General features: G+C 39.5%; 4 protein-coding genes and 1 long non-coding RNA gene across 10 annotated transcripts; 3 read left to right on the forward strand and 2 right to left on the reverse strand.

Moving 5' to 3' along the window:
* The first annotated feature begins 17,344 nt into the window (after nucleotides 1–17,344).
* On the forward strand, nucleotides 17,345–38,219 carry TMC3 (transmembrane channel like 3). Its single transcript, XM_059857963.1, has 22 exons — nucleotides 17,345–17,493; nucleotides 18,800–18,943; nucleotides 20,204–20,279; nucleotides 22,820–22,901; nucleotides 23,297–23,403; nucleotides 24,762–24,860; nucleotides 24,957–25,099; nucleotides 26,557–26,704; nucleotides 27,951–27,994; nucleotides 28,133–28,280; nucleotides 29,034–29,143; nucleotides 29,295–29,373; nucleotides 29,908–30,135; nucleotides 31,666–31,794; nucleotides 32,465–32,532; nucleotides 32,790–32,918; nucleotides 33,746–33,856; nucleotides 34,248–34,373; nucleotides 35,110–35,188; nucleotides 35,386–35,428; nucleotides 36,031–36,328; nucleotides 37,058–38,219. The coding sequence occupies exons 1-22, from the start codon at nucleotides 17,384–17,386 to the stop codon at nucleotides 37,896–37,898; spliced, it is 3,342 nt and encodes a 1,113-aa protein (XP_059713946.1). The 5' UTR covers nucleotides 17,345–17,383; the 3' UTR covers nucleotides 37,899–38,219.
* Nucleotides 38,220–38,903: 684 nt separating this feature from the next.
* STARD5 (StAR related lipid transfer domain containing 5) lies at nucleotides 38,904–44,089 on the forward strand. Its single transcript, XM_059858499.1, has 6 exons — nucleotides 38,904–39,037; nucleotides 39,165–39,214; nucleotides 39,316–39,448; nucleotides 40,850–40,967; nucleotides 41,985–42,078; nucleotides 42,612–44,089. The coding sequence occupies exons 1-6, from the start codon at nucleotides 38,948–38,950 to the stop codon at nucleotides 42,757–42,759; spliced, it is 633 nt and encodes a 210-aa protein (XP_059714482.1). The 5' UTR covers nucleotides 38,904–38,947; the 3' UTR covers nucleotides 42,760–44,089.
* Nucleotides 44,090–45,932: 1,843 nt separating this feature from the next.
* On the reverse strand, nucleotides 45,933–76,081 carry IL16 (interleukin 16). Of its 5 annotated transcripts, none has more exons than XM_059858494.1 (21): nucleotides 76,005–76,081; nucleotides 71,512–71,917; nucleotides 63,797–63,933; nucleotides 63,007–63,136; nucleotides 61,449–61,503; nucleotides 60,850–60,992; nucleotides 58,951–59,061; nucleotides 58,463–58,577; nucleotides 58,185–58,258; nucleotides 57,878–58,091; nucleotides 56,727–56,844; nucleotides 55,433–55,565; nucleotides 54,618–54,705; nucleotides 53,432–53,907; nucleotides 51,919–52,060; nucleotides 49,586–50,681; nucleotides 48,900–49,083; nucleotides 48,606–48,707; nucleotides 47,642–47,894; nucleotides 46,649–46,774; nucleotides 45,933–46,400 (listed from the first exon to the last, which is right to left on the reverse strand). In XM_059858494.1, exons 1-21 carry the CDS (start codon nucleotides 76,052–76,054, stop codon nucleotides 46,207–46,209), a joined length of 4,347 nt encoding a protein of 1,448 aa, XP_059714477.1. In that variant the 5' UTR covers nucleotides 76,055–76,081; the 3' UTR covers nucleotides 45,933–46,206. The 5 variants fall into 5 exon arrangements, with proteins under 5 accessions (XP_059714477.1, XP_059714476.1, XP_059714475.1 ...); XM_059858493.1 differs by having other exon boundaries at nucleotides 51,919–52,057; nucleotides 53,444–53,907; nucleotides 61,410–61,503; XM_059858492.1 differs by having other exon boundaries at nucleotides 53,444–53,907; nucleotides 61,410–61,503.
* Nucleotides 53,881–109,383, forward strand: LOC132333421 (uncharacterized). Of its 2 annotated transcripts, XR_009488155.1 has the most exons (19): nucleotides 53,881–54,016; nucleotides 59,797–59,936; nucleotides 60,096–60,220; nucleotides 65,397–65,464; nucleotides 65,774–66,519; nucleotides 67,198–67,331; nucleotides 68,545–68,613; nucleotides 68,963–71,680; nucleotides 72,895–72,944; nucleotides 73,938–74,030; nucleotides 81,031–81,195; nucleotides 84,718–84,847; nucleotides 89,370–89,498; nucleotides 96,369–96,503; nucleotides 100,060–100,236; nucleotides 100,332–100,390; nucleotides 105,681–105,881; nucleotides 108,785–108,960; nucleotides 109,125–109,383. It is a non-coding gene; the product is annotated as an uncharacterized LOC132333421 (long non-coding RNA). The 2 variants fall into 2 exon arrangements; XR_009488156.1 differs by lacking the exons at nucleotides 105,681–105,881; nucleotides 108,785–108,960; nucleotides 109,125–109,383 and adding an exon at nucleotides 101,743–101,955.
* On the reverse strand, nucleotides 96,689–102,051 carry CFAP161 (cilia and flagella associated protein 161). The gene is made up of 7 exons (XM_059858496.1): nucleotides 101,891–102,051; nucleotides 101,659–101,748; nucleotides 101,256–101,491; nucleotides 100,573–100,657; nucleotides 99,552–99,710; nucleotides 98,821–98,894; nucleotides 96,689–97,902 (listed from the first exon to the last, which is right to left on the reverse strand). The coding sequence occupies exons 1-7, from the start codon at nucleotides 101,951–101,953 to the stop codon at nucleotides 97,725–97,727; spliced, it is 885 nt and encodes a 294-aa protein (XP_059714479.1). The 5' UTR covers nucleotides 101,954–102,051; the 3' UTR covers nucleotides 96,689–97,724.
* Nucleotides 109,384–121,896: the final 12,513 nt, after the last annotated feature.

The raw sequence follows: 121,896 nt of genomic DNA on the forward strand, positions 1-121,896 counted from the left end.
AAGCCAAGCCCTAGCAGTGAAATTTCAGAGATTTTTTTTTGGTTTTTAGGTATCTAAAATTTGATCATGCTGTTATTTGGACCTTCCATAAAAACAGTACCAAGAAGGTTCTAGTAAGTCTCAGGATATACTGATACATAAGAACTTCTCTCAAAAGTAATCTTTTTTTAATATATGATTAGTGATTCCTTAGAATCTTTATTTTATTTACTCTTTATTTCCCTACAAAATGCAGTGTTTGGACATGATATAATGTTCTGTTTCCTGAGCTCTCCGGAAATGGGCTGATTCCCAGAAAAAAAAACCCCAAAAATCTGACAAGAAGAGTTATTAATGGTCCCAAAAGCAAACTCCTACTCTGCAAGATAAATAGAAATAGTTCAGTCTTCTGCAATAGTGTCAGTAGAGTTAGATAAGATACACAAGAGTCAGATAAGATTTGAGGTCAAGAAGAAAAGATAAACAACTAAAAGTCACCCTATAGTCAATATAATATTTTGTTACAGCTACAATATTTAGCAAAGTCCATACAGACACAACAGTTTTGATGCATCTATGGGAGAAATGATACAATTTTAACAGAGCAAGTGAAATATCTGTTTTGATCCCCTCTTGGGGAAACACATTTTCATGTTCCAGGATGAAACACTTGTTGCTTTTAGCTTTTTATATTTCTAGTTCTGCAGTGAGAGTGGATTGACAAAGAGCAAATGCCAAATGCCTCCTCCTCACCCTGCAACCAGAAGGTTGGGGTTAAAAGTGAGAGGGGAAAATGGGAAAAGAATAAATGAGAGCACAAGACATTTGGCAGTATCAGAGATCTGTACATACAATTGCTGAATGACACATTGAGGCAAGTCAGCTTAATTATAAATTATATGTGGTAAATTTCAGGATAAAAGCATTTTAGAAACTAAATCCCATATCGGTGTGTTGCATTATCCTGAAGTGACCCTGGGCAGCCAAATGTTCTTGCAGTCTGTCCTTGGCTCCTTTTTGCATTATACAGGTTCCTAAGCCAAATTTGCAAAGTTAAACATCTGAGCTGTAAATAAAGATCCCTAAAGCCTACTGTGCTTTCCTTGTTCTAAGAGTCCCTTCACAGTATGGCCTCAATTCAGCTAAGTACTTAATATGTACTTAAATCCCACTTAAATCAATGGGATTTAAACATTTGCTTAAATGCTTTGCTAAATCATGGCCTATTAAACTGTCTGTGTTGGAGATCAAACTGTAATTTATATTGCTGTGATTTCTTCTCCTGGTGTTAAACATGAGACCCCAAACTACATTTCACTGCAGTCTTGCTTGACTGAAGCTGAACTCCTTGATGGGAATGTGTGCAAGACCTGTGTTCCTCATGTGCAAGAAACAGGTTTTATTTATCTTGGTCATCAGCTGTCAGCTTGTGTTCCTGATAAAGTGAAGTCAAATGAGCTCTGTTTAGAGGCTGAATGTTTCTCACACACCATCCCTTTGAAGATGAGTAGCACAGAATTTTTCTTTTTCAGTAATGAGTGCAACTGCTGGTTAAACCTGGGAACACACAGTTATTTGTACAGAATGTAGATACATGGAAATATTTGTCGAGGAAGGGGGAAGATTTTTATTCTTTTGCTGGGTTTTTTTTTTGGTTTTTGTTTTTTTTTTTTTTTTTTTGCAAATGCAGCTAGGGCTGACAAGAAAAACAGCCTTTTGTAGCTGAGGAGGCAGCAGGAAAAGGAGTTGCCAAAAGAGCCGTCAAGAGTCTCCAAGTAATTGGATGTGTGGAGAGAAAATATGTCAAAATTATTGCAACTGCATATAGGATGAGTTTTTTAGAAGGAAGTCAGCTGCTCCACTATGCCTGGGATGCCCACAGAGATTACTCGGGCTTTATCACTGTTTTTTTGGAAAAGAGTGGAGATGAATGGTGGGAAAGTGAGGACACTTCTTGACTTCTTCTCTTCTCTGCTTGTAGTGGAAATCAGCCAAAACTCCAGCTCATATGCCAAGAAAGCCCAAACGAAGAGATGAGTGGAAAATACCAGATGCTTAAATTTGTCTTGGGTTTTCTCAAAACTGCTAAGACTGGTTTTCTCCTTAATTAGCCAAATAAGGGATGGAGTGCATTTCTTTTTGATGTACAGATATTTCTTGGATCCTATGAGTTAACCATGTCCCTGTCAGAGGAGACAGGGGTGGCTTTCTTAGGCAACATGAAGAGGAGATGATGCAGAGGACATCCCATCCTCACCCACAGCACTGCTGCCCTGCCAGGATTCCCCCAAGACTGAGATTCCTGGGACTGCTGATGTCTGGAAGTCAGTTTACATTTTTGTCCTGAGAAGGAATTACTCTCAATATGAGATTTTTTCCAACTAGACAAGATTTATTTTCAGTCCAAGAGTTGTCTTTTGTTCAGTGCTTAGTTTGTTGTGTCACTTGTAATGACTACAGTAATATCTGGAAAAAGAGATAACTAGAAAAGCCTACAGCACTTGATTATTCTGCTCAGAATATCTGATACAACCCTTGCAGACAGCAGATGTAAGTGGTATTCATGCATACAATTTCATAGTAATCTTAATATTCCAGTTATTTCCATAATTTTATATGATATCCAGATATATTAATATTAATGTCACACTTAGAGAAATGAAATACATGCAGGATATTTTATTTTTATTTGTTTAAAACAAACGAATATAAAGGTAATGTTTATATTAATATATTTTAATAATCATTTACTACTAATATTTAAAATCCATGTGTCATCATTTGGAAAAGAAATCCTAATTGAGAATGTAGAATATTCCAAAGATTTTAGGGTTCATCACTGATTGAAAATGCTTGTTATGTATTATATATATACATATATATATGTATATATAATAAAAATATTTCTTAGTAGTTTTTTTTTTAACAGTCATCCACTACAGAACTGCAGTGAAAGGGAGAAAACGGTAATTTTTTGAGCAGGGGAAGTAAAACTTTTCTTATCCATCATGTACTGTTACAATATTTTTATATCTGTGTGCTTATTGATAAATCTTTCTTTTGCAGCTTCCTTTGTTCCCAAGCCTGGATCAAAAATTTTAACTGCTTTCAAAAATCTTAGAATGTTGCAGCACACTTTGTTTCACCTCAAAGGCTGATTTTTGAATTGCACATAAAAGTGTCCCATGTTTTCATGTTAGTTTTTTCAGATTTAAAGTTTCCACAAATATTTACAACTACCCACTCTTTTCTCACAGCTAAGAAGTATAGATATAAAAACCCACCCCCTCTGATTTTCACACTCTTTATCATATATTGAATTAAATTAGAAGGGAAAATGGAAAAGAGATTAAATTGCAATTATATTACTTTCTTCAAATGATCATAATTTGATTTAATTTCAAATAAAATATTAATGAAGTGCTAACTTTTCTTGGTGGGAAATGCCATTAATGGAACAGTTTCCCAGGGAAACAGAAGCAAAGTGATTAACTGTCCTTTCTGCTTCAGTAATGAGATCTTTCTAAAATAAACAGTTTTGCCTGGTTTAGCATTTGTCTCATATATTTATGCCCAGTTCTAGAACTTCAACCTATACATGGCATGTTCTGGACCTTGCTTGAGGGTCTCTTAAATCTCTGTCTCAATTGTCACACTTTTTGGAGGTTGTAAATAGCAAGCCACAAGAGAATCCTTTTTAGATTCTATAATTAGAAATAAGGAAAAAAATCATATACAGTCTAATTTCAATGACACAATGACTGAAAGTATTTTTAAACAATAAATGGGAAAAACGTCCATATGCAAGTTCTCATGAAAAAATTCAGAGGGTCAAAATTAGATCATTTTAATGTAGTCTTATGGTTGGTTTTCAGTTAGAAAATTGAACTCCATAAATGTCCCCCTGGCTAAATGAGGCTTTTGCAATGTTGAAATTAATCAATCAACTCTCCAGTAAGAGCCAAGCCTCAAATCCACAAGCATGAAACAACAGCTAGTAATGGCCACGTGAATTGATTTCAGAAGGTTAAATGTGCACATTCAGGGTTAGAACAAAGTCTTTGTGGCCTTATCCACAGGGGATATCTGTGTGACTCACACACTTTGCATACACTGTAATAATGAAAATTAAGGGACTGGGTTTAGATGAGGCCATGAAGGTTTATTCATGGTCGAAATTTAGACCAGAGCTTTTTTTTTTTCCTGATGAACAAGGTCTGTGGAAGTCTGGCACTGAATAATTTTGTTTCCTCTTGGGGCAGAAAAAAAAAGGATGTAAAAAACCCAAATGTACTAAATATATGTGTGATGGTAGATTTTTTTTTTTTAATTGGTTAATGGTTGGGCACATTTAAAGGATAAAATAGGTTGTTGGCTTCTATGCTGTGGTTGTGGCTGAGGCTGGCATCAATTGTTTGTTTAAACTTTAGAAGAATCAGTCTGAAAAATGGGTTCATGATAAAAATGGGGATGTAAATCTGTAAGTAATCATGCCTAAAGCTGGGCTGGGTAGAAATAGGCAGGGTTTGCTTTACTGTTTAGCCAAAGTTTGCTCCAATATTGGCATAATTAATGGATTTGTAACAATTCTGAACAGCAGAGAAACCTGACAATGAACCAGGATTCAACCAAGAGTGGGATAGAGCTGGATTTTGGAGAAATCATATGGAGGTTTTCTCTGTGGGACTTTCCAAACTAAGGGTGTTATTAGATATAGGCTAAAAAGGGATTCTGGGTTGTTTGACATTTAATACCCATTACAGAAGAGGTTTCCAGGCTAAAATCAGCACTGTGTCCTTCAGACCTCAGAAAATTACAATTATCATAAGGGCATGTGGCTGTCCCTGGACTAAAGTGTTTGTGTTACCCATGCTAAAGCTGATTCAGAGAGATGAGGCAGAACTTGGATTTATCTGCTCACACTCAGAGGGAGTGGGAGTCCTTGGCTGAGGCTGCTGTTTAGGTGCTGTTGATCTTCCTTGTCAGGGCAACGTTTCCAGGGCTGGGTGACCAGCCAAGCTTTTCCTGCTCAAGCTTGTGTTTAGAATTATGCATATGTTCCTTGGCTGAATTGGAGCTTAAGACCCACAGCTGGTGTGCAGCTAGGAAATGGCATGGCCAGTTACCAAAAAATCCAAAATGAAAAGGAATGGGTGGTGTGGTGAACAGGCACCGTGAGCAGGGAATGGCAGCCAAGCATGGGAGAGATGGAAGGTCTGGCAATCATTGTAATTAACACAAAAAGCTTAATTGCAGAAAACAGAGATGCAGAAGCTTCAAAAGAACTGCCCAAAAAAAAGATTGATTTCAAAAAGGCAGAAAGAAAAAATAATCTGATCCTGATTATTAGAATTGTGTGGAACATATAACCAAAAAATGAGCAGAACAAAATGCCAAACAGGAAGGGGGAAAAAAAAATCTAAAAAATAGGAGAATTATTAAATTCAGTTTTTTTAAAAAAATCATTTTTAACGATGTTTTGACAAATGTCTCAAGGATTTGCGTTTTTGAAAGAGGAACTTCTTGCAGTGGCCACGTGCATTTGAGGCACCCTGAGCCCTGCAGCTGCGGGCTCTGTGCGCTCGCTGCGATGCCACAGCCTCTGCAGCCATCTCGTGGGGACACTGTGCCTGCTCACCCAGCAGAGCCAGGCTGGCACACTGGGCTGGGCAGCAGCACAGCCTGCCTGGGACAGGCTCACCTCCAGGCTTTGCTTCCTGTCACAATGAATTTGTTCTGGGGCACGGTAGGCAGAGTCCTACAGCACATTCTGCTAGGTGATTTCTCACTTACATTCAAATCCTGGGCGTTTTCCCCCTCCCTCATCATCACAGTTACTACAGGAGTAAGCATGCAGAGCCTGGGGCACTGGCTGCAAAGCAGGAAAGGTCCCTTTGATGCTGGAGCTCCATCTCTTGTGTCCTGGCAGAGCAAGACACAACTTCCCAAAGGAGCCTTGGAAGGGCTGGCTGTGTCTGACAGCAGCACCAACAGGCTGCAAGGCTGAACAATCTATTTGTTTCCTCCTCCAGTCGACTCAGATGCATTCTGTTACTCTGTTCTCTCTGATTATACCCTTTCTGATCCCATCCTGCCAACTCAACCAGCCAAATTCAACTTGGGGACAGTATTTCCTTTTTCATAACTGCTTGACTGTCTTCCTCTCTCTATCTTCTTGGCAGTTTTTTCCTTGGCAAATCAGTGAAAGAAAGGCTGCTCATTTCACTGGAAATAGCAATTGTTTTCTTGAGGGTTTTGTTTATTCAGCTTACAGAAAGGCAGAGACCAAGCAAGCTGATTTGTCCTGACAGGATGAAGTGGTGGAGGTACAGACCACTCACTTAATGGATTCTTCTCCAAGGACTATTAATGCCTTTTGACTATGCTTATCCCACTGCCAGCAGCCAGCCTTTAGCCCCAGGAGGTGCTGTTAAATATTCCAGAAGAAGCTTCCCTTTCTGCTTCCAGTGATTCACCAGCAGCTTGGGACACAAAGGTGTCACAGGCTGTTCACCCAGCCAGGTAGAAATATGTTCACCACACTGAATACAATTTCTTTGAATCCTTAGGGGAAGTTCCTGCAGATCCCTAGCAGGCTGGCCCACCACCACCATTCCCAGGAGAGCTGACCATGTTTAACCATCCCCTTGAAAATGGGAGGATTCCAGTCCTCAGGTTTGGTTCTAAATGACCTTGTTTCCTTGGCCTGGTGGACAGACTGGAAATGATGTCTTGGTGACAAGTGGCTGTGTTCTAAATGTATGGGAGGTCATGGCAGAAGGCTTTGTGAAGAGCTGAGCAGCTGCAGAAGCTGTAGTCTTTGTCGCCTTCTAAATTCTCTGGCCTTGGCCCCCCACAGAAATTTTTCTCTCAGCTGTGCTTCAGTTGAAGCACAGAAAATTATTTAAAGGAAAAATACTTTTCTTGCAGTTTGATCAGGGAATTGCAGTTTATTGTAGCACTCATTTAAATGCCCAGAGACTTTCCCCCACAGATGCATGAAAAGGATTAAACAGCCAAACCACCTATGTTTGTGTAAAAATCACCAAAAATTGATTAAGCAGTTGTCTATGAGATCTGAGACATGGGATGAGATATGAGAGTGAAATAAAGTGTAATTCCTAGAGGTGTAGTAATTATTGCTGTGGCTACCTGGCTTCTCAAAAATGTTTGTTACTAAAAGAAAATCTTCAGACATCTCAATGTTTCCCCTGTAACTTCTGTTCCTAGGAGTTTCTCAAGAATTTTCCTAACCTGATAATTTCTCTTTGTGTGTCACTCATGTTACTTGCTGAATCACACATGGTCCATGAACAACCAGTGAAACTCATTGCTAAATGATCTTTCACACATTCTGAGATCTGGACATTTGGACAACATCTGTGTATCCCAGCAGTGTCTCAGAAGAATCTCTTTCAGACTGGTTTGGATATGGTGTGACTCAGAGCATCCTGGGTTCCAGCACTGGAAGACAGTTTCTGATGAAACCTGCTACCCTCAGTCCTTGCTGTTGCTGTCTGGTTGCTGCCCTGCTACATTTCCCACTTCTATCAAGTTGCATTTCACAGACACTTCCCCTAATCAGGGAACAAATGTTTGAGGCTTTTGCTTTTGTGCTTTGATTTTTCTTTCCACTATGGAATTTCTTGCAAGGTCCTGCACTGGCCACAGGGAGGATGTGATCTTCAGGTATGGGGGCTTGAGAATTTTCACCTTCTAAAATTGAGATTTATGATCCAGTGACTTGAACCTTTCCCTTTCAGGTATTCTTGGTTTCTAATTGATCTTCAGCAAATCACATTGAAGGTAAATGCTCCAGGAAATCAGTGTATGTCATCTCAAATGATAGAATCTTGTTTAGCTGCAGTCATCTCAGATTCCAGTTGCTTTGTTTCTGTGCATGTCTGTGGATTTATTCTGTTGGTTTTTTTCCCTCAAAGAAGTACAGGTTCCTAATCTCATTGATTTGGTTTCTTCATTTTAGGTTATGTTACAAATTTCAAATCAGGTTACAAGAAAATCAGATTAGTTCCTTGTGCTTAAACAGAACACTTAAATGTCTGGACTTGGTACTTAAAAACTTATGTTTTACAGAATTTGTCTGGTTTGGGTGTGCAGGAGGAGCAGAGCACTCAGTATTGAATGCACCACCCCTCAATTTTATTTCAAGGAGACTTTTCACAGTAAGTAAACAGTGGATTATACTAATAGTCTGAGAAAGTAATTTTCAGAAGTATGCTCTGGCAGTTGAAATGTCAGGGCTGTTTCAACTTTTTCATTTACCTTCTACAAAAAGGACCATGAATGTGACAAATGACACGTTCTGCACTCCAAGCTTGTTTTATGTTCTGACACTTCCAATATATTGATTTTATTATTCATCATCATTACGAGAAGAAGAGATTAGTTTTATGAAAATTAGACAATGGAGTCACATTTCTGGGAAACATTACTCACTAGAAACAGATGCCTCCCTTTAGTATCAAAAACATCTAATTACTTCTGAGAACTTCACCTTTCAGCAGAAGAAGTTATTTCTCTAAATGGGAGCCTAAATATCCCTCCTTTTGATTGTTTTGTTGCTAAATGTTAATAACAATAATATTTATTTTTCTACTCACCTCTGGATATTAAGCACTTAATGTGGCACTGGATATTTAGGCTATATGGAAGAAGTAGTGCTTAAAAAGTTCACTGGAGAATTAAGCAAAAAGGTTAAAGTAAAAAACATTCTATTCTTAATGCTTCTTATATTAAAAAGTAAAGAAAAAAAAAAACCCAACCCTAAGTGAAAGAGTTGTGCAGTTTATATATCTCAGAGAGAGAAGGATAATAAAAGCATTTTGCATAATATATAGGTGGATTTTTTCCCTAATTAGTTGCTCACAGCTTGTTAACAAATGGAAAGAATGGTCTATGATTTTTGAACTCTGATATGGACTTCGAGAGGAGATTTAACTCTTTCTAGCCTTTTACATCATTTTCCTGTGACTTTAGTGCTCTTGGGTTTATCTATGGCCATCCAGTGCTCTGCAATTAAACCAGATACATGTGACTGTATCTGGAGAATTTATTTGAAGGGTGTTTTTTAGCTAAAAACACCTTCTTTTCGATGTTTTGCTTCTTTCCCAAGAGTTAATCTAAATTTTCTTGGAGGTAAAGCACCTTTCCCAAAGGGATCAGTTAACTGAGAGCAGCCGTGGAGAGGGAGCAGCTTGGCCACACGGTGGAGCGTTGGGATCTCTGCAGGGAAAAAATCCAAACGCTGCCTGCCTGGATCCTCCAGCAGAGAGGGATGTTGCAAGTCCTCTAAATTCTCGTGGGAGCACCACTCTGATTTATGTTCATACGTGCAATAAGGGTGGGAATGGCTGCTGCCCCCGCCCAGGTCTGGAAGCAGCATCTAATGGTGAAATTAATTACCAGGGTGTTTCGTTCAGGCAGCAATTCCAGTTTGCCTTCAGCATCAGGACTGCACTCTTATCCTCCTGTCACATGCAGGTGAAGGGGTCTCATCCTACTGATCACCCCTGGCTGCATCAGATGCTTCACACAAACCCAGTTATGGTACAGACAGGGGCAGGGTGCTGTCCTCACCCCGTTCCCCCTGCAAAGCTCATGATGTGCTTTGCCTTCTCCTCCAGGCTCATCTTGGGCAGTGCTTCATTTGGACCACACAGAAGGGACAGGCTAAGGAGCAGCAGCAGATGCAGGAACTTTACTTAATAAATTGTTAAGACACCCTCATTAACATAGAAGCCCTCCCAGAGTGGCTATTAAGACAAAGAGCTTTTGGCATTTGTGCAGAGTTAAGGGAACATCTGTGTTTGTGATGGCAGAAGATCCATTGTGTGATAATAGAAACAGAGCCTCGAAGGAAAATCCTTTTATTCATAAAAAGTAAGAATTTTTATAAGAACTTTCACTCATGTTCTTTTTGTGGTTTTTTTTCCCAGATGTCACCACTTTCATAACCTTTTCTTTCCTATTGATGGAATGTTATCTATTCAAACCCAAGAACACATCCTGAAAGGACTAATTCAACCATAAACCAATATTTTCAGTAGTTCTGGTTTTTTGTTCACCTTTATGTGTTTTGAAACACAATACAAATCTAAAGGTCTGCACAGGCTGAATTAAATAGCTTCCTACCTTGGAGCTGGTTTAGTTTAGTCCTTTAAGCATTTAAACCAGTTACCCAATTAAACAAATCAGTATTAATTACAGCTAAGATGATTTACGAGTTGCAAAGAGATTGCACTCATTTAATTAAACTTAAACAAATTTATTCAGTTCTTTTGGTATGTTTTCTGCATTTCGGTGTCACCTTAGAAATATTTTTAAATAGTGAAAAACTGCACATCTTAAAACCTTGAGAAGAATTTATGGTGTTGTTTAGAGGTGTGAAAATTAAACACTCTAATGAGAATTTAATGATTATGAACAGGAAATACAAGAAAGGGGAGTGGAAAAAAAAAAGAAATCAGACTTAGTTTGTTATGTAATAATAAACAAAAGCTAAATATTAATGATAGGTTGTGAGTCATAATGTTCTTATTAAGATTTAAACTGTTTTGCTTGAGCTGAGCCTTAGAGGCTGCTCATATGCATCTTCCCAGCACATCTCAAATCTTAGAGGGGTTAATTTAGCAAAGCCCATGCTGGCTATTAAAGAGCTTTCTCAAAACATTCCACCTACAGAGGAAATAAAATGTACCATGAGACCAGTGAACACAATAGATGAACTTCCAAAACCAGCATGTGTTTAATGTGTGCTGGCAGGAAGGAGACCATTACCACAGTAACTAAGAGAGTCTCTTCACTGCTTTATGATTTGAGGCTTTTCTTGTAACTTTTGGCCTCAAACACTTGATGTCCATAAGTTCAGTGATAATTAATTCAGCAGCAGATGAAGGTATTTGCATGGTGAGAGCCTGGGAAGAAAGGACTGTTTGAAATATATGTATCAAGATTTTGTTAGTGTTTACCTAATGTTTGTAAACTGCATTTTCTGTTGTTTTTTTAATGCTTTTGCACTGAGGGTAGCACCTAGAAAAGCCCCCCAATAGCAAGCTACCAAAAAGTCCAAGATCCTCACTTTATAAAATGGGTTAAGAAGGGATCCTCCCCTGAAGGTGTGAGTGTTCCCTGTGGTCTCCTGGCACCTGGGCTGTGAGCAGGGAATGCAAAGGCTGTGGGGCTGACTTACCATCCACTGAAGGCAGGGGAAAAATGTGATTTTATTCATCACTGCAGCGTCCCCACTGTTCAGCTGAATCCATCAATTCAGAACACTCAGAAGTTCCATAGCTGTGTCTTTTCCTTTTGAGACTGAAAAGCCATTATGAGAAAACTTGTTATATTGAAAAACCAAGGGTGCTAATGGATTATTAAGTGCCTGGGTTAACCTTACTAGAGATGTTTTCATTGGGATAACTCAATTTAATATAGGATAATAGAATTTTCTAGTATATGTGAAAGTCCAAATGGTTTTGTGTAAAAGCAAAGATGAAAAGTGCCTTTGAGAAATCTGTTTGAAAGCTGATTATTTGAAATTGCTGTAGCCTTATAACTGCTTGTCCTAGTGATGAGATAATGATATAATTTAGAAGTGGGAGGCTTAGTGATATATGTTTCATTTAGATTCCTCCTAATAGGTGACATTTGTTGAAAGCTGACTCTTGAACTGTGCTGCATGCCTTTGCTATCTATCTGCCTTGGAGCTGTTGGAGAATGTAATTGCATTTTGCTTCATTTCCTGTATAATTTATGTGAAAATCCCTCAGTGGTAGGCAAGTACAAAGCCCAGATAATGAGTGGGTGACGATGTATGAGATTTAGGATGGTTGTTTAGGCTGCAGCTTGAACTGCCCATGACTCAGGCACTTTCAAGGTCATCTGATATTCAGTAAGCTCAGGCAGCACAGTGCTTCTGAGACTGGATAAAATTAATAACATTTTGCCTACTTTTAATAAACATCAGTCTGAACATCATTATTTTTAGCTTTAGAGGTGTGTCTTTGGGGTAGGGTAAGAAGAAATGACCAATTCTATTGCACTGAGTTATTGCAGTATTCATTGCACACTGGTTTTGTGTGAAGAATACTAAAAGTAATTTTCTGCAAGGGTGTAATATTTTGAGGTCTCCAAAGCTTTTCTTTTTTGTTCTGTTACACTTTCAGAGTTTTTCCTTCATAGTTTCTTGACCTATTTCTAGATCTGGTTTTTTAAACCAATCTGTTAGGTGCTGAATTCAGGTGATCATGTACCCCAGCCTGGTACCCCCAGCTTTCCCAAGGTCAGTGTTGATGCAATATCCTGGAGGGCAAGAGGAATGAGCTCATCTCTTTGCAGACAGTAATTTGAGGAGCTGCATTTGTGGTCTTTTCTGGGACAAATGATGATTACTGTTTGCTAATGAGTTGAGTATTGTGTACCTAAACAACCTCCTAGGTTTTAATAGAATTACTAACATTCCTTATGCAGTGAATTAAGCTCATCTGAATTTCCTTGCCCATTTTTTAAGAACATCTCCTTTGTGAAGATGTTAGCCAATAAATGCAGGTGAACTAATCTTACTATTCTAATGCCAAATCCTTTAAAATTAGGGTGGGATTTTAGCCTGGGAAATTGAATGGGTGTTACAAAACCCAAGGAAACCAGAAATAGATTCTGATGGATGTCTCTTCCAGGTACATCCCACCTCTTCCAGGCTTTTGACTAGCAAGGTTGTCCCAAATATCACCACTCTGGAAAGTCCTGGCTGTTGAGTTACTTTCTGCCATTGTCAGTTCCTGGAATTCTTCCTCTCTTCTTCTAAAATGAAAAATTTCTTATTTTCTTTTTTTTTTTTTAAATTGATTTATTAAATATTCTAAAATTATCTTCATTTTCACTGACTCCTAGGTCTGGCTTGTAACGACTCACGTAAGTCTGGAAAATAATTTGGTTACAGGGCTTTCAAAAAGGTCTCTGGTGAAATGCACACGTCTGTGGGATGCACATCAGACTGCTGGCAGAGAAAATACTGATTTCATCTTTAAGCAAAGAAAATGCTGATTTTCTCATAACAGAAGAAGCTGCAGCTTATGTATTATTCTAGAAAAATCAGTTTTCTGATGGTGTCTAATTACTTTATTGCCACCTGAAAGAAGCCACAATTCTCAGGGACAGTGAGCCAGACAGGGCTGCAGCCAGGGCATCAGCTGAACTGGCTGTAAAAGCTTTAATGCCTGTTCTGCCCCTCCATGGGTGTTTGGCTTGGCATGGGGCTGTTTCTGTTTGTCTTCAGCCTCTTTCCTTCCTTTGGTTTTCTTCCTTACCCTCGGCCTCTAAAACACTCCTGAAAATGTCCTGATTTCAATATATTTTCTTTTGAGATGTACTTTCTCAGAAATGTATATTTTAATAGTAATGAAACTCATCCAAGAATAAAAATATTCAGCTCATGATGCTGTAAGATCAGTTAACTGCACAGGAGGAGCTTTTTAAATGGAATTTTTTGTTATGTGGGATGTGAATTCACAAAGAAAATTGAACTACAGTGGGAGCATTCCCCTTGATCCAAGTGTGATAAATGTCAGCAAGAGTTATGAACATGCTGAAATTGAAGAGCAGAACCTACTGTATGAAATTAGACTGTCCAAACAATCCTAGGAGGAGAGAATGATTTACCAGAGCTCAGCAGATCAATTTTATTCTCAGTAAGTGAAAACAATGGCTTTGGCACTGTTGCCCTGGAAATCCCATAACTGCTCTAATGTCCAGCTGCACATCTCTGTAACCTCTGGGGACTAAACAGGTGAACTGAAATTGCAATTTGAGAATTAAATGCCTCTCTTTGAAGTCTAAGTGAAGTCTAACTTTTGATCTTAGTTCTTTCAGCTCTACAAGTCAAGGTCCTCTAGCCACAAGGAGCTCCAATGTTTTCACACAAACTTGGATGCTCTGCAGCATCATTACCTATCACTGGGGTCTCTGAATGTTTTCAGCACTACTGATAATTACTTCACTTAAAGATACACAAGCTATCTTGGTCAGTATTTCCAAATGCTTCCCCCCGCCACCACACCTTGTTTTGCGTACTTAAGGATGTGGAGGGATAATATTTTCTTTTTCTTACAAAGATGACTGGAAAATGTGTCCCTTTCTTAATTTTTTACCTTGAAATGGAGGTCAGCAATGTTCTGAATCTCCCAAGCAGGGAGATTTCGAAAAGGTCCTGAGTTGAACTGCAGTGCTGGGATGGTGGGTAAAATTTAAACTCTACCTCTATGGGAATAGAGCATATGGGAAGGAATAAAGCCTACTGTTTCCTTGCATTGTCAGTGAGCAGAGTTCACCAGAACAGCTCTTTCCTGGGTAAGTGTTTGAAAATGCAAAATGATCCTATGGTCAAATGTGAGTCTTCCTATTACACACAGAGAGCTGAAAGTTGTGCAGTAAAAGGCTAATGTCCTGTTTTACATCCTGTTAATAGCAATTGAAATCAAATCTATAACCCCTGCAGTATTCACTCAGACTAAAACAAACCCAAGCAGGTTTCTGGATTCAGTAGAGCAGATTGAAATGGGCAGCTGGGTGTTCTGGTTGCTGAACTGCTGGCTGAGTTGAAAAGCAAAACCAAAACCCTCTTTGTGATCTGAGTTAACACTTGAATTCTTTAGAGGCTGTTGCAGGGATCGTGGGCAACAGAGGATATTGCCAACTCCAGGGCTAAGCCCTTGAAGCCTGCTTTCCATTTTCCCTGCATCCTTCTGTCACATGGGCTTGGAATTCATAAGTCTCTTGCTGCTCATTGTGCTTTTAGGGTTTGGTAGTAACTTCTCATGATGTATGTGCCTCCAGCACTGGCACTGTGAGAGCTGTATAAATGTCAGCCTTAAATTGTCCCTTTGTTTTTTTAGACTCTCAGCTTTCTTCTAACAAAGGGGAACAAATTTTGTCTGCCTTGTTGACACATTAGCATCCACTAGCCAATTAAATCCATGTAAATCAGTAATGTTAGTGTTTTAATGGGTTTGGTAGTGCTGTAACACCATGACATGAAGGATAGTGCTTTATTTGTGAAATTGACATATCTAGGAACTATAGATGATGTTAGATTTGAATCTCTCCACTGTGATTCCTTCAGATGAAAAGTAGAACATCTAAAACCTTAGGGAAAATTATGAGGCAGGAATGGTAGTGCAGAAGGAGAGATATCTGTGTTTCTCTCCTGCAGATTTTGGAGATCTAGCTTATGTCCTCTGGGGAATTCAGGCCATCACTGTGTCAAGAGCTGCCTTTTGGGGCATTTGGGTGAGTGTTTATCTGCAACATGAAATTAACATCTATGCACACAGCTGGAATAAGCAAGGAGCTGATGGACTGTGGTAGAGTGGCCTGAGCAGAGGGACACTTACCCTCAGGAGCTAAGGCAGCAGAACCTGCCCCCTGTGCCACTGGCTGAGATGCAATGGAAAATAACTACAGCCAAGGAAGGACATTTGAACTAACATATTCCTGCTTTTAAATTATAAATTGGAAAATGTATCTTGTGGCATGTCAAAAAAAAGTGGTGATGTGGGTGTGTTTGCAGTTCTGTGAGCATCAAAGCTCTGAAGGGCGTTCCTGGCACCCAGAATAGTTCTTTTGTTTTTCCAGCTAGGAAGAGATGATAAGACTTTTAGTGCAGATGTGCTTCTGGGCTGGTATCTATTCCTTTTGGCTGTTTGCTTTCTCTTGATGAATGGTCTGACAGAGGGTAGTGGTATGTTTGCTTTGTCATGTGAACAGGAAGCCAAATAGGAAAGCCATTCAGAGGTTTGTGGATTTAGGAATGGTACAGAAAGACTGAGATGTCAAAGCTCTGCCTTTGTTTTACAGACTTAAAAAAATAATGAAATAAATCAAACACAGTACAGAAAAAAGTAAATTTTTCTGTGATCCATCCAAAACTGGAGTCCAGAGGCTTTAATCTCTACTGGGGCTAAAGGAGGTGGGTGCAAGAGATGCTCAGAGTGAAGCTGGGACTAGAGAGTTCAGTCCACAGAAAAAGCCCCACACAGCAAGTGGGTTTTAGCAGGCTTTAATAGTCATGCATATGACACATTCTGTGGTGCAGAATACAGCTGAACTCTGAGTAGGGGCATGTCTTTACCATTCTGATTTGTGCTAATGGAACTCTCAGATTTCTAGGGAAGCTTCACCCAGCAAGCAAACTCTAGGCTTTATTGTGAGATACATTTTTGGAAATGCAGAATCATATTTATCTGGTCCTTACTTGTCATCTCAGAAATTCAGTGAATTACACCAAATGAATTTACTCTTTCAATACTGTAACAAAAGATAAGGCTAGTGACCACTTAGCCCTTCAGTTATTTAACTGAATAAGTCTAGGACAATAGACAGTAAAAAAGTAAAAGTGGCAGTATTTTAGATTAATTCAGGATGGAGAGAAAAAGCAGCCTGTGCTATTCTCTACAGGAAATTTAGAAGCAAGAACTAAATGTTCTTTTTGTCGGACACTGCAAACGAAAGTTAGCTACAACAGACCACTGATTTATGCAATCAAAATTGTTGCTGCACTGTGTGCAGAACTATTAAGGACAGAAAATACCAAGTTAGGAACAAGTAAAAACTCTCTTTAAACTCCTCCTTTCACTCCCACTTTCTGAGCATCAAATTATGGCTGCAGGAACTACTAATATCTAGTATTTTTGGTCTGTTTTGCTGTGTTTTGATAATGGCACCAGAATATCTGTAACTTCTATGATGGAGAAAAGCACTAAAAAATTCACTTCCTTGGCCCAGCAGAACCTGGAGCAGTTTATTCTGTCCTGGCAACCAAGCCCAGCGTCACAGAGATGCTGACAGAGAGGTTGTGTTGGTGCTGACCATAGAAAGGGTGTCAGGGGACTCTCCACCACTAAAACTGGAAGCCCTGTGGGAGAATAACATTGCATGTTTCTCTGTTTCTGAAGGCCAAAACACCATCTTGCTTTTCCTGAGCAAGAACCTTGTGTCAAGCACAGGAAGCAGAAACATCAACAGCACCTACAGAGTGTTTGTTGTAACACCACCCAGAGCTGGCCGGTGTGGTGGGCTGGGGGGCACTCACAGGGGTGTCCCCCATCCACAACAAGGCAAACTTGGCTGTGAATTGAGCTGGGCCTCCTTTGAACTCTGCTTCCCACCTTGATCTGGCCTTGGAGGGGCAGTGGTGGGGCTGCTGTGTGCTGTGGCTTTAAGGCTCTGCCAGGCATCAGCAGCTTCTCCAGGCTGGAGCACCAGGCAATGATCCTCAGCTCCACAGGGCTCGCAGCACTCGCTGCTCTCTGCTTAATAACATTTGGCTGCTGCTGAGACGCCTGCCCAGCGAGCTGCAGGCTGCCTCCAGCCCTGCAGAGTCCCACCTGGCACCATGGCAGCAGCTCCAGCCTCCCCTGCACTCAGAGCTGCCAAGTCCTGCAAGAAGCAGCGCACGGTGAAGCGGCAAACGGGCATCTACACCTACCAGGAGCCTCCCCACAGGTAAGGGATCCACCCTCTCCTCAAGGGACAGTCTGCTTTGTCTAGCACAGCAGTGGGAGCTTGTCTTTTCACTTCCATGCAGACAGAGTGTGTGTCAGACTGGGGAAGGTAGTCTGGTTTGAGTAACAGTGTGGTAGTATGGAAATGAGCATGAGAAAAATCCTTCTCTGTATTTTAAGATGTGTTTCAAACCTCTTTGGTTTCGGTGGGGTTTTTTTGGTCAAAGTCACATTTCATACTGAAACATAAACACAGTAAGTAAAGCAAAGTAACTCCAAAGAGTTCAGGGTATAGCATGGTAAGAAGTGTGTTATTCTTTTCCTGTGAAATTATAAATTTCCCTTGAATGTCCCCTGTGACTGAAGGGACAGGACTGCAGACTAATGGATTAGTGGTCTGATGAAGTATGTCCCCCAAATATTATTCCATGGCATGGTTTAGGTTATGATTTATTTCTAAGTGATTAAAAGGCTGCCTTTTCAGCAAAATTGCAGGGATCTTTCCCAGCAGGTACACAGCCATACAACTGGGAAAGTTCCTGGCTGGTGGTTGCTGCAGTACTTCAGATCCCTTCATGTCATTCAGGGAGAGACAGTCACCACAGGCTTTTAGACCTAAGGCTCTGTAAGAATGAATATTGCTGCTGTTTCATAGACCAACAGGGAATTGCAAGAGCTGTAGCTTAGCAAATGTGGTGACAGCATCAGAAAAGATGATTTAATAACCATCCACAGAAATCTGCATCAAAGCACAGCAATCTTTTCACAGGGACAAGTAATTCTTGGTGTGTGGGGTCCCACACCCCTGTGCCCCTCAGCAGGGAATAGGATTAAATGTTGACCATGACTCAATCACCTGCTCCCCTCATTCTAACAATAAAATATTTTATCATTACTGAAATAAAAATAATGGGTATGATTAATAAATGAATGTTATCTGCTCTTTCTGGAAATGTTTAGACAGCACTTTGTTCCAGAAAAATATACATAGAGTCTTGCTAGTGTGATGTACAAGCTGAATGGCTGGAAATGCTCAGAGAAGAAAGACTGGGATTCATGGTCAGGAGTGGGGATAATTTATGACTGACCAGCAAGTGGTGGGGAGGGAAAGAGGTATATCCTGGAGATGGAGAAATCATCCAAATTATTAATCACCTTTAAAACAACAAGGTCTTGTGAGTTCCCTCGCTCCCTGTTCTTACAAAGCTCTGAGAGGTTGGATCCTGTGCAAATCAGGGCTTTGCTGGGAATCCCACAGCAGTAACTTGTCTCCTCTTTGCTCTCGTGGGGTGTGTGCTGCCTGCCAGCAACTCAGAAGACGATGCTGGTGAAGAGAAGGCTGAGAGCCATGACCCAGAGCAGATCTTTCAGAACATCCAGTACCAGAAGGAGATTATGTCCAACATCCGCTGCCGGCCGTGGCCCATGAGGCAGAAGCTGAGGGCGCTCAGGTAAAGGTGCCTGTGCAGAGCTTTTCAGGCTCACTGACTGTCACAGCACTGCCAGCCTCGGGCTGAGCACAGGGATGATTTAGAGCAGCTAGGAAAGGCTTCCATGAGGATGCTCTGGGAGGATCTGAGGGCTGGCTGAACGCAGCAGCCTCTGGGTGGGCAGTCTGTAAGTGAAGGTGTCTCTGGTGCATGCCTGTGGCTCCCTTTAGAAAGTCACAGCAGAAAAGGGAGCAAGAAATCATGCTTTGGCTATTAACTACTAAAAGAGACTGTCATTGGTCTCAAGGAAGGCTGTTGGTAATGCTCCATGAGGTGTTTTTAAGTTAAATGGTTTCACTGTGACCCAAAGAGGAAAACCAGCCTGCCTTTTTAAGGTAATTACATGGTATGAGAACAGAAGCTGGTCATAGCTTCAGGCAACATATTGTACATGCAGTAAATACTGGACACTTGTTTAAAAAGTATGGCCAGTGTAGTAAGAACATGTTTCACAGTTTAGGATTTCAATTATTATAATTCCAGATTTCCAATGAAAGAGCATGTGACTAACTCTTCAGACCACCTGTCTGAACTGAGTCAGGTCTTTCACCTCATGATCAGTGTGATGCTTGGGGTTTTTTTGCCCTTTTGATCTGGCATTTTCCCTCCAAACCCTGTAAGGTGCTCAGATGGCAGTGCAGCCATGAGGAATCCCTACCCTACCAAGAGCCCTTGTGTTATCTGGGAAGCAAAGACATGTTTTTCTCCCTTAGGCAGAGTCTGTGACTTCCTGCTTTCCTGCTCCTTTTGATCAGATCTTGGTGGTCCCCATCCACCTTCTGCTGAGGTCAAAGCCTGTGTATGACCAGATGAACATGGACCTCTTTGCATCTCACAAGACCATACCTGCAGAAGAGGTGTCAGTATCCACAGGAGATTGCCAGGCTGTAAAGGGGATCTTGCCATTTTAATCATTTGGTTTCTACCATTTTAAAAGAAAGACTTTGAAACAGAAGGACAGAGAAATAAATTAGAGGAACAGAAAACTCTCCCTGCAGTCAAACTCTTGAAGGCTGAGTTCCCTCAGACAAAAGTCTGAGTGGTTTTAAAGTATCAGTAAAAAGCTCAATAGTCAGAGAGAAAAAGCATTGCCTGGGTTAGGGGCTGACAGTGGGACAGCCCCTGGCTGTATTTCAGAGCATCTGAGCCCTTTGGCAGATGCTGCTTGTGCAGAATGAGCGATGTGAGCCGAGCAGAGACTGACCTCCCCCTCTCACACAGGCAGGCCAAGGAGATCGTGCTGAAGTACGAGGGGAGGCTCACCAGAACGAGGGGTTACCAGGCTGCTGGGGCAGAGGTATGGCTGCTTGGTCTCAAATCTCTGAATTTTCTGTTTCCTACCAATATCCATTTGCAGTTCTGACTCAGAGAAGTGTGTGCTTGCTCTGGACTCCTGATACTTCAGCTCAGGACTGTAGAGAGAGAAAAAAGTAGTTAAAAGCTTCTTTTTTTTTTTTTAATATTTTTCCCCCTTGTAATTTTAGTAATCACAGTTTTGGAGATTAATTTCTTGTCTTGAGGGATGAATATCCTTCTGTTAATGCAGTATAAGCTTTCTTTTCAGACAGCCTACAAATATTGATGCCTGTAAGAGGGAGAGATGTGAAAGGGATAACAACAAACATCATGCAATATCCTCTGAAGAGCTATTTCAACAAACTGGGGCCACAGTTCAATAGCTTAGTATGAAAAATGTGTCTAGCTTTTAGTTTGGAAGACAATCTTACAATAGCTTATGTTAAATACATTATTAAAGAAGAGGTTTTGCTTGCATTATACTCAAAGAATTTGAATCAAATCGTTGCAAATCTATTTACACCACTGAAAATAGACACTGGCCTGAGTTTCTGGAAATTTATAATATACAGGAAATTGTATTTAATAAGTAACCAAGAGACGACTTCTTTGGTCATCTAAGCAGTCAAGAATATTTTTGTCTTCATAACAAGCAGACTTTTAATTACTAATCTATCTTAATTCAAAAAGGCAGGGTTAGGCCAATAGAACACCATGCATTTTATTCCTGTGAACCAGTGAAGAGCTGCACATGTATCTGCTGCTCTGAGATGCTGGCCCCAGAAATCCTTTCCAATGTAGAAAGAGTAAGTTTTCCTTGTTCTGCCTTTGCATGTGTGGCAGATGCAGTGAAGTAAAAATGCAGTTAAAATAAACACTATTTTTTGCCTTTGATATGAGTGGCACTTGAACTTCAGCTAGAAAGAGAAGTGCTAAATCAGATTATCAGTAAATCAGAGACTGGGCTCGGTGCTTGCTCATATAATTCTTCCTATACAAACCCAAAAGCTTTTATCTTAGAGTTCACAGTGAATAAAAGTTTGTGTCTAATCTAATTGCCTCTGTTGTATTTGAAGACATTCAGCACAGGGATGTAATTCAGCAGTTAATCAGTACCACTTATTATGTGTAGGGGATCTGTATTCTTTTATCCTAGCACAAATTAGGGGTATAGCCTTTACATTAGGGCTAAATTCAGCAACAGCAACAGAATGAGCTGCCTTTTTTGGTGTGGGGGTTTTTTTGTTGGGTTTTTTTTTTTTTAATTGGAAGAGATTTTTTTTCCCCACATATTTTCCTAGAAAATAGCACGGTGACCAAGGAGACAAAAATTAAGCACAGCAAAACAAGCACTACATCATGAAAATTAAGAATTCAGTGGTTGAATACATGCTAAGAACAAAATGCAGCTATTAGGTGTATATGTATTTACATAAGCTTTTCAAATTTGCAAAATATATTGTGCTCATGATGGGTCAGTCCACTCATGGTATTATTCATGAAAATTGAAGTTAAAATACGTTTCTACTATCTTGACACTGAAAGCCATTTTCTTTGTGTAATTCAATTATTTTACACTTTCTTGGTAGCTGGTTTTGGGTTTTTTTTCCCCCAGTTAAAGCCAGATGCCATACTCTGGGTTCTAAGAGGGTAAATGATCCATTCAACTACATAGTAGGGAGGAAAAGAGATGATGGCTATCAAATGATAATTTTAGTAACTTTTGCTTCACTGTGGACATCTTGTTATTCTTTATAAATTTGTAGTGCAGCTGGAACAAGGTGCTTGAGTCCTTTCTCAGCTCTGTGAACCCTGTACTGAAAGTTGCAATCCCAGCAATTCCCATGCAGTTCCCAGCATGTAAATTTCTTTAATTAAAATACTTCCCATTCATGCAATTAAATGTCCATATCATCATAAACATTAATTAACTTTGGCCAAAGAGACTGATTACATTTTCAGTAATTAAAATTTTATTTATTCCTCTTTAATTTTAGGAGATCAAATTATATGAAAGAATATTGATACTGCTATTAAAAATGTCTTAAATATAGGTGGAATTTTAATATCTAGCTGTACTAAAAATATTATATAATGCCTGGAAATTTTTTTTTTTCCTATTGACACTGAGAAGTTGAAGCTTTAATTCAACAACTCAAATACTGCTCTCACTTTTGCACAGGTGGATTTTACTTTTCTCCCCCTCTGTATACAGTGTGTGCAGGAAGAGCATCTGACCATGCAAAAATGGAGTTTGAGTAAAGACTCTACAAAATATAACCACAGGATTTCTGCAGGTGTTGGCTGCACCTCATAGACCTGAGAATAAAGTAATTAAATTTGCTGCTGTTGAATAAAAAAGTGTATTTTTCCTCTAAGAGAATTTCCTTTGAGGCATTATGCTCCTAATAAGACCTTAGGCATCAATGTTTGTAACAATTCTCCTGATAAAAGATAAGACATGAGTAAAAATACTCAGCACTTCATTTTTAATTTTATTTTCATGTGAAGAAGTGTCATATTTCTCTGCTTTTTTCTCAGCTTTGGAAGAAGTTTCTTCGACTTGCATACAATTTTGTGGTAATTTTTATTCCTTGGGAAATGAGAATAAAGAAAATTGAGAGTAAGTATAAAGATTTCAAGGTATTAGTAAAACACTAGCTAAAATGCTGAGGTTTTGATGTATTTTTTAATGTACTGAATTAAATATTTGGGAGGGAGTTAAATGCCTATTTTCAGCAGTGATTTTTTTTTTTATTTAAAAATCTTGCTTTATCATCTTTTCCTGGTGCCTCAGAAACTGCACAGTTCTCACTGATGGTCTTAGTTGGAGGGTAACTTTTGGAAAAGTCAATTTTGTCCCTTTGGGATTCTGAAAATGAAAAAATTCTCTAGTTTGCTGAATGGGCTCCATAAGAGAGGTTTTTCTTTTTGGCCTGTTATTCAACCACTTCATGGATAAATGACACAAGCTTTTATAGACTGTGCAGGTCACATAATGGTTTTTTGTGGTTTAAGGTCATTTTGGGTCTGGAGTTGCCTCTTACTTCATCTTCTTGAGATGGCTGTTTGGAATCAATATTGTCCTTACCATAATGACAGGAGCATTTGTAGTCCTACCAGAGGTAAGAACACACTGTTAATATTTACAGAGAAGCACTTACTGTTGAACTTTCCTTTCTCAATGGAACAAACACCACGCTTTAAGTCATGCATCAGTTTGAAATGTACACTGCCAAATGAATTATTTAAAATAAATTCCCCCATTAAGAGGTTTTTCTCTGCCAAAGGATAACAGACTTTTTCTATTAGTGTTCAAGATTGTATTTTGTCAACATGATACTAAGGTTTTTAGAGAATATGTTTTTATCTGATTACTAAAATAAAGAACCCATTCTTAAAAGATGTAGTGGGTGTTGAGTACACTTAAGTCCTATTAAGTGTCATTTTCACTAACGAGAAGTTTAAATGACACTATGAAAAACAAAGCATCCCTCTCCAGACTCTGGATTATTGTCCATTAGAAAGCATTTCCTACAAGTTCTGAACAGCCACAATTTTGTTTAGCTCTTGCATACCAGTAAGGCAATTTGTTAACTTCGTTAAATTATCCATAAACATTATTTTGCCTCACCTACCCTGTGCTTTAATAGTGTTATCCCAAAACATAGGAATACCTGATTTTATTCTCATTGCACAAAATAAAACAAGTAAATATCCCTCAAACAATAAAAAGTAAATTGGAAAAAAAAGGTATTCACGTTCATTTTTTAGTTTTTAAGGAAAAGTAAATTTAATGCTGAACTATCATCTTGAGATCAAACACTGCCCCATTTAATTTAAAAATGCTCACATTGAAAGCATGGCTTTTAAAGCTGGCACAGTGCTGACACAGTACTTGCTACCCTGTGGGCAGATCTTGATGGGTTCCACTGTGCAGCCCTGGCTCAGATGGGCTCGTGCAGCTCCTGAGACCTCCTCTCTTGTCCCCATCTCCTGAGACCTCCTCTCTTGTCCCCATCTCCTGAGACCTCCTGTCTTGTCCCCATCTCCTGAGACCTTCTCTCTTTTCCCCATCTCCTGAGACCTCTTCTCTCTTTCCCATCTCCTGAGACCTTCACTCTCTCTCTCTCTCTCTCTCTCTCTCTCTCTCTCTCTCTCTCTCTCTCCCATCTCCTGAGACCTCCTCTCTGTCTCTCTCTCTCTCTCTCTCCCATCTCCTGAGACCTCCTCTCTCTCTCTCTCTCTCCCATCTCCTGAGACCTTCTCTCTCTCTCCCATCTCCTGAGACCTCCTCTCTCTCTCTCTCTCTCTCTCTCTCTCTCTCTCTCTCTCTCTCTCTCTCTCTCTCTCTCTCTCTCTCTCTCTCTCTCTCCCCCATCTCCGGAGACCTCCTTTCTCTCTCTCTCCCATCTCCTGAGACCTTCTCTGTCTCTCTCTCTCTCTCCCTCCCATCTCCTGAGACCTCCTCTCTCTCCCGCAGCTCCTGGCCGGAGCCCCGTTTGGCAGCACGCTCAGCAAGACCATTCCCAAGGAGCACATTGCATCTGCTCAAGACCTGGACACCATCTGGTCCCTAGGGGCAAGACTCAAACCACTCCTTGTTATTTTGCTGTCTGTCACTGTTCTGTTGTAATTGTTGGTTACTGCTCTTACTAACCGGCTCTGGTCTCTGCAGGGCTACCTCCAGTACTCTGTTCTGTTCTATGGCTATTATGGCCGGGACAGGAAGATTGGGAAAGCTGGATACCGGCTGCCTCTTGCCTACTTCCTTGTTGGAATGGCTGTGTTTGCTTACAGCTTCATCATTCTTCTAAAAAAGTAAGACTGCTCATTTACTGCTGTTCATAAACCTGTGTGCTCAGGCAATCAGCAATGGTATTTACTCCACTTCCTCTGTATTTATTCTGTGTAGTTCTATTAACATGCTCACCTCTGCTAGTGGTGAGGAGGCAGAATGAGTTCAACTCTAGATTGCCCTTTATCTTGCTGTAATCCTCACCCTCTCTCCCATTTCCCAGCCTTTAAAAGAAGGGCAGCACAGATCATCTGTGTGCTTTGTCTTTGTGCAGTTTCAGGCCCAACACCCGTGGAAGTCCTTTCTCCTCTTTTCTATTATAAATATTGCTATGACAGAAGATTATATTTGAAGTGTAATGCTTTCAGCATTATAAATATTCCCCTCTATTGAAATATAAATATAAAAGTGCCATCCTAGGTGTAATATCATTTGCATTGCTTTAGTGGGTACGTGGCACCCCATTGGAATGTAAGCTTGATTTCTTTGCTGTGGAAGGGAAGGAGTAGCAGTTACTCAGCAGAGAGAGCAAGACTGCCCAAGCTGACCATAAATCCAGGGATGTGCAATGCTTGGAGAAAGAGCAAGGTCACTCTATCCTCTCCTGATTTGCTTTCTCTTCCCTTCTGGATACCTATTCATCTGGCACAGTGCAGTCCAGGGATGTTTTCAGTGCTGTCTGTAATAGCTCTCAGTTTTAAGGTCAAACCTTCCCTTTTCATTTATTTTTAATCTACCTACTTGTCTGTGCCAAGGGTCACTGGTATATTTGACACCAATCTACACATCTGCAACTTCTAGATAGAATCAGCTTTTCTTCTGACTTAGCTCAGTGATCCTTTGCTTAGCTGTGTACAGCTCTCCTTTAATGTTGTCCTTTCAGATGCCCTTTCTTTCATAAGCTATTAATCTTCATTTCATTTCCTAGGTTTTGCAATATTCTGCCACCTTGCTCACCTGACATGAGTAGGAGGGGTTTTCTTTCTTTTTCCCAAGATCTGTAAAATGACCCTGGGTTTCTGTTTGACAGTAATATATAATCTGAGGTCTAAAACAGTACAGCAAACAAACAGACCTTGTGCACAATCACTAGTTATGCCAAACTAGATTTAATTCCTGTAACAGTGATCTTAGGGATTATATATTTCAGCTGGATCCTTCCTAGAGGTTGTAAAACTGAAATAGGTGTAAGGCCACAGTAGTAAGATTTATTTGCTTTATTTCTCAGTTGTAAAGACTGTAAATGTTGAAATGCCCTTTCACAGTGAGTCATTGCTCTGTAAATGTAAAGTCAAGTTCATGAGCTGCACTTCACCCTGTTTTATGTTCTTCAGAAAGCTCTCAACAGTGTTACTAATTTCTGCAACCTTTGGTAGCTCTAAATGTGTAAACATCTGAAAACCATTAACCAAACCAGTGACTTCCTTCATTACCATCTTCACACACCAGAAGCAGTTAAATACCAGTTTTTTTTTTACAGAATGGCAAAGAACTCAAGAATGAGTTTAGCAAGTGCCTCTGATGAAAATTACACTTTCTGCTGGAGACTGTTCTGTGCTTGGGACTATTTGATAGGAAACCCTGAGGCTGCAGAGAGCAAAGCTGCTGCCATAGTCAACAGCATCAGGGTGAGCAACTGACCTTTGAATTATTTCAAGTTGATTTAATTGTTACACTGTAAGCCATGTACGTTTTTCAACTCATCCCCTTGCACTTCCTATTGGTTTTTTGTATTTATTTGCATATCTATTTGCCTAGGGGAGGGCTAATATCACATCTGTGTGGTATTACAGGCACATCATATTTGCTGACATCCAAGCAAGGCCATTGTGTCCTTCCTTGGGAGAGTTTTCTTTAATGTGCCTGTATGTGTGACAAGAAGTTAGATAGCTAGAAACAAATCTGCTAGTGATGAAATTTCACTGAGTGTTGGAATCAAATTGATTTGGCAGGAAAATAAACAAATTTATAAAATATATAACTGTTTTTATGCTAGGGAAGAGTTTTATGCCTCAGGGAATCCATGTACAATAGCTCATATTTCACAAGATGCTTTTTTTAAATGATAATAAGTTTTATATCTCTCTCTTTGGTTTATAACTTTCTGCACACAATTTATTGTTCTTTCTTCTTTATTTTATCAGCTATTAATCTGGCTACCCAGGGAAGTGGTCATGGCATCAAGCCTATTGGAGTCCAAGGAGCATCTGGATGATGCTTTTAGTGAAATGGTTTAGTTTTAAGTATTCCTCTGAGTATCAGGAAGTTGGACCCAATGGTCTTTATGGGTCCTTTCCAATGTGACATATTCTATGATTCTATGGTTTATTTCATCTCTCCATAACAAATGGAGGGACATATTACAGGTCTCTCAGTATTAGAAAACTGTTAAAAATATAGATGTTTTGCATCTAGAATTTAAGAGCATATGTGGTTTTATCAAAAGTAACTTATTTCCCAAATTTGGTGTATTCTCATTCTCACTGAACAAAAATTACTCATAAGCTATGATATTTAGTTATTTCAATGAATGAGGATAGCCTTTGACAGTACTGTATTATATTAGTGACCCCCAGATTTTAAAGGGACATTCTGCCAAAAAATCTGGAAGAGTAACCTTCTTTTTGTATCTCCTTGAACATGCACGGCTGAAAATGCACGAGTGTCTGATTACTGTGTATTTGTTCTCAGAAATCTCCACCAGTTTTTAATATCACATATCAGTGTTACAAATCAATAAGGACAGTGGTATTTATCTGCTTGCACCTCCAGGATGGGATGGTTTTTTTATTAGTATGCCTTAATTTCTGTGAAAGATATGTGCATTATTTTCACTGAACATTATTAAAATGGTAATGCTGTGTTTCTTTCAAGGAAGCTATATTGGAAGAGCAGGAAAAGAAGAAAAGCAAAAACTTGTATGTATATGAGATAAGAGATACTTTTCAAAGCACTGTTTCGATGCAGATATCAGTGCTAATCTGCCTGTCTTGTACTTCCAAACCCTGTTAGAAATTACCCAGGTGTCATAAGACTGTATAATTTTTTTTTCCTAGGGCAGTGACCATAAGCTTAAGAATTATTGCAAACATCCTCGTGCTTCTGTCCCTTGCTGGAAGTATTTACATCATCTACTTTGTCGTGGATCGATCCCAAAGGTTGGAGCGCACCAAAAAGGAATTGACTCTTTGGGAAAAAAATGAGGTACACTGTCTTTATGCCACCTCTGTGTTAGAAGCAGGATTGCTGTCTGGGGGCTTTCTGTAGCAATAGCATGCACAGAGCTGTAAAAAGCAAGAGATGAGCCAGGAGAAATGAGGAATTAGTGGGCAGAGTGGATCTGCCTTGGTGCACTTGCTCCCTCAGCTCTTCAGCCAGGTGTTAGTGCAGCTGAGCTGGGCAGAGTGGGGCAGGTGCTCCTTCCACAGACACTGCAGTTCTAGCAGGTCCCTATTTGTGAGCACAAAGCTTAATCTCTCCTGTCACTTAGAAATCTACCTTTACACCCCGGACAGAGCTGACCAAACATTGGGCTGATGGACTAGAAAGGAATTGACTTTGATAACTGTAACTGATTCAGTATCAGGGGATACTGAAAGTTCTGTGACTGTTTCCATTCAGAGGAATGAGCAAGAGTAGGAAGTGAATAGGCATAAAGAAGCCACTCACCCATTCCAGAGGAAGATGCTAGCACCATATTTCCTACATGTTAACTTTTAATTTCAATTAATAAAGTAGAACTTTGAAGCTACAATATCTGGAATAAGGATTCCTGTGTGGTATTCCAAAGCTATACTTTTTGATCATAACTACTGTTATTACTAATATCAATAATTAGTTTTTAAAGCATCTCCTCCAAGAAAAGCAATCACCAAAGCATGTGCCTCAGCAGTATTTCCATCAGGCCAAGATTCCACAGAAGACCATCATTAAACACTGCACGTTTCTGTTCCACAGGTCAGTGTAGTTGTGTCACTGATCACAATGATTGCACCCTCTGCCTTTGAACTTGTGGCAGCTCTGGAGATGTACCATCCAAGGACCACTCTTCGCTTCCAGCTTGCCAGGTATGGGCGTTATTCAGTGTTAAAAAATGTGGAGATAAAAGGAGGAAAGGAGAGGTGTGTTCTGGTTCATGTTTTAGTACAGCCAAAGCAGAGAACATCTGAGCAGTCAATGGTTACCAGTGCTGGTAATCCTATTTTATTCTCTTGTCAGGGTTCTGGTCCTATACCTGGGAAACCTCTACAGTTTAATCATTGCCCTCCTAGATAAAGTGGACAGTATGAGTGTCACTGTAAGTTTAACTTGATGTTTTCTGATGTGTAAAGCTAGTAGACTTCACAGACAGAATTCTGTTTATTGTGAAGTATATGAAGTTAGATGAAAATTTGTTTGAAATTTATTAAAATATTATGGGCTGATAGGATTGCAAAGTTAAGTCTAGACAGTAATGTTTATTTACAACTACTTATAAATTATTTTAATTAAATTAAATTAATTCAATTATTAATTTTTTACAAATAACTGGATCCATTTGACAGCTGACGTTATGAGATAAATAGATTTCTGTGCATTGCTGAACTATTAAAAAAAAAAAAACAACCTGAATGAAGGTCAAATATTTCCACCTACCTAAATTAGCTATAAGTCCTGCCCTTTGGTGCTCCATCTGATTCTGTCCATTGACAGCTGTTTAACAGTTGACTAACTGCTGCTTGGAAATTTATGAAAAAATGTCTCTGTGTGTGTGTGTGTATGCTGTAGAAGGAGCAGACATGTGCACCTTTGTACAGTTAAAAAGTAGATTTTGGGACATTTATTATTTCAGGACTCTGATGTGAACAACAATGCAAGAAATTCTACCACCTCCTTAGCAACCAACACTCTTTCTAAGGATGACAATTTAACCATTCCTAATGTACAAATTCAGAGAAATGGCTTTGTCATGTCAGAAGAGCATCGCACCCAAGGCCTGACAGACTCACTGGTTAACCAAACAATTTCCTTTAACACCCAGAACCCACAGGATCAGTGCTGGGAGACATATGTTGGTCAAGTATGTAATTGCTTTATTGTCATCAACTTACTCCACTTAATTCACATTTGACAAAAAATTAAAATCATGTTGTGCTGTGTTTAATCTTAGAACTTTTATTTGTATAAATTCCAGGATTTAGGTAAGGATGATGTAGGAACAGTAAAGACTGTGCAAAGTGCTATGGCCACAGATACAAGCTTCAGGTTTCGTTCAGTACCTGCAGTATTTTTAGTGCTGTTCAAATGCTCTTTTGCCAGGTTTGGTCTCTGTCTTCAGCTCTGCACAGGCAGATCCATACAGATCTGTAATATGGAACCTATTTTAGCAGGGTATATCCTTCTAAGCCCTACAGAGAAACAAGACCATACAGATATATAAGCAGCAACATGCACTCTGCAGATTCAGATTGCTGCCTCAAGAGATGGTGATGCAGACCTGAAACAAGCACGAGATTGTGCTCTTGGTCATTTGTACAGTATCAGAAGTCTCTGCCTCAACAAATCTCTAAACAATCAAGTGCTCTTCACTTTTTCAGAGGGAGAGAGAACAACAACAAATGGTTTCAAAATCCCATGTCTGTCGGAATGGGGACAGTTGGATAGCAGTGCCATGTTCCCACATTTGGGGTGCAGATTTAATATGACACCTCTTGCTTCCCTGGTGTGAAGGGTATATTGCTTGTGACTTCTAGGGGCATTAATACATTCAGAGAGAAAATTTAACCACAAAAATGCAGATGTCACTCATCTCTTTGAGACTGTGGTCTCTGACAGTGTCACAGTCATGTCCAGGCCACTGGATTAAGGACCATGTTAATGTGTTCCTGATTTTCTGAGCTTCTTATTCCAGAATAAGGAATATTAAAAGTTTTGTTTGAAGATCAGGAGGAAAAGACCCCTCTGAGGTTTATTAGCCCGGTTTCTGTTCTTGTATATCCTTTCTGCACAATCTCAAAGAAAACAGAGTGTTTGAATGTTTGCTTTTTTCCCCAGAATAGCCTAGAGATGTATAGAACTGAATTTTTCCTATTTTAATTGTAGATTTTTAAAGCTCAATTAAATATAGGACAAACATATTCTTTTGTAAATACAAAACAACTATTTTTTATGGTTTGATGATCCTATCCTATTGGGTTGTGGGTTTGTCTGAATAATACAATTTTCTCATTGTGAGACACTTTGCAAATAGGTATCACAAGAGTCAGCTTAATAAAAGAATGGGTGCAATAGAAAAAAAAACATTTCAGTTTAGATACATTTTTAGAACATTAAAAAGAAAGTTTGATACCATCATGACCAGAATTTTACTGCTGCAAGCAATAGAAGGCACCCTAGAATCTTGATTATATTTATTCTCTTTAACAGAACAAAGATAAGTATGGGAAAAGTCAAACAAGAAAATTTTAAAAGGAAATCATTAATATACTCAATTCATATTTTATCAGAATACTGAGCTTGAGCCAAAAATACAATTACAAATGCAAAAGAACCATATGCAGTCCATTTGCTTTCAGAATGACTCAGTATGTGTGAACAATGTGTATTTCAGGAGATGCTCAAGCTTTCAATTATCGACATGATTTTCACAGTCGCAAGCATCCTGCTAATTGATTTTTTCCGTGGACTGTGTGTCCGGTATCTGAGTGATTGCTGGTGCTGGGATCTAGAAAGCAAGTTTGTAAGTGCAATCCTTATTTTATCAAGCTAAGATGTGGAAGATTGGTTAGCTCCTTGCCTCAGTACTAAATGTCCTTAAAGTCTTTCCACAGATGAGTAATTTCTCGGTAGCACGCATCTAGAAAGGCACAGCTCACGCTGAGTTTAAATTGAAGGGTACAGGATAAACATTGAGATTTATGTTTTTCTCAAGCCTATTCACATAGCTCCGATGCAAAAATTTTTGGTTTTCACAAAATAATATCATAGAGCAGTTCCCACAGTCTAAGGTGACACAGAGGGCACGTAGTTGTTGCCCACATCCTCTTTTCTGCAGCTGTAACATCTTTACTTAATGCAGACAGTGGTCCAAAAAACAGTAACCATCACCACACAGCCCTCTAAGAAAATTACAGTGGGTAATACTTGGTTAGCAAGAAGCTGTTGGCATGAAAGGCTGTGGACTGTTTGTCCTTAATGATGTGAAGTAAACTAGAGAGGAATAAATTCGTTTAATCCCTGGCTGCAGAGAAGGTTTTGCTGTGTTCCCAATGCCTGCCAGCAGTAGGTGTTTGATCTGGATGTTTCAGGCCATGTACTGTCTGCAAACTGATTCAGTCAAATGTGCTGAATAAATGGCCTGAAAACAAGACTAAAACAAATGTATTCACCTTACACTGTGTTTCTTGTAGCCAGAATATGGAGAATTCAAAATTGCAGAGAATGTATTGCATTTGGTCTACAACCAAGGAATGATCTGGTATGTAGTCCTAATGTGTTTTTTCTTGTCCTTTGCTGGCTGATTGCTAAGTCAATTGGATTATTTAAATGAACCTATTTAAGTAGGATATTGATATTGACAGGGTAGTCTTCTATATTAAGAGATCATCTGTTAATATTGAGCTATCAATCTGTTCACCTGGTGCGGGATTTGGGTTTTTTTTAGTCTATTTTATTACTATCCAAATGGCTTCTGGCAACACTGAGCACTGCCATGATATGATATGATTTTTCCAGGATGGGAGCTTTCTTTTCACCTTGCTTACCAGCATTCAATGTACTCAAGTTGATTGGACTCATGTACCTGAGGAGCTGGGCTGTGCTGACATGCAATGTACCACATCAGCAGGTTTTCAGAGCATCTCGGTGAGTCAAAATGAGAATGAAAGAGAAGGAAAAATCAAATGCAGGCAATGGAAATATCTTCCATCCATATGAAGAAAATTTCAGGAAATTTTAGCTCTAAAAGTTGACAATGAAATTTCACACTAACACTGATAGCAAAGATCTGAGGAAGAAAGACATAGTTACTGAGAAGCTGGAGAGTTTGCGAAGCATGGTAGTTGAAGATGTGCAAGAACTAAAAAAAATGTTCCTACATAGCTATTATGGCCTAACATAAATGCTTTATTTCCTTACAAATCTGACAGAGCACAATAACCTATATGCATTAACTGTTGCAAGTCCTATTTCTTGATGTTTCTCTCTTTAAAAAAAAGCTGTGCAATATCTGCTTTTGTCCATTGCATTGCACAACACATTTCCTCTTTTTTTCTTTTTCATCATGATGAATATTTTAATTGTTTTTTTTTAAATGGAAATAATTTTGGGCATCTTTAATTCTTAATAATCAGTCATTTGTAACATTTTCTTAAGATTAATTGACTTCTGATGTTGTTCTTTTTCTCCCCCAACACAACTGGGCAGTAAGAGCAGCTTTTGTCAAAGGGCGCAGTAACCAGTTCTCTGGCTGCAGCAGCAGTATCTGGAAAGCAGTGCAAATAGAATTTTGATCATTAGGAGTCTGTTTAAACCACCTCTGTTCAGACTCTCTAATTATAGCAGAATGATTTTAATCTTTCAGACATGTCGATCTTAAACTAGATAGGTAGATTCAGACTTGCACCTTTTATGTTGCCTCTGGTTTTCTCTCTGACCATGTATAATCTGAAACATGTTACACCTTCTTGCAGGTCCAATAATTTCTACTTGGCCATGTTGCTGTTTATGCTGTTCTTGTGCATGTTACCAACAATTTTTGCTATTGCCCGATATAAGCCATCCTTAAGCTGCGGCCCCTTCAGGTAAGGTATGATGGACAATGAAAATTGCAAAGATTTCATTTCCCCCTCTTACAATAAACTTATTATGTTTCACAATACACAAATTCCAGATGTAAACTCAAAACAAGTTGAGAGGACAATGCTTTTCTGCTACCAATACTTTATTGTTTATGGTTTAATAAGGTGAATAGGTCAAAGTTCTGAGCTGATTTGCTTTATATACATAATTTAGTTAGTTTCTATTTACATAATGTAATGTGCCACTGAGCAATCTCTCAAACATCACTGTCTTATGTCTGCATTCAAGCACCCTCCATGTTTGTTTATTGTTTAGTGCAACACTGCTAAAAAAAATATACTCAGGATTCCTTACAAATTAATTTTATTTTTTTTCCTCCCACACCTCCTATAGTGGTCAAGAAAAAATATATGATATTGTTTCAGAAACGATTCAAAATGATTTTCCCACATGGTTCAACACAGTGATTACTTACATCAGCAGTCCTGTGGTTGTCCTCCCTGCACTACTACTGTTATTGTAAGTACTTTGGTTTTTATAGGCAGGTTAAATTGATTGTATTAATACTGGCCTTATCTCTGGAGAGTCAAATGTAGATACTGAGGAACAAACATTGCACTGTTGTAGTTTCATTAAGCATAACTGAAACAACAATTCCAACACCTCACTGAATGTGTGGTATATGGACCAGACAGGAATGAAATATGTTAAAAAGACTTTCAAAAGGAATTTCTCCTTCTGGGATACTTTGTTAGAGCATGTTTACTGCATTATGTCAAGGCTTGCAGTGCTGATGGTTCCAGGAAGTTTAAGAACCTTCTTCCCTCTTAAGAGCTCCTCAGAAATAAATTTTCCATTTCTTCATTGTCATTAGTTCAGGTTCTGACAGTGAACAGGGCTCAGTCTGTCGTTTAAAGAAGCTACTCAGTCATCCAGATTTATGACAAGATAAATCAATTATAATGGTCTGCTCTTAAGTGTTAATTTAATATAACTTGCTGCAGACTCTCCAGTGGAAGGCTTTTCTTATTTGGGTTATAAATAATTGTTCACAGTTGGGAACAGGTGAAATTAGAACTGCTGTTAAATCATTTCTTTCATCTATGTTTGCTTATAAGAAAGCTTTAATCCATTATTACAATATAAGGAAATGCTACAGAGCAGCAGCTGAACTTGTACATAATTTCGACCTATAAACCCTCAAAAAGAAACTAAGAATGTCTGAAGTGACTCATATCACCCCTTTCACTCCTAGCATGCTAATCTACTACCTACAAAGTATTGCAAGATCATTAAAATTCACCAACAATCAACTGAGAATGAAGATACAAACAGTAAGTATGGTGAAAAGCACTTTTACATGTAATTTGAGGGGTCTTCAGTAAAGTATGAGCCTAATTAAATCTCTAAAGTCACTTCTAATCTTTCACAACGTAAAACAAATCCTGTATTTTTCATCCTTACAGAGCAGGGTATTTATTCTCTAATCCATAATAATTTACAAATTCTCATTCTTCTGAATGTATTTTAGGAAAGAACTGAAGATAAGAAAAAGGTGGTTCAGATGGCAGTAGGTAAGTAGGTAACCTTTAGAAATGCCACTATTAATAAAGCATTTGATTGTAAACCCATTTTGATTTCTCATACATATAGGGAAGTACAATTACATTTTTAAAACTGTATTTCCTGTAGAATCCTCATTTTAGATGGTTTCTGAGCTCAGTTTGACTTAATCTTGGCAAAACTGAAAGACATTGTGCATAGTTTAAACCTGAATTCACTGGGAATCTTTGGACAGGGAATTCTCCTGCTTTTATCACCAACAGGGAAGAACCTGGGATGCATCTTTGATAATTCAAATCATCTCAGACTTTGCATGCAACTCAGAGGCTGGTGGGCAGAAGAAAAACTGGATTGTTGCCCCTTTTGCAATCCTACAGTGCACCATTCAGTATTTTTCTGTCCCATATACTCCATCTGCTATGTACTGTAGTATGAAGATCTTCCCCTTTATCAACAAGTCTCCCAGCGTGACACCAGTTTCTATTTTCTGAACACAGGGGGTTCTATTGGCCTTGGATCCCTGACTGAAGGGGGAATTCAAGCCACTGAAATTGCACAACAGTTTCTAAATGTAGAGACCTGGAAAGTTCCTATAATAATTTCTGTTTTCTAGCCAGAATCCAAAATATGGATGCTAATGACAAAAGACCAGAGCAAGAAACTGATATCATCAGCCAGGAGTCTTCTGTTCGCTCCTCAACACCCCGGAAGAATGGCAGTGTCCTGAACTTTGAATCTCCCGTCAGCAAAGGCGCCAGAATACAAACCATTTCCCAGTCTGTGCCCCAAGCTGTGCCAACAACTGATGTTGTGAGACCTGCCAATGCAACTCCCACAGCTTCGACCTCTTTAACACCAGCTCCCTCTGTGTCAAGTGTACAGAAACCAAGAAATGATCGTATCACAAACAGGTAAAACTGCTTTGGTTTTGAAATGGTATTTATTCCAGCAGCCACCTCCATGCCATACCTGTTTATTTACAAAACAACTGTGCATTCAGACTGTCTGGAGCTGTAAGACAGCAGAAAAATTTTTCAAAAGCAGATTCATTCATGGGTACTACTGATATCGTTGGTGACACCACATCCTTAACTCTCCCTTAACAGAGATAGGATTATAAAATTTGAAATGATGTAGCTGATGGAGTGTACACACAGATCAAGCAAAGCTAAATACTAGACTTACCCTCAGGTACATAACTAAAATACTTTGTGCAGGATACCATCTCCATGAACAAAACAAATACAGAGTGAAGGAACTCTCTGCAAAATGTCTGTGCAGCTTTAGTTGCAAAACAACCAGTCTGGCATATCAGTAGATGGATGCTTTAAATTTTCTGCTGGGGTTTTTTTTCCAAGTGAATAAAGAATAATTCTCAGAACAATAAGAAAACAGAAAGGGAATATAACTTGAGAGGATGATTGTGTTATCTTTTCCTAGAGAAGAACAAATATATCTCCGAATTTCTAGGATATGTTTCTCAAAATGGTTCTAAAAATTTGCAACAGTGGAGATATGATGATCTCCACTTTTTCAAGCTAGTCTTTGACTTCCAGAGCAGTGAATTCTTTTATATGTTTCAATTCCATTGATGGATGTGTGTATATCAATATTTCCTCTCTTTTTCTTCCTTCCTAAAGATACCCAAGTGTTGTTCATAGGAGTGCAAGTGAGCTGTGCAAAACAAAGCCCTACACACCTGTGACTTTCAAAAAGCACACTGAAGATGTTCATTCTGACCCTCTCTTCAGAAAAGCCATTCGGCAGGTAAATTCGGATGCCCTTGGGGCAGGGGCTCCTGTATTTTTGGGATGCAGACCATATGCTACCAGGTATTTTCTGGTTAATGAAAATGAGTCCCGCAAAAAATCGCTCCGTTCTACCTCCCGACTCCAAAGGCATTTCAGAAAGGAGGAACCAGGAGACATTATTGAGTTGTATCCACGCCACGTCAGAAGATACGTGGTTCGGACGCCACACCAGATGTATTCCCCTCATCCCAGTGAAGATGAGGAGGATGAAGAAGAACTTGAGAAAGAATTCATTAACAGATCCCATCGCCCTCGCTCGCTGTCTGACCTTCGCCCAGCATCACGGTTTTACATTGGGGATCGTGCTGATGGCCACATTCTAATGAGCAAAGATCTAGCTAGAGTGCATTACACATCCTGGGATGATGGTTTTGAGCTGGACCTGGACAGGCCTCCATATGCTTACAAGAAAGTACACCTGAACTATCCTGAGCCACGTGTGAAACCAAAATCAAAGCAAAAACTGGAACAATCTCTAACAGAGTCTGATTCCATTTCCATTGAATCCAGCAGTGATCCGCAGAACAGCAGCAATGACCAGTACATCCAGGTCATTCATACCAAGGACAAGTATCCAAAAACTGGGGCAAAACTCACCAAAAAGAAATCTAAAAACAGTATTGATCTAAGTATGCCTGAGCCTAGTGAACTGGTGTGCTCAAATGTCTGAGAAAGTGCCCCAGCCTCGCTGTGTTTTGAGCCAGTGTATGTGCAGTTGTACTTTACTTGCTGTTGGAGGTCTGTCAGAGTAGCTGTGATGCAGTTTTTGTAAGAATCGTGTATGCAGCCACTCAAGCTGGGAGAAGTCTTGTGTGTTACTCTATATTGTCCCTTGCTTTAATATCACAACTGATATGTCGCAAATTTTAGAAAAGGTTATTCCAATTTATTCCCTACTGTTACGCTGTCAAAACCCAAAATCTCTGCTTACTGGAAAATCAAAAGCAATGTACTTGGGGCACTTCAATTAAAAAAATACAGAAACACATCAGATGAGGCTCTTTTTATCTGATGCAGCCAGAGCTGAAGATGATTCCTGAATAAATTTAGCTGGGAATCAGATTCCTGCAAATGGAGTTGCTACTTAAAGTACATCTTATTGTGCCTTGTTTGAATATGCTATGGCCCAAACAAATCAGGAAAAAATGTTAACTAGAGAGAATAGTGAGTTTTGTTAGAGTGTATCACATAGGCAGGGGAGTTATTTGACAACGTGAGTCAGACTTCTGGACTAAATCCTAGATCCTCTATTAATTTTCTGGTGAGCCTCATACCAGCCTGGTAAACTTCTCAGTGGTAAACTTTCCATCCGCGGCCTTTAAGAGACTCGCTTCATTACTCGTAGTTTCCAAATTCTATCCCGTCTTTCACAGACCACTGCAATTTCGCACTTCCTTTAGATACTGAAGATTGCTTGGTTGGTTTTTCGCTTGTTTCTCTCCGCGTCACTGGGATTGGGATTACACCAGTGACGAGCGCGGGGCGGCATCTCTGAGGAAGCACTGCTCCGCCTCCGATCCCACCCGCGTTACCCCATCGCCGCTGTGCCTGCCCCGCGCTCCGGGCTCTGCCGCTCCCCAGCCCCGCGCCCGCTGTCCCGTGAGGCGCAGCCGGCCGGGCCCGGCGTCACCCTCAGGTGAGGGGCGGCGCCGCCATCGGCCCAGGGGCGGCGCGGCGCGGGCGCTCAAAGCGGCGCTGCAGCGGCCCCGCCCGCCCGCCATGGACTGCGCGGGGCGCGCTGAGGCGGCGGCCGAGCAGCTGCGGCTCTACCGACGGGACCCCGACGGCTGGCGGGGCTGCCGCAGCACGGTGGGTCAGGGGCCGGCGGGGCTGCCGCAGCACGGTGGGTCAGGGGCCGGCGGGGCTGCCGCAGCACGGTGGGTCGGGGGGCTGCGGCGGGAGCCGGCCCGGGGACTGAACGCTTCCCGTCCCGCAGGGTGAGGTGGCGGTGTCCTGGAGACCCTCGGCGGAGTTCGCTGGCAATCTGTGAGTACGGCTGGTTCCCGGGGAGCGGGGTCCTGCCCGCGGTGCTGCCGGGGCCAGGCAGGGTGGAGCAGCGCGGTTCGGTTTCGTTTCGTCCCCCGCAGGTACAAGGGAGAGGGCATCCTTCCCGCCAGCCCGCAGAATGTCTGGGAGTGCATAAAGCCGGTGGCCGGCGGGCTCAGGACCAAGTGGGACCAAAACGTGAAGGACTTCGAGGTCATCGAAGCTATCAGTGATGTAAGTTCCTTAAAAACTGTTCTGGCAAGATTTGTGCAGCGTTTGGGCCTTATGAGACAGCCAATGTTATGTGTAGGGAGGTAGCGAGTCTTAAATTGTTCTGTGTTTCTGGCTGGATCAGCTGAACGATGCTGGGTTAAGAAACCTTTTTTCATTTGGTTTTGGTTTTTTTCTTTTTCCATAAATTTTATACATTTTATTAAGGTATATAGGTATATATGTATATAGACAATAGCTTATCTTTCTGAAAGGAAGGGAAAATCATTTATGGCTACATGCTGTGTACTTAAAATATGCAAATGTAATAACATACGTACACACATGCACACACACACACACACACATATATATATGCATGTATGTATGTATAATGTTAAATATATAACATTAAAGATTTCTGCACTACATTGTTAATGCTGCAATCAAGCTAAGCACGACTGTTTTTAGTAAGCTCGGTGTGATGTAAGAGGAGATTTAGAGTGTAACCAGACTTAGCTAAGCAGTGAAGCATTCACGTCATCAGCCATCAATTCAGGCCCCATCTTTCACCATGGCAGCAGTGACGCTGTGCCCTGCACATCACACCCTGCCTTCAGCTGGCCTCAGCACGCAGTGCTTTGCATCTGTCATTAAAATGGAGATGCTGCAATTTGAGCAGACAGTTGAGCAGGGCTGTTTATGAGCAGCAGCTTCTGCTGCCACGCTTGTACAGTCTAATTCCTTTTTTCTAAAACATGTGGGAAAATTAAAAGAGTGTTGGATTTAGATCACCAATCTGAAGTGGTCGTATGTGCTCAGAGGCAGCCAGGTGCAAACACAACTAGTCCCAGAAATGTTTGTGGAAATTCCAGGAAGTTTGTTTTTCTTGGGGAAATCCTGTAGGCAGTTCGTATTCATTATAGACAAGTTCAGGAATGCTGCAGCCTGCCACTTGAGATTCACAAGGCTTGCCAGCACCTACCAATGTGGTAGAAACTTCTGTTTTGGGAGCCAGTCAGGGAAGCAGATGGTAGCATTAATATTTGTGCAGAGTAACAAACTGGGTTATCAAGCTGTATCCTGTGTATACTACACAAAGTAATCTTTGCCAGTGTCCTGGGGAGGACAAGGGTTTTAACTGTCCTGGGAGCACAGATGTGCCCGATTTGCATTTCAGCATCCCTTGTGGTATATGCCCTCTCTGAACATGGAAGCAACACCTTCTCACTCTCATTTTTTCCTTGATTGATCATGGTGGTGCCTTTTGACTGTGGTGTCTTACATTTTGTTCAGCAAAGGATGTAGAACATCCTTTAGATGGAGTTTAGAAAGTATGACTAAAGGAGTGCCAGAAAGTGTAGGGATTTTTCTGCTGTACTTTTGAAAACATCAAATGACATAAATCTATTCTGTGATTCACAGACTGTCTCTATATGCAGAACCACAACCCCTTCAGCTTGCATGAGGATTATTTCACCAAGGGAATTTGTGGATGTAGTAGTGATGAAGCAATACGAAGATGGGACGATGCTGTCTGCTGGTGAGTCGCTTGTGTTCTGCACAGGTTCATGTTACATTTGGGGATAACCAACAGCTACTGGGAACAACTATAAAATAAAAAATTAAAACTAAGTAACAAGCTGCTCAGTAGTTGTTGACTTGATCTTGATCAGAAGAGAAAATAGTAATCTCTCTACATTGTTGTTCCCAGAGTATATAAATCATCTTAAGACTCAGATAATGGTAAGACTGGCCTATGGTTTGTTCCCTTGCTATGCTTTTGAGATTGAATAAGTATTTAATTTAGTGTTAAATTCTGGGGTATTTTAAGTGTGGGTTTTTTGTTGTTTTAAGAGTCTACCGAACTTTCTAAAAGGAATCTCATTTAGGCTAAATCCTGTTTTAACATTTTCTGCACAGGGTTCAGTGAAGCCATTGAATAAATGTACCACTCCTGTATGTGAAAATAATTGGTTTTATGAAAAAATATGCTGATTTTTAAGGGGTTGCCACTGTATTGAAGGATATTTATTTGGTTTTTCACTCTGCTGTTTTTTCATTCTGCTGTTTAACTGTTACAGGTCTGAGCTTTTATTGCCCTACCGTTCAGGTGTCCCATTTCCCTATCCTATTCAGAAAAGCCTTGTCAGGAATTTATATACTTGCTGGAGTGCAGCTTTTCAGCAGCCAAGTGATGTATCTGTGTGATGTGGATTTGTTGGAAGCAGCCCAAATGACCTCTGAAGAAAAGCAGTGCCCTCACACAACATGGGCTTGATGAAACTGTGTCAAATGTCAATGCTTCCTCCTCCAGAGCTCAGTAACAATTGCTTCTAAATTCAGCACTTCCTTGATTTCCCCATTCTAAGGCCAGAGTGCTTCCTTTTAATGGTCTTTTCTGAGCACTTGTCAGCCCCACGCTGAAGAGGTTGTACTGCAGTTCTTTTTAAATCCATTTTGAATAATGAGTTTGCTTCCCATCTGGAGTTTTGCCTACCAAGGACTCTTTCCTGTCTGCTGGAAGAATGACACTTTCCTTCAATGCTTTTTCTTTCAGCCACCAATGTGGAACACCCGCTGTGTCCTCCTCAACCAAATTTTGTGAGAGGTTTTAATTATCCTTGTGGCTGTTTCTGCATACCTGTTCCAGGGTAAGAAACATCCTGCTTGAATGTTATAAATTATAAAGCCCTCCTTATCCATTGTGTGGTGTGTTTATGTGTATGTGGCCACATGTGACCTGCAACCTCTTAGCAATGGTATATTTCTGCCTTCCCAGTAATCATTATGACTGAGTGCCCTTCTTGTTCTCATTTTTGTGCAACAAATCAGTTTATCTTCATTTCCTAGAGGGAAGTCTTTAATGTTACAGAAACTGTTATCATGGTGCAATTCTCCCTGACCTCTTGAAATTCAGAAATTCAGCAAAACATAAAAGTATGGTGTTAATTTTTGGTAAATGAGTATCTGGTTGATTTGCCATAATTTATTTATAGACAGTCATGTACTTAATTAGGGCCTGGATAAATTTAAATTTTGTAGCTACATTTACTGAAATATGTCTTGTTTGTTTGAAAAAAAAAAAGCTTTTGGAAGTATCTATTGTAATACAAGTAATAGTCACTGAAAAGTTCTTAATGCTCTTAAACTACTGTCTATAAAATCACTTTCATTGTCTTTGCAGGGAGCCAGACAGGACTGAGCTCCTCACTTTCTTTCAGACGGATCTTGGTGGCTATCTTCCCCAGACAGTGGTGGATTCCTTTTTTCCATCTAGCATATCTGGATTTTACAGCAACCTGACCAAAGCTGTTAAGGCATTAAAAGCATGACAAGATGAGTTGCTGACACCACCAGCTGAGGGTAGGAAACAACCTGTAAGCTTGTAGGTAAAAATACAAGGTTGGTCTCAGGGCTTTTCTATCTGCTAAGATAGAAAAAAAGGTGACATGAAACAAAGAACTGAGTACATTTTAAAACAGCTTTTTCTATCTGACTCCATGCAGAACAATGCATTCTTATGTAATATGAAAATCTTCACTTTAATGATTAGAAAAATACCACTCCCAAGGCTGGAAGAATCCTGGAGGCAGTAGGTGGTGACTCTTCAGGGAGAAGACAGACATACTGGATCTGTTCTTGCCCACTCTTTGCTTCAAGTCAGTGACTCTCAGATGAAGCATTGCTAAAATCCACTTAGCACCACAGCCAGGTGCAGGTCAGCTCTGTTTGGTCTCTGAACTCCCTGTAGATTCCTGTGGAAAAATGTTTCTCCCCCAAAAGAAGATGTATCCCTCCTGCTGCCAGCACTCCTAGAGCTGCTAAGAAGCCTCAGTGGGTCCAGCCAGCACATTGTGAAAGCCAGAACAAATGAGATTCTTTAGAGGATCTCACTTGTTTGTTCCAACAGACATCAATATTGATGGTAAATATGCCTTAAGTGCTTTTTTATATGTCAAGGTCCAGCAGTGCTAATCAATGCACAGGTGTGTGGGCTGGCAGATGGACGCTCTCCCTTTCCCCTCTCTGGTACCAAAACCAGTGGTTCATGACACAAACTGCTCCAATGTAGAGGCAATAAATAAAGAGGATTAAGCACTTTAATTGCCATTTTTTAAAAGGCATATGAAATGACCATTTTGAACTGTATTTGAATGGTGTTTGGTTTCCTGTGGGGAGAGGTTTTAACGGGTAAATAATCTTTTAATTAGCTTAGCCTTGACAGGCCATAAGGACGTTGCTTTTTTCTAAGACTGGTTTGCCTCCCAACATTACATTGGGAAATCAGCACCTGAGTTTTGTGCCAAGGTGTGTCCATTTTAAGAGATATCTATGGTGCTGGTTACTGCAGCAACATCAGACATTACTATGGATGACATATAATTACAAAAGTAAAAATAATTGCTGAGTGAGGAAGTTAAATGCAGGTTGTGATTTTACTGTGGTGACTCGATTATTTAACAAGGTTAATATGCTCTGCTTTCTGCCCCTCTATTTTTTTATCTTTGGTGTAGGGCATGGACTTGCACAATAAGTTTCCCACTGTAAACCTCACCCTATGGACTAGTTTTTCAAGGAAATAGTTTTTAGTCCTGTCTCCTTTGTATACAAAGATGTAAAAACCTGTGTGAGTGTGGAGAAATAAATATTTTTTGTGCTACATCTTACTGTTTTTCCTGTATCATCCTTTGAAATGGTTCCTCATACACCTGCCATCAGGGAAGCCAAACAGCTGCTTAGATCTCCAGCATCTCTGAATTTAAGGCAAAAAGAGGGGAAAAGCCTTCCCTGATGATGTCCACTACCTAGGGAAGAGGTGTTTTGGTAAGAACAGTTACCCTCAAAGTTCTCTGTCCTTGGTTGGTCTTTATTTCCAATTGCTGCTTTCTGTACTTAGGAAGAATAACAAGTTCACTGAGAAGAGATGTGGGCCTTGATACTACAGAGGCTTATATATTTTTTTGTAAGTGTACTGATGTTTTTAGGCATGAATTATACTATTCATGCCTAGTCTTGCCAGGATTATCATGAATTTAATTAGCAGAAAGTTCAAGAAGCACAGCTGAGGTCGCCACTCATTATTTCTGCAAGTAATGTATATTATTTTTGCAGATAATGTGGCTTTTTATTAGCTATTTATAACTTCTTTTTTATTGCTCTGAGCAATAAAGGTGGTGAGACACTTCATGGAATAACTTAAGAACCCCTTTTCTGAGTGTCCATCATCTTCTATCCAGAAATTAAGAGCCCTTCATATTCAGCCTTCTGCCCTGCCAGATTGTGAGTTGGAAATGTTTTGGCAAAGACTTTTATGTAGGTACCAATTAAAAAACTGTAAGAAGATTTACTCTCACATTTTTCTCTTCTTTTGGTTGCTACCCAACTAATAAATTTTTTGTTTTGAGACAGAGATTATCTTTTGGGAAAGAGAGCTCACCTGAGTAAGTGTTTGGAAGTGTGGGGACAGAAGGCTTGTCAAGAATGTTCAAGGATTAATTTACAGTTGTCTTGTGAGAAAAGGCCACAGCAAGTTCAATGCCTGGATTTAATTAATAACTTTTCCTGCTTATCCTCCTTCCCTTTCTCTTAAATGCTGTTTTTGAGGCATTGTGTTAAGTGTATGGAAAACAGCTCCTGAGCTCCTTAACTTCTTCCTGATGAAATTAGGTAACCAAAGAAGAGTACAGAAAATTCCCATCTCCAGGAAGGTGAGCAGCCAAGGACAATAACCAGATCAGCCATCTGGCTCTCAGCTGGGGAGTCCCTTCTTCCATCCTGCCCTTGCATCTCTCCCTTTCATGAAGCAGGTCAGAGAAGACCAAGTGGGTGCATGAGACCATCTTGCCATAGGTACCTGTGCTGCTGGTAGAATTCCATACAGTGCATATAGGAAGCAGTGTTTGAAGCATAGATTTGTCTCCAAGTTATTTAGCCTTTCCAGAGTAAACATTTCATTTCAGAAGTACTTGGATTCACAATTACTCCTGCTGGTACTTTTCCTTGCAAAATTAACATAGACATTTAAAAGAAAGAAGGTAAGGTTTTGTTCTGAATGGCCTTGTTATTCTCCTGCTGTAGTCCTCTTGAGACTTCGGGCCAGAGGAAGGTTAGGAAAACTTCCACTACATTACCCTCATCTTCCTGCCTCCCCCTTGGAATACCATGAAAACTCCTTTCCACCCTGTGTTTGCTTGCTGCAGTTGAGATGGCTCTGTCAGCTGCTAGTAGAAAGTCAGTTTTACAGGTTTTGGCTGTCCTGAATGTTCTGTGTCTTTTATAGGAAAGCTGGACTTTTTTAGGGAATATTGTTTTGACACACAAAACTGCAACCCCTTTCTCTGCCTTACCCATTCTCTAAGGCAGTGTTTAATTGTAGGCTCATAGACACATTTCTTGTTGCTGGGAAGGTAAGGTAAGGAGCAGGACTTGGAGAGTAGCACTGAAAATTCAGCACAGGATCAGCTTGTGATATCTGTTAAGTGAATAGCTTAAAATAGGAGAGTACTATAGCTGTCACGTATTTTATTACAACCACTATATTATTAACAGTCATTATTTTATAATTATACACTTTGCAACATCTGTTTCTGAAAGTTGAAATAAGAATCATGCCTGTTTCCTGCACATTTTAGTTAATCCCAGACAGCTTTCTCTGTAACTGGCAGTAAACTCCAGTGTACTCCTCGTGGGTGCTTTCTGAGTATCTTGCTGAGGCAGCCAAGCGCCTGCAAGTAATAAAATCCTTTGTTTGAATATTGGCAGTAGTCTAATCCCTCCTCTTACAAAGTTTTGGATGACTTGCTGGTAACAGAGCTGTGATTCTTCCTCTTGATGATGGCTGTGATGGGCCCATCAGGTAATGCCTTGATTACATTCCATGCCTCAAAACGAGTGAGTCCTTGCATGGCAGTTGTGTGCACTTGTAGGAGCTCATCGCCAGGCTGAACAGGGCTGCTCTGTTCCAGTGCAGTCCCTGGGGACAGAAAATGAATTTCCTTTAATTCTTTCTGTGGAGGAAACTTTAATGGATCTTTCACTTACTAGTGAATGGATCACCAGCATGTTTGCTATAAACCACCTGGTCCCAGCAGGCAACAAATTACTGGCACCGAACAATATAATGCTGCATTTGAAAAAATAACATTTCCACACTTATAAATCAGCAGTCAGTTATGAACCCCACAAGGCCGCCTGAGTTGGGAACATGTTAAGTGTGTTTACCTTTAAATATCCTGTTGATGATGATGGGTTTATCTCCCTGAATAGAGCCTTTCCCTCCTTCCAGACTGAATCCTAAACCAGCAGATGTTTTTTCTAGAGTTACAGTGCAGATTGTATCCCCAGTGGCTGGAAACAAATGGAAAGTTACCACATGGACAGTACACAGTCTAAAAAGCTCAAACATCTGTTACAAAAAATTAACTTTTGGATTGTTTGCAAAGGTCCTATAAACTGCTAAATAAAATAGAGAAAACTAAAGCTTTTAATTTTTCATTATGTCATATTAAGGCCCTCTGGGAAGCTGGGGAAAGAAAGTTATGTTTGAATTAATGGGAGAATGGAAACATAAGACATTTACTAGAATTATAAAAATCTGTTAAATGAACAAAATCTTAGGGAAATATTTTACTTCATATTAGCTATGAAGTTGTTATTGACTACTAGGCTGCTAATTTGCAGTATGGAAGTAAAGCTCCAGTTCATGCTTTAGGAAAAAAACCAAAACCAAACCAAAACACAAAACTATTCTGAAAGTAAAATATTCTGCAAAACTCTGACCTTACTGTGTTTCAGATACAGCCACCTGCTATATCAAACAATAGCATATTGTTCAAACTGAAATTCTCTTTCATGGAGAACACGTCTTGTAACAATATTAGAATAAAGAGTCACTGTTCAGTGAGTTGTCATTATACCTTCAATTAGATGGTGTGCTGCAATAGCCATCTTTGTACATCTACAGAAATCCACAGAGAATCATGCTTGTGTTTTTTTAGTTCTTTATTTTTTAGAAATCCATTGATTCTTTCCCTTTTAAGTAAAGTTATTTCAAATATTTCAATATCTATTTCAGGAATGTTTTTTTAACTGTGCTGTCTTTAATCAGGGTTCACAGATTCATACAGCCTCTGCTGGCTTTATGAACACCTGGATTACAGGTGATGAGTAAACACTTATCAAGTGGGGGCTGCAAGATAATGCCACTAAACTTACCAGACTCTTGTGAGGCATCACTTGCTACTGATGATGTACTAGAGCTGATTGAAACATTGAGATTTTTTGCTCCATCTTTGGATTTTTTGGTGACAACGACAGCCTGTCTGGCTTGCCTGGCCTGTCGCATGATTGCTGAGGCATCACTGTGAGTTGCACCTTTCAGAGACTTCCCATTAATGGAGAGTACTTCATCTCCTTTCTGAATAGTTCCTTCCTGACAGGCCAGGCCATTGGGAAATACTTTGTGAACCTATTGAAGAGCCCAGTCACCACACACACACACACACACACACACACACACACAAGGGAAGAGGAAAAAAAGGACATCACTAAATCCCTTAGCTAACACTTTACACCATGTGCATTTTTCATTCTTTGCCAGGAACAAGTTGCTTCTATCACATTTCAGGATGGAGGATGAATAAATTTGCACAGAGAAGTCTCCCTGTGCACATCCTCCTCAAGCAGCCAGGGGAGCAGTTTGGCCCTGGTACCAGATGGCTAAAGCCGTGCTACCTGTGCTAAGTACTTTGCATATTCTACTTCCTGACCCTCTTGCTGCTCGTGAGAGGAAGGAAGCGTGAGACTTCTCTAGCCTCCAGACCTCAGATGTGTTTTTTACCCACCCCATTCTCCAGACCATCCTGCATGGTCTTTTATAAGCACGTGAGTAAGGTGTTGGTTATTTCCTGCTGAGGGCCGTGTGTTCTACCTCAGGTTTCATTGCTGTTGGGGAGGAGGCCTCCAAGCAAGCAGTAGACTGCTATGAGACACCTGAAGAGACAGCTCTGTGCAGAAGGAACCTGTTTTTACCCACTATGGTCCTTCCAACTTTATCAATACAGCTGCCTGCTTTGATTATCTAAAAGCTAAAAACTGTAGTAGAAAACCAAGTATGTATAAAGGTATGTATTTTTAGATAGAGTGTTGATTTGAGAGCAATTTTTAAGATGCTACTTACTGTTACCACTTTGTTTTCTAGATCAATGCCTCCTGCCAGGCTGAATCCAAGCCCAGTATCTTCTTCTTTATGCAAAACTGTAACATGAATATCATCAAGTTCCTAGGCAGAGAAAGGAATAAAGTCAAGAACTTCCCAGAAGATATGTCACAATGATTGGAAAGTCTGTTGTGCATTTTTTAATGAGACTTAGTGGCATAAGCATAATAATAAGTTGCAAAGTTTACTAGACACATTCACTCTACAGCTTTCTGAAAATCATGCACAAAAGAGAGAAAAAAAAAGCAGGTTTACCTTTAAGGTTTCTTCATCTAAGGCTTTGACTTCCTCTATAAGCTTTGCCAGCTCCTCAGGGGAAAGCAGAGAGATGACTGACTGCCCCAACACACCGGATGCTTGAGGTGAGCCCTGTTCCTGTTTGTCTTCCTCCTTCTCTTTGTCTGCCAGGCTCACCGTGTATTCTCTCAGCTCTGAGAGGCTGTCCCATTGTGACAAGAACAAAAAAGAAACATTGAGCTATGAGAGAACATACCCACTAAAGCAAAAGGCAATTTTGGAGCAGTCATCTTTTCATCCTATTAGCATGTAATTCAGGTGGTAACTCCTACAACTATTATAAATACAGGCAAATGGAAATTAATCGTGTTCACTTAAAGGAAGTAGAATCTATTGCATAAAAGAATAAGAAAAATTTCATGGCCTCAGGCAAATGCACTTAAATTTGCTTTATCATGGAGATTCTAGAAATAATGGTCCTTAAATAGGAGGAGGTTTGAAATGTCCATGTACGGATATAATACAAATCAAAACCAAGATTAACAGTCATGAGTCATTTAACCTTTGTGCTCTAAAAATTTCTTAACTTAGTCTGTGCTTTACTTCTGTGTGCTGCTACCTTAGAACTTTAATCTGTCAGTGAATCAGTGCAGCTGCTCACCAGTGCTGATCTGTAAATTTGAGTTTTAAATATGGTATCTTACTTTAGAGAAAAGCCAGTGTCCAGGTGATGGCTCTCACTCACAGGTGAGGTGGAAGCCCCATCCTCCTCCATGGAGGACTGAGACACTGTGTCCAGAGTTTCCCATGCACTGTTTCCAGAAGAGGCTGAGGACTGAGGAAGGCAAAGCAATGATTTCATTAAAGCAGATGACACCTGGCTGCTGATGGAATAGATTTTGCTACACTTCTCATCAAATGGCTTCATTATCTCACAAGCCTGGGCAGCAGTGAGCGGGAAGCTTCGTGACCTCAGGCTGTGCGCTTTTGCTACTGACACAAGATGGGAGTTAACAGCTCCCGGAGAGAGGAGACTGGATGAACTTTCAGTGCTGGCATTGCTGCTTTTCTCTGAGCTGGTTTTCTCTGGTCCGGCAATGCTCTCCCTGCGAGAGGAAGATCTATCCAGGCTCTTTGTAGCCATGGCCGCAGGTGGCTGTTGGTGGCTGTTTTCACAACGTGGGAGGAGGGGTTGGTTTGAACAGGCTGGAGCTGCCTCTGCCCCTGCTGCAGGGCGAGAAGGTTCTTTCTGCGCCGATGGTTTTAGGCTCAACCTTCGAGGGGTTTTTTCAGGTGACTGTGGAGCACTCAAGGATTCAAATGAGCTTATTCTTTGTTTTATTGATGATCCTCCAGGTGACACACGTGATAAGCTGGATTGCAGTTTTTTACTGGAAACACTGTCATGGTTGGGAAGACTTTGATCTGCCTGGGCTTTTAGATCTGAATTTGCTTTCCTCAATCCTTTCAGGCTTTGGCGGAACCAGGTGGGCTTTGGTGCAACAGGAGGACCCTTTTTCACACTGTCATTTTCATCTGATTTTAGCACTTTGGAACCCACTAATTCTGATTCTGATTTCTTCAGAACTGTCTCTGAGCTGCTTCGATTTTGATTCTCTTTTTTTTTGTCTATGCCAGGTTGCAAATCTAAGTGGACATTGTTTTCACTCATGGTAGGATTAAATAAGCTTTTTATGCAGTCAGAAATTTTAACCCAGGGGTCTTCTGTTGTATCAAGACTATAATCTACCCGTGCTTGTCTTTTAAGTACAGGCCTTTGTATTGATGAAAGTGGAGTCCCTGTAATAAAAAGGCATTGATTATAAAAAACCATCCATCTGCTTCTCACTGCATCATTATTAATTCATTAACCCCGAATTTCATTCAAGCCTCTGATAATTTTTTTTTTGAAGTTCTAAAAAATTTAAACATTTAAAAATTCTTAAATCTTGATCCATACGTTCTGAATCCAGACACTGAAATTAACTGAAAAACAAGGCTCTTGCTCACTTAAATACGAGATTGGTTTTTTTAGAGGGTTTACAAATACTGAAATTCTGGGGTGCTGAAATCTTGATACAGGATGTAACAGCTAAAATAGAAAGTTAAAATTGCAATGGTTTTTGCAGCTTAGAGAAAAAGCTGGTGTTACAGTAAATTCTTTTAAAAACATTTATTTTCTACATTTATAACATATCCTACTCTAAAAAGACTATCATAGGAAGATCTTCAATATTTATGCTTCCTCAGATTCCTCAGGCATTTCCAGTTGATTTTTCTGATAAGTAAAAACTTAATTCTAATATGGGAATATTTTTTACTTCATAGAGCAATTGAGCATTTTAATGTTAGACATGGTGGAGCTGAATGGCAGCAAAGTTCTGTTTATGCAGCTGCACAGGTACTGTTTTCTACTTCAGTGTGAACATTTTTTAAGGCAACATTTTTGCTTTTTTTAATGATCTGAGCCATGACTTAGAGAATTACATGAGCCTGTATGTTGTAAGAGACCTCTTGAGATTGTCTTGTTCCCTTAACACTAAGTTTCCTTAATTCTAACTAGCACAGCAGAAAAGTAACTTATCAGTGGTTTGTACCATTGCAACACCAGAGTCTTGAAATTGTGCATAAAAATATCCTTTAGAAATGCTAAAACTAAGCTTTAATATGAGACATTCAGTATAACTAAGCAGTGTCATCTTAAGCAATACAGAAATACTGTACTTGTCCATTAACAATTTTTACAATAAATCATCTCTAACGCTGCTTTTGATCTAGTTTCTCTTATTTACAAAGATTAATCAATAATTTTTTAAAATTACAATAAAACATCTCTTATGCTGATTTTGATCTACTTTCCCTTTCTTTACAGATTAGTCAATAATTTGAAATTTCATCTGTTCATCCCAAAATTTAGAGATATGGTTTGAAGACTACATTTAAAGAGAAAGTGAAGTCAGCTCAATACCCATTTTGGAATCCAAACTAAATACTATATATTTAGCTGGGGGAAAAAAGTTCATGGAATTAAACATACCTAACTTTTCTTTCCTTTCTTGATCTCTGCCCACTGGAGCAGCAGCTGTGTGTTCCTTATCACATGCAGTAGGAGAAGTGGTGAAGACACTGTGGGTTACATCGGTTTGATGTCCCTCTAGCATTGCTTCTCCAACTTCCTGCTGAACAAACAGGAAAGAGAAGTGTGTTAGAATGCAATTATGCAAACCACGCTATATATGAATTTGAAAAAAATATATGAATCTGGAAGAAAACAGAAACCCCATATAAAATTGTGGTATGCAGGCCTCAGACTGACTAATACAAAATTTGTGGGGAATAAGGGTTAAAAAAATTAAAAAGCACTAAAAAAACCTTCTCTTAATGATCTGAAATACATTCTGACCATAAAATATCCCTCTTGGGGATATACAGATATACAGACTTAATGAAGGAAGTTGTCTTCCTTAACAGAACTTGATTTTTCATGGATTTTATTGATCTTAAGATTTAGGTTTTTCTCACTGTTATTTAGAATGACTAAGTACAAAGAACAGGAAGTTGCAGGGAGTGGTAAGTTCAACAAGTACTTATTGCCCTTAATTTTACTTATGAAAGTTGATTTTCTAGCAGTGGTTTCTATTTAGGGGATGGTAAAAATTACCTTACCTAAGATGCTTAACTGAAATTTTCTTGGATATTAACATTATATGTGGACTTCAGTTTGCTCTATATAATTTTGTATTGATCTTTGCAGCTTGGGAATTGGTTGGGGGGGGCAGTTTGTGGTTTTTTGTGTTTGGTTATTTGTTGTTTTGTTTTGGTTTTTTCTGTGTTTTGTATTTTTCCTTTGCACTGCATTGAGAGTAGTTCATTTCTACTGCCATATTACTAAACCTGAGGAATAGAAGTTTCGATTTTAAACAAACCACAATTTACTTTCAACATACAGATCTTGCAATCCCTTCACCCTCATGCAAAAGTGAAACACTCTCCTGCCCTAGATGAGAGGGAACTGAAATTTAGTAAAGTATAAATGTACACTGTTTTCAAATACTGTAGCTCATCAACAAAGATGTATGTGCACCACAATTTAAATGGTTTTATTTAATACCTCCTGGTTTCAAGAAATGTATCTGAGCCCAAGATTCCCTACTGCACATGATGTTAGTGCTTTCTTCCAATAACAATCCACTACTGAAAGAGCCAGGGACGCAGATTCATTCTTGCAGCTGCTCTCACTGCAAGAATGAGTCCCTTAAACTCAGTGATTTTAACTCAGATACAGTAGTATGGAAGATTTTCTTCAGACAATTCTCTGTCTTCTGACCTTATTTTGAACACAACATTTTGTGCTATACTGGCTTCACTAAGATACACACCTTATTTTCAACACAGAAGAGCCTCATCTTCTCCCAATTCTCACCTGTATATATATTTTCCTCTTTCTTTCCAACTCTTCTTCCTGCTGCCATGCAAAGCCACTTTGCCTTCTTTTTTCCCCTCCTCACAAATATGGAGACACAAGAAAAATGTTGTAAATTTTACTTCACCTGCACACTTACAGAGGATGATGCAGCCATTTCTGAGACAAGCTTTCCTTTTCCGTCTGCATTACCCTGGTCAACACATGTGCAGTCCTGCTTGAAGTATTTCCTTGGTGGAGGTTTGGGCTTTGATGATTTAGGTTTTCTAACGAGGATCTCTGATGATTTCTTAGTGTTTTGCAAGGCTCGACCACCTTCACTGCAGGTGGGAGGGGAACTTCTTCCTGCATTATTGGCAGAGAATGAGTAGAGCAGCCCAGGCTGCTGGGTGATTGGTACATCTACACTGTGTACTCTTGCTTTCAAGTCTGTGAGCTGGTGCACAGCAGCAGGGGCACAGGAGGCCCGGGGGTTGTAGCTGCTGTCGCTGCTGGAGCGGGTCATGAGCCGCTGTGCCCTGCGGCTGCAGCAGCCCGCGCTCCTGTCCGTGTGCTTCTCGCAGGGCTGCCTCCCGTGCCAGCTCACTTCCAGCCTCTTTACACCTGCACCAGGAACATGGCCAAAATGTCTGGTCAGTACACGCAGAGTGCTCGCTTCTAAGATTCAGCTGATGAAATCTGCAGCTAAATATCATCCTCGGTGGATGCAAAGGTGAGATTTATGCATTGAAGGCTTGTAGGGTCAAGAGTCAACAGCCAAGTTCCTGAACAACCAAATAACATTTTCCCTATATATAGGTATATCAGAACTATAACTTTACTGATGATGACTGCTACCTATTGGCTCTTTAGAAGGCACTCAAAAGAGTATCATTACTGGGAGAGGATGTTATACCTGAGCTGGGCAAATAGCTCCAGCCATGACTGCATTTCCTCACAAAAAAAGGAATTAACAAGGCTTACCCCCAGGACATCACCTTCATAGTTCTTTTGTTGTCATGGTCCTGTCACCTATAGACAATGGTTTGAAAAGCTCTAAGCAGAGCTTGTGAATTGGAGAGGATGAGCAACTGTGAGGGGAAGTTTGCACAAGAAATTTTTGTTGGTAATCAGACAGACTTGGTCTGCTCTCATCACTCTGGTAACATATCACTGGAGACACATTAGAAAGGCTGTCCTGTGAGGTTTCCTCCTCTTTCTTTCTGCTTTGGGTTACTTGACTGTTTTCAAGGATTCTAATACAGTGTGTACTCATCCTTGACATATTTTTAGTCAAAATTACCATGTCTCAGTGAATGCATTTATTCCCTTACCTTCAGCACTCCATTGGTGTCTCTCCTTTCCAAATCTGTTGCTTTCCACAGCTTGTGCAACAGCTTCTTTTAGCTGTTGCTCAGACACCTAGGAAATATTATGCCATTTTACTCTCATGAGGTGAGTTAACTGCACACCATTATATTTGTATATATCCCAGTATATATGAAGTATGTCTATGGATCTGCTCTTTTTAGTGGCTGTTTAGGTAAAATGGGACCTTTCAAAGATAAATGTTCTTTTAGAAGTGGAGTCCTGGATTTACCAGTATAAGGTAACTCAATACAGCACAGTTTATGTAACTATTTAAACTTATTAATAATTTTACAGTATTTGGTGTTAGGAAGGGTTTTGTTGAAAAACCTTGCAGGAATAGAACATTGTATTTCAATATTAATTTAATTTTAAATATTGGCAGAGCAAGACCTAGATTTTAATTACTGAAAGACAGTGTATAAACATTTATTTCTTTTGGGGGAGGTATGTTCCCTCTTTCAAATTATTTATTTATTATTGTAAATTCTTTCTTACATAAAAGTTATGTTTTGGGTTATTCCTTAAATGTTATTTCTGAAGCTTTCTTATTCACTGCATAGAACCTCATGTAAGACTGCCACCAGCAATCTTCAAATCTTAAATGATTCTACTTAAGAGAGTGCATATCTCAGGGGTTTTTTTTGTGTGCAGTGATGATCATAAAGAGATCAGCATCTTTGTAGTCAACATTTTTTCACCTGTATTAGATCAGCACTTGCTCTCTCTTAGTTCTCAATATGTGCTATATTGAAATTCAGAAAGAATACAACTGTGCTACCTGTGGTTCAGGGTGTCTGCTAACAATGATTTGTACTGCACCAGGATCACAATGGCTCAGCACAGCATAAACTTCATTAAGGGTTGTATTTTGTACTGAAGTTTCATTAATTTCAAGAATTTCATCTCCACACCTAGAGAGATATTAAAAAAAAAAAAACAAAGAGAGAGGATGTAAACAAAAGATTTTCTCCTGACCTCATCTCACCCATGTGAAAACATACAAAAAGCAAATTCATAAGGTCGACCTAATTAAATTTTCTTACAGATTAAATCTTTCTGTCCTGTTAGAAAATGGAATGGGAATGAGTTGGATGTCAAGGGGTTTTGATCTCCCATGTTGCAGGCAGCCTTAGAGCTTTCTGCATGTTCAGCTGTGCGTACTTGGTGTTCTTTCTGCTGTCTGCAGCTCAGCTGCTGCTTCCACCTACACCTTCCTTTCCAGTTAACACTTCACTTCTCATGTCTTTTTATTAGGTTAGTGCTATTTAAGGTCAGAAAGGATGTTATCTTTCTGCTAGATATGTGAATAACCTGTTAAAAAAAAAAATTCCAATGACAAACTATCAAAATCTGCTAAACCGGATCTTTATAGATGAAATCAAAATTTGGCTCATATGGAAACTGAGATTGCCTTGCTCTGCTCTAGTTCTCACACACATTAAGAGCCTGACTGAAGGCACTGACTTGTATCATGTAAATATTCAAATAATTTAAGACTACAGTTCTTTCAGCTAAGTATTAGAGAGGAGGATTACAGAACACGTAAATTTAAATCAGAAATGCTTCACTGAAACTGCTGTGGTCTGTTCAATTCTCAAGATGTTCAACGTTACTAGTTGGTCAAAAATCTCTGAAAGTGAATTTCTACACTCTCACTAAAGCTCATTTCAGCAAATCTGTTTTTCTATTGGGCAAGAAGTGATAGAATTTGAGCAGCTTGTATCAGGAAAAAAATCTAGTGCTCAAACAAGCCAAGTTATGCCATATGTTTAGGTTTTTCCAAATACTTTCTCATTTGGAGACCTCCTCCAGTAGAAATGCTACAAGCTTGTCTAATACCTTCAAAGTTAGCCCAGCTTGGACAAGAGGCAGAGATTTCACTGGGTTGCTGTATTTCTGTAAATCTCACATATCCTGAAGACATGCTCCAACCCTGAGAATAGCACACGTGTTTTAAACCCCAAATTCACAGAAATCAACATTACTTCCTGCCCAAATAAGTGAAAAATAAACCCATAAAACAGATCAATGAGAAATCTGTAGCATAAGATAGCCAGCCTTTCTCATCCTACCTGAGTCTCCCATCCATATGTGCCACTGAGCCTGGAGAGAGGGTGTGAATAAAGATCCCTGAAATACACTGGAAGTAAGGGATGCTACATAACCCAATTCCAAGGCCAACACCTGGCTCTGAAAGAATCAATAATAATTAAAAAAACCCCATAAAAAACAGTCAAAGCAAATTATTGAAGAACCTTCTTAAAAATTAAATTTAATTATTTCTCTGCACAAACCAGAACCAAAGTCTCATGTTCATGAATGTTGCACATTCAGTATTTGCTGCTGCTTCCACTGCATTTTTCTATACCTTGCTATTGTTTTATTGTGGGTTGTTATGGGGGCTTTTGTCCCCCTCATGATTAAAGTGTAACAGAAACAATGAATGCAGGTTTATTTTGCAAAACCCCTGTCATTACAGAAGAATTCAAATGACTTCACAAGGAGACACAATAGAAAAAAAAAAGGAGCTAAAGAGGGAAAACGAGCTAAAATTAAAGATATATAGCTACTGTTAGCTGTATCATTTCAGTCCTCCCCCTGTTTAATATAATACAGCTGAAGACTTCTGTGCATTTACCCTCTTTGCTCTGGACAGTCACTGATGTCAGATCCCATCCTGTGTGTTTGATAAGTCACTGGTACCTCATGGAGGGTTTGCTTTGTTTGTTGCTCTGATGTTCCCATATTTAAAAGTTTATTTCATTGTGCCAGTGATTGTTTATAAAAAGAAGATGATGACAGTTGGAGAGGAGGTGAAAGTACTACAAGAAGATGTAGATACATATTTTATTTGGTTTTAAGCCTTTTCAAGAGTGAAATAACTGCTTGCATAATTATGGATAAGAGTTGCACAGTCTGCTTAATAAGAGGCATTTGTTGGCAAGAGCTTTACTCTTTCAAGTGAAGGTTATGAATGTGACTCTCATGCTTTAGAGCAAAAAATCCTCAGTGATTGGCTCTTGAGGACAGATGGTGTTGAAAATCCTGCTGTTGATAGATACTTGTTAGCACTGACAGGCATCAAGATCTAATTTAGTCTATTAAAAAAAACTTAGTTCAGGAAAAGAATCAGGTTTGTGAGCAAAGACATTCAGAGAGCAAATGAACAGCGGTTTGTCAGTCAGTGCTTTGTTGGCTGTGCTCAGTTAATGTCAACACTCACCTTTGTGTAGGGTAACTTCCATTATGACCCTGTCATTGGGCTTTGTAGGATTTAAGGAGAATGCTGCATTTTCTGAGCTGAAAGAGCTGTTTTCCTTGGTTATGCATGTACTGGAGCTCAGTGACTGACACAGGAGGGGTGACTGACAGCTGGAAGCAGAATGAGGTGTGCTGAAGCTTGTCCTGACTGTAAGTGTCAGAAGACCCTTTTTGGCCTGCTGGAAAGAACAGACAGTGAGTGAATGGGTTGAGCTCACATGCACATTTTGTCTAAAACCAGAGGTTGTTCTGGAGGGAGAGTACATAACCTTAAATTTCTGTAAAGCATCATAATGTGTTAATCCATGCATGGATTCTCCATTCAGTTCCAGGATTTCATCACCTGTTTTGAAAAAGAAAAAATTATATTACTATTACTGCATTGTGCAATAAGTTACATGATAAAATACATGCACTCCAAAGGACTCTTGCAAATGCAAAAATGGATGCCGGTGTAAAAGTCACTTCTGACTCATTTCAGCTGCAATCTGTCTTTCAGTGTCATTTTTTGGGAAGTGGGAAAAAGGAGAGAAGAGGTATTTCCCACCTTCTTGTAGCCTTCCATCAGCAGCAGCAGCTCCACCAGGAAAGATGGTTTTGACATAGATGCCTATTGGTCCATAAATGCTGTCTTTACCACCAACGATACTGAAGCCCAAACCCTAATTTATGGAAGAAAAAGTGTGTGAGAACCCATGTTCAGTTCTCATAACAGTTCATTTGCAGTTTCTTCTGCATTACCTACATGGGCAGTATTGTCAGTGGAGTAGTATAATGCATGAAAAAAGAGACAATCACATTCCTGTAGTAAATGGGAATTTCAGCAGAATCCTCTCATGATTTGCTTTTTGTTTGTTCCAATCAATTAATTGACTATTATATGCACATAGGAAGGTGTCTAAATTATTTTTAAAATTTTTTCTTGGGTATGGATTGGCAGCCCAAAAGTAGCAACATGCAGTCACTTCTCTGCACATTTCAGATCACATTTGTGACATGAAGTAAAACTCACAGTATCAACAGAGCCAGTCTTACCTTCCCTTGTCCTTTCATCAATACAATGTTTGAAATCACTGAAGCCTGTGAGCCACAGTTTGAGTGCACCAGTTGTGCTGTACTTAGGGATCTGGATGGCCTCGAAATTGCCTGTGAACATTAAAAAAACCAACAAAACCCACCATTTTCTTTTATGCATAAGCAGGAATTCTTGAATATACATTGCAGCAACTTGCCTATTTGAAATTTTCCTCCTTATGACTGATTGTACTAAATTTTTTTTTTTTTAGAAAAATCCTTCTAATTTTCATAAGCCATTTGTTATTCAGAAAAATCTCTGTTCACTGAATTTATATTGTAGGGACTAAATTGAAGAAAAAATTCTACACCATCGCACCTTGACGTGGTGCAATGGTGTAGAAAGATATATTTCTGCTCTGCCTTGAGTCCCCATGCCAAAACCCCATTTGTGGTCATTAGGGGACAAAACCAAGTATTATCATTTTTGCCTTCAAGAACTAAACTAGAATCAAGACATTCAAAATCTTTCCTTCATCTTGCGACTAAAAACTTTATCTTGGCTCATACCAAATATTTTTTCAGCATTTTTCCCAAAATATGAATTTATGCTGGATTTCCTAAATTCAGCCTCTGAGATTTGTCCCATTTTAATAAACTTTTAATTAAATACTTAGTGAAATGATTAATGAAAAGCTCCTATTTCAACATGGAATTGGGTATTACAAGATAATTTAAGCACTGACAGAAGTCATTACCCAAAGTTAGCTATGGTTCAGCAGGGTCAGAGTTAATTGCACTCATTACATATCTGAGAGAGTTCAATGCTTTTTTCTTGCTTTTTTCTTTTTCTTTTTTTTAATGCAGCAAAGTGAAACTAGCAGGTGTTGAAGAGTGAAAAATTGGCCAAAATTATGGCTTCTGCATATGTGAGAGTCTCAATTTTGACATGAAAACCAGATTGTCTACTCATCAAGGGACTGGGAACGGGATTAAGAGGTGAACAGGTATGCAACACCAAAAACACACTCTCCAAAATGCATTCCTCTGTCAGACCAGGGTGACTGTTTATTCTGGTATGGGTCTTCTGAATCTGAAACAGGAAATTTTCAAATTTCCTTTGCTTCTGTGTGAGAAGGTGTATTTTTTATTTCTCTTTGTGGTAGGTAGCCACAATACCCAAAGCCACCATGCTGCCAAGGAGCCTCTTCAACCAGGCAGCACATGCCATGAAGGAGCTTTGAGGAGAATGAAACCCAGTGAACACCTGAGGACCTGTCTGTGCACTCAGGTGTGGTTTGGTTGGGGTTTGTGCTCTGGTTTGCAGCCTCCTTATTCCTGTTAAAGCCTTGGGTCCCTCAGGGTGGGTGATGGGCCAGGAGAAGGCAGGGAGGGAGGTGGGAGCTGAGCGTGAGGAGCTTTGCCTCCATCTCCTCCTCCAGGTCTGAGCCCGGGGACCTTTGGCCATTAATCCCCCAAACCTGTCCCTGCCTCTGATGGATCATTTGGCATCCCTCTGGAGAGCACAGGAGCAAGTCTCCCGCCTCCTTTAACAGGTGTTTAAATCTTTTTCTTTCAGTGAGCCCGTACCCACTTGTGGCCATGGCTGGGCCAGCGCAGGTTCCTGGGGAGACTGGCACTGGGGCTCAGTGCTGTAAACCACCCTTGGGAATTTAGCCACACCCTAGAACCTGCTGGGCAGTGGGAGGGAGAACCTGAAGAAATGGGAGTTTGCTGGTACGGAGCCTTTCCCGCTCTCCCACCCCTCAGAGAGGAGATGCTGGGGGCAGAAACCAGAGGAGGCAGAGTGACCATCCCCCCGGCAGGGCCTGCGGGGCAGGGGGATCTGGCAGGAAAGCGGCTGCCATGGTCATGCAGAGAGCCCTGTCCATGTTCCTCAGGCGGCTCCGTGGCACTCACCGGGGCTCTCCCTGCAGGGCAGTCCAGCTGCTGTGACAGCGACTTTCGGCCGGCGTGGAGGGCGTGGGGCGGGCGGTCCCTGAGGGCAGCAGCTCTGCGCGGCGCCGGGCCCTCCACAGCCCCGGCCCAGAGCGGGCTCGCACCTGCCGGGTGGGCAGAGAGCCGAGTTACTTCGCAAGGCTTGGACAAACAGCACAGGCATGTTAGGTAAATTACTCAGAAATGGTTTCCCCTTTGTTAAATCTCTCTGTGAAGGGATTGATGTTTTCAGTTGTCACTTTGGCGACAGCAATTGATGTTAAATATAGTAAAAAGCATGCATTCCCTACCAAAAAAGTGTTGGCCTGTTTAGAATACACCATATGGTCCCAAACCATAAAATGCAAACCAGGATGTTGTGAATATAGCAGTTGATGATTTTCCATCAGCAATTCTTAGCTAAGGATCCCAGAATAAATTTGGACATATTCAGCATTTCTTTTAGCACTGTAGTACCATCACACAATGGGTGTGAGTACCCTGAGTATTGCAAGAAAACAGATTATTGCTCTGCAACTTACTGGTGGAGTTACTGCGAGTCCGCTGGCATGCAGCCTTACCGTGCAGAAAACCATTCTGTATTTCCAAAGGCCTGTCCTTATGTGCTGGTGTTTCCTAAAACAAAACAAACAAAAACCCAACAAACAAAACCCATTGCTATGCAAGAAATTTCCAAAGCGATCTATTCTTGAAAAGCAAATTTCTTCTAATTTGGCTTGCACAGATTTCAGCCTGAATAAAAAAAAAAACAAAACAAAACAAAAAAAACAACCATGGAGCAAAATTCATTATTTAAAATAAATAGGAGGATAAAGGGGAATGAAGCTCAAAAGTTTGCTATAAAAATGATTATAGCAAAGTAATAAGATAGAAATAGATTCAGGTCCTTAGATAAAAGGAAAAGGAAATTAATTGGACACGCCCAGTTGGTGCAGACAGATTGATGAATGGGTAAGATATAGCCATGCTTATCTAATTTCTGGAGGTAGCTGATACTTTTCAGGTACTCAAGCACCTTAGGGAGGTGTTACATTCAAGAAGAAAATTCTTAATCCCATTTTAGGCAATGGTGGATATGTGTCTAACTTCTGATTCAGATGGATGTTTTTTAGTCAAAATACAATCTGAGCATTCAAAAACTTCTGAGGACTAAGTTTAAGAGCTTTCTGAAAAATCAGTACCTTCCAGTTGGAATCTCCTGTTGCTTTTGAGAATATGGCCCTAATTCTAGAATTTAAAAACTTGTAAATTAAACATTCAGCTTTCTAAATGCAGGTTGTTAGAACTGTTGGAATATAAGTACATGATCACACCTGAATAACAGCTGATTTTAGGAATAATTTCTGGGTGGTTCCTGCAAGTCCTGATTCTGATCCTGTTTCCATGACACAATTATTTTGCTCCTGAGGGAATCCCAGTTAAAGGAAGAACATTACTCAATACAGACACCATATGGAAACTGATATAAATAGAACAAAATGCCAGATTTTTGCTCAGTGTTATTCTGCAGGAGCTGAGACAGGAGCACGTTCAGGAGTTCTGTTTGGAGATACAAGACCTATGGAATGCTAATTTTCCTCTTGGACAGCAGGTGGGGATATTGCCAAGTAGCTAAATCCTACTTGGGCTTTTCCCTTAGGGCATTCTTCAGAACTAGAAACACGGAGAAGATCCTTAAAGATGAATTCTGAAAATGATTTTGCAGTGTTTCTCTTGCCAAGCTAGCTAGTTTGAAAAGTCTTTGCTATTAACTATAGATCCTAGATTCACAGAACTACTTTGTTACAGGGCCTTCTCTCTGGCTTCTCTGGGATTCATGGATCTTCCCTTAAATCCATTTCTGCCTTTCTTCAACTTCTAAATGGAAAATTAATATTGGCAAGCTGTGTGTTTCTAAAAGAAGGGTTTGAACAGACCTTGCTAGAGTTTCCCAGAGCCTTGGCTTCCCCACAGCCTCTATTTATCTGGGAAAAAGCTGTGCTGAAAGTCACCAGAGTCTGACCACAAGAGGTTTTGGGTTTTGTCATGAAAGGCAAAACCATCTTCAAATGTCTGATGAACAAATTCCTCTCCTCTCTAAAGTAAATGTCCAATCACCCCACAGTTGCTCATGCTTACTTTGTGAGCCATGATGTTCACCAGCCGTGTTGGTGGGGGAATGAGAAGCTCAGCCTCCTTTCTGGACAGGTCTTTCAGTGATTGTACATTTAGTGCTAGCAGTTCATCCCTCGGGCTCAGGCAGCCATCCCTTGAAGGAAAAAAAGACACATTTGTATATTATTTCACACAGAATAATATATCCCTGTTCCACGTGCTACCTGTCTCACTATCTGAGGAGTCAGCTGCAGCTCTCCCTTTGCCTCGACCCAGGCTGCCATGAGGTGCCCTGGTGTGTGATACACCCCATCCCCTGCTAGGATTCTTCCCAGTTGCTGCTCTCTTCTGCCTAGTCCTGGTGATCACTGGCTGCCTGGTGATCACACAGCTGACATTTAGGCAAGATATTCCTCCCTTCTCACTGTCTTACACTGAAAAATTGATACTGCATTTGCTTCCTGTCAGGAGCCTTGGCTCACGTTGCTTTCCAGTGGCTTTGTGGGACTGATGCCAGCCTACACTGTCCTTTAACAAGGGATCACCATTTGAAAACTTTATGTTATGTACGCTCTCTCTCCTTCCAGGTTTTATTTCTTGGTGTAATTGAGCAGCATAGATCCCTGAGCGGTCACAGTTTTATTTTTCTACAGTCTTAACCTGTGTCTCCAACTGGAAGCAATGGCAGGAATGATTCCCAGACATCATTTCTTTTCTCTGGAACTGAGCTCCAAGGCATAGCATGTCACAAAAAGCTGGTTGTGCAAACTCTGTGCAAACAAATGTCTCTGTAATAACTCCACATGTACTGTACCTTTTTGCTGGGCCTTCAGCAGGCACATGGCTGCCTGTTAACCCTTTCCAGAAAGATGCACATCTTGGACTTCTGGAGAGCTTGATTCCTGAGCTGCTGTTCCCTGATGTTGAACACAGCCTACAGATGCAGCTGTCCTGATCCAGAAGATGAAAGGTTGCATGAGCAAAAATGTACTAAAAGCTGTTAAAAGTTACTTACACTTATTCTGAACCTTTTTAAGAAAGGCTTAGAACCAAGTTGCCTCCCTGGAGAAACAGGAGCCTTTAACACTGTCCATTTGAGAAAAAACAGTGGTGTTATAGAGTCAGTGTTTTGCAGAAGTTATTATCCTTAGGATTTCAGTGGCTTCTGGCTACAAGAGGGAAGAATTACAATTTAGTGTCCCTTTGCATGAGGGAAGAGAACAAATAACAGACTTTTCATAGTAACTGGGTAAACTTTGCCTATGCTAACTATTGTAAGAATAGACAGGGAGGAAAATAAACACATGCCAGAAAATTAAATTCTCTGGAAAACAGAAGAGGTCTGAATGGAAAATAAGTGAAATAAGTGTATACAAAACACTAGAAGCTCCACCCCTGCTGCTGACTTGTTAAGTGGGGGCAGGGGACCAGGGAGGTCTGCAGCAGTGGAAAATTTTTTTGTCCACTCCAGACTGGTTGAAATTGCTGTAGTCTGCATTGCATCTGGAGGACTAATTGTAAGCATATCTTTAATGCAGTTATGAATCATTAACACAGGGCCATTCAGAAGGAGAAGTAGTGCTTTGAGACATATATAGAAAGCAAAGAATGGAGCAACTAAGCACATGAGGCACAACACACTTGACTAGGAAATACACTCCTGTGGCACAAATGTGAACACCTAAAAATTTTAAAGAGACGAGGAAAGCTGGAAAGTTAGCACACAATTTCTTTTCCATTTGCTTAGTATTTCTCCTGATTCAAGAGAATCATTCATTTCTCCCTTATTCTGCTCCCAACTGAACCCACCTCCTCTGCCCTCGCCAGCCTCTCCATACTCCACAAAGTGAAGAGGGCTCTCAGTGTATCCTGGATCCAGGCTTGTTCCCAAGAGATTTGTATGACTGAGGTATAGATTTCTGAAGGGGAGGCAAATTTCATATGTTAGGACAGGCCACAAAGCATAACAGTGGTCAACTGTCTGTGTTGCTCCTAGGGCCCCTGGTCAAAGTGCATAAACTATTTCCAGTAATCTGTAGTCCTCTGAGAGCACAAAGAAAGCTGTGCAGCCACTTTCACCATCAGCAGGGCTTCATTTCCGCCCTAGGCAGAGTTCATCCAGCTCTGAGGATGAGAGTCATTGTGCTGCTTCACCAAAAATCAATAGGTATTGCATCGTTCCTAACTGACAGCAAACACAAAATGCAAATTACAGCCATGTCAATAAAGGTCATTATCTTTCAGGCTGACTGCTGAAGCCTGGCTCTCATTCTGAAACCTGCCAGAGAAAATCTAAGGCTGTGAATGAATGAAATACTTAACTTGGGGCCCTGGGCTGAATTCAGTAGGTAATGGATAAGGGCTATACTTGTATTGACTGACTCGTTAACTCTGTGGGTTTGCTTACATTCCAGATTGTCTGCCTTTGATGAGGAGTGTCTGAATTTTACGAAGCCTTTTTTGTTTGTGAAGAATTTTTCTGGTGAGTAATGTGTTGGTAAGGATATAAGCATGGACAGAGTTCTATCTTAAACCAGTTGGCTTGAACTCTAATATTAGTTTTGGAGCTTTTATATTTATTTTTCACCCAAGATAAATATCTTGGGAAATACTTACTTGAAATCAGGATTACATTATCTTCTTTTTTTAAATGATCTTATGGCAGTTCTTTGAAGCCTTCAGCATGGTAACAAAATAAAGATTAACATTCTGATGCCTTAAAATTTGAGATCTTAAGTAGCAAAAAATGTGAGTTCCCTTTTCTGTTTGTTTGCACTGTCCTTTATTTCAGGTATGATCATGACCTTACAGGTCAGATTCTGCATACATGGAGCATCCATTGAAACACAGGGTTTTCAATAAGGTGATGTGCTTTTGTAAAACACAAGAGATGTAAGATAGACATTAAAGGTAGGAAATTACTTTGCCATTTGGCTGAGTATTTCTGAGATGTCAGCTGCTTGTGGATTGGGGAAGAATAATGGTATTTAAAACTCAGTGTTTAAAAAAGTAATTTTCTTTCTTTTTCCTGTAGTCAGAATTCAAGTTTGGACTTGCCAGCTTCTCTTTTTAGGAGTCCCTACTCTTGTGAAATGCTCCCTTGAAAGATACACATATCTTCTCACAGACACCTGTCAGACACAGACACACAACTTTGCACAGCTGTTCTCCACACTTCATTTTATTGATTTTCATAGGCCTTTTCAGACTGTGCCCAACTCATCTCTGTTAAAAGCTGAGTTCTGCCTTTCTTACAGCTTGTTCACAGTATATAGCTACTGTGTTCATCATGTTTATAAATATCCTCCTAATTAATTGTCCAAAAGTGTTGTGTCTCTGCCCAGTTTCACAGGACATCACAGAGAGCAGTGGGTTTGGCTCTGAGGTTTTTCATTGCAGCACTATGAACGTCTTTTGGGGAAGAGATTGTATTCTGTACAATGGGACACGTGCCAGGCTGGAAATTCTGGGTTGTATTGGGACATCCATGTGAAACATCACCAAATCAAAACTGATATGAAGATTTTTCCAAGAACTGTAAGTTGCATGCACTTAGTCACTAGGAAAGTAGAGGTTAAATCCCTTGTACACAGCAGAAAAATCCTGGGAACAAATTTTTGTTTAGATTTGTAGTCATATTACCCAGTTGGGCTACATTTCAGATTAGCTCCGTGTCTCAATCATTGCTGCAATTCATTTAGGTGAATTACTTAAAAAAATAAGTTTTTATTGGTCTATGGACATGTGGCAAATATCTGTATGTTGTCAACATCTGTATTTTTTGGGTCCTGGATATAGATCATTATATTCATATCCAAGTTATTGCAACATGACAGAAAATTAAAAAAAGCTGTTCTTCAGAAAAATAAATGTTTGACCAATTCTTGTGCCCACAGTCAATTTGCTTTGGGTTTATTTCTTTAATATTTTTATTCCTGTCTCTGATTATTTTATGCATAGAGATACTGCTGATGGTTCCAAGAATCAAGACAGTATTTATTTTTACATCGTTTTCCTTTTTTAAGTGTTCTGTTTGTTTTGAAAGGTGATTTGTAGGTCTGAACACAGTGAGTACTGAAAATTTGCTAAAAAAGGGTTGTCAGGTTTGAGGTGGGGGAAGGTGGATCCTAGGTCAGCCTTGTCTCTACATTATTAGAACATATATTTAAACATATATTTTCTGCCAGTGAATAAACTCGCTGCTTTGTCTTCCAGCACTTCAGGACTCTGAGGAGACCTTTATCTGCATTGTAAGTTCCACTCAAAGCAAATGTTGTATTTAAACTGAGTCTGCTTGGCTGAAAGATAAAAATTAAAGGACTTTAAGAGCTTTCTTGAATTTTATACAGGTGAGAATAGATTAACTTTTCTTGTGTTTTGTTCTGGAAAAGTAATTTGTACATCCAGGCCAACTCTCTCTTCCTGTTCCCATTTTTTGTCATCCAAAATGCAAAGCTTCTGAGGATGTTTTTTATCTGCCATTTAAAAGAATCCTTTTTCCTTCATGCCTTCATTAGACATTTCTAACCCAGAGTCCCATCTCAAAACATCTAATTCCAGATGTTGTTTAGAAATAAGGGTAACCATGGCATCTGTGGAAAACTGAAAAACTTTTGTGCACTCTTAAAGCAAGACACAGTAGTTAGATTGTCTGAATTGAAATGTTATACAAGGCTAGTTCAAGTAAGGTCTTGGACTCAGTTAACCAAGTGCATGACAATGAGCTAATTGACTGCTGGTTTAAAAAAAAAGGAAAAAATAAAAGGAAAAATATATCTAACAGCAGTACAATAATTTGTTAAAATATTTCGTTTTTCTGGTCTTTCACAGTCTTATGACTCTGAAAAGTCTGGGATTTCTGAGAGAATATGGTCTTTGGGGATTTTCTTCAAGGAGCAGTTTTTTTCTGCATCAGTTCTGACAGAAAGAGCCAGAGTCTGGCATAAACTCACTCCACTGGCTCTGACGTACACTAGCCCAATGCCTTGGTCTTTTAAAAATATTTATAGTAGGTGTAATTCATTTTCCCAGCAGCATATTCCCTTTGAAACCAGTAAAATGGCAGAAGCTGGAAAGCTGGGATGATGCAAGGAGTAGGGCATGAGATCAAGCTTTGCCTTAGAGTGACAATTCAGCACACCTAATGTTACAGAAGGACCTTTCCCCTGTCATCTGCCCTTTGGTGTGTTTTCCTGGGAGCCTTTGCTGGCCTGCATTTTGCACCACATGCTGCATTAATGGAACAGCTCCTCTCCCAGCTTGCTTTGAAGGTGACCTGGTGATGTGCACCAAAAGCAAGAAGGCTGGGCAGACAGAAAGAGAGAAGTGTGAAAACTGAGGAGAACACATAAATATCTAAATAAATGCAGTCTCTTCTCCTGGCTTTGGTTTTCCATCCTGCCCGTGGGCTTGTGTTTGAGACATTACAGTCTGTTGCCATAGCACTTGTCCTGGTACCAAAGGGCCAGCTAACTGGTGTTTGCATCAAGGCAAGTTAATAAAATTACATTCTGCTGATGACCAAAGGAGGAAAATTACCTTTTTCCTTTTCCCTCCTTCAAGCAGAGACTCAGGGACTACAGGAAGAAAGGGTGCAGAAGTTTCTAGAACCAAGTGGAGCCATGCAGCCAGGTCAGCTTAGTTCCTGTATTTATTTCATGAGAATTCGACCCTTTTCTATTCTAGTTTATTCTAGATGCTATTTCAACCCTGCTACCAGCTCCACTGGTAGCTCTCAGCACTTCCCAGGGTTTTGGGGATGTGGGGAAGATGTAATGGAATGCTTCTTGGAGCAGTAGTAGCGCTTCTTGCACAGCCTGCTGTTCTCTGAAGGAGCTGATATCATCTATTTCTGCCCAGTTCTCCAACAACTGGAATGATTTCAGTCTGAGCAGGCAAAGATGTCTTCCACAGTGTCTGCTGTGTCCATGCTCAGGGTATCAGATATTGCTAACCATTTCTTTGGTTTCTTTTCTTTCAGGCCATGTGAAAATTGCTGATTTTGTGAGAAGCAAACTGTAAAGGAGATCTGCTTGTTTATACAAAGACCAGCTGGCAGTCCACCATACCAGACCAAGCTCACCTCATCTCAGAAAGTGTCTGAACAAGTCATACAACCCTGGGCCTCTTGACACTGCAAGGAATAGTCAGTATACATGAACACTGGGTCACAGAAGCCAAATGAATTAAAAGACTGTTCATCTGCTCTCACTGCTGACAAAATATTAGAGAAGGAAAACCAAACCTCTGTTATTTAGTCCTGCAACACTGATTTGATAATCATTTATTGTTTATGGTGAATCCCATGCAGTCAGTAGAGTATGGCTCAGAGAGGCACTTACGGTTTTCAACAGAAAAAAAGGAATTTGAATACTGATGGTACAGGTTCCCCCTTACTCTGGAGAAGAAATGCACAGGGAGCATTTAATCATGCATCACTTTTAGGCATTCTTCTCTCCTTCCTTGTGACAGCAATATTAAGTTGTTCAGTTTTGTGGGAGTAATTAACACCTTCAGAGTCACGCTTAGGGCTGGAGGTGCTGGAAAGTAGAATAGTGGAATATCCTCAAGAGCACCACAGAAAGAATGGAATCAATTTTCTTGAACAAAGACAAGGATTCTTCAGCTCTGAGTCACACATCATGAATTTCTGAAGTGTCACATTTAGATGGAGAAGAGAGAATTACACTGGGACATGAAAAAATGCCTGTTTGACTTCTTAAAGAGAGAAGGCTTAAGCTTTGTAAGACATATGGTACAGAAGATTGTTCTGACAGGCTTGTGCCATATGGAAGGTAGAGATCACTACTTCATACTCTAGGGGAAAAGCCTCAACAGCACAGGACAGGTTGGTGTGGCTGTTACCAATGTTCATCCTACTTAGCAAGCCAAGATAAGACTTTAGAATCACTCATTGATCCATGACTCTGAAAGGTATGGAAGATTAGCAAGTAGCCTTTGAAGAGGTTTAGATTGGTATGGGAGCTCTGGAGTGGGAATTTAATGGTACTCATAGTCTACAGCACCACTAAGCAACCCAAATGCTGCTGTGAGGGACTGAGCTGCTGACTAATTTATGTCAGCATCTGACACATGTTCTTCAGTGACACTGATGCTTCAGCCTAAGAGTGGATTTATATCCTTAGCAGTTCTGTTTTATATGTGCAAAGGCATTGTGGGTCTTACTCTATTCCCCAGATCCCTGTTTTAGCTGCTTGCCAGCTATAAAAGCAATCTAAACTTCCAGTCTGAGATAAGATACTGAGGAGTTACATGTGGGTATGGTTCACACCAATTATTGGAGCCCTGCACACTTAGGAGATGTACAAGGAAATAGACTGTGGCAGCTGACACACACCTAAGTGCTTCAGCTTTTAAAAAGAAAAGATGTGGAGTGCACAGAGGCCAGCTCCTGCTTCACTCATGGAGACATCAGCAGGATGCATAAGGACTGTTTACAAAAAGGAGGAGTTGGCATGGTTTTGCAGGGGACTGAGTTTTGGGACTTGGCTCTTGTTTTCTGTCAGAATGCAATAGCAAATTGGTTTGGTTTTGTCTTCCTGCTGGGGCTTTGCCACGGGTGAAAACACCTTGTATTCATCCTGCTGCAGTCTTTGTGATGCTGGGCATGCTGTGGTCACTTTCAAGGGTAAGGGGAGATTCTGATTTTCAGTACCACTTGGGCCACTGTGTGTTTAGACATAGATGTCTAATTTTAGCCAATCTATATTTCATTTTGTATAAAATAAAATAGAATATACAAGAACAACCATTTTGGTGAAAGAATCGGTTCTTTCACATAAGCACGTATCTGCGCAGGTAAAAGACATAAGGTAATAAAGGAGGTTCCAGGATGACACTTGCAGTGAGGTCCCTTTTTCACATCACAGCAACAGGTAGAGAGAAAGTGGAAAAAATAGGCTATCCTACTGAAAGAACTTTCTAAAGCCATCTAAAATATATTGCTCAGACTGAAAATTTTTTCAGATTGTTAGGTTTCACATAGCTGATTAAAGAATAGCATTCTAATATGAGGCTCTTAGACTTTTCACATCTCTAGGAAGTGTGACATCTTTGGTAGTTTTAGAGCCATCACTACCTTCTCCCTGAATCAGAGAGAAAGAGCATCTGTCTACTGAATCTCCCGTGTCTGACACAGTATTAATATAATTCATGCTTGCATAGCTTGTGAGATATCATGGTATCACACTACGAGAGCACTTTGCTACAGTGACAGGTTTATATTTTGAGCTGAAGAGTCTCTTGCAGATGGAACACACCAGCTGTACTTGTCTGAACACTGATAGTGGCCTAGAGGCACTGATTTCAGCAGACTGTGCATCAGCAGAGTGCAACAGCACAGCAGGGAAGCCAGTATATTTTCATGCCTTTTATGCAGAGCAGGAATGCTGCAGGTTCATAGGCTCTGAAAAAGCCAAGTAGAACCCCAAGTTCCTGAGAAATATTAATTAATCCATTTAGGAGCTACTGCAGTGGGAAACATTACAATACACAGCACGAGTTGCCTACCTTGGTAAGGAACTTTCTTCTTGTATTGTTGCAGTTCTCGTTTGCTGCAGCTTTGGACTGGAGGATGCTGGTGACCACACGTGGAGGATCGGGTGGGCTGTCCTCTGCCTCTGATGTGCATGGCATCTGAGTTCTGGGACAGAAGTCAAAATCCTCTTGACCCCAGCTGGTAGAGTTCTCAAAGGGATCAGGGCATTTCTCATCAGGACTTGACCCATCATCACTGGTTTTGGCATTGCAGAGTATGAGGGATCTTGAAATGGAGCGAAACTTTCTTGACTTCCTGTTCCCAGCATTGTTCTTTTGATCCATCTTCAGAGAGCTGCTGCTCTTTTTCCTATCATTCTCCCATTTATGTGGCATGATACTTTCAGTAGTTTTCTCTGCTTCTGTGGTGCTAAATATCCTCCAGGAAAGGAAATATAAAAGTAAGTTGTAATATACCCTACTTTCTCCCACTTAATAACCTACGCTACTGGAAAGCCCTAATGAATAAATCTAATCAACAGAGCCTTTCAGTCTGAGAACAGCCACGTGATATCTCATGACTTGCTAATTCTGCTTCTGTGCAGAACTCTCCTAGATCCTCCTTCACCTTTTCATTCTCTTGCCATGTTACCCAAGCAGAGTGGAGTGCTTTTAATAAATGTTTGTGATGCTGCCATTGTCTGCTTGCTTCGGGCATCTGCTGAATTTGCATGTTGAAATCCCAAATTGAAAAGGAAGATAGTTTAAAAGCATTACTCTATCCTCCTAATATTATTTGGAAAGAAGAAGCTCCTTCTGAAGTTTGATTCATGAAACCACTATAATTCAAAGAAGATTAATCAAATTGTCAACTCTAAATTCTCTGCCTGGCACATCCGAGTTGTAAGTGGTTTAGCAAAAGTCGATCTTAGCCTTGAGAGAGTAAGGAATGTCAGGCTGCCATAAAACTTCCACCTTTGCAAACCAGAACTCACTTTAGACTGTGCATTTAAGAGTAACGGAGGATCCAGTGAAGCACTTAAGATGTGAATATCTGATTAGGGATTGAATTCTATAAAGGAATACAGCTCCAGTACATCAATCAAAAAGTGTCCTATTACAGAAATGGTTTATTTCAGTACATGATTCAACATATAAAATTAAGATAAATTGGAAAAAATATATACAATCAAAATATAGCAAAATTTTGAGCTTTTGTAAAATGAGTAACGTAATGATCATTTTAAGATAACAAAGTGGTTAAAACTCTCTCAAATAAACTTTCTAGAAATGCTTTGGTAGGTATGTGTCAGCAATAAAAATTCAACAAGAGGATGTCTAAATTAAATACTGTGACTTTCTCACTTAAGTTTTATCATAATATTTACTACACAAACTTTTCTCTTTTCCTCACAGAACCTCACTGATACCAATGCTGTAATTCTAGAGAAGATACCAATTGAAATGTAAGTACTTGCATAAATCAAAGATGCTGTAGGTGTTATACACAAAACTGAAAATCAATGTAGTTTGAAAAGCACTTTCAGGTATCCTGTTGAGAGAAAAAGTTTGTCTGTTGTGCTCTTAACTGGGTTGTTGCATTTGGTTTGGGCATTTTTTTCCCCTATTTCTAAGCAGAATTAAGTAGAGATATATATATGAACTTTGTACCTGAAGTTCCACTGTGATACAGAAAGAAAGGAGGCAGATTTTCTAAAGGCTCCTTACAGCCACAATAATAAACACCGGCCCACAAACTCAGACCAAGCCAGGATAATAAATCCAAGTCAGCCTGGTAATAAAGCTGCAGGATTATTTTTCTGGGTTTTTTTTTTCTTATGCAATTAAACAGGAAAAACAAAAGCAGATGATAAACACTATGCCACTGAACATCTGCCTAAAGGATATGACATTGCTGGAGAAATCCACAGTTCAGCATGAATCTGAATTTGCTTGAATTTGTAAAAATAAAACAATTTTCAGGTGCAGCAGAGATGTCCCAGGGAGAAGGATGTTTATTTGTACAGTCTTTTCTGGTGTTTTTGGATAGGTAATGCTTCATCTTTCCATCATATTTTCTATCACACAGGTCCTATTTTTGCTCAGCCCTTACATCTCTTTTCCCAAAACAAAATCCCTAATGCTTCAGCAACTTGTTCCCTGATTATTGGAACTCCAGAAATTTCCTAGCAAGACACTGTTTCAGGGCAAAGTTTGAAAGTAGCCAGAGTATGTCACGTTCCCCAAAGCTGGTCTGCTTCCTTCCCCTCTCTGGGTGTCTTGGGGATCCTCTCTGCATCTGTGTGAGTCTGACCCCACTGGATTGGAACAGAGGAATGGAAGTCACTGGGCTCCCAGCCTCCCTGACATTGGCATGAGGGAAGCTTTCAGGGTCAAACTAGACTTGCATATTCTCCATCCCCTTCAATTCAAACATTCTACTTTTTTCTTTTTTTCAGGATAGCCTCTCTTATGAATGAGGAGTTTGGTGTGATTGAGAGCTGCCCAGCAGCACAGCCACGCTGTCTTCCGGTGACACAGAGCACACAAATGTAAGGTTTGGAGATCTTGTTTGTGACTTTTTAAAAATCCACTTTTTAGTGTTTTGATAAGCCTAAAGCCTTAGACTACCATCATGTACATGAACTAAATTTTTGAACTCAGAAATCCCTGGTAGCATCTCCACTGTATTAGGAAATTAATCTTGTTAAAGCCTGTGATGTTGTGTTTCCTGTATGTCTAAGTGTAAAAATGCAATCTGGCCCATTAGACCAGAATGTGGAGTTGAAAAAGAAAGAATGGCTGGGGTGAAGGGAATTTCTGCAAGCCTCTACTCTCAGCACCTGGGTAGGAAGCAACAGAGCTGGAGGCGAGTGGAATGTACATCACTTGAAAATCTGCTACAGGGATCAGTGATACTGGCAATTGTTATTAAACACTGGTAACACCACCACAAATGTACCCCAGCTGCACATTCAGACCTAAACAATCCTGCCCGTGTGGGGAAACTAAAAGAAAGATACTTTCATTCAAGTATTTCAATTTTGTATTTCAATTGAAATACTTTCATTCAAGTATTTCAATTTTGTACAAACATTAAACACACTCTTACTTTTCTCAAAGAGGAAGAATTTTAAAAGAGCTGTTAAGCATTTGGATAAGCAGAGGACTTGATAGCTCAATGGTCAGAATGCAGCTCTCTGGAGACTGGCATGCTAGAATGAAGTCCTTTCTTGCTCTGCCTGAAGCTAGTGGGCTTAAGGGAGAGCTGCCGTCAGTTCTAAATGGAACTGAGGACTGCCATCAGACTAAATGTTCAAGAGGTGCCTCTCTGGCTCTGCTAAACATCTGGGATGCAGGGACAATGGAAGCACCTGTTGAAACAGTGAAGGAAACACAGTGCATCCTCCTTTCCTATCCCCCTGTAATGCTCCTGAGGAATTTTATCTTATGCAGAGAGAACTCTTTGCCCTGCTCCATCAGCTGTTTCCTCCTCCCCTGCCCCCATGAGAGCTCCATCCACTCAAAGACCAAGTTTAACCCTGAATGACTTACCCAATCCCACAGTGAGACATGAAAATAAGCCCACTAGACCTGAAGACTTCCAGTTAAATACTTGCTCTTGCTATAAGTATTAGATCACAAGTCCTAACTAAGGTAACATTCTTTCCAGAGCTGCTGATTCAGGGTTGCATAAGTGACAGAAATATAGGAGGTATGAAAAACATAGTCTATAAGTTTTCCAATAAAAATAACCAGAAATGCTATTTTACACAGCGTACAATATCACAAGTATCAGAGAAGCTTTATGATTCATTGCCATCTTCCACCAAATTTAATTTGAGATATTGATGGCCATGGACAATTACTTCAAAGTCAATTCTCCAAACCATTCATCTTTTTCTCCAGTGCACTCACTGCTTGTCATTTTCTTTTGCCATTCTTATACCTCCAGCTTGCCTGATGGAAGCTGTCTGTGGTTTGTAATGCAAACCAAATGTTCCTTCTATGTTTCTTTTTTTTTCCCCCAAGCTTTATTTTTCCAGCCTTAAATCTTAAAAGCCCAAACTCAGACTGTCTTCTGCAAACAAAATACATGATCTGAGCTGTAGCCATTTGGTTCAAATTTTTGGTTGGATATTAAACCAAGCATTTACAAGATACAAATAATTTGGTGTAGCTCCCAGACTGAATGCGAATGCTCTGCTGTTAAACAGACAGTAGGAAACACAGGACTTTACTAGCAAGAAGATGAGTTTGACATTACCAAGTGCTAGCAGCATCCTCTTTTAATCTAGATCTTGCATCCTAACTTAATCTAGATCTTGTGATCTTACTCAGATTCATTGCTGCGCAATACTATTAGCACTGAAGTGATGCAGATGTCTTGGGTTTCCCCACAGTAGGTAGAGCTAAAGATTTGGAAATTTTCTAATAAAGAGTAAGAAACTCTCAGAGAGTAGAATTAAAAAATTATAACTAAAAAACCCTAATGGTAAAATAAAAATTTAAAAGGAGGAACTTACAACAGCGAGGCAGACAAACCTGACTCCTGCAGAAGGCTGTTCCTCTTCATAGGCCTGGCAAAAAAAGACAGAGTGAATAATTGAAAACACACTCTCCTGGTGCCACGTGACTCAGTTTCAGTAATTGTGCTCAGTACATTGGAACGGAGCTATTGTTTCCTAATTGAAGAAAATGTCAGCAAGGCTAGATAAACAAAAGCAATGGGATGCAGTATTGGGGAAGCTGTTTCCAGCAGGCTCCCAGCTACCCGGACATGGCAGCACCATTTAAGGAGTTTGTGTCCTTTGTTTTCACCCGTCACTCTCTGGTCCAAGGTTTGATGGGGTTCAGGCATGTTAAACCCACCTGAGGGGAGTTGGGGCAACAGCAGAGTCTGTGCTAATCCAGTGAAGGTTTTCTGTTGGAGGCTGAGATGGCAAGCAAGTTTCTTGTATTTTTCAGCTGATATTTTAACATTAAGCTAGTAAGAGTTTCAAAGACAAATTCTGTTCCAAGAGCAAAATATAAGAGATACCACTTTTGAATGCCAGACCCCTGTATTGTTCACCATGAGCACAATCTCTTTGATCTCCAAGTTCTTAAATACTTAGCTCTTTATGGGCTAGACTGCAACTTTGTGATTCCACCTGATCAAGGACTCAGAAAATTGTTGTTTATCACACAGATCATGTCAGTCCCCACCTGTCGATCCTCACTTGTGCTCAGACAGACAGGTAACAAAATTGCTGCAAAAACCTGCTTGTTCTCAGTGAATTTATGTGAAAAGATGCATAGGGTGTTTGTTAATTTGAAAAAAAAATCCATAAAAGAAAACATTGTATCTGAAACAGTTAATGTTAGCTGATTGAAATCATCAGGCCTCTTTAGAGTGTTCTCACAAATCATTAATCTCATGCTTTTCAGGAAAGTGTGATCATAAACCTGGCTCTGTCTGGTCATGGAAATGGTCAATATGAAAGTGCTTAGATACCTGCTGCCCTCTGTGTTCTGTGTCTTGAATGTTCTGATTTTATTGCTCTGTCACTAACCTTGCAAAGGAGAGAGAGGAATTATAGAAGAGGTTTAAAATATTGCAGGGAGAGGGGCTCATGTTTGGTGATCCTATGGCTTCTAGGTAAAACGTAGACTGTAAAGACAAACATCTGTCCCATGAGAATGATTCCATACTGGGAGAAAAAGGGAACATGAAATCTCTGCTCTGTACAGTGTCTACAGGAATCCTGGAATACTCTGTCCATGATAACACAATTCTGGTCATTCTTTATTTTAAACATGTATTGAGAGAATTTGACATAATTTTCCAAACATCTATGTCATTGGGAATTCATTCCCCAAGGAAATCTTCTCTGAGGAACAGAGGTTTTACCTGACTTACTGGTTGACAAATGACATGGAACATTACCCAACTCTTTCAGAAGAACAAAGCTTTGGCACTGAGTAGTGATCAACAATTATGAAGTAGCTTTCCTGGAAAGGAGGAGAAATAGGGAGCTGATTTTTTATTTTGGGAAAGAGTTTGTCACTGTATTTGAAGAGAGAGCACAGTGGCCTTGTACATAATATGGGGTTTTACATGTAGTGGTAGTACTGTAAAAAAGAAATATCAACAAGGAAGCGAAGCCACAGACTGTTTACCACTTTACTGTCTTTAACTACAACACACACATGTTTTTGTTTAGCAATAGAGAACTCATTCACACAAAATCTCAACAGTCCCTGAGTTCTGATCCAAGCTGATTGAGCTGGAAGCTCAAAAGCATTGGAAAGCTTGCTTTATTTCTTCCCATTGTCACATGCTTTTGCATTTCCTGACTATGGGCTGAATAATGTAGTCCCTAAGCCACTGGGAGTTTCGTTCATTCCAAGTCTGGGCTTCTGCCAGGGCCAGCAGCAGAAACATAAATATCACAAGGAGGGGCTGTTTTTTCATGTTGCTTTACTCTAACCTTTTCAGTTTTTTCCATCTTCTCTGTAAAGTAATTGTTCAATGCCCAGTGGTGAACAGAAAAACAGGTTTTTAGAAGCCATGAGGAAAAGGAGAGGGAGAACCTCTACTGTGCCTGCCTCTTGCATTAATGGTATGCTTTGATATTGGATACTGTGGTCAATCTTCATTACTTAGCTCAAAGGTATTGTAGCAGGAAAAGGGCAATGAACACTGATCACAGGCTGGAATTTTGTATTAAAAGATTGAAATTATATGGACTCTCCTGAGCAGAAAGGAACTACATTGATAAAAGTTTATGAGATAATAGGAAATATAAGGCAAACCAGTGTGGTTTCTTTATTTCCTTCTCATGTGAGGGACAGGAAAAGAATGTGGTAAAATAAAGAGTGTTCAAATAAATAAAAGGAAATACTTAAAATCTAAACCATAATGAATGTATGGAACAAGAAGGCAGCAGAAATCATGAGCACTTTGAAGTTAGCTGTTTTGTCTTTGATTGCAGTCAGACAGAGATTTTACCCCAAGTGAATTGATGAAAATATGTATCTGTAGATAAATGGAATAGCATACAGAACGGGAAGCAACTCCTGATCCAGAATGAAAGTCAAACAGTGCAGTTTACAGAGAGAGTGATACTCCTGCCATGGGATAGTCACCACCAAATGGAGTAACTCTTCTGATGTCTGGAGTTGGTATCTATTGGCAGTGGGTAAAGGAAAGAGAAGAGCCACTGCACTCAATAGTTATGGCAGTTCTTCTCTTTTGCATTACTAAAATCTGGATGTGTCTGGAGCTATAGCAGATACAGGAGCTGATCCCTCTTTTCTCCAAATTATTTTCTATATACACAGGTTTGGGTTCTAGACGACAAATATGCAGACTATTCAGCACTAAATATTTTGCCTGTTGCTACTGGTGATAACCTTTTCCAAAAAGGAATGTATAAATTTAAACAGGACATTAGTACTGGGCAAAGCAGATTTAAGTAATGATGGAACAGCCTCACTCCTGATCTCCACCCAACCCCAAATACTGCTTGTGTTCATATGAAAGCAAGCCAATAGTTTGGAGTGTTCAAGTTTTTATCCTGTCCTTATGTTGTTCAGCAAACTGATAATTTACTTTTGCCCTAAACACAGCCACAATTTTCACATTTGCCATGTTCCAGACTACAGTTATGTTGCACAGGACAATCCATCCCCTCACTGCTGCTAAACCAGGCTGGATTAGTCATCTCTGCCTTGGGTTTCATGGCTTTCACACTGCCCTTCCATCCATGAAAACACAGCTACATGGCATGTTGAGTCACCATATTAGCCCAGCTAATCCAGTATCCTTCTCCAGCAATAACTGATAGCAATTGTTAAATCAAGATAGAGCTTGCTTTCAGAAAGAGTTTCTGAGTACCTTGGTCAAGTGAGATGAGGTTTTTTATATTATTCCAGAATGCTTGGACATATCATGATATGATATGATTGATATGATAGTCTTGTTTAGCAGGAGTTACAGCTACCCCATCCTGGATAAGTATTGCATAATGTCAAATTAGGTATATCTCTTTTTAGTTCCTTTCATTATTTAGAACCTAACTTATGCCAGGAAGCACAAAGATATTTTTTCCCTTCTACACATGAAATGAATCCTGTGTAATATAACTGTAATTTATCCATTTCTGGCTCACATTAAGGTTTTGATTTCAAGAGTATGCACAGGCAATGAGTTTCATGTGTTACATATAAATGTACTTCCTTCTAATTGTTTGAAATTTGTTGCCTCTAAGATTTGTTCAGTTCTTGTACTAAGAAAAATATTCTGATCTTCACATCTCTGTGGAATACTTTCCTCATTGATCTCTGTACTGATGTCATCCTCTATCTTCGGCACACTTTTATCTTTTTGTCTTCTGTCCTTCCTTCCAGCTTCACACTGCTTTCATATGTTTGGAACTCCTCCTTGTGCTTCAGATCCTTTTTGAAAAATTTTCTTCCTTTTGTGAACTTTATTACCTGACTATTTTGTGATGGTATTCAGCTCTGCAACCTCTTAGACTATTTTCAAGTGAATTGCTTTCCTGTGAATTAATAAAAGTTCCTAGACCTTGTCTTGCCAGAAACATTTGTGTTTCATGACTTGCACTCCCACTCTGTGATTACTAACCTCTCTTGCTGCAGTGCCCCAGAGATGAGCAGTAAAATACTGCTTATACAGTTCCATGCAAGAGGGTCTAATACTAAGTGTACAGCCATAAAAAGTATTTTTACCTCATTTTGAGAACATATCCTTGAACTCCATGAAGGATATATTACTTTATGCATAAAATGCTTTGTTTACAAAGTAGCCCATGTGATTTACGTATGTGATTGTGTTAAGAGTGTGTGATTGAAAAAGTACAGCACTATGAGTGTAAAATTTGTTGGCTGTAGCCATGGAGGGATGCAGGAGGCAAAAATTGTACCCTTTCAGCGAAGTGTTGTGATCTGTATTTTTATTTTAATATTCTTATAGTGTGTACATAGACTAGGTGTGAAATTATACTGGTCTTTGAGAAACACTTAATATTTATGTCAGCTATGAAGCTGCTAAATATCTAGTACTGAAGGAAAGGTCCATCTCTTTTTTTTAAACCATAGACCAATACACACTTTATAACTTAATGCAGCACCAGAGTAGTAAAAGCATTATGTGAGCTCTCCTATATGGTGTCATTCAAATTTAAACAAATATTTTTAAAAGTTATGACTTTACCTTCTTTCCACATAATGCTTCTTTTTCATCTGACTTAGTATTTCCTTTAATTTATAGTTCCCTAAACTGCAGGCATACATAAAGGCTCCTTTAGGCTGAATGAAAGGAGAATTATCAATAGCCAAACTGTGATTTATAAGGAGAAAAACATCAACGGCAAAAGAGAACTGAATTGATTCTGCCTACAAAAAGGATAATAAAATTTCTCTTTATTTTTCATGAGTTCAGTTAAAAGGTGTATTTAGACCTGCCCTTTTTTTTAACCTGTTATTGTGAATTCACGTTGGATTTTGTCATATTTGTTGCTGCTGCCTTCTTTACTCCTTTAACAGACGTGAATGAATAGAAGTACTGAAAAGGTGAATATACTTAGTCCACCTGAGAACCAGTGGCAGAATTTGCTCCATATTTTACACTCTGGTCCAGGCACCACTTGCTCCAGCAGTCTGATCTCAGGCTCGCCAGTCAGGGGCTTGTCATCCCTTAGCACTTCACAGGTAACATGCACGGTCCTCTCTGGGTGGCTGGGTTGGTTGGGTTGGGTTGGGTTATCTGTTAGGGCTTTTTGAGGGGTAGAAGGTATTGCAGAGTGTTTTGGGATGTTGTTATGGTTTGGTTTGGGCTTTTTGTTTGTTTGTTTCTTTGGTTTTTTCAGTTAACTTTGTCAGTGATTGGTGATGAATTACACAAGCTCTTCTCTTAGATATTAGTGTATGAATAAAATGACTTTACCGCATTTGTAGAGTTGTCATTTTAAGCACAAGGCTTAAGCACTAGCTATTTCTGAGTATTTGTCATCCCTGGAGCTTGGCAGAGGCAAAGCTACTTAACACAGACTGCTTCTTAAATCTGCCTTAGAAAAGTCTTGAGGACCCTTCACATTTCTGCTGCTATACCTTATCTCTAAGGCTGTGACAATCAGAATGAAGCTGAGCAGACAAGTTTTGTTTGTGGTGTTGAAGATAACAGTATAAAGTTCCAACGGCAGCTCTCTTGTATTTTGGCAATACTGTAGCTTTTAACACTGACTTTAGTGGCAGTGCACACCACATACGTCACTCACCAGCATTACAGAAAAGTCAGGGTATTTTACAGGCTTCCCATGAGGGAAACAGTATAATCTATCACATAAATAGGTCCCTGGTAAGGCACAAAACATAATGTTTCTGGTGCTTGATGAGATCTGATGATCATAGGTGTGGTAAATGGTGCTGGGGTCAGCTGCAGCCTCCCATCCAGTCTAGGATTTAGTGTCTGTGGGAGTTTACTTTGCTTCCACATTTTGAAATCAGCCTACACCTCCAGAGCAGAGCTTATCTAATGTTAAGCAGTTTAGAGCTAGTGGCTGAGAGATCTCAGCTGAGGATTCCTGATATTTGGTTTAGATTTTTCTACAGAATGAGTTCTCAAGCCCAGAAGTTGTTGTTCTAATTAGCTAGTATGATTAACCTGTTGAAGAGAAAATGTTCACCTGTAATTCCTGTACTGATGAAAATAATTCCTACTCCAGCTAAAAGCTTATCTTTTAAAATAAGCACCAAATCTGAATGTAAAGACATTATTACAACAGTCCTGAAAACTTGCTGTACACTCAGACAGATTGTTATGCTGCTTAGTTATCATTTCTTTTAAACATCACTGTGTCCTCATTTGCCTTTATTCTGTGTTGGCCCAAAAGAGCTTGACTGTTGCTTTTATGGCACAGTAAATACTTATGATCACTTCCCCAGAATTTTTTATGAACATCAGTAGGAGAACCATGGAGTGAAAGGAATCATGGAAAACCAGCTATAAACTGGATTGTGGGACAGACTTTCTGCCTCCAGACCCAGGGCTGACTTGTGAACTGACTCTCTGGAAAGGCTGGAGACACTCAAAGAGCTGCTGTGAAACAGTGTGCTGAGGTTCAGCACAATCCATCTCCTAGAGAAGGTTTGGTGCACCTGGCCACTGAATGACCTCAACCCTGCAGCACAGATGTGCTCAGGGAAGCAAATTTTTCAGGTGTCCTTTTCTTATGTATGCTCATTTTTGACCCAGAGAATACCTGATAATGATTTCCACAAGAACTGATGCTATATTCTTTGTCTCAGTTGGATTTCCCAAAGGAAGCAGCCTCTTCTGGGATTTAACTCCCAAGTAATTGTCCAAAATCATGTTCCAAGACAAAAATATGTTCCAAAATCATGTTCCAAGACACCAGTATTATCCAGGATTTTCTTTCTCTGGTTCTTTCTTTTTTATTTCAACACCTTTTAAACTGATTCTAAATGTTGCATTTTTATTCATCAACTGAATCTTTAAAGACTACTCAAATAAACACTTAAGAATACCTAGACCTTTGAGGGTTGCATAAATTGAGGGGTTTTTTCCTTATTACTGTCTTAAGGAAAGGATCCTACATACATAAAATTGATATCAGAAAAATGTTAAGACTTTGACAATATCAGTTTAGGCTCAGCATTAATCTTGGGCAAAGAAGTAAACTACCCATAACTGAATCTTACCAACCACATCTAATGCACTATTAAGCAGTAAAAATCTGCCCCAGTTCATTTATGACTGAACACACTAAATTTAGAGTCTGGAGATCTTCCAGCTCTGATGGTGACCTGCTGGTTTGACCCAAGGTTTGCTTTCCTCACTTCTGAATCCTTGTCCTCATCAAAGAAAGAGGGTTATGGCCTTGTGATCACCTTCTTTTCTGGACATGTGGGGTGAGAATTTCTCTGATGAAAAGTACTGGAAGCTAATTAAGTGTTTGTTGTTTGCTTTTTTAATGGGATGATGCACAAAATTATTAACAGCTACTCTTAGAAAACAACAAGAATTTGCTATTGTCAAGTAATGATATCCTTTCAACCCACCTCTTATTAAACAGAATCTATTGCATACAAAGCTTATTCCATATGATAAGGCATGCAGGCTATCTCACAGGGTGCAGTATGTGCCATGCTGTAATACAGAGAGCAGAAATATTATAACAGCAGGAGGTGAGTAAAGCAGCAGATCACAGCCCTGGTGCTCTCTAAGAGCCAGGAGCTGTAAAAGCAGCAAAGAGGCCTCTCCTGTCAGGTCAGTCCTTCAGTACAAATTGAGGCAATTTGACAGCCCCACAGCTTTGTGTCATCTGTTCCCAGGCTGGTACCATGGGGGAAGAGGGGAGGGTTTTGTCCCCACCTCCACCCTGGCAGCAATCCTGCTCCAAAGCCCTGCAGTGACTGCATGTCCCAAGGCTCTGCTGGCCAGGAGCTGGGTGCCAAATCTGGGCTCCCCAGCTGCACCAAGCAGGCTGCACTGGCAGCAGGGGCAGCACAGCACCTACACCCTGTGCTGCACCAGCCTGCAGCTCTTTCTGTGGGCTCACACTGCCTCAATCAGTCACTAATGAGGCGCAAAATAACGGATCCTATTAAGTGAACGCTGCATTAATAATGCTGGCAAGGTTTCAAGTCTACAGATGTTATTTATAATACATGACTAAACAAATACGTATTCCCTTTGAGACTCAGACTCAGGAGCAATTTACTGATTTCCTGTATAGGCTAGTTCATACAGAGATTTGAGTAAATACTGGATTTGAATGTCTTGCTTGGATCTATGCTCTGGAACTGTAGTAGGCAATCATAGTAATGTTTAATTTAAAAATTGTTAGAAAATTTGTTTTCAGATTATTAGATACTGGCCCTACCTAGTTCTCATGGAGAAATATATTTTTCTGTATTGCTTCCTTAAAGAAAAATAAAATATTCAAAGAATATAGCCTTCAGTTACACAGCACAGTGGAAATGATAGACAGGTTAAAGAAAATTCTGGAAAAAAAAATGGACTTCGCAGGAGATAAAAAAAAGAATTAAAACCCCATATCCTCTCCTTTCCATCTGGTTTTGAAATTAATTAATCTTATTTATGAAAGTTAAGTGCCAATGAGATATTTTATAGTTTTAAAAATGTTTGAGTAATGAATAATTTGATCTTGATGTGATTTTGTTTCTTTTGTGGCTCTTATAATATTGAAGGTATACAGGGGCCTTCAAAACTGAAGAAAGCTGTGAACTCACAAAGGTCTCTGGTCTCTGCAGGCTTTTACATACATCAAGAGAAAGAAGAGAAATATTTTACAGCAAACCAGAAGTGTCCTAAATTAAGGTACTCCATGAAGAGGATCTTTGTTTAATTCATAATGCTGATCGTTGAACAATAATAATTTGCTTCAAATTTCTTAGACAATTTAAAGACAAAGCAGTGATAACAGTGAATAGACAGACAAAAATGTAATTTGTGTCATACCTCTTATCTGCTTATTCTTCTCTTTCAAATTCTGAAATTAAAGCAGTTGAAAATAACACATACTGACATGTAAAAAGAGCTGACTGCATGATGACTAAATAATTTGCTATAAAAATATCACTTACCATTGACATTGCCAAGTATCTTCTTATTTAAATCTGCTATTATCATGCCTTCTTGGATACGAAATACGCAGCAGAGTCCATTCCCAGTGTGTTAAATACTTGAGAAAATAATAAATGCAGTGTAACTCCACAGTGTTTGGATATTTGACTGTAACTCCTAAGCATTCAAAGTGACTACTCAATATAACAACTTTTCCTCTGCAGAAAATGCCTTGCTATTTGCCAGCAAATCTTTAATGCTTTAGATTGGGTATTTCCAACTACCGCCCTACTTGCTAGGCAGATGTGTATAAAAGAGATGTTATTTCACTGAATCAACCACTGAGATCGTAACCCTTTTCCTGTACCACAAACAGAAATATAAAACCTCAGACTTTCCTTTTGGACTTTTACTGACTTGTGTCTGTTGTAAGAAAGCAAAACACAACTAATCCGAGCGCTAGTGTATGGAAAATGTGTTAAAACGTTTTAGATCATCTCACTGCTTCTCACTCCTGAAATTCATTGGTTAACTGGCTCCTTCTGTGTTTATGTAGTTGCATGGTACAAATACAACACCTAAACTTCTTGCCCAAAGTTGAAATGATTCATTTATTACTTTTTACGCCACCCCCAGGAAAAAAAAAAAAAGAAGGAAGAAAGAAAACACACAGTGCTCATTTAACCCAAGTGAGTGAAAACGTCTTTCATAAGGTCTGTAAGGGCTTTGGGAGGTTTTTCTTTGGTGAATAAAGTCTGTGTAGTGGAGGGAAGAGTTTTGTCTGAGGATGGCAGAATTTAGGCTACAGCAAACAGACAAACTAGGATCCTCTTGCTGTGAGAAAATAAGATAAAAGTGAAGGAGGTGCAAATGTTATTTATTCATATGAGATCAATTGGGATGGAGTCATTGTTTTGAGTGGAGGCAGGATCAAGAGAGGAGGTATTTTTGTGAGTGTAGAGCCTTGCTCTCTGGAATTGTATCAATATTTATTTAGGTCCTTTAGTGAGATAATTACCCGAAATAGATAATACATAGGCTTTCCATCTTCTGGGTGCCTATAAATACTAGTTAACCACATTAATTATAAGCACAATGGGGAAAGCACAAGCTGAACAATAAGTGAGGGCCTTACTAAGAAGTGGAAAATAGGATTAAATGAAGACATTTCCTCTGCTACTTTTTCTATAATGCAGAGAATGTGGCTATGTGATAAGGCACTCTTCCATAGGATGTACCACCCTGATTTCTGATACTGCCTGTGGATCCAGCCACTGTTAGACAGAAGGGATTACAGTGGGTAACCCTTGTTCTCCCAGCGGCTCTGATGGGACAGTTACTCTGCCTTCATTCATCATCCTCTCCAGATGGACATTAGAATTAATCAGGTTCTAGCCCTAACAGCTTGTTTCAGGACCACAGCTGGAATCAGCATGTCTAGACTGATTTATTCCTGGCTCTCAGACCTATGTGCATGCTACTATTCCATATGCTTCCTGTTAGAGGGGTAATAGTGCCATTTCACAGCATAACTTCAGTTTTTCTTTCTTCCTCCCCTTTTTATTGTAATTAGATATTACTCAGTTATGTAGGAAAATGTCCTGCCCCTGCTCTGAAACAGGTCAAACTTCCAGAAAAACAAAATAAAGTTCACAAAGGAAACAGTTAAATTTTCTGACTGCCTTCACTGTCACAGAAAATGCTAAACATATTTATAAGTTATATAAAACTGTGTAAGTTCATATTTTCCTCTCCTGGTTTCACAGCCCAGAACAGCAAAAGGACCTTGTGACATCTCTAGGCTCTCAAGAGTTTAGTAATAAAAATAAAAATAATCCTGGGCAGAAAACAGCACTCCACACCCTGCTACTACTGAGCAAATGAGTTTCCCATTTTCCTCACTTATCCTCAGACTAAACAATGTTAAATTTACAATTCTAACATCTATTTATAGCAGTCACTCTACCCTAAGAAACACAGAGGTTGGTGTATATCATTGTCCTTAATCCACAGGCCAGCTTTCAACTTGGCTTGTCACATAATTAGGAGGCAAGTCTGCCTTAATTAGTATCTAAGCAATTGATGCACTGAGGCATGATAAAGCCCCAAGGTGGGTGGTGTGTGTAGGGGGTGGAAGGGGGTGTTCATCTGCTCTGAATTAACCTCTGATTGTAGTGTTTCATGTTTACTGTGAAGAGTAACTGATAACATTAACAGCACCATGGGCTTCTGCTGGGGGTCTGCAGAGCCTGGGAAGTTCCTGTGGGTGCTGCAGGGGAAGGAATTCCTGGGGGTCTGACAGAGCTGGTAATCCTGACAGATCACACTGGGGGAATTAAGCTGGGAATGTGCCTGCAGGAGGGGAAAGTAGGCTAAAAAGCCATGGGTGGAGCAGGGGGTAACTGGTGTGAGACTGTGGGAGCAGTAGAGGGTAATTTGGGGATGTAAGTGCAGGGGCTGAGGGAAAGGAAGGGATTAAAGGATGGAAGAATTCAGTTAGGGTGCTAAACTGGATTTGAGTAAGTGGGTAAAAACTGAACACAATGTGCTGGGTGCAGGCATCATCAGGTGAGCCTGAGCTGGGGAAGACCCAGCATTGGTTTGGGCTCAGTAGACTGGGCTTAGCAGAGCAGTGAGGTCCTGTGAGGAGCTGACCCTTTGCATTTTTCTCTAGAGCAGCACAGAAATTACATTCAGGCCTATTGCTCAAAAGAAGCTCATCCACAGTCTGTGTGTCACTTATCTCAGTAGGTATGACAAAGGGACAGATATGCTCCTGCTAACATTTTTTGCAAACTCAAGGATTGAGAAATAGAGAAGCTGTTTGGAAAAAACCCTCTTGATTTGAAGGATGTCATAATTTTGATACCCCTTAAATATATTTCACTTTGTACTTTATCAATGCCCCTAAATCTCACCTAATTTCTTTTTCTAGGTGAATCCCATTTCTTTTCATATAATGAAAGCAAAATAACCTAATCTTAAAATGAAGAATACTTTGTTGATGTATTTGGTGGCATTGTTGTTCTTTCCAGTATCATTCTTCAATCCATCTTTAATATAGCTTGACATTTTGTTTGCTTTTTTTGACCACTAGTGTGCCCTGAGTAGAAGTTTCCATTAAGCTGTCTGCAGTAACGCCTAGATCTTTTTCTTGAGTGATTTTGCAAACCATCAAGTGTATATGAGTGGTTCAAGTTCTTCCTTTTAGTACACATTACCTCATGCTTGCCTACACTGAATTTCACCTACCATCTTTTCTGGTCCCTTCTTTTGGGCTTTTGTTTTGTTTTGTTTGCTCTTGGGGCTTTTTATAAATCATGGCTTTTTTAAATGATCACATAATTCCCAGTTACGCTGTCTCTGCTACTGAATGCTTCCTTTCCAGATGTGTAGCACATAGATTAAATTAACCCCATTTTTGGTGTAGGTCTTAGGATATCTACTAGTTAATATACTTCCCAGTTCAAAATAACCATTGACTTGTATTTTCTTATTTAGTCTTCACAATTTCTGAGTCATAATATATTTCTTAGTCCTCTGCTATTCTTTACCCTTAGACATTTTATGACATTTAAAATAGACAACTAGGTTATACCCCTAAGATTACACTTTTATCCATTATCCTAATGTCTTTTTAAAAGAATTTAATCATAATTGGCTGTTAAAACTCTGTAGGGACAACTACAGCCAGAGCAGCTAAAGTCAAAGCTAGAGTTTACCTAGAGGAAAAGAATGGCAGGACAAAGTCAAAACCTCAGTTTGCAAGAGTCTCTTTCAGTCTCTCCAGAGCAGTGGGGAATAATCCTCTCACAGCTGAATTCAGAAAAGCAGCTCCCAGATGCTCCTAGTCTAACTACTGAGCTCAAGCCTGCTCTTCTGTGCACCAAATGTCACCTCTCCATCTTCCCCTCCCTGCCTCCTTGGCTGCAGTGGAACAGCTTGTTCTGCTCTCAAACTGCTCAGGCAAAGAGAAATGGGAACTGGAGTGGGGTTTGAGGATGTAACTCTTCAGCTATCTCCAGGCCACCCACCCTCACACTGAGGTCTTGGATACAGCCTTGAAAATGGGTGCATGTGCCAAAAAGCATCAAGGAAGAACAGGATCCTTAATACTGAATAAAGCATTAAATGACCACTCCATGTCCACTTCTGGCATCCACTCATTTTAGCACAGATGGCAGCAAGGTGGGAAGAGTTCAGTAAACCATTATAAGAAGTCAGAGGACTGTGTTTTGCAGTAAGAGACTAAAGAATTTGTTTTATTTTCTTCCAGCAGATTGTTGCAATGTGATGTCTTTGCAGTCTGTGTACGTACTGGCATGAGGCAGAATTCAGAGCATGGGAACATGAAGACAGATGCATATGAATCACAAATATGGTTACATAGAAGTTCATCATTAAGGTAATTAGAACTTCTGGATTATTTATTCTGCTCTATGCAAGTTATCACAGCAGTGATATTCTGGTTTTGGAAAAGTGGCTGATCTCACCTCAACATTTAATAACGTCTTATCAATTTTGGGAGCTACATTTCAGTTTAGCTCATTTTTCGAAAGCCTGCTCAGTCCTTCATATTTTGCATTAATGACTGGAAGAACACAATGTTGTAATTGGCAGGATCAAGTGACATGAATTTGCCTCACTAATGGTTTGTTTTCTTTTTCTTTCTTTTCCACTGTTAATTGTAACTTACTATGTGTTGTCCTGATTGTACTCAACATACAAATGTTATGTAGCTTAATGAAATGTGAGACATAAACCCACACTTTTATTCCGTAACCATTTGATTTATCATACCAATATATTTTTTGCAGTAACAGGAACTGGATGAGACAAACTGTTTTTAACTGTGGCTAAGGTGAATCCTCTTTGATCTCTAAAATGCTATTTCAAGCAAAGATTTTAGCTTCAATGAACAAGGGAGAAATATATCAACACAAAACTTTGTAGACTGTTATTGAAGACTATAACTGTGGCTATGTTTGTCTACTAAATTGTAATGATCATTTTTTATTTCTGTGGGGAAAATAACCTAGGTTCACCTGTAGAAGCTTAATATCATATTGGATTCTCCACAGGAAGAGGTAGTTCTGAAAGTTTAAATATATTTTGAAGAGTCTTAGTTTGTGTTCTTTTCTTTCTCTGCAAATTTAGTTTCATGGATGGTTTCTGAACTCTTTAAGAACTCCTTTATTGCTTATCATTTCAGTTTCAACTTCTTTGTCCCATCCTTAGGAAACTTACCAAACATGCTGTTATGTTGAAGCATATAGAATTCCAGGTGATAAATACTCTCTTCATGACAGTTACACAGGAGGACTGCTCTCACTTAATTATACTGCTCATTTGCAAAAATTGCTGACCTACCCTGGCATGATAAAAAGTTCTCTTTAGTAGAATGCCTTCAAATATATTTGAAAAATTATTATTGGGCATTTATATCAATTCTGACATATTTTGTTGTAACAATAACCTGAAATTATTGCAAAAAACCTACGATTATTAGAGGTTACATGGGCTGACCAAAAATCCTTCACCACTTGTTGGATTTTATGTAGTGTTTAACTTCTAAAACCAAACAGCAAATGGTAGTGTCATGTAACAGACCAAATGTGTGGTAGAAATTGACTTTGCCTCAATTCTTTCCGTGATGAATGAACATTCTGTTCTCAGAAATAATTGCTTGGATGAAAAGGTCGCACACATCAACCGTGGAGTGCAAATGGTTACTCCCCAAATCCTTGTTAAGCTAATTTCATAGGAAGCAGGAATTTGTGTTGGTGTTTCTGAATGTTGTATAAACCCCAGTGTTCAGAAGAAACCATTCAGTAGTCCCAAAGTGTGGCACTGTTTAAAATCAGTTAACACTTACAGACCAAATTCCATAACCACCCAACACAGCACAATCAGCTGATGTATGGTTAGATATTAATTAGCAAGGGGCAGATAAAAATGTTGAATTTCAAGTACTTCTGGAAGCACCAACATTTTCAACAAGCAATGAGAACAATAAGCTATGTTGTATCAAAGGTCATGCATGTGATGCCATACAGGGGTCATGTAATTATTGAGATAGCTACATGCATTCCTTTTAAACAAATTGCAATTTGTTTCTGAAAAACAAAGGTGGAGGAAAAATCCAAGATCTGGGGAACTTGTGTCTGGATAAATTGATAACTTAATCAAAATGATTAATTTGATTAGTTCAACCTGTGGAATTTGGTGCCATTTGAGAGCAAGTATAAGCAGACATATTTTATGGAAAACTTTGGAATGCCAACATACTTTAGAGCAATGAAAAAATTTTCTTTGTAATATTTATTTGTTTTTCTTATTAGTACCTAGTAAACATCCACAATCTACTTCTTACTACCTTTATGAAATAGCAATGCCCAATAGGGGTAGTGGTGCATGGATATAGTAAATGAAGGAAGAGAGAGCACACAACAGACACATGAGGAAATGCAGAGCAGAACACCATTACCTCTGATAGACAGGGAGATGGAAGGAGCTTTGTCTTCCTTTGAAACAGTGCCTGGAGATACGAAGCTCAAGCAGAGGGGATTTTGGCTTGGCTGGTCTCTGTTTTTTGCCTGTACTATGATCACTGAGTTCCAGTGTTGCCATAAAAATAAAAGGCAAAGTTAACTACTGCTCCTTACCTGAGCTACAGCAATTTACCATCTATGTAAGAAATGAGCCCACCCCCAGATTTGTAATTATTATCTACTGGACATTCTATTTCACAGCAGGGATAAACATGAATTTGTAAAGCCATGCAGCTGTGGGTGGCTGTCTAGGTGATTATCATGTCTGACTGCTTTCTTCAAGGGATTGCCAGGCCAGAGCTGACTGCATTAAGGCTCTAAGATTAGCTGTTTCATACTCAGCCCTTCCCTTTTATCCTGATTGGCTTCCCCTTCCAAGGCAACAAAGCAGGAGGCATACTTTATCTGCCTTTCAAGCTGCCCACTCTGTCCAAGAGTTTGAATGTTGATGGTTTCAACTGAAATGTATTCAACTAATACCACAGCAACCTGACTAAATTAATAATGTAAGTTAGTTTGATTCAAGAACTAAAAATGTTTTATTGGTCATAAAAATTTCTTACAATATGGTGACTTCTGACAGAATTCCTGATTTGATCCAAACCTGGTGTTTCAATAAGAAAGTCTTAAAAGTAAATTTCAGCTGCCATTTTGGCAACAGATTCACAAAACACAGTAAAATAAAATATCACAGAAATTACACCAACAAGGCTAAAAGTTGCTTTTGTTGTAATTATGAATTATTGACCACAAAGTGTTCTAGGTCCTCTGCTCAATATGCTCTGGAGTGAATTATCACCCTGACTGACTTGGGATGAACAAAGAGCACAGCTCAATATGCTGGGCCATCTTTAGGCAAATTTTTAGTTTCTCTGTAAGACTGAATAGAATCTGAGAAAGCAGAAAGGGGAATGAAAACAGAAAGGAAAAAGGGTGCACGGTGAAACAATAGCTGGAGTGTTATTCTGGATCACCATGTGATGTCATGGAGCCATTCATAATCAGACCTGAATATGTCCCTGACCACTGTAGATTACGCTGAAATAACTAATTACTTCAGGTAGCTTCAAAAGAAACCAGTAAATTCTCTAACATGAGGAAAGTTTTTTCTTCTGCATATGCTGAACTGAGTGTGATTTCCATGTTAGCATAAAAGTTCCCAGAGTGTGTATGTGTATATAGCAGGAAATAATTTATATTTCTCTATATGTGTTTATTTTCATGGCAGAGTTACATTCACTGGTTATTTTTGAGACTATAATACATCTTGGGTGTTCTGGCTAAACTGATGCTGCCAAAATTGTCAGCAAAAAGACAGGAAAAGCTGATGAACCCTTAACTTTTCCCCAAACAACTGCTCAGTTGTTTCTTCAGGATATGGAAGAGGCAGAAAGTCCAAGCAAGAAGAGTGGTAGAAAACCAGGGAGGAAGGATAGAAATTTCTGTCTGACATGGATTTCACAAACCTCTGTTTGATCTTTTAGACACCCCAAAACAATTCTCCACAGTTATTAGCATTTCAGGAGTTATAAGAGATTTGAATATTAAGGAAAGGTAATTCAAACTTCAGTTCAGTGCTCTGCTTATTCACTAGTTTCTTGCTTTCATTTTGCTTAGGAATTTAATACCTTTATAAATTGTACCAGTAATGTTTACAGGAACAACTAAACGCGATTTTTGGAAATTATTTTCTTAGACTAAGGTCTCCAAGGGTATGTGAAACATAATTCCTGACAATTTTAACATGAAAAAAACTGAAGAAACAGCTCTTCAGTCTCTCAGGACTGGTGTCTCTGTTGCAAATGGGACTTGTGCTAAGAGTTGCTTAGGTATTTTTAACTTGTATGCCATATAATTAAAAAACTAAATATATGCATAAAAATAAATGCTACCATGGATAATTCTTATTCCCTTCTGTGGGTTTGTCAGACCCACAGGGACAGCACTGTGGTTTGTGGGATGTTCTCCTAGCAACTCCTACTAACATCAGAATTACTTGGGCAGCTGAATCTTCATACCCCACACTAAGAGTTTGCTACTTTATGTGCAGATTTCATATGCCCATATCTCTGGTCATTTGCTCAGGGTTACTTCAGTTTCTTGTCATCTTACAAATGCTTTTCATAACAGCTTTATGCTATTACTTACTGAGCTTCTCTGCTGTAGTTCTTTGTATTTGGAAAAAAAAATGATGAAGATGAAGATATGGTCCCTGCCCCAAGGAGGCTCTAATTAAAACAAGACCAGCATTATAGAAACATATATTCGAGCTGGCCTCTAACTGGATGGTCTGTTTAGTTTTGTTTTGACGTATTGTACGAAGCAGCATTTAACAGATGTTGGGAAATTAGCTCTCTGAGTTTCTTGTATAAACTTAGAGCAGAGATTCATGTGTATGAATTAATTTCATCACTGAATGTGGGCATTAATGTCATCAGGCATTTTTAAATGTTTGTGCCTATTCTGCTGTACTTCAAGTCCTCCTTGCCAGAAAATATAGAAACTTCTCCAGAGAAGTTGCTTCAGTTGTAGCAATACTTTCTAGCACTATACTGACAGTTTTCTTCTGTTGAGTGAATGTTGCCTTGTACAAGCCCAGCAGTGGAAAAAAAAGGGAAGAAAAGTGTCAATTGTTTCATTACATACCCTCTGCACACAGCGTTGACCAAAAAAATCCCCCAAAACCCCAAAGTGGAAGGGTCTCCCTGTGTCTTTATGCCAAGTTATCCCTCTTCTTGTCAGTAATGCTAATTTATCATGCAAATCCTGCAGTTTATATCCTTATGGCTGCTCATATCCCTGCTGACACAGCAAACATCCAGCAAAGTGACAGATTTTCCCACTCCTCCTCCTTGCCAGGAGGATTGAGTGTTGAGGATTAGATTCCCTTTTACAGCTTCCAGGGCAAAGTCAAACTAGCATGAAGAGGGGAGCTGACAGAGCAAGGCTTGCCCCGCTGTGCTGTGTTCAGGCAAGGAAGCAAGGCAGGTCAGGCAGAGTGGATACAAGATCTGGGACAAAGCCTAAAACAGAATATAGTTAGAAAAGAAATGTAGCTGACAAACTGACACAGAGATTTCATAATCTTGACCTGTATTTAATGTACTCTGCATATCAGATCTGTATTTTTTTTTATTTTGTGGCCTCCTAGTTCAATTTTCATACATTGAAGTCTTAAGTGTTTTTAAAACAACAACTATGGTTTTAAAAGATCATTTCACACCCACCCCACTCAAATTACAACAGACGTGCAATATTAATTTAGGGTGAGTGGGCACAGATGTTAGCAAAATCACCCTCTTACCTGCCAACTCCACCAAATTTTCCAGTGCTTGGATATTTTCTTCCACTGATGTGCAGAATTTTATTGTAATGTTCTCTGTGCCTTTTTTCCCCTCAGATGTTTTATTCAGTCACTAAACCTGCATATGGCTTCCTCCTCTATCAGCTGTCTGAGCTAAAACAATACTTCATGACAATCACTGAACAGAAAAGCAGCTCTGAGGATACTGATGTGATTAGGTGTGAGGCCAAGAGCTTGTGCTGAGTGCTAGAAGAGCACTTTATAACCACAGTAAATCAGTACATTTGGGCTAGACAACATGGCAGAGAAGTGATGTGATGTGAAATATGAGCTGGGGAAGAATGTGGAAGAGAGGGAAGTGAAAAGGCATATTTAAGCTGGATTTTCATTTTCCAGTGTTAAGTGTGAGTTAACCAGTCAGCTTTTCTTTGCTGACTCTGAGTTCTCTTCTTTACTTCAATACTGTGCTGCTAGCACCCAACTGCAGAGCAAAACGTGCAGATATGAGCACTCTCTGTGCCTCAGGCCTGTGAAAGCTATTGTAACACAGCACTAAATTTGGACTAATGCACCCTGGCCCTCAGCAAGGACTAATAGCTCAGGACCAGCTTCATCCTAACAGCTTTTGAGCTGTCTGGGATGGAGGCAAAGTGAGTTTTATTTTCCCACAATGTACTTTGTGGAGCTATCCATATTGGAATTTGGAAGAAGCATTGAAAGCTTTTTAAATACATGGCTGTGCCATACACCTACAAAAAACAAAGTGCATTGCAAAGGAGGGAAAGGGCACTGCCCTTATTTCATGATAAGCACTATTAGGACAAGAAAAAGCAACACAGTGGTCAGGTCTGGGGTGTGGTTCAGGTCTCCATTGCCTTAACCATCAGAAATATTGTGACTGTAATTGGCAATAGCAGGATTGTTCATACTCCACTAATATTCAATCCCATCATTCTTTATAATAAATCCTGTGTTTATCAGCAAATGGATAAATTACAAACCCTACCGTGCACTCTACACAGCCTGATTTTTCCTAGTTTAGTACCTACAGAATCAAAGCAGAATTATGTCAGACTGTTGTGAAAATGGGAATAATTTTAATTTCTGTAAATTGGCAAAAGGAATGGCAGTAGCCCTATAAAAATATGCATTGCTTGTTACACATCAAGTTTCATATCTTTACATAGAAAGTGAAAGAAAAAGCTCCTAAGTTCCTCTAATTATGCTTTTGTTACAAATGACTTAATATTCTAATTAATATAAAGAAGTTGATTGAATGCAATACACAATGTCCTTCATTGCTCTGTCTACCTTTGTGCTTAACTTCATTTTCCAAAAAGATGCTAGAACATTAATGACATATCCTAGCCTAGAATTCAAGCGTGTTTTCACTTGGTTTCCTTCTGTGGCATTGTTTCAGGGACTCGTTTGGATTTGAACATCTCAGGCTGTTTTACAGACACGGCAGGCATTGTGCTGTTTAGAAATTGTGCTGCCATCGTGTGGACAGTATTAAAACGTGCAAAAACCGGTTTTAAAAAAATTCGGGAAACGGGTAAGTGTCTGTTACAGTGAATTAGATGAATTATAAATATATATGATATGATATAAGAGCTGTGCACAAATCTGTAGGTTTTACACTGCTAATGGAATCAGGAATATTGATTCAATCCTGTTTATTTTCAGCTCAAGAAATCCTTTCTAATGAGCACAAAGTGATCAAAACACACAAGTCTCCAAGCCACTTTTAATCAGTACCAAATTCCAACATTACCTGCTTTTTTTACTCATTTCTATATCTCTTTATTTCTTTGTTTTTCCTCTAAGTCTTTGCAAAACTTGTTTTTGTACAGGGGGCATTGCTTTCTTCCACTCACACACACAAACACTCCTACCCAGAACATCAGCCAGCCCAGGCACCTTGCCCACACAGTCCTCATTCCTGCATGAGTTCACACGAAGCTTCCTTTCAGAAAAGGTTTTGGTTTAAAGCCTCTTCTTGTTTCCTACATTTGACCCAGAGTTAAGAGACAGAGTTGAAATAGCTGCATCTAATATCAGGAAAACTCCAATGGCCAAATTAGAAACACTACAGTGCATTCCTGCAGTTTAAGTCTTATTAAAATTAATTATCTACAAAACTTTATCTACTAAACTTTAATATCTACAAAATATAAGCAGACCTAGGTCAATCCATTGTGAAAATGTGCAATTTATATCCATGAATTAGAAGATAATCTCAAAATAAAAAAGTCTAACTTGTAATTTATTAATATGCAATGTTTTGCTGGATGGAGGGTGGAAAAAACTCAACAACCAACTTTCTTTCAGATGAACTTTAAATGTCAAAGCATCCCATGATAACTTTGTGTGTGTTTGGTTTTCAGTGCTTTGGAAACTGTCCACTCACCCTTTTAAAAATTGTGACACTGGTTTGGCTTTGGAAGAATTGGTTAAATATACTCTGAGAGCCAGTAATTTAATGGAAATCTATTAGGCTTCCTGGGTTATGACAGCTTTTGTCATTGGTGAATGTGAAAATGGGAAAAGGAGCCTTTCCTGATTTACAATTTTTTACATGTGGTTCATCAAGTTTTAAGAGTTTTTTGCCCATTATAACTTTGATGAGTTAATGAGATTATGCAATATTACTAATGGCAGACTTTAATTTCCATTTTTAAAATAAACATCTCTAAAATATAAAGAGAAAGAAACAATAATCAGTCTCATCAACCTCTCCTGGCTCTGGTCTTGGGCTTTTATATCCTCTGTCTTTTCATGAAACTAATTTATTCTCATACCCTTCTGGGAGAGCTTTGGGTCTTTCAGGCATTGTGCCATCTTCAGGACCAGGATTTCCCGTAATTATCTCCCAGTAATTCTTATCTTCTTCAACTTTGCGAGCATCCAGATAATTGTGACAAATGACTTCAAATTCTCTTCCAAAACAAGACCTGCAAAGTCAAAAGAGATGGGATAGGCAGGGAGAACCAACATATATACAAATTCAGCAAATCTTCATTACTTGTGAATTGTTTGAGATATTCTCATTTTTCTCTTGGTATACTCAGAAATATCACCATGCACTTTCAACTACCAGACCCTTACAAGAAACACAAGAACCCACTTTGTTTCCTATGAATAATTTAGGAATCTGAAATCTAAAATAAATGCCACCTTTCTAGCCTCAGAGCTAAAAGGAGCCCCAGCAGAATAAGGTCCTGATAGACCAAAAGCTTGTTAGGCCCTCATCCCCACTTCTCTCTGACTGAGGAAGATTTCAGCCTCAAACTTTCAGACCTTTCATCCTCAAAAACCTTACACAAATTATCATTCAGGTCTTGCTTAGAAGTTAATGGGAAACACTGGTGTACTCCTTAGCAGTGCCTAATCAATATCAATTTAATGCATGTATATTAACTGAATTGAGAGATTAACTTTGATTTTCTGAGACATTGATTCAGATGGACATAAGCATCTAGAATTTTATGCACTGTGGTTTTAGTTAGTTCCCTTTTTCTTTACGCTTCTTAGTATATCATTTTTTCTTCCTCCAAAAGTAACCCAAAAAACTGACATTGCTCAAGATATTCAATGGGAGAACCACCAATAAACTAGAGAACACTAAAAGCATGATAGGATAATGAAAAATGAAAAACAAACTCCACACAACTAAGACTGATCCAACTGTCTGCAGCAACACAGGAGCACATGTTACAGCCAAGAAGTAAAATAAGGGAAAGGAGAATGGCATTTTCCATTATTTTCCATTTCCTCAGTGTGTTCTTAAAGCACTGCTCTTGTTCCTCACAATAATTCTTGCTGTTGGCCCATCACTGTGCACTCCCCTGCCAGTTGTAAGTTACTCTTACCACACACAGAAGGTCCTTGGAACAGCTAAGTTGCGATTGGTGTAGCAATGAGTAATAATAATCTTAGTTTCTGCCTGGAAAAAAAAAAGAGCAAGGGAAGACACTTGACAAACATTTTTAAACCAATACTGTGAATAAAGACTGTCTTTAACAATTAGTTAATTTTGACTGTGTTTATTAGTGAGCTTATTCATGTAAATGTGTCTTAGTTCAAGGCTGGGAAGGAACAGTTGTATTTGTGATACTCTCTTGTACACCAGCACTTCAGGAAGCCTAGCAGTTATCAGACAGGAAAATACTGCATTTACAAAAGGCTGAAAACATTTGGAAAATCATCCATTTATTCAGATGCCTTGAGAATTTTATTAGACCTTTAATCTACAGGACTTCTTAGTTAATTGCATCTCCAAATATTGGAAATGGAATTTACTGTCTCAAAAGGTTGGAAAAACAGCTAAGTAATGCACCCTCACAACACTATAATGTCAAGCTTTGAAAATTTCTATGAGAAAAACTGAACAAGTTAACCTCAAAATGAACAGTAGAAACAATTTTTAAAAGCAGATTCCTAATTAAAGAGATTGTTCCTTCCCTCTCCCCCTTCCTAAAAGTAGAGGTCAGAACTGGCATGAGGGAAATATGTGAATAAAATCAGCATAACATTTTTTTCCCAGTAGTCCACCTGTTTCAATTAAATATTCATAACATTTCCTACAGTTTTAATTTCTTACAGGAACTGGAAATCCTTCATGTTCAAGACGCAGTTGTGGATCCAAGCACTTTGCTTGCCAGAAAGTCAAATAGGAAAGCTCAGCTGTCAGAAATACTTTCTGAAGGCGAGATTTATTAGCAAAATCTCTAAATGTTTTGTGGTCACTTGCCAGATAAAACTGTAAAAAATATATATATATTAAGGACAGTATTAATGTAAAAGAAACAAGATATGCAATTTTGAAACATATTTTTGAGCAAAAGAACTTTTCTCTAGGCTCCTGACAGATCAGTCTTCCCAGCTAAAACTATGCAGGCAAAACCCATAGGATAGATTCTATACTGTTGATAAACTCATTAAGTAGTTATTCTCTATGCAGATTTGTGAATACTAATTTAAAATTGAATTTTCATTCCAAATATTATTTCATCAAAGTGATTGTTGAGAAGGAAAACATTTTCAAAGTTGTGGTGATTTATTTTGAGTGCATACGTACATGTAATGCCTTACTTGCTTTTAATTTGCAGAGGGAAAGAATGTTACTATTTAATAGAAGTCTGCTTCCTCAGAGTGATGGAATAATGCATGACTTTATATTCCTACTACGAATTATCTTCATAAGAAAGGAAATCTTCTCATTTTGGAGTTTCACAGAATATTCTGAGTTGAAAGGGACCACAAGGATCATCAACTTCAATACCTAAGTGAGTTGTTCAAAGTGAAAAAACCCTAAAATCTCCTTCAAGAATTCTTTCATGATTCACAATCTGTTTGTGATTTATTTCTCTTTCCTTTTCAGATTTCCTTTATTCAGTCATTCTGGCTAACAGCCCCCTTGGTCTGCTCACCTGACCTCAGGTAAGTAGCATGAACTTCATAATTAGGTATTGCTTATCTTGACCTATGCGTGATTCTGAGCCTGTTCTGTAAAACTAAGACATTGCACCAGTGTAAAGCTTTATATATCTATTCTTAAAGAGGGATTCAATGCACATTATCAATACATGCTACCACTGCCATTTGTAACTCTGTTGCCTTACCAGTTTGTCAGAAACCCCTCCTTTTGTCCCAAGAAGAAAGTTCTGCCCATATCTAAGTGGTTCACCCACTGCACTTCCATCAACACTGTTAAAATTGAAAAAAGGTACATTCAAGTATCAGTTTTACTATTGTTTAGGGGTTTTGTCTGTTTTGGGCTAGAGTTAGATGTTGCTTTGTGACAACATTTTGTGTTGTTTACCTTTTAAAATAGGTAAAATATCTTAACCTAAGGCAGAAGCTTTGACTATTGAGCAGGACCCTGTTCTTCTGTTCTGTATATTTGAGAGAGAGAATTTGCTGGATTTTTTAGAACAGAACCATGTCCACTTCATGGAAAGCCAAAGCAATGACACATATTTCAGCTTGCAGGAGAGTGAATATTAATACTAGTGATATTTGGACATGTTTTGTCTGCAACTGGAATAAAAACAGCTGCAGAATTTACCAAATGACACACTGAACTTGATTCTGTCTTCACACCTAAGCTGATTTAGAGGTCCTTGGAATTAATCAGAGTAATATAGCAGTATAGAATCAAGCTTAATGCATGATTGAAGACTCTTTCTTAACTAAATTTACTCATATTCCTTTGTATATTAGCAAACTTTGCTGTGTATTTCTCAAAACAAGATACCTAAAGATAAACTAATAATTGAAAACAACTCGGAATAAGGTAGCAGACCTTACAATACAGAAAGCATTTCGACCTATGGGGTCCACCCTCTTGACTGCACTGAGTCCACGTGAGATCTGCAGGGGTTCATCTGAGTACAGGGACACTTCTTCCATGTCAACAGCCAGAGTGACATCACCACGCAGTTCGGGGTCCCTCTCCTCCGAGGATTTGCTGTCTGGGTTCATAAGCAACACGGTGTCTCCAAAGTGAACAAATCCATCAGAGGATACTGACAGCTCTACCTAAATTAGAATTTACATGAGACTTTACAGAATTATCTAAACCTAACATCAGAAGTATTTTAGTATATAATTTCCTTAGCATTCTTAGTGCATGCAGAACAATAATAGGTGTTATGCCACTCTGCGGGGGTCATGGGGAGGTGGACACAACCCTCTTTAAAAATTACCTTCTTGAAAATATTCTCTTTAAGTCTGGCCAATCTCTGTACGAAAAGCTGTCCTTTCTCTCGCTTACGGATAAAATCCTTCAGGAGGTCCTGTTGGCAAAGGAGAGAGAAGCAGATAAGTTATCCAGCACCCACGATCTCGCGTTTAAAGTGGATTTAGCGAGCCGGGGAGCAGCCCGGAGCGGGGGAGGCGGCGGTGCCCGGGGATGGCGGTGCCCAGGGACGGTGGTACCTGCTGAGCGATCTCGTCCTCCAGCCAGTTCCCGATGCGGACCCCCAGGCGGTAGGAAGCCATGGCCGGGCCCGGCCGCGTCCCGCGTCGCCATAGCGACCGTGCCGCGCTGCGATTGGCCAGCCCGGGGAGGAAGGGTCCCGATTGGCCAGCCCGGGGAGGGCGGGGCGCCGATTGTCCAGCCTGGGAAGGGCAGGGCCGCGATTGGCCAGTTGCGTCAGGCAGGGCGGGGCCAGGGGCGGGGCTTGAGCGGCGCTGAGGGCGGAGCGGGGCCGTGAGGGGCCGTGGGGTCATGGAGTGTTTGACAGGGCACAAGAGCGTTTGGTTCGTCCCTTCCCGCTGTAAATCCAACACTGCCAGGTCTTCCCGGCACTATGTCCCCAAGTGCACGCGTCTTTTAAATACCTCCGGGCGTGGTGGCTCCACCACTGCCCTGGCAACTCGTTCCAGTGCTTGCCAGTCCTTTCGGGGGAGCAGTTCCCAGTGTGAGCTCCGCCAGAGCCTGAGGCTGTTCGCTCTGTTCCAGCGCTTCCCATGTGTGTTCCAGCGCTTCCCATGTGTGTTCCAGCGCTTCCCATGTGTGTTCCAGCGCTTCCCATGTGTGTTCCAGCGCTTAGCAGGTGTGCTCTACAGAGCAGTGAGAGCAGCTCAGGCCAGACCCTCCTCGGGCACTCGCCTTCTGCACTGCGTCTTAGACAAAGAGGTGCAGCAGTTTAACACAACAAATCAGTTCATTATCACTGCGCTGTTGGTGAATGCTGTCAATCATAGAATAGTTTGGGTTGAAAGGAACCCTTAAAATCGTCTCGTTTCAGCCCTCCCCTGCCAGGGACACCTTCACCAGAGCAGGGTGCTCCAAGCCCCATCCAACCTGATCTTGAGCATTTCTGGGGATGGGGCAGCCACAAGCTCTGTGAGAAACCTGTGCTGGTGTTTTACCTTCCTCGTCGTGAAGAACTTCCTAGTGTTTAGAGGGAGTGAATGTATCACGTGAATGTTTTGATTGTAAATATTTTGCTTTGTTATTATCTTGGTTTGAAATCTACATGGCAAGTTAAGCTAAGTGACTATGCCCTGTGCTTATTTTCCAGATAGGCTAAGCCTATGATCTACAGAGAAGGTGTAAATCCTTGCACAACACATTTAATCCCTTTATCACTGTTACGGTTTTCTTGCAAGCTTGCTATTGTAAGATTTCAATGCAGGACAACTTAGATTAAAAAAAATGGTTTTTTGCATGGACAGCTGGGCTGCATCTTATCATCAGGCAGTTTTGACAGTAATTCACATAAAACTTGGCTCTTTCCTGTTTGTTTTTTAATCCAAAATGTTATTACTCAAAAGTTATTTAGCAAATCCCAAACTTTTAACGTCCAAATTCTATCTATTTTTGTTCAAATAGCACCACTCAGTGTTCAGTTCTGGTAAATGACATTTCCCTACATCTAGCTCTGTTGTCAGCAATGCTGAAACTTGCAATTAAAATAAGGAAGAAACTTTGTTCATCTTACTCAAATGCTAAATGCCAAATGCCTTTTTCCCATTTCAGAATTAAGCCACTTCAATTAATATTCAGTAATAAATCATTGTTATAAAATCATCTATTATGCTTAGCTGTGTCATTAAGAGCAGGTGCACTGTCTTGCTGTAGCATATATAAAATTCACAGCAAGCTTCCAGAGTTTTGTAGCCTTATGCACTGTCTGTACTCATTTAATTACACATTCTGATGCAGAGAGAAGTATTTGTACTAAAATGTAACTGTGTACAAAAATATCTCCAAGCATCTCTTAGCAGGATTATGCTGAGTATCCTTGTCAACTGGAAGGATTTAATTTCTGATTACATAGTGTTTCCTGTAAACAAACAAAAAAGGAGCTTCCTATAAAGGTGTTTGAAAATTGAACATCTTCCCTGCAAGAAAGGTTACAGACTGTTCAACTGAGCTCAGTTTCCTTATGTGCAGATAAAATCTGTCTTTACTCCTAACATTTGTTTGCTTTATTAAATGGTGTGAAGAAAAGCTGTGCTTGTGAAAGAGTTGATCTGTTTTGTGTGTCAAGTTATGCCAGAATACAAATTGACCAGAATTAAAGGTCTATGTGATTTACTGAGTACAATAATATTGCGGGTTTTTGGTTTTTTCTAAGTCATTGTTAAGCAAAATTTTAGCCAGCTACTTTCAGAGACTGTTCTACTGTCTGGAGTTGCAGATCTTTTATCCTTTTTATCTTCTCTTTTTGTTTTTTAGTGAAAGATAACTAGATTGTTGAGAAGACCCCAAATAGCACATAGAGCTGTCTAAGCCATTAGTTTACATAAAAGGCTGGGCTGGTTAGACTTTTAATTGCCTTAAGCTTGTCGGAAATGTGTGAGCTAGAACATGTTTTAAATTCTTGAAATTGTAAATGCATTGGTGTATATCAGTACTACAAATTATTGTGTGTGGTCCAGTCTGGCTAAAAGAACAGGGTCTGAATGGGTGTGAACATATATCCATGAAAGATGAATGTGATCTTACTTAGAGAAAGTGGCAGAGCAAAAAATACTAAAAAATAAGTAATCAAATCACCTGCATGTTGGATGAGAATTTTTTTATTACCTGCCTTTTCTGCCTTGGGAGTGTGGCTATGGGGTTTTTTCCTGTTTTCTTTTTCCTTTTGAAAATTGTGAGCATGCCAAATTTGACTAAGAACAAAGACTAAATAATACTGCACAGGAGTAAAATGTTCTCTGGGACAATTTGTCTCCTTTCATGTTATTATTTTACACTAGAATTATTCTGACACATGCTGTGAATCAGTTTTCTCTGCTGCTATTAGGTTTCTGGTTATTAAAATGATTAATCTACTAGTTAATAATATAACTATAGTTTCTTATTCTAACCTATGCCCCAAACACTCCTCTGTTCACAGAACAAAAGGAATTAAGTAGTTCATGTGATATGATTTAAGGATTGTTGTTTTGCCACTTGTGGGGATGCCTCCCATTTTGGCTGTGAATTCAGTGTGGAGTTTTCCTGTAATGATTTTTGCTGGGAAGCAGTGAACCTAGTCATGGTACATTATTTTCTGAAATTTAGCAATCCATTAAGCTGACCTTTTAGTCTACCTTTTACAAGGAAAAGGAGCAGGATTCTTGTGTGCCATATTGGCAGTAAGTTGCTGATACAGGTACATGAGTGGAAATTTACCCTGTATGGGATCTGGTTAAAGGCATCAAAAATGGATATTCTTGTTAATTTGGTGTTTCCTAACCAAAAGATTCTGCTGGAGAAGGAGGAAAGGGGAAAGGAATAATTTTCAATAATTTTCATGTGTCTAAGACTAATAATAATAATAATAATACTTGCCAGTAAGTTTGGATTGAGTTATCCACATCTCCATGGTGTTTTCTACTGGTTTCTAACTTAGATTTGTACAGAGCATTCCCTTTAGAGAAATTGTATAATGAATATTTTCTCTTCAAATTGAGCTGTTCCATCATGACTGACTGTGCCAGCTATTTGAAGATTTTCTCCTCTTCCTGGCTGAATTCCATTCAGCAGATGGACTTGAAAAACCACTAGAGTTCTGTATCTCTCAGAAAAATATTGTCATTCCAGAAGCAGTAATTTATGAAAAGAATCTAGAAATTTTAAAGTATGTCTCCAAGAAATAACACTGTATTTTTCAGAGATCTGTTTTAACTCTGAATCAGCTAAAATACTTTCATCAGCAATAAATAGTTTAGTGTGACCAGAAACTCCATTAACAAAGCTCCATTGCTTCCTCCATTTATCTCTTCACAGGACTGTGCATCATGTATGTCTACCCTTAGGCAATTTAAAAATGCTTCTTTTCCAAGCTGTGGAGTATTTCTCCAAGGTGTCTGAACAGAACAATGAGACTGGCCATGTCATTGGCTAAGAAAAAGTCTCAGCTGACATCTCTTAAGAACTGCTTGTTTGGGACCTGCTTGAAGAGACTTGTGATGTTCACCCACTTCCAAGGTATGGAGTGCATTGCATATGCTGAGCTGCAGAGTTCTGTCCTCAGAACAGGCAGTGACACAAAATCACTGTGGCTGAGGGATGGTCCTATTATAATGGATGGAAATCAGGTCACTGATCTGTTTAAAGTTTCGTTTCCATGAATACTCATGCTTGAGATTTTGAAATTTGCTTTCTGTTAGCAATTTTTGCATGTAAAAAGCAATAGCATGATTATCTGTAGAGAAAAAAAAAAAACCCTAAGCTCCATGACTTAAGCTGACTTTGTGTGGGTTGTTCAGGCATAAAGTCCTGCCAAAATGAGCGTACTGCCCCTGAAACTGGAAGGCGACATTTCTGCACGACCTCTTGTGACCCAGATCATTCTGTTAGTTCCCACTTTGGGGCTATGTATAGATAGTGCTCAGGGTTGTCTTTGCTTCCCTTTTGAGCCTTGCCTGCAGCATGATTCCTCTCCTTTATTGTGAATTGCCTATTGGATCAATCCTTGCCCTGTGATGTCACTTCACTCAAGTGTTGTCACTTTCCTCCTTTTGGGTTTTCCTTCCCTGTGAATAGGATAGCGTTAAAAAAGAGACCAGTCTGCTCCCTTCATTTTCCATGGTGCAAATATACGCTCCAGTCTTGAAGCAAAGTAATAATGTACACAAATAACACTGGAGATATGGGTCAGTCTATCTTCAAACCTTTCCTAAATTTGTTTGCTAGAAACTATATCCCACTGGCCCCCATTAGAAGCTTATTTTTGGTAGTTAAGGTTTAGAGATAAGGAAATTAAAAGGATCAGAATACTTTGGTTCACTTGAATCTGTGTTCCATAAAATGAGCTGTCTAGAAACAGGAACAGAAACTGATTTATGTATTTCTACCACAAAACATGAATCAGTTAAATATTTCTGGCAGAGCAAAAAGGAACGTGATGAGACTCTTTTGTCCTAAGGGGGAAAGAACATGTGTATTGTAGTTGTTTTTAACATTTTCTGCCACCATTCTGCTATTTATGGTTTTGAATTGGCTGACCCTACTCTGGCAGTGTATTTATGTCAGACATCACGGCCTACAGAAAATATTTTATATGTCTGAAGACCCTGGCAACTGTTCTAATTTGAGGCTCAGAAGATTTTGGCATTTCTATGTAACAATGGGCTTGTAAATTAGTGCTGCTTAGCTGGTGGCTTTTATTTGAGCTGTGGGAGAGAAACTGTGTTGCAATGTAATGCTGAGGATGCCACAAAGGGATGGAGCACAAATAATGGAATAAATAAGAAAATTGCTAAAATGGTCATTGCAATGTACAGTAATATACAAATTTTATTTGCTAGTCCAAACCAAAAAGCTGGACCATTCTTTCCATGAACACCTGTTCTGCAGAGAAATAACTTTCTTTCTGAAATAACTTTTAATTATTAGAAAGAGGCATCCTATATGTACTTTTCAGTGGACTGGAATGATACAGAATAGGCCATTTTCAGTCTGAGTTTTAACTGAAGCCTCTGAAAAACAAGCAAGTAAAATGGATTATTGTAAAAGCAAGGGCTGAGCTCTTTACAAAGGAGTCAGAGTATCTGGTCTGTGTGCAGGAACTGTATTTTTATGCTGCTCCCATGGGGTCTCTCTGATCACACAGAGCACTGGGGGGTCTGTACTCCCCTTGTAGTCAGGGGAGATCCTGGAGGCAGCTCAGAATTGCACTGGCATCTCATAGGTATAGGGAACTCTTGGTTAAAGTTCAGAATAAATGGTGTTTAAAATGTGTTATTTATGTTCATTGAGCTAATCAAAGAGCAGCTTTCCCTTCTCCCTGCTTCTGGCAGCAGCAAGTATTTTCAATAATATATCAGAACTAATTATGAAGATCACCAGACCATAAGCATTGCTATTATTTAAACTTTTGAGAATCCATCTTGGAGGGAGGAAGCAGATACACAAACGAATGTATAGAGTCATCATAATCCATATGACTTGTTTATATCTTACTCCCTAGGAAAGTTTATGATACTCCCTATCATCTTGATAGGAGTTTCTGAGGAGCAAGCAATATCAAATAAATGTCAAGGTTATTAAGCTTTTTAACTAGGGCTTTCATATGGAAAGAGAAACCCAAATACAACATTTGAGCAATCTTAAGCAGTAGTAGCTACAGCAAAGAAGAAATTAAAAAAGAAATTAGTGATAAAAAAACTAATGAATTATATTCATTAAGAGAAAAGCTTAGATAGATTTTCTTCTTGTTGCAGGGTACACCACTCATGTAAGTAGACTGATATTTCCATAAGATGATTATCAAAGAGGAAATGCATTTGAATTTATATCTCCATTTTGTGTAGTCTTTTGGCATCAAAAACTGTTGTGTCTCTTAAAAAAATTCATGTGGTGATAGAGTTCTCTGTGGAGAACAATCACTAAATCCACAAAGAACTTTTTAATCTCTGTTGATCCTGGCAGCAGTCTTTGGCAGAACTTAAAGCAGCAATGGTGTCTTACAGAAGACTTGCTTGATTTCCCATGATGTAACAGGGTATGTAAACGATTCAGTAGAGTCAACTTTGAGATAAAAAAAATTCTGAATGGAGATGGTCATGCAGGGACTCAAGTTCCAAGGCTTAAGAGTACAAATGTGCAATTAGTGTGACAATACATGATTTTATGTCAAAATATTAGTGAAAATGTAAAATAAGAAACATCAGGAAACTGGTTACATTTGCCAAGAAGTTCCATGTGGAAATTTGAGCCACTTGTATATCATATGACTTAGGATAACAGAGAATAAATTCAGAAAGGAGAAAGGTGAATTGACCTTGGGAGACCAAGGTTAGATCTGAACACTAGCTATAAGGAGAAGGAAAAGTTTGCCTCTTAGTGGCTGGATGGAGGAATAAGTGGCATTCTCCTGATTCTTTCAGACCTGGAGCATGAAGAAAGAGTCAAAGCTGACTGTCAAATTCTGGTTGATAAGGAATGCAAGGGTGATATTATGGCAGAGAAGGAATCATAAAGTCAGAATATCCTGTGCTGGAAGAGTTCCACTGGGATCATTGAGTCCAGCTCCTGGCCCTGCACTCCAAAATCACTGCCCAAGGTGTGGTCCAAGTGCTTCTTGAGCTCTGTCAGGCTTGGTGCTGTGACCAGTTCCCTGGATAGGCTGTTCCAGTGCCCAGCCACCCTCTGGTAGGCTGCCCAACTACCTTTTCCCTTATAGTCAAGCTGAGCCTCCCCTGACTCAGCCTCATGCTGTTCCCTCAGGTCCTGCCACTGTCACCAGAGAGAAGAGAACAGTCCCTGCCCCTCCTTTGCCCCTTGAGAGGAAGCTGTAGACAGCCGCATTCTAAAGGAAGCGTTAGAATGAATGTAATTTTTTTCCTTCTCCTGCTCTCTTATCTTTCATGGTCCTGCACTCTCAAATTCCATTTATTTTTCTACCTCTCAAGTTGTTTTCTTCATTCATTTTGCGGTTTTCTTTTCCCCATCCTCTAGTTCATAGAATCTGTCAGGGCAGCTCAGTCCTTTGGGAATTCATAGGCACTTCTACTGTTATAGGTAGTTTTGCTGATATGAATTCTTGGAGGTACTTTCTAAATATCAGAGATATTGTGTGTTAATTTATCCATTATTTTTTGTAACCACCTTTCTCTTTTCTTCTCTTGTGTTTGTTTGTTAAATCCTGAGCAAAATGCACACCACAATATAATTGAAGGGCAGGGCCTTGATCTGTTCTGAAAGTTACATTGAAAATCCTATGGTTTTTTACATATTTTTATAACTGTATCTTATTTGGGAGTGCTTTTATAACACTATTTCTGTAGCAAGCATCTTCTGTTGTTTGCATCTTCCATATTATGGAGTATGAAAGAGACTAAAAGGAACAATGATTTGTGGAAATTAGGTGTGGCCTTTCCCGAGTTGCAGGTACCTGGCATGGTTGTGTCAAGTTTGGCTAGTTTTATTCATAACAAGATTATATGCTTTCCTACTTTCAGTAAAAGTCTTTCTATTATGCAGTCTTGCATTGACTTATAATAATAATTTTTAAATCTGTTTTTCTTCCTCAGAAATGTGTGTGAAGTCTTGCCAAGGGATAAAAAAAAATAAAAAATAGGAGAAAGCAAACAAACCGAATAAACATGTATCTGACAGAAGAAATGGTTGCAACTGAGAATGGCTGATTCTTCTCTCTGTGAAATGTCAAAGCAAGTCCTGCAAAACAAATTGTTAGAAATAGCCCTGGCTGTTGCAAACTCATAGCCTAAGCTGATCAAAGTTTTGAGCTTCAGTCTGTAAAATCATGAGGGGTGATTCTGTTCCCTACTGCAGGAAAATATGCTGGAAGCCTGGCAATATCTGGTGCTTCTTAATTTTTATTGTATGGCATCTTCTGTGCTGTTACGAATCCTGCACGATCCTAGTTTAATTTGGAAGGCTGGAGGACAGCTTTGCTGCTTTAATAACTTCTGCTGCTCCTATAAGAGGCTTATATTTGTATGCCAATTTAGCGTGCTTAATTTGCTCCTAAAGTTCACTGTTCTCATTGTTTCACATATCCTGGCATGAACTCATTTAATTTATTCCTTTGTTAGCCTGTGTCCAGCTGATGAACTACTAATCCCAGCAGAGGTTATCAAATGTTACAGAAATTGAACTAGATTTTTTTTTCAGGAAGTACTAAAGGAGATATTTGACTATGATATCCTTCTCACTGTAGTGGCAGATAAATGCAGCCATAATCTGCTTATAATGCATAGCTGTGTTTACTTCAAAGAACTGAAATTAGAAAATATCATCCTTCTAGTTACTTCTGTGGTCCAGAATGCTTCTCTAGCAAACTCCAATTATTGTTCTCTCAGCTTTCATGCAAGAGGAGATGAAAGCTAAGAGACCTGTCCTATGAGGAAAGGCTGAGAGAATTGGGATTGTTCAGCCTGGAAAAGAGAAGCCTTTCAGGGTCTCCTTCCAACCCAAACCATTCTATGGTTCTGTGACTTTGATGTTTGCAAACTGAGGTTGGCAGCATAGAGGACCAATTCTGGATTGTCGGCTGTACATTATAATGTCAGCTCTTAGAGCTGTAACAACTTCCAGCTCATGCTTCAGAGTTTCTCATATCTTGAAGAAAACCAGGGTGATGGGTACACTGGATAGCACATGATATCCCTGGGAGACATTTGAAAAGATTCACTTTACTGATTTTTGTTGGCAATTATTACAATGATTGTTGAGGCAGGCCAGGAAAATTTTCTTCTTTTTTGCCAGGTATAATAAATTCACTTCTTCTGTGTTACCATTTTCAGCACTAGGATTATTGCAGGCTTGGAAAGAGAAATGAACTTCTGAGAAAAAAAATATTTTAAGGACAGTTTTCTTCAAGTAGAATTCATAATCAGTGAATCATTTAAGACTGGCATTTCAGTGCAGGATGGATAGGTGATATCCAGAGCTGTCCAGGTATTTTCTGTTTAACTGGAGTAAGATTGCTTATATGCTGATGACCAGTCATTAGTGCAAAAAGGAATAAAGGCAATTCAAAGCACTGAAATTAAAAACATCCTTATGGTAGTTCTTGTTGTCCAGACTCTCATCTGTAGTGTTTTCATGCAGCTTGTTGGTAGCAGATGGAATCTTTTGGTGTCCTTACCATTCTTTTCAGCAGCAAGTTATTCTCGTGTATTTCTGTGTTATCCTAATCCTCGGGCTTTGCCACAGTAGTATCCTGAATAATGTATTTTTATTTTTTTTTTTTTTAAAAGTACTCAGGTGCAGTTTTTACCTCAGCTGTCTGGGCAGCACAAGGATCCAGAGTCAGAGCAGGCACTGATGCTGTGTAGACATGAAGGGTAAAGAGAGGAAGTTTGGACGGGGAAGTTGAAACCTGTAAATGAGATTCAAGGAGGGAATGAAACATGATGAGTGTCAGGCAAAGCAAATGATGATTCCAGCATCCTTGTGGATACAATGGAGAACAAGGCTGGAACTTCAGGAAGGAAGAGGAGGCAGTGAGACAGAATGGTTTTTCTCAATGCGGTCAAGAGCAAATAGTGCCTCGGTGCTTTTTTGTTTTTAGTGGTAGATATGCCAGAGTACTCTGACCCTTGGAAATTGATTTGTTCTGCTTGTTACACTGATTATTTCTAGAAATTTGCTGAAGGTAGGAACAGGAAAATGTTTTTCAGTGGCAGTCAGTCCTGCAAATAAGTGTTATAGCATCACAATGTAATTAATGCCAAATGTGTCATCATGCCTTAGTCTGAAAGGAATTTAGAATGGATGCCTGTTTTCTTAGTGAATAAAATACCATTTCACCCTAATTAGACTCATTTTTTACTGAGGACAGTGTTTAAATTGTATTAGCTATACCTCTCTCTTCAATAATCCTGCAGTTTGTACCAGTGACTGATCCTTTGGCTGATGTAAAACTGTGCATGTGGGGGACATTTAATCTGGGGGCAGGACTAAATCTTGTCCAAAGAGAAAACCTAGAAAAGTACATTGTGTAAGCATAAAGGCCTGAGAATAAATTGTTTCAATGTACTGATCCATTCCTATTGTGCCAACATTACTAATGCAGACCTAACATATGTTGACAAACTGACAATTATTCAAATCCATTTTTATCTTTTATTCTGAGAATTAAACCAAACCTGTGCTTTAGTACCTTATAGTAGAAAAGAAACAGCTACTTTTGTTTTGGCAAACTGGATTTGTTCTTTAGCAGAAAGTCTCCAGTAGAAAAATTTCTGGAATCCTCACCAACCATAGATTCTCAGAAGGTCATAGCAAACCTGCCCTAAAATCCTGAACTGAACTGTTTTGTAACCTTACAGCTGGAAAGATTTACACTGCAAAGACACAATGGAAGTGTGTCATCCTTGAGATTCCCATACACATCACTCATTCCCCACTCATCATTTTCCTTCACATTTTATGCTGTAAAGGTGATTCATTTACACAGAACAAATACCACTGGGCAGAAAACAATGTCTGCACAGAAGCTATTTTTAATGCTGTTTAGAATAGCACACACTTTTTCCTGAAATGCATTCAAAGATCATCTTTCATATGACAGAATTGTGTGTTTGCTCATGTAATTTCTGTTGGATATTTTGGATTTCAGAGAAAATAGGAGCTGCTTGAGAGCAAAGAATTGCTAAAATGATAAACATGCTACCATTTGAACTCTTGAAAGTGCCCATAAAAACTGACACGTCAGTAGTGGATTAACGTTTAAAAACTCTGGTATACAACAGGAAGCAGGGTTTAAATCTGGGGAAAACAATAGGCAGTAAGAGCCTTTGTATCTGGGAAGGATTTCCTTGTTTTAAATTTGCTTGTAAACATGGCATGAATTCTGCTGAAACATGTGGAGCAGTTTTAGTGATTTACATGTCTAAGAACTTTCCCTGGTGACAAAAATAGCAGGGATTTTATTTTTAAAACTTAAATAAAATGCTACCTAATCTGATTGCAGGGGGCACAAAGCCTCTATTTCTACCCACTGCATTCAGAGCTGTTAAACTGTAATATTCCCAGTCAGATGTGTAACAATGCTTCTCATTTTCAAAGCCAAATGAATCATACAGAGATGCCACACCAACCAGGTCTTATTCTTTCTTATTTCTAATGAAAATTAATTATTCTTTTAAACCTTATTTCCAGATCTTCTGGGTGTAATCTGTCCTGACCAGATTTCTGATTGTTAAATCTTAATTCCCCGCTTTTCTTCTTGCCATATTTGTAAAAAGAAAATTGACCTAATGTTTTAAATTTTTAAGAATTTATGTTTGGTTACCTAGTGGCCCAAGCACTTCTAGCCTTTTAAAACTGCTTTGTGCTCCTAAATTAGTTGCAAGAAATTTATTTACTTATTAATGGTTGAAGACATTTAATAATGCAGGATTTCTATGATTTTTTCTAGCTTGGATCCTACCACCTCATATAGCAAGATGTTGTACAATATGAAGAAACAATGCTTTGCAACAAGTGCTTGAAGTGAATTAATAATCTGGATTTCAAGGTCAGTAGTACTTTTTGTGCCAAGATGGCTATTGTTCCTTGGCCCTGCTTGTCTCTGCAGGCCAGAAAGGGTCTTTAAAAAAGCAGCAAGCTAAGAAACCAAAGTATTGCTTAATGACATACACATGGTAACTGAAGACATGGTGCTACTGGGAAATTAATCAATTTCTTTAGTCCTCTCATAATTAGGTTTACAGCCTTTAGGGAAGAGGTATGGTTAGGAAGATAGAGAACAAATGTTTCAGGGGGGAGGGGAGGGGAGGGTCCAGGGAAAGCCAGCCTCTAAACTCTTTCCAAAATATGGACAAATGAAAAATAGTCATTATTATGTCAACTGAATTAATATCTAAATGCCAATCAGGCCTCTCTCTGCAGTCTAAATACTCATTTTACTGTATTTTTTTTTCTAGAAATAAGAGCTGGAGGCCATGGAGGCAGCTTCTAGACAGGCATTTTCATGCCACTATTTCCTGGGGAGTGCTAGTTTGCCTAATAGAATCCTAAAGGTCCAAAAAAAGTCTGCTTCCATGTTGTGCTTTGACATGGGAGTTCAAAAGCCCAGAAAATAATTACATCAAATGCCAAAATTATACACCTAAAGCTGGATATAAAATGATGAGAGAAGTGCTGGATCTTTTACACAGATTCACAGACCAGTTTCAAAGGATTTGTGCAAGCCAAGGAAGGACTGATTAGGTCAGGATGCAGCACAGACCCGGGTGATTTGCCTTGTTCCAGCAGCCCAGGGTCAGCAGCCTTGCAAGCTTGCCAGGCAGTATTTTCTTTTCCCAAATTAGAAGTTGTGTGTGCCAATAGTAGGTTTCCTGGTTAATTCTGAGCTGTAAATTGAGGGTGAGCCAGGTGCCCTGTCCTCATCCAGAGTCAGGATAGAGCTAGTGAGTTCAGAGGATCTCACTGCCCTGAATTCAACAGGAGCTGTGAGCCCCCGCTTGCCATACCAGGGGTACTTTGGCCAGTCATCAGTGACAGTACCCTAGAAAGCAGCTCCTCTCCTGCAGCATCCTGGTATAAGAAGAAAGTTATGATTTTCAAGAATCTAGCAGATTTAAATAAAATGGAATAACAAACCATCACTATGGGGATGCACTATAATTGCACTATGTGCAATATCAAGACAGGAAAACATATGCCATAGTTAAAAGTATTTTCTCACTTTGAGACCTTATTTCAGTTATGAAAAAAGCAAGAAATTGATTCTGACACTCTTCTACCATTGGATTGAAATGTCAGTACAGTTTCTTTTTCAGTTCTTGATAGTCTTTCAGTGCTCATGTGGCAGATGTTCCTCAGCCCAATCACTGTCAAACACTCGGTTTTGTGTGTGCATCAAGTGATGGCTGACAGCACTGGGGGTATGGAGTGAGTGCTCCATGCTGCACTGGTGCAGGCTGCTGCTAAGATTAGAACAGAATGAAAGCTCACTTCCTGGAGGCATCAGCAAGCTGTATTTGCAAATTTTTTTCAGTTGCATCAGACATGTGGAATAAATTATCATAAACTGCTTGTGATTAAATGTAAAGTACCAGGAGGATTTGCAATAGTTAATCCCTTTATTTCTGGAGTCTGTGAAGAACAAATTAAGCTGAAGACTGATACATAACTGGTTTTCATTAAACTAATGCTCCTATGTTATAGAATTGTTTGGTTTAATTATGGAACATAATTTTAGAAATTATAATCTTTAGAAATAAGGCAGTCAGCAATGTATACTAGTCTGTAACTGATGTTATTATGCATGAACCACAAGTTTAAACTGTGATACTTCTAAAGTGACATCAGAGGTACTAAAAGTTGCTCCTACATTTTGTAATAAACTAGATCTTATTTTGTACCAGTATATTACATGGCTATGGTCAAAAGCAGATTTCCCCCCTAAATTCTGCTGAAAGAAAATCCTCCATTTCCATATATTTTAATTTCAACAAAGTTTTGGGAGACAGTTTTGCTTTCCATTTAGCTAAATTAGATGAGATTCTGACATTGGAAAGGATTTATCTCAGCAAATGTGACTCCATATTAAAAAAAAACAACCAAAAAAACCTCAAACAATTAAATCAAATTTTGTTAACATGCAAAAGGAATTAACCTCTGGACTGGAAAAGTGTGTGAATAACAACGTAAGCAAGCAGAAAATAGTAAATGCACTTGCTTTCTCATTCAGTTCCTTCTCTCTTTCTCCTTCTTTTCCCTTTATATATCTGCCAAAGGAGCAGTCCCCACTGATGTGGGTGATGTAGATGCAGCCGTGTCTGGGGATCTGGACACGAGGTGCTATGAAGAAGGAGTTCTCCTCCTTCAGTGGCAGAACAGGGAGCTCTAGGTTGCTGGTGAGCTCTCTGGGTGCAGAGGGCAGCACGATCCTGTTGGCTGAGCACATTCTTTGCCCAGCAAAGACACCAGGTTAAGTGGATTATCTGTGGGGCTCCAGGTGTTGAGGTAAACCTCTAAGCCTGTGGTTTCATGAGGCAAGGTGAGCTGATCTAGTAGTTTACCACTGCTGAAAGGATAATCTTGTTCCTTTGCTCCCAGCTAACACACCCAGCACTTTCTGTGTGTTATCTAGCCCTTGAGAGAATCTACTTTAACCTGTTCACCCTGCAGGAAAAGGACAGGATTTTCTTGAGTTAATAAATGGAATTGATTAATGAAAATAGGTAATTAGTGCTGTGGTTTGGGCAAGTAACAAGGGTGGGATCATAATAAAGAAGGGAGGAATGGCATAAAAGAGAATAGAAACAGAATCTTACCCATTTTTGGTTTTTTTTGTTTTTCTCAGGTTATTGTGAAAATACACCATGAAATACAGTCCTGATTTATCTGAGAAGGTAAATAGAAGCATTTATTTAGGTAACTGGAAAATACTTCATTGTTAAAGGCAAAGCAGTAGGTAGTGGAAGAGCATGGAGAGATGTTTGTGTTGGTATATGTGCTTCTTGTTTGCCCTATTTATAGCAAACATTCTTTTAAAATATGTGATGAGTTAATTAGGTAAGGACTTGTCTTCAACTAAATGGCATTTTTGTGTGTCACATGATACCTTTGAAACACTGACTTCTGCACTGAAGGATCAGAAAACTGGAATAAAAAAAGAAGAGACTGTGTGCACACATCCTTCTTGACAAGGGAAAGCAAAGGCATCTCTAAATTAGGTCTGATTGGTCTGATTTTCTTGTGCAAGTCTTCTTTTTCCATCTGGAAATTTCTTTGTTGGAGGAATTTGAGCCATTTCTACATTTGTCCAGGATTTATGGATGTTCAGTAGCTTAGGCAGAGACACTGCAGTTTGGAGATTCCAGATATGTCCATGTTGCATTTTCAGAACAGACACAGAGTGCATTTGCAGTTAGTCAGATGTTTTTTGGGCAGTAGCACAGAAGCCTCCTGTGGATCTAATATGAGTAGTCTTGATAAGTCCAACGCAAACCAGAAGCACTGAAGTATTTTATAATAAGTATGTCGTTTTCACTGTCCATGAAATCTTGCAAAATATGGCAGCCAAGCCCTGCTGTAGGGAATTGTGGGGCTGCATCATGCAGGAATAGAAAAGAATGGAAACAAAAGTGTAGTAACAGTATGTGCAGTGATCCTGGCTGAAACACAAAACATGTTGCCTTTTGTAAGTAGAACTTGCCAGGGCTATATTGAAGGCTGTGAACATCAATTCCAAGAATGCAACTTTTCCTGGAGGGTAGGATTTTTTTTTCTGATTTTCTACAAATTTTGCCCAATTGGATGTCCTCTCTGTTCAGCGGGTACACTGCAATCTCAAGCACTAACATGCAATTTAGTGAGTTTAAACCCTGGGGAACAATATTCCTTAAAGTTTTGGCTGCAGGGTTTCTGTTCCAAAGCATTTCAAACATCCTTCCCCCCAGGACCCACCCTGACTTACTGTTGGAGGTGGTACACAATCAGTAGCAGTCTCCTTCAGTCAGATGGGTGTGCTAATAAGCTAAAGACAACATGCAAAGGAAATACTATTCAGAGGTCCTGAGGTCCCAGGGGCTATGACTCAGATTTGGGACAGGGTGCGAGGAATTGCTTTATTTGGTATCTGCTGCCTCCTCCAGCGCCGTGTCATTGTTAAAAGTGAAAGACTCACGCACCCAACTCTTTCCTCATTGTTTATAAGGGTGAGGTATGTGGATCATTCTGCTGTTAAACAAACAGAGGCATACAAGGTTTTCCATGTTCTAGGTGTAACTTGGCTAAGGCTGAGGAATCCAGAGTTAAGGCTGCTGTTGCAGACATAATTAACTCCAGCACCATTACGTGTAATGCAGCTATGCAGCTCCATGTGGGCCATCCACTGCCTACCCAGTTCCATGTAACAGGCTGGGTACTTGTTCAAGTGTATAACTATATAAATAAATATAAATACCTCAACATCTGAACAATTTCTAAGAATGGGGTGTTTACAAGATAAGAAAGTACTGGTGGGTGCCCTAACTGCAACTGTAGCAGCAATTACCAGTGTAATGTGGCACGAGAGGAATAATCATAGTAAATTATAATCCTCTGACCTGGCATTGATTTACAGAAGGGTTGTGGCTGTAGTTTCTGAATGCTTGGCAGAGAATTTTGAGCATTCTAAAACCATTCCTTCAATCAGATACCGTGTGTTTTAAGTTTTAGGTTATTTCAAAAACTTCTTTATTTGATTCAGGCTTGGGTTAATTTTACAATGAAGGAGACAAGAGCTCATTAACAAAAAACTGATGCTTGTATACTCTGTGGTTTTGCAGCTAATGGCTATTATTTGAGGTAAATCACTTATATGAATGCACTAATATCTACCATTGAGCTTGTTACCCACAGCAAATTTTGTTACTAAATAAATTTTAGTTTTCCTCTGACTGCAGTCAGGACTGAGGTTTGCTCGTGTCAGCAACCACATGTGTTGCTGCACTGCTGGTAATTGCAAGGAGTTAATGAACAAACTCAAGGCAGGGACTGTGTATTCAGTTTCTTGTATTGCTGTCATGCCCTAATGACCAAAATGAAATACTGGGAATGCTGCATTTAAACCAAGTCTGACAGCAAGGATTAACTGGGACAGGCACTGATTTGAACTTGACTGTGAATGTTTCTGAAATATACAAGTAGGAAAAGGTAAATATTGAATGTGAGGACATCCTGATCCTTTTATGTGAGCTCACTACTTAGTAGGGAGAGGGAGAAGTTACTTTTACATTTTATGAATGCCTAAGGATCTGAGCATGCTCTGTCAAGCAGGATACAGAGCAGACTGCAGCTCTGTTCTGTGTCTGTTAAGGAAATGAGCCCCACCTCTGCTAAAATGGGCAAAACATCCTTGGTAAACAGAGCATTGGGCAGAGCTTACACAATTAGCAATTACTCCATGAACCCAGGCTGGCCACTGCCCAACTTCAACTGAACTTTTATCCTCCTACAACATTCTGTTTAGAAACTATTTTTAAACAATAATACTCTCTAGCAACACCCATCCTAGAGGACATCAGCTGCTCTGACTGTCATCTCCACTCCTGCTTAAATTGGGAACAGAAAATGCCACCTCTCACAGAAATGATGGAAAGTCAGTGACCAGTACTTCAAGTCTTACACATTATTGAAAAGGTAACAAATTACTCCCACAATGCTGTATTGTTACACTCAGTCCTGCACAAAGGCTTCTTTAGAGTCATTGTGCCAGTGTGTTTTTCATGACAGAAAGTGAATATGTTGGAAAGCTGTCCACCAGGGAACCTGAAATCATCTCTGCCCTCAGTTTGGATTCTGTCTGCCAGAGACAAGGAGTATTTTGCTGATTCCAGGTTATGCAAGCAAGACTATGCCTTAGTTACCTTTTAACAGTCAATGTCATTTTGTAATTTGACAAAAAATTTGAATCTTTAGTCATCTACTACTTCCAATAATGTCTTAGAGCACCTCCTGGAAAGTCTTGGCAAAATAACCACTGCTCTGCAACAATTTTTGAGTTCAAATAGATGGGAACTTGCCCAGAATTACTTGAAACATTATTAACCACTGATGTTTTCCCAAATCAAGTATCTCCTTCCTTTCCTACCAGCATATTCAGCTCTCCACAGCTTCTCAGCACTATTAACTGGCTGGTTACACTCTGAGCATAGATATATTGCAGCCATGGTGTCTTTTTGAAAGTAGAATTCAAAGCAGCACATGCAAAGAGGAAGTGATGTAGAGAAAACAGGACAGAATTTACTTTTGTTTCATAATCCAATTGCTTTGGATACACTGAATCAATGGGGCTATTCCAGCTCTGAGAATAAGGCCTGCTTATGTGACTACGTGCTTTGAATCCCAAGCTCTGCCAGTTCAGGCTGGCATAACTAAAGAGATCCCTGCCTCCAGCTCTCTGCCTGTTCTCCTAGATGCTGTCAGGCCAGTGGGAGGGGTGGCAGCTGGGCAGTGTTCTTGCCCTGAGACACCCAGTCTGGGATAGCAGAACAAGCAGCCATAAAATTCAGGTTTTACTGTCCTGTGAGCAGCAGTTGCTGAAGGTTCCAATTCACAGTTCTTTATGGATTTTGACTTCAGCAGCTGAAAAGGTCACTATCCTGCTAGCACTCATTGCTCCAGCAAAAATTGTAATAGGACCCTCCAAACTAATCACAGGGGGTTAAACCCTGTTCTTCAGAGCTGTCACCGGTATGGATCTGTCAAAATCATTGCTTGCATCCAAGGTCAGGGAAGTCAACTAGCCAATGTGTATTTATATGCATGTACACACATGCTTTTAAAAACACTTCTGCCTGTTAACTACGATCTCCTGGTGAGCATTTGATTCCTCTATGGTTCTAAAATGAAGCTGGTTTTGTCAGCAGTTTGTCAAATCATATACTGTGAGATTTTCCCACCAAGAGGGGAGTAGTAGCAGAGCAGCACTGTGGGAAAAGTGATTTATTGCACACATGTTATAAGGGAAGTTGCTCTGAAGAATATTTATATTTATGATTTAAATGAGATCATCTGGGGATTTTCTCAAGAAAGGAGTAAGAAAAATTTAAATGGATGCAGCTCTGTGTTAGTGTGAGCAGTGGCCATGACTTTTTGTGGGAATATGTGAAAAAACCTCCAAACTCTTGCTCTGATTTTGAAAAATAATGTAAGAGTTATTTTGGGAGTATAGCCTCCAAATTCCTACCCTTTGGGTGTAAAGCAGGCAAATGTCTGGATTTTCGGAATAAAAAATGCTGCCAGTAGATAAATGTTTGGAATTATTTTGACTGCAGCCAGCAAATATATCTCATCACTATGGTTGCAAAAACAAACACCCACCAAAGAACTGTATCTGACACAGGGAAAATAATTAAGGGAAATGGAACAATTTGCAGCTTGTATTAAATTCTTTGCGTTCCCTCACACAAGTCAGTAGTTAGAGGGGTGAACTATGACCTTGATGTGAATATTCTGTTTGAGTTCTTGCCATTCTGACAGTAGCAAATAGGGCAAACACTACTTAAAAATAGAAAGGAACTTGAGATGTAGCCTCCTACTCTGAACCATTTTCAATCCCACATTTTTGATAATCGATGTGAATTCAAAAGCATGGTTTTGCTTTTGAGCCCAAACTGAAAATAATTTGGTTTTTTTACCTCTGGTTTGGATGTAGTTAAAGACAACAGAACTTCCCAGAAGCACCTTACTGTTAGGAGTTCTGCCAGTTCAAGTTCAATGGGATCAGTCCATAGTTAAGCAAGCAATGCAGTTCTGTACCGCTAACAAAAAAAATTTCCTATAAAATATATTAATATGTTTTAATCCCCGAGTATTTTAATTTTTAAAAAACAGCAATGGAAGGAAGAAAACAAAGGATTGTATATCCATGGTTAGATAGCCATAAAGGAATATAAAATTCATCAGAGATTTTGGTACCTGGGGCACAGCTCACATTGGAATGGCTGATCCCTTCTGCACTGATGTGTTGTGCAGCTGCTAAACCATCAGCATTTAGAAACAGCCTGAACATGAAATTTATGCTGTGTTT

This window comes from Haemorhous mexicanus, chromosome 13 (assembly GCF_027477595.1).
Source record: "Haemorhous mexicanus isolate bHaeMex1 chromosome 13, bHaeMex1.pri, whole genome shotgun sequence".
NCBI lineage: Eukaryota > Metazoa > Chordata > Aves > Passeriformes > Fringillidae > Haemorhous > Haemorhous mexicanus.

What these genes read in the sequence shown, in the direction of transcription:
- CFAP161 (XM_059858496.1), bottom strand. Translation starts at nt 101,953, where the DNA reads ATGGCTTCCTACCGCCTGGGGGTCCGCATCGGGAACTGGCTGGAGGAC. An exon ending in AGGACGAGATCGCTCAGCAG is followed by an intron (nt 101,749 to 101,890) that starts GTACCACCGTCC and finishes CTTTGCCAACAG; the next exon opens with GACCTCCTGAAGGATTTTAT. An exon ending in AAGAGAATATTTTCAAGAAG is followed by an intron (nt 101,492 to 101,658) that starts GTAATTTTTAAA and finishes ATTCTAATTTAG; the next exon opens with GTAGAGCTGTCAGTATCCTC.
- TMC3 (XM_059857963.1), top strand. Translation starts at nt 17,384, where the DNA reads ATGGCAGCAGCTCCAGCCTCCCCTGCACTCAGAGCTGCCAAGTCCTGC. An exon ending in CATTTGTAGTCCTACCAGAG is followed by an intron (nt 23,404 to 24,761) that starts GTAAGAACACAC and finishes TCTCTCCCGCAG; the next exon opens with CTCCTGGCCGGAGCCCCGTT. An exon ending in GGGAGACATATGTTGGTCAA is followed by an intron (nt 30,136 to 31,665) that starts GTATGTAATTGC and finishes TGTGTATTTCAG; the next exon opens with GAGATGCTCAAGCTTTCAAT.
- STARD5 (XM_059858499.1), top strand. Translation starts at nt 38,948, where the DNA reads ATGGACTGCGCGGGGCGCGCTGAGGCGGCGGCCGAGCAGCTGCGGCTC. An exon ending in GGCGGGGCTGCCGCAGCACG is followed by an intron (nt 39,038 to 39,164) that starts GTGGGTCAGGGG and finishes CCCGTCCCGCAG; the next exon opens with GGTGAGGTGGCGGTGTCCTG. An exon ending in GCGGAGTTCGCTGGCAATCT is followed by an intron (nt 39,215 to 39,315) that starts GTGAGTACGGCT and finishes CGTCCCCCGCAG; the next exon opens with GTACAAGGGAGAGGGCATCC.
- IL16 (XM_059858490.1), bottom strand. Translation starts at nt 76,054, where the DNA reads ATGAAGAGGAACAGCCTTCTGCAGGAGTCAGGTTTGTCTGCCTCGCTG. An exon ending in GCTGAAGGCCCAGCAAAAAG is followed by an intron (nt 63,137 to 63,796) that starts GTACAGTACATG and finishes TTTTCCTTCAAG; the next exon opens with GGATGGCTGCCTGAGCCCGA. An exon ending in CATCCTCTGTAAGTGTGCAG is followed by an intron (nt 52,061 to 53,431) that starts GTGAAGTAAAAT and finishes CTGTTTGTTCAG; the next exon opens with CAGGAAGTTGGAGAAGCAAT.